This window comes from Eschscholzia californica, unplaced genomic scaffold (genome assembly GCF_041429995.1).
Source record: "Eschscholzia californica isolate CP2 unplaced genomic scaffold, dmEscCali1.0.p SCAF_1, whole genome shotgun sequence".
NCBI lineage: Eukaryota > Viridiplantae > Streptophyta > Magnoliopsida > Ranunculales > Papaveraceae > Eschscholzia > Eschscholzia californica.
The window spans coordinates 18,672,320-18,816,498 of NW_028238198.1; the positions used below are offsets into that span (position 1 = coordinate 18,672,320).

Genomic DNA, 144,179 nt, shown 5'->3' on the forward strand with positions numbered 1-144,179 from the left:
ATTAGACATTTTTGTTCTGAGAATTTTCTTGTGTACCGGGAATTGTTCTTTGTACTGGCCATTTGGTTATGTATTAGACATATTTGTACTGGGAACTTTCTTGTGTACTGGGAATTGTTCTATATACTGGTCATTTGGTTATGTACTAGACACTTTTGAGCTAGAAATTTTCTTGTATACCGGGAACTGTCCTGTGTACAGGTCATTTCGTTATGTACTCGACACTTTTGAACTGTGAATTTTCTTATGTACCAAGAATTGTTCTGTGTACAGGAAAATTTGTTTCCAACTTTGAACCAATTTCTTTTATTTATTTACTAGGGTATATCCCGTGCCCTTGGGCACGGACACTTGAGAGGAAGATTTTAATTAGTTATTATTTTATTGAGAGAGAGATTTTTATTAGTTATTATTTTTTTTGTATTACTTTTTTGTTTATTTTGTCTTAAATTAGTTATTATTTTATTGAGAGGGAGAGAGATTTTAATTTCTTTTTTAACCCTTGAAATTTATTTTGTTTCTTTTTTTCTTAAATTAGAATTTTTATTTCTATGAAGGAAAGGATTATTGTTTTTTAAATAGGTAACTTTATTTCTACGAAGGACTATATTTTAAATTTTAAGAAGGGCTTCTAGACAATATCCTTTATTAAAAAAGGATGTTTGTCCCAGTCATCGTTTTCCCTTCTGTTTTATATAATAGATTTTGTTTCCAAATCTTTCCAGATTTATTTATATTTTCTTTTTTTATTTAGTTTCCAACTTTGAACCAATTTCGAAATTTTTTCACCAACTTTCCAGATTTATTTCTTTTTAATTTTTTATTTTCAGATTTCTCTCTCCAATCTCAATAGAATTCTTTCTCTTTTAAAATATTTTTTTGTTTTAGTAGATAATCTTTCAAAAAAGATAGAGAAGGAAATACTATAATCGATTAAAAGAAATGAAGAAGATAAATAAGAACATAAAACTCTTAGAGAGAGAAAGAACAGAAAATTTTGATGTTTTTAGAGATGAAGAAGATAAAATGTGAAACAAAATAAGAATGATGAAGAAGATATTTGGATTTATAAATAAGAAGAAAGAAGGAATTGGAACAAAATATAATGGGCGGGATCCAAAAAAATTGGCCAAAATTTCGGCAAAAATGTCGTCATTTTTTAAATTTCAAAAAAACTAAATGTTTTTCTGTCGTCGCGTCATGTACGGGAAATTAATTATTTTTCTGTCGTCCGTCAGATTGTCAGAATACACGGAAATGTCCCGTCCAAGGGCAAGAAGGAGAAAAAAACAGGAAAAAGTTATGTGTCTCTGACATTTGGACCTGCTTCACATTTTTGGTCGAAAAAGGATTGTCCTCTCATTTCCCCTCCAAAATTTGGATCCCTCACTCATTTACCTAATTAAAAAAAGCACTCTCGACAAGAAAAAAAAGCTAAAACCCAACTTTTAGCTTATTTTACTGGCTTATTGAAAATTTTATACGTTTGAAAAAAGTTGCAGCTTGTTTTAACCTAGAACATTTTTTTTCTCCAAAAAGCAGAAGCTACAATTTTGTGCCTTTTTTGAAACTGCTTTTGAAAAGCTAGTTATGATCTTTTTGTCACCATTAATAAACATCCACCACTATCACAACCACATTACCACCTCCATCAAAACTACTCCACCACCTTCGCCATCACAATCACTCCACCACCTCTGACCATCAACCCACCACCTCTACCACCATTCCACCACCATCACAAACACTTCACCACTTCCATACCGCCTCCGATGCAACTCCATCACCACCACTCCACCACTTTCGCCGCAACTCCACCACCACCACAACTATTCTACAATCATCAATTTTTTTTACAATCATTCCACCACCTTTGCCGCCACTTTATCACCATCACTGACACTTCAACACCTCCCCGCAACTCCATAACCTCCGGAGCAACTTCATCTTCGGCGCAACTCCATCACCACTACTCTACTTTCACCCCAACTCCACCAGCACCACAACCACTTCGCCACCATCACCACAAATCAACTACTCCACCACCACACTATACCACCTCCAAAAACACCGTTTCACCACCGTCGATTCAACTTTACCTGCCTAACCACCAACACCCCTTCCAGTCTATCACCACCATCACTACCACAACACCATTAAGCACCACCACAACTGCTACAACACGTCCACCACCATTAAGCACCACCACCACCTCCTCATTACCAACCCAATATAATTCTGTCATTATGAAGGATTCAACAAAAAAAGTCATCGTGAGGGCCGGTTATAAAAAATGAGAGCAAAACAAAATTTGAATGTAAATTAATCTAATATCGGCACGCCACGAAGTTTACAACATTTTTCAAAAATTAAAAATCTCTTTTTTAGGGACGGGTTGAAATTCTAGTCTCCAAAGCACTGGAGTACAATATTTTAACAAACCGAATTCGCCATAGTTTCTGCTACAATGCTATCTAAAGAGGGTGTTTTGTAAACCGATATACATTGTTGATGGACCAGTTTTAGCACTCCTTATAAAAAAAGACACAACTTTGAAGGATATATTCCCTCGGTCAGAAGGAATGGTATCCTTCCGAAGGAATGTCCTTCGACCAAGGTTGCAATGTGTACGATTTGGCGAATAGGATCATAATGACCTTACTCGGAAGATCATTAGTCTGGTCGAATTAAGGATCGTAATGCTTAGCTAGAAGCCGCTTACGATCGTCGGATAACTTCGGTAATCTGCGGCTAACATAGACCGGATCCTACAAGGGTTACACATAAGATTAATGATTTGAACGGAGAGAATTAACTAGAAAGAGAATGGCAAATAAGTGGATTGGATCCATTATTGGTAAGTCCGATTAGTTCGGAGGAGTCCGAATAAAGATAAACACATCCGGGCCCGAAAGAGAGACCCGGAAAGGCTTTAGGTTGGTCGGCCATGTGATGGTCGACCATAGCAAGGGGCCGACCATTACATGCCCGGTTAGGCCCTAAGTGGGCCGGCCAACATAGCCCTTTAATTAGGTTTCCTAGGCCGGCCACACTAATGGGAACCCTAAAAAGGGTATTTTGGGAACTATCCTATAATTAGGTTTTAGGAATCCTAGTTTGGGTCAGACACCTATTCTAGGGATTTCTATATAAGGACCTAATTAGACAACCTAAAGAGAGAACAAAATAAGCCTAACTTAACAGTTAAGTGTCTACTTCTTAGAGAGAGAGAGAGCTGTCTGAGAGAGAGAAAAGGAGTTTTCTCCATTATCTAGTCAAGAAGAATGAGTTCTTCATCTCAACCTTCAAGAAGGTCCTAGCTGATTCGAAGGAGGGAGTTCAAGTCATATACTCGATGTCTCAAGTAGAGGAGCTACAATAGGAGCTCTTATCTTCCGAATACCGGTCGGGATTTAGTTCGTCGGAAAGCAATTAGAGGTAATCATCTTTCTATTCTAGTTCATTGATATGTTATGACTAGTGTTAAACATATAGATGTTTGAGATTCCGCTTAGAACACTAGACAATTAGTTGTATTAGATACATCCATAACCCAACTATTGCATCACGAGCCGTTTGCATGAACTATCTTTGACTAGACGAATTAGATTCAAACTTGAACAACTAGATAATAGTGTTAATGATGTTTGAATGGAGATTTAAACATGTTTTGATTAGATCAATTAGGATTTTTGGATATGATTCAATGACCTAAAACACTAAAAACTTGATTTTTTGAAAAGGATTTTCATAAAACTAGCTTTAGGGTTTAAGTTTTTGATAAAAATCATCAAAACCATGAAGATAGGATGATGAAAAATCATCAAAAACAGTACCTAACAGCAGCTTGGATGGTGAAAAACAGAAAAGAAACGAGTTGGAACACTAGGGTTTCCAAAAATTTTGGAAACCCAGCTGGTCGGACCGACCAGCACGGCTCGGACCCAGTCCGAGACAGGATGGGACACGGACTAGGAATCCCAGTCCAAGAAGGACCGGATTCCTAGTCCAGACCGGACTAGGAGTCCGAGATTCTCGGGTCTCGGACATCCCAGCGCGTCAAGGACGCGTCTGGGATATCCCAGTCCAACACGGACTAGGAGCCCGAGACTCTCGGGTCTCGGACATCCCGGCGCGTCCAGGACGCGTCTGAGATATCCCAGTCCGAGATGGACTAGGAGTTCGAGACAGACGCGTCTCGGACGTCCCTCACGCGTCTGGGACACGCACAAGGGAATCCTAGTTGATCTCGGTCTAGGACCGAGACCTTGGACACATGTCCAGATGCATCTAGGATGCGACTGGAAGCTTCCAGACGCACCTAGGATGCGATTGGAGCATCCAGATGCGTCTAGGACGCGTCTGGAGCAACCAGAAGCGTCTAGGACGCATATAGACGCGTCCAGAGGGCATCCAAGGCAGGCTTCCCGTGCCGTCTGTGCACAGAAGCGTCTAGGACGCGACTGTCATGCACCCAGGGATCTCGGACCTTGCATCCAAGATGGCCCATGCACTGTCCCAACCCGAGACGCGTGTGGGACGCGTCTCATCCGAGATGCCTATGGTATGTCCTAGGTCAGAAGCGTCTAGGACGTGATGGGCCTAGAAAGTTTCCTAAATAGGTCACCACCCGCAAGTATACGGGCGTCAAGTGATAATTCCGGTAAGACCGGTTCGTTCCTCAGAGACTAAGTGAAACCTATTCTAAGACTTGGAAGTAAGACGGTTTTTGTTTTTGAAAATTTGGTTTTGGTGATAAAATAATAAAACGAATAAAATAATAAGACAAATAATGAAAGTGAACAGATCAATGGGGAGAGGACCTAGAATTTGGAATCCGCCTTAAACATTTGAAAATAATATCACCGCCTTCCTATCATGATTCTCTAACCTTATAACTCAACGTTTAGAAAATCAACATTATCTAAACATCGGAGAATCAAACATTTTAAACAAATATACCCGAAATGAACTATGCTAAATTTAAACCATAAATAATCATATCCCAACTATCGCCTATCAAATGTCAAGCATAAACCATCAAAGGAATCTATTCCTAAGCATGACATATCAAGCTATAAGCATAAACGATGAAGTTGCTATTATCATTTTATGGAATCAACTAAAGCTTAGTTAAATATTAGCACATCTAAATGAGAATCATGAAGATAAAAGAAATAAACCATTTACTCATGCTTTAAGCTTCATCTTCACTCTAGGTGAGGATTTAGTTACTCAAATTTTTCATAATCATAAAATATTTGCTCATTAAAAATCAAATGTAAGAGTAGAAAAGATCACTGAATAAGTAGTTATTGTTCCTCGATGACGAATGAGATGGATTGTTAATGATGAGTTTCTCTCTCACAAAGAAAACTCAATAATACAAATGAATTCTTTATCCTTCTCTGTCTTTACAAATATCCTCCCTTTCTCTCTTTGTTCACTTTCTTTTCTCTCTCACAAAGAAAAGAAGGAGATGAAGAACAAATGATGAAATGAAGATGAAATATGATGAACAATCTCTTATAATCCTCTCTTTCTCTCTACACAGTTCTCTTTGTTAATGGAAGAAAAGAAAAGTCTCTCACAAACCCTCTCTATCTTCTCTAAACAATATGCTCAGTTTCTATGACCTCTCTCTACAAATCTCTCTCTCTCTCTCTCTGCAAACTTCTCTCACTAAAATGAAACAGAAGAAGGAGATGAGGAATTATGCTCTCTGTTTTTCTCTATCTCTCTCTAAAAATCTAACATCTAAGCTCCGAGAGTGAGAAGAAGAACATAAACCTTTCTTCAATTCAAATGGAGCTCTCTATTAGTTGCTGTCCCAAGATGAGATAATCCTCTACTGTGTTTTCTGAATATATAGGAGAAGAAGAGCAATAAACTCAGAAATATTTTGCTCTATGTCCATCTCTTTTAAAAATATCTTCAATCTTCTTTGTCTAACAGTCAGAGATTTTTTAGATTTCCAATTCTCTTTCTTCTAACAAAATCACCCAAATAATCTTCTCAATCCACTGCCCAAATATCTCCTCAAACAAATTTCAATTTCCAGCCAGAGTTCTTTCTCTCTATCTCTACTGTCAATTATAAGAGAGAAGCAGAAGATAAGAGAAAACCAATTCCTAATCAAATATCCTCACTATCAATCTCTGTCTCTATACTATTAAGAGAAATATCAGTTCTGTTTTTAGAAGAGGATAAGAGTAAGAGAACAAAATCTTGTAACTTCCTTCCTCCAGTCCAAATCTTTCTCTAATGTTCCTGTTAAAATATTCAGCCATATCTCAACTTCAATCAACCAAGAAAGAGACTTATATCAATGAAGATAAGAGAAATCTCTTCACCATTCCTTTCCTTTATTTATCTTAGAAAATATCTTCCCAAATCTCTATCAATTTCTGTAAATTCCAGCTCTTCCTTCCATTTTGATGCTAATATCTTTCTCTTTAATTTCTAAAGAATCAGGAAAGATTTCTAAGAATTTGGCTAAATTGGCCATTCCCTCCAAATCACGTTTGAATTGCTTCATAATAGGCAATAAAGTTGGTAAGTGTTGATCCTTTGATAGTGGGAAACTTTGTTGTAGCTGGGTTTATCAAGAAAAGTTGAGGAGACCATCTAATTCTTGTTATTCCGTGCGCCCGCGATTGTGTCCGTCGGATCCGCTCGGGAGCATTGAAACTCTAACGTGTGAAGCACCAAATCAAGAGTCAAAAGAAATCCCGAGTGCCATCCAATGTTTCCCAATAGTGTACCACACACTCATCCATGCCATAGATCTACTTCCATCTTGTGCGCCAAGTGTCACTGACCAATCTATGTTGACTTTTATTCAACCGATTTTGACACAAACTTTGACCTGCTCTAGTTTTTTCCTCCGAACTCCGATTCAACTTCTGTCTTCGCCTATGGATTCCTCTTGGACTCTATTTTTCAACCGGGTACTAAAATTTCCAGAACATACAAATTTTCAGAATGACCAAAATACCCTCAAGTGTGTCTTTCTCCCGATTTTATTCGTTTTCCGCATTCAACTCTGTAAAAGACACCTGGACAAAAGAAACGCACAATTCATCAGAGTAACTGCTCGAATTGGATTAACTAACCTAAATTAAGAGATCAGATGAGGCATTTTCATAACTCATCAGGACGCAATTGACCTGGTAAGGATGCGTCTAGCTAGGCTATGACGCGTCTGGCCGAGGGACAGAGCACGACAGGAACATGTTGTCTCTAGGCCTGACCTATGACTAGGCTGATTCGAGACAAAGTCTAGGGTTGACCCGAGACCAGTCATGGGAATTTGACCAGGGTTGACTTAGGTCTTTTCGAATTTGACTCGAGGGCTTTTAAGCCTTGACCTGACTGGGAGTAAAGGTCGCCAACAAACTTCTTTTGATTCTACTTTGTTTAAGTTATTCTCTATGGCGGTAAAGGTCGCCAACAAACTGTTTGTCTAACAACTTTCATATGTTTCTCTATTCTTCCAATCACTGACACCACCATTAGCTGCAGGCTCACCTCAATATGATTTTATTATTGAAGGAGCGCCTTGAATGTGGTAAAGACTTACTCAAACCTAGAAGACGATATAGATGTGCTTGATATTAAAAAAGCGCTTTGGGGAAAGCTAAATAGTTTCCGGGGTGTGAAATTTTAAAGGGAATATGTAGAATTTTAGAAATTTTTCGGGAAAATAAATTTTAAGGGGAATTTAAAAAAAACACTCCACCTCACCTCACTCTCTCTCCACCTCACCTCTCTCTCTTCTCCGACAAGGTCGCCGGGCGGAAAATTTTCCGGCCGGCGACCATTAAAAAAAAAAGTATTTTCACTCTCTCTCCCTCCTCTCTCTCTCTCTAAAAAACTTTTTTTTCTTTTTTCTTCTTCTCTCTCTCTCTCTCTCTAGAACAAATCTAGAGAGAGGATCTGTTGAAGGTCCTGTTCGGGACCTTCAACAGATCCTCTCTCTCTAGATTTGTTCTAGAGAAAGAGAGAACAAGCAAAAAAAAAAGTTTTTTGAGAGAGAGAGAGGAGGGAGAGAGAGTGAATTTTTTTTTAATGGTCGCCGGCCGGAAAATTTTCCGGCCGGCGACCTGTCGGAGAAGAGAGAGTGGTGGGGAGAGAGAAGATGAGGTGGAGAGAGAGAAGTGAGGTGGAGAGAGAGAAGTGAGGTGGAGAGAGAGAGAGCTGAGGTGGAGAGAGAGCTGAGGTGGAGAAGCTATTTTGCTTTCCCCCTAAATAAAATTGTCAAACAAAATAGACCAATTTTTGACCAAGTCTTCACACCCCGGAAACTATTTTGCTTTCCCCAAAGCGCTGGCCTAAAAAAATATGACTCTTCTCGATAAGTGTAATTTTGCTTATTATCCGAGAAATGTGGATAAAGTTGCACATTTGCAAGCTAATTCTTATACTAGGAACAATTTTGACACGCCAAGTGAATTGGTTACGATTCCTAAGAGTATTGTAAGTCACGTGGAGATGGACAGATTGAACATTTCTTTGATTTGAGATTTACTGAAGTTAGGCAGAGCCTATTTTCTATAAAAAAAAAACCTTTGTTTAACGGATGGAAAGTGTGAGACCCGATTAAAAAAGCCTAAGTTAGTAGTATATGTGAGTCCAAGGGCATCCAAATCCGAAACTATCTGTGCGACCCTAACCTTGATCTGTTTGTGTCTTAGATCTCTGACATGGTCAACTCGAATATGTTGCAGTGCACTTAGTGTATTTAAGAAAAATTACTCTGTTTTTGTTGAAGGGAAAGTTTAGTTTATGTTCAAAAGAAAAAAAAATTATTTATGTTTAAAAGTAAAAAAAAAGAATGGCTCAAACAAGTACAGAACCTGATACCTTCGCGTTACTAGCACGACGCTCTAACCAACTGAGCTAAAGGGCCAAGATGTTTTGTTAACATACGAATAGCTATTTAACCATAATGTTAATAAGTAACTCCTCCAAATCAGGTAACTATGCATAAAGAACCCACTAGCAAAATCACATCAAGAAGAAAGAGGAAAAGGGGAGAGGGGTGATTAAGTTTTACATAGTTATACTATTAGACAGATAATACTAAAACTTCACATCTTGATTTAGCATTTTCCTTTCTTATATTCTAATTTCTTATAATTAGTCTCACTCACATATATTTTTGATCTTTTCTTGTCAGACTCCACTTCATTTGTACCAAAACTATGAAGATGGTGATAAATCTATTGGACTTTTTTGTTGTTGAAATTAATCTATTGGACTTTACTTTCCTAAAGAAACCACCATTAAATTTAGAAAAGTCCAACCAATTACAAGAAGAAAACAAAACGAAAGTGCAGTGCCAAAGTATTTATTTGTACACTTTTTTTTGTTGTTGTTGAAAGTATTTGTACACTTAAAAAGTCATTGATTTCTACCTCCACTGAACCTATGACTTGTAGATTTAAGAGTACACCTAATATCGCTGGGGTAAGATCCGCGTGGTATGTAATTCTTGTTTGACTTGGAAAATAAGTACCTATCAACCAATTGTATGTAGCAAAGACTAGTAACATGTATAACAAAAATATCTCATATTTAAAACAAAAACTCTAAACAAACCGCCCAAAGGAACCGCATATGGAACCGCCTGAGTTTCTCTCTCAATCGGTTTCAGATGTGGTTCCTTTGGGCGGTTTGTGTAGACTTATTGTATTCAAAATTTACTGATAATTAACTGGTAAATAAGAATAGGGTTTTTTGAGGTTACTCCCTCAAAATTAATCAGTAATTGAGTTTACCACCACTTCAATAATTGGTAACCGAGTTTACCCTCTTGAGTTTTGGTTTTTTGTCAAAATTACGAAGGACATGTTTGGCATGTAATGATAAAATCATAAGTGAAATAATATATAAACAAAATGAATGCTTGCTAATCATATTCCTGACCAAATCAAACAATAAAGTCAGGTGGGATCTCTACTATAAATCATATTAAAGAATAACTGGTCTTGGAAAATTTCCAGACGAAGAGGAGTTTGGATCTGGGGTTTTTCGCAGATCCAGACGGTTTCCCTTCGCCAGAAATCGAAAATTTTGAGAGAGAACGTAGAGGGGGAGAGAGAGAAAAGGAGGGAGAGAGAAAAAAAGAGCGAGAAAGAGAGAGACATGGAAGAGAAAGCGAAAGAATGGAGGTGGAGGAGATGATTGGAGAAGAAGAAGATAAGAAAATAAAATGGAGGTCGCCGGAAAAAGATGTCGCCCGTCGACTTTTCCAGCGATATTTTCCGGCGATATCTTATGTGGACAAATGTGACGTGGAAATTGCTTGGTGAGGTGACAAAGAGAAAGAACAACATTTAAATTACAAAATTGCCATAAGGGTAGAATAGGAAAGCTTATAAAAAAATGTTGGTGCCAAATCGAACTGCCAGACACTTATAGGGGTCAAAGTGGTGAGTTGGTCACAAATCGGAGGCAAAAACAGAATATACTAAATATTACTTTATCAACCAGAATATGTGAGTTTTGAGGATTTTTGAGATATCATCTCTTATTTCATTTGTATGTTATATTTGTATGAAGTAGAAAGTGCCCACCAACTGTTCAGTGACTGGTCGTGTGCGTCTCTGTCTGTTCCATTTGCTTAGGGTTTCTTCGCAATTTGAGTGATTTCACAGCACATGCATTATATCAAAATTAACACATTCAAAATAGTACCTCATAAAAAGAACACTCAAAATAAAACAAAATGTAGGTTGAAAGGCCGAGGCAAATGACTAGGACGAGGTCGTCCATATTTTTCTCTACGATGGATGCCACATCCTGGTCCTTCACCACAGGTGTCGACCTGTTTTTTCGGTTAATCTATTATTTATGTTATATAATATGAGATCGATACACCAAAATAGTATAAGCTCCTAAACTGTCATATCAAAAAACATGAGATATCCTTAAAGACCATGGAACCAAGTTACAAGGGGATGATTTGAATAAATCCACCCTTTCAAACTTATCTACCAAGTAGTAGAAGATGGCCCATGAAAAATAAGAAGTTAAAAATCTTGACATGAAAATGATGCCTACTCATTCATGTCTATCAAGATGAAGAGAAAATACTTCAAATTCATTTTATTTGATTCTTAACCTAGAACATTTCAGAACAGGGTTTAAAAGTTTAACCAGTTCAAGGGTAAATTTACATTCTATCATCATTAAACCAAGACTGACACTGACCCCATCATAACAAGAAAAAAAAAACAGTTAACAAGTAGAACATTACCACAAAAAGAAATAGGGATAACAAGACAACAATTTTCTTAACCAATGGATCACGCATTTCATCGATAGCTAATAGCATAACTAAAGAGAACAACCCAACTTCAAATACTCTTCGACGATTCCAACTTACATGGATTAGGGGTAAACCAGATAGGAACAGGATCTGAACAAGACATGGTGCTAAAAATTGGTATCCATTTGGTATTATCGTTTGCTAAATCGTATACACCCATATAGTGATATCGGTTTCCATTCTCACTAGTTCTGGCTGAACCATCTATAAAATAGATGCAGTTACGTTCACAACCAGAAAAATCAGTAGCTAATAGAGACGGCGATGAATAACCACGACCCACAAACAACATTCGATCGTCCAAGCTTGAAACTGGCTCCCATGTTTTCTCGCTCAAATTGAGTCTGTTAACATCGAAAGTTGGTTTACTGTTTCGATGTTGAAGGTCAGGATAATCTAACCAACGGTGAAGCTTAAAAACCAGCAATAGTTCCTCGAATGAATTCACCAGATAAAGATCGAAGTAATCACTATTAGTGGTGTATACTGATTCTGTTAGTGGTGGTTCGATTGTAGAAACTAATGAAGGAACACCACTGATAACATCATAAATTGCTAGAGATCCTTCTGGGTTTACAGCATAGAATGAGTTATTATAATATATAACATCTACTGAATAAAATTGAGTTTCTTCTATGATAAATGTCCATGATTCATTTCCTTTCTTATAAAAACCCAATTCCCCTCTTGAACTAATGATTGCAGCTGCAACGTCCTGTGACATGGGATTTGATGATAAAACAACTTTCTTCATTGATTTATAAAATGAAAAAGGTGGAAGTTGGATCAGGTTCCTAGTAAGGGGATTCACTAAAATGATGGTGTTTGATCTTCCTGCTTCTAAAATAAGCCAACCTAATGAAGACCCATGACAAATATAACTCCAACAGTCCTGCAGATTCAAATGGTGAACTTTGTTTTCTAAAAGATTGAAGAAATCAAATGTAATCCGCATAGGTGATCTTTCTGATGAATGAAGCATCAGTACCCATGGAAATTGGGGAGGAAGATGACAAGGGGTAGGTGATAAAGATAACTTCCATTTGTTGCAAACAGCACGAAATCTAATGTAATCAGCATAGATGGTAATCTTTTTAGCTACCACACCTATTAGTTCAGGTGGAAGTTCAGACCAATCTACTTTTTTTTTGAAAATTAGATTGAATATATTAAGGAAAAAACACTATTTACAAAGTGGGGAGGGACTGTGTAGGTGATGTTTCACGACATCCACGCCTCCCAATTAACTACTACATCTAGGTAGGATACATTTTTGAATTTATCAATTCTCCTAATCCAAGAGTAGATAACGCCCTTAATATCCTCAATATCCACATCCGAATTAAGATTCTTGTCCTTGAAGATTTTGTTATTCCTATCATACCATAAGCTCCATATGATCGCGGCCGGGACTAGTTTCCAGACCTCCCTTCTATGTTTTCTCTTTAACAAGCCATCCCATTGAGTTATCATGTTGCTGATGGAGTTAGGGGGGCACCACTGTATTCCCAGGCCCTTAACAAAGTACCTCCAAATACCAGCTGCCACCCTGCAGTGGAGGAATAGGTAATCAGCCGATTCTTCCTCTTCCTTACATAGGATGCACCTATTTGGAATTTGGAATCCCCTTCTTTTAAGTGCATCCACTGTGGGGATTTTCCGGATCAGAACTGCCCACACTAAGAAGCCTACCCTCGGGGGCAAGGTCTTAATCCAAGCTGATTTGGATATACAAGGATCAAGGACAAGGACATCTTTGTCCAACCTTTTATAGCAGTTTGCGACGGATAATGGTTCATCCCCCGCAACTGACCAAACACGAGTATCCGGATTATCCGAAGGCTTCATTTCTTGAAGAAGTTGCATCAACTGGAAGTATTGCTGCATCTCCCAGTCATTAAGGTTTCTCCTTATTACTATGTCCCAAGTATTGCTAGATAAGTCAAACATCTCTGCCACAGTAGCTTTCGGTCTTGAAGCCAACCTGAAGATGTCCGGGAAGCTATCTTTTAAGCTGCTCGAGCCAATCCACCTATCCGTCCAAAAAATTATTTTGAGGCCATCTCCTAGGACCCATTTAGTAATGTTGTGATAGTCTTTCAAATTGGTTATGATTCCCTTCCAGACTCCACAACCGAAAGTTGTTTGTTTGCACTTTGTGACCCAAAGGTTGCTGCTATTTCCATACTTGCTAGAAATAACCTTCTGCCACAGTTGATTCCTTTCCTGGTCCATCCTCCATAGCCACTTAGTGAGAAGGGCTTGGTTCATGTACTCCAGGTTCTTTACCCCCATACCTCCTTTCCTTTTACTCGTTCTAACCTGATTCCAATTCATCCAATGCAAACTTTTACCACCCATAGTTGTGTTCCATAAGAAAGAGCACATTTTCCTATCAATAGCCTTCAACACACCTTTGGGTATAGAGAAAAGGGATAGGTAATAGGTGGGAAGGGCCTGAAGAACTGACTTTAGCAAAGTAATTTTACCCCCTTTTGATAGCAGGTGCCCCTTCCAAGCCGCGAGCCTCTTATTAACCCTTTCCAAGACAGGGTCCCATAGTTTCTTAGACTTGTACTTCTCTCCCAAAGGTAAGCCTAGGTAAGTGGTTGGAAGAGAGCCCACTTGGCATCCAAACTGTTTGATCATTTCCTGATGCATATTATCTTCTCCTACCTTAGAGGCACTATAGATGAAAGACTTCTGCATATTCACCTTGAGCCCTGATGCTAATTCATACCAAATTAGTATGTCCCTCAGTGTCCTCAGTTGGTTTGCATCCTCCTCAATGAAGAACAGAGTATCGTCTGCAAACTGGAGGTGATTGATCACATCACCACCAGCTGCTGCACTAAACCCTTTAATCCATCCCCTCCTCCCACCCTCTTGGAGACACTGGCTTAGCACTTCTGCTACAAGTAGGAACAGCAAGGGGGAAAGAGGATCCCCTTGCCTAATGCCTCTGGAGCTTTGAAACACCTCAGATCACCTATGCTAATCCCCTTACTAGGGTTCAGATTACATTAAGTAATCCCCTTACTAGGGTTCAGATCACGTTATTAGCTAATCCCCTTACTAGGGTTCAGACCAATCTACTACTTCTTCCATGATGTTTGATCTTTCTTGTAGTAAAATAAGGGGATTAGCTAACGTGATCTGAACCCTAGTAAGGGGATTAGCTAATAACGTGATCTGAACCCTAGTAAAGGGATTAGCTAATAACGTGATCTGAACCCTAGTAAGGGGATTAGCTAATAACGTGATCTGAACCCTAGTAAGGGGATTACTTAATGTAATCTGAACCCTAGTAAGGGGATTAGCATAGGTGATCTGAACCCTAGTAAGGGGATTAGCATAGGTGATATTTCTGATGAATGAAGCATCATCATTACCCATGGAAATTGGGGAGGAAGATGTCGAGGGGTAGATGATAAAGATAAACTCCATTTCTTACTGAAAAGAAATCAAAAGTGAAAAGAAAAATGGGTAGTGAAGAAAGTAAGTTTAGATGAAGAACCTGATTCTTGGAATTCGATCTTCCTGGCTAAATGGTTTCTTGATAAAAGCTCAAAATCTTATTTAGTAGTAGTAATCAACTAGTACTACAGTATTTATAGTTATTGTAGAGAGAGGAAGAAGTAAAACTAACTCTAACTAACTCTCTTAACTTTCAACAAAAATAAAACAGAAAACTAACTCTCTAACAACTTTTGGTTTCTATCATGGAATTCTATGAGCACTCCCTTGTTAACTATGTATCTATTTAGTTACACCTGAATTACACTATCTTCATAGTACTCTCACATTCCTCAACCTTAATGAAGTCTTGGAATGTTAGGGCAAGGACGGTTGGTAGAAGAGGATTTAGCCTAACTTTTTTCTTTTCTTGAAATTGAGACCTTCACAAAGTAAGTTACTAGCCTTAGTTCAGACTTCCGTCGTGGATTTAAAGGACCGACTCAACAAGGATTTGACCTCATCCGTCATCACAAGTGCATTTTCATAGCAGAAGTAATAACCCCGAAAACATGCAGGTAATAATTTATAAAAGAAAATGAGCACTGAAATGTAGAGATCACTCACATAGGTTCAAACTGAATCTTCTTTCTTCTATGTTAGTTTGTTTTGCAGTGTTTTTCATGGTCTCTCACAAAAGACCTGTCAAAAGAAAATTACCTGCAAATCTTTTGTGCGAAAATAAAATCATTAGGTCTATGAGTTTGAACCGAGAGAAAAAAAATGAACCTTAGATACAATATTTATGAAACACACCTATATGATTTGTTGCAAACTGCATCTCTGTATTGTCTTGTGAAAGCTTGAAAGTTACTGCCAGCATTCCTGCATAACTATCAGAACAAAAGAAAAGAGGAAGTGGGTAGCTAAAACGATAATTAATAAACTCAAGAACGTGGGAAAACTCAATCTACAACAGCGAAAGTTGGAATTACGAAAGAATAGTGATAGTTCATTATCAATATCGCACAAACACCCACATCTTCAATCTCGAAAATAGTGAAAGCAACAGTAAGAAGACCAAAATAGATTATTATATTTAATTCAAAAAATGCAAGTTAAATCACCATTACACTATGACTAAGAACTAATAACTATAAAGCCAAAAACAAGCAAAACCCTCCACCCCCATAGACCACTGAATTCCTGTTTCTATCACACACAGTAAGAAATTGAACCTAACTCAACCCAAGTTTAGTCTTACACATACCTAGATTCAGTAAAAACTCATCAAACTAGTATAATTTCAAGCATTCAAGTATAAATTGCCCCAATTTTTTTTAAATGAATCGAAATACTAACTGTAAACAGAAAAAAGTAAAAAGAAGTTGAAAACCCAGATAGTCCTTGAGAGACTTCTTCAGCTAGTTTCCATCGAATCCTTGAGTGACTTCTTCAGCTATATTAGAAGTTGAAAACCCAGATAGTCCTTTTCTGCTAAACAACGACCACATCCTCTTTCTCTTCTCCCTCTTGCTTTGCATATGATGATTTTGAATAGGTACGGGAGTAGAAGAAAAAAAGGAAAATCTTTAACTAAGATTTGTTAAATGAAATATCGAAAATCAGTTGTCTCTACCATATATACAGTAGATCAGAACCCTAATGGAGTAATAAACATTCAAATTGAATGTAAAGAAAAACATATCATAACTTGAATGATATACATAATTAAATAAAACTATCTCATATTTGCTAAAGAAATCAGATTCATACCTGTCCTCACTTTGATTCCTCTTAACCTGAAAACAGAAACACGAAAAGAGATAATTAGTGTAAATCAAAACTCCAATTAAAGTGAAATGAAGAACTTGGAGGAAAAATTCTGACAAAATCTCACCTTGAAAATGAATCTAACGTGAATCGATTTGGTAACAAAAATGATGCTATGCCCGGCCTGAATCCCGGCCGGGTGAGTTGGCGCTCCAGCCGGGCATAGCTGCTGACATGGAACGGTGAGCTGATGGGATCTGAATAGAATTCCTGATTATGAATGTAGTTAATACTTAATGTCGTTAATACTTAATGTCGTAAGATATCTTACTGTGATCCAACTTTTATTTTGATGGTTTCTTATGATAATTCTTTTACAACCAATTGTTGCGATTTTCCTGATTTTGTGTTCATAGGTACGACACTTTCTTTGAATTTCTTTACTGACATTCGTGGAGTAACATGAAGATTAGATGCAAGATTATCTGTTTAGTGCGTTTTAACCTTGCATACAATGCCCTGAAAAACTTTACATTTTCCTCTTCCAATTTCTGCCATACTTTTGGAACAAAGACCGCAAGGACTGTTTCAATTAGAGCATGAATATTTTCAATTACAAGAACAAAGAGAATAACCAAATGGCAAATGCATGGGATTAAACCAAAGCAAGATTGGATATAAAAATACTCAAACAATGTCAAAGATTATATACACAAAAAAAGTAATAGACGAACTGCATTTCATAGGAATTTAATCATGATTCATCTAAACTCATTTTCGTCTCAACTCACGTTCGTTTAAACATTAATAACTCGTTTCTACCAACATTAGCAACACCACGAATCTTAGGCCAGCAGTTTCTCAGTCCTACCACCACCAGCAACTTGATCAACCATGACTCTGCACCCACTTGGGACAATCTTCTTTGCTACTGATGGGAGCTTGATCCTGATAGCATATTCACATATTAAGAAGTGAGGATATATCTTAAGTAAGCTAAGAATGATATAAACGAAAAACTAAAAGTCGACCAAGATTAATACAATATTCTACAAATTCGGACATTATAAAACCTATTCTAGGAACTCTCAGGCTCTCAGCCTTAACTTGTACTGTTTACTGCTACGAGATTATCGAACATTTAGTTCAATCAAACACCTTATAGACGAAACAAAATCTGAAATCTCTTCCTTCTGAATACAATACTCAACAAGTCAAAATATTTTCTAATTACCATGTATGATATATCGATCATCTTAAATGGTTAGATTCTTTATTGCACATATGCTAGAAAAATTTCAAGCTGTTATAATGGAAAAGAAAAACTAACTACCAACTTATAGTGTACTCCATTAAATCCTCCTTACCTTGTCAAATTGTACTTAAGCTAACTCAATATGTAAAACTAGGGTTTAATGTGAATAAGGCTAAACAGGAAAAACTTTGAGCTTAAGTAAAGTTTGAAACAAAAATCAACAGTTTTCTATTCAAACATGAAAACCAGTAATCTAAGTATCTAACCTAACATAATCACTAATCTAACATAAGTAAATAAATGAAGTATGACAACAAAATTTTCTAACAAAAGAGAGAGACAGAACCTAGAAAAGAGGTAACAATTATATAGAGCGAGAGAGAGATAAAACCTTCCCAAAAATCCTTTTCGCTGGTGCCCTAGCTGAACTCTATATGATGATAGAGAAAAGTGCAGTGCTTTTGGAACAGAAGAACTCTAGCTGAAGTCGTTGGTTGATGATTTGCGGCCAAAAGATCGGGTTGAAATTTCTCTACAAATCCGAGCTGATGTTCGGAACGAAGAACCCTAGCTTCTGTTGGAAGAACCCTATCTAGCTTTCCTCTTCAAATGGAGTTGAAATTCCTCCCAGATTCGAGCATGAATGGCTGGAACGAAGAACTCGGGTAAAAGTTTTGCCCTAGCTTTTGGTCGAATGGTTTCTGATGAAAGAAAGTGGGCTTAGATTTTGAGTTTTCGTAAGTGGCCTTATCTCAAAACAACGAAAAATGGAGGGACTAAATCAGGAATTCTATTCAAAACCCATAGCTCACTGTTCCATGTCAGCAGTTATGCCCGGCTGGAGCGCCAACTCACCCGGCCGGAGGATTAGTGGAGAGATTTGAGGGCACAACCTCCCCTTTTTTTCTCTCTATTCTAAAGGTGGGTGTCTTTTACTTAATTACCCCAAAAATATTTATGTAATTTCAAAAATGTGTTTAAACGGTTTTTATTCATTAATTATCGTGCGTTGGATCAGGCTCCAACCAAATCTCTAAAATAAAATGAACGGCCAGACTTATCCCCTGGATAACCGACCGACCTGTTTTAATATAATAGATGGAACCCCCAAACTGAAGCCAGAAAGGTTTTGCCCTTTTGTGCAAGCGTATTAACACCACAGTGACTACAAAACCAATCCCGCTCCCTTAATCCAATGGTCACTTTTGGATCATCTATTTTATGTTCATTATAAACCTCATATAGAATGAGGGACGAATGTTTCTGTATGAGTGGTCTACACCAAAAATTGGAGGTTTCCTTTTTTTTTTCTTTCTCTAGCAAGGGTAAGGGCCTATTAAATGACCCACACACACATCCACCTTCTTTTGTCTTTTTTTTTTTTGTTAAGGAATCCACCTTCTTCTTTTGTGGAAAACCCAAACAGCAATTCTAGAGAGAGAAAGTAAAAGGGAGAGAGAGATAATGGAACCACCATCAACACAAGGGGGGATGAGTATACCTGGAACAGAACTTGCAGAAGATAAGATTTTGGATTCTTGGTACTACTACCCATCTCTTAGAAGTTTCAAATTTTGTCTCTCTTACTATTATTCTGTTTCTCTCTCTCTCTATCTCTCTATATAGTTCTAATTTAGGGTATGTTTTGTTGTTTGGGTGATGCAGTAGTTCGTGCTGTTATGATTTCGTAGAGGCTTTTTTTGATTTCTTTTGTTGTTCACTCTGTTAGTGAAATACACTAGTACTAATCTTGTAGATTGATTTAACCCCTTTTAGTATTTGATAGTGAGGAAATATTCAGTTTCCCTGTATTTCTCTGGATATCTATAATGAGTTAATATTGATTCTCTCTTCTCAACCCTTTGTCTTCTGACTTCTTGTAATCAATTTTAATGACACATCATCCAACGGGAGAGAGTAGAATTTCTATTTTCTCCTAAAATTTCTCTCTAATTCGTTTAAAGTTGGGTTTTAGGCTTGATGAGCCCATGATAACAAAACACAAACTCAACCCTTTTTTGAGTTTTTCTCTCAGTCTCAACCTTATTTTTTGAACTATTGAAGTATCAATTTAGTTAGTGAGGACCAAAATTCCGTCTGGATTTCAGCCGGGGTTTGTGGCCAGACATGTTTTTCTTTAAGATTTATTTTAAAATTCAGAGTATAGGATATTCCTCGGTGGGAATTCAGTCAAAATGTGAGCCAAAAACATCATACTGTAGTTGGTTCAGTTCACATCTACTTTTTCTTTTTTTTATTTTGTTGAAATTGTTCACATCTACTTAACAATGTAGTTTTGCACCCTTTATAAAATAAGTTAAGAGACAATGTTTGATAGACGGGAATCGCGTGGGGATGTAATGTGATTCATGGGAATCACATTCCCAACTACTGTTTAGATCGCGAGAATGCAGGGAGAAATATATATATAACAAATCTGACATATAATTTATATAGTTTAAGTAAAATGATATAACAGGACTTTCGTACAAAATAACATTCTTATTCGTATACAAACCAAACAACAAGTTAGGAATCTATCAGGAATGAAATTCCTATTCCTGATCGAATCAAACATTAAACTAAAATAATTTGATTCTCGCGAATCACGGGAATGTGATTTCCAGGAATGACATTCCATTCCCGCGCGCCAAACATAACCTTAGTTATTGTGGGCGAAGTATTTCGCAAGCTTGACTTGGTCAATCTCTTATGACCAAGATTACTAAAGACTACTATTTTTTAGAGTTATTTTATTGTGGGCAAAGTATTTCGCAAGCTTGACTTGGTCAATCTCTTATGACCAAGATTACATAAAAACACTAGATCAAATTTTATGTGGCAATCAATTTGATGTAAAACATTAGATCAAGAGACAATTTGGAGTACCATAATAGGTTGTTGGGAGATTTTAAAAGGCCTCCCCGTTTTTGTTAATAGTTTCGTTGACTTAGTAAAAAACTTTTGACTTAGCTTGGTTAAAGGGTCCCCCTCTTTGAATGGGTGAAAAAAACCCCTTTAAAGGTGTATTTCACCCACATTTTCTCTCCACCATTTAACCACGCCACATCATCATCTTCTCCGGCGGGGTTGCCTGCCGGCCAAACTTCCGGCCGGCGACCTTCAAATTTTTTTTTTTTATTCTCTCTCTCTCTCTCTAAAAACAATTTTTTTTTCTAAACTCTCTCTCTCTCTCTCTACAGATCTAGAGAGAGTCCATTGAAGGTCTGCGAACAGACCCTTTGAGGTCTGTTCACAGACCCATTCAAAAGGTCTGTTCGCAGACCTTCAATGGACTCTCTCTAGATCTGTAGAGAGAGAGAGAGAGTTTAAAAATAAAAATAAAAAAAATTGTTTCTAGAGAGAGAGAGAATAAAAAAAAAAATTTGAAGGTCGCCGGGCGGAAGTTCGGCCGGCGACCCTGCCGGAGAAGATGATGATGTGGCGTGGTCAACAGCACCGGTCTTGGGTTAAGTTTGACCTAACGGCGTTAACTTTGCCGTTAGGTCAAATATTGATGAAGGAGGTGCTCTTTTGTAGAGGGGGGCCTATATCCAAATGGGTTATAATGAGGGGCGCTTTTAGCGGGGAGGCCTTTTAACAAAAACAGGGGGCCTTTTAAAATTTCCCTAGGTTGTTTCTTTCAAGCACAGGAAAGTGTGAGTGGGTGCTACTAGAGATTTAGGAATAGATGGGCTTTAATGTCCCTTATGATGGCCTTAATACGGTTCTTACATCCATGTCATGTGATTGCCTTTATGTCCCTTATAAATGGGCTTTAGTGCCCAAGGTGTCTTTGAGAAGGTAGTTATCGAATTTTTCTAAAATTCATGATGTAATATGTTTATGATGTATCCATGTCATGTGATGTTGTAATCAGGGGCGGATCTATTAAGAGACCAGGCCGGGCAGCTGCCCGGCCTGGATTTTGTAATTTTCCAACAATAGTAGGGGTAGTTCTGTATTTTCGTCATGTTTTAATTCTTACCTCTAGGGTCTGTACGAGTTTTAGGTTTTGGAAACTTAGGCTTTTGGAAGGTTGGTTGAGATTCTTAGAAATCACTAAGAAGAAGATTGAATCCTAAGGATTCGGATTTCAGACTTGAGAAACCTATAAAAGTAGGAATTTCTTGATAATTTGATTCAAAGGAGCAGCCGAGCAAGTACCACTTCCTTCAATCCTTCTTGAAGCTTTGAGTTGCAGCTTTATTCCTCTTAAGCACAAATTCGCCAGCCTCCATTAATCGTCGATTCGCCGATAATCAGTCTAGACGTCGGAGATATCAATTAGGTATCCAGGTTAGTATAATCTTAATACATTCAAAATTATCACAATTTTTTCTTTCGACTAATTAATCAAGAATTCTAGATGCGGTTTAGTTAATTATTTTGCTCAATCTTCTTATTTTGATCCAATAATGATAAGTTAGGGTTTTTTCAATTGATGCAATTTACTACTTCCTTTATGAATTAGATTAAGTTAGGGTTTTGTCAATTGATGCAATTTACTCAATCTTCTTAATTCTTATGATAAGTTAGGGTTTACTCAATCTTCTTTTGATAAGATTACTGTTCTTATGTTAAGGATTATGTTAGGGGTTTTGCAATTGATTAAATTATTGCTTCTGATAATAATATGTTATGGTTTAGCCAATTGATATAGTTTACTGGTTTCAATTTAGTACTATTAAGAACAAATTTTTAGTCATTAAATTAACAAATTCACAATTATCATATAAGTATATAACCCACAACTTATCAGATGTCGAAATACAATTACCCCATTAAATTAACAAATTAGTCATAGTTCAGTAGAATGAATACACAAATTATTCATAGTCAACTAGAATTACAAATCATTCCTAATCAACTATTTTTTTGTCAATTCTGCTTCAGTCTCTAATAAATTGAAAGCAAATCTTGAATAAATAAACTAATTCTAAATTTTTTCTTTTAGATTTCTAAGGAAAAATGTCTGAAGTTCCTCAAGTTAGAAAAAAGAGGAAGACAATTCACTCGTATTTCAAACCACGAGAGGACAATAAAACCAAAGAAGATGCTCATTCAACATCTGAAGTCAATGCGTCATTATCTAATGAAGAACCTCCTAATACAACAATAATTGATAATCAAAGAGTTCCGTGTGAAGTAGATGATAATCATCCAGTTGAATCTTCAAAAAATATACCTTCCACGGCTGAAGTCGATGCTCAAAGAGCTGAAGATGGAGAAACTGGTAAGCAACCAGTTGAACCTTTTAGAAATATCGAAGCTATTTCTTTTCAACGTGATCCTGGATTACGTATTCCAATATGGCAACATCCTATTAATAAACAAGATGAGGTTCGAAGAGCATATCTAAATGCTGGGCCGTATCAACCAAAACTGAATGAGTATCCACAAACTGAATTTGGAAAATCACTCCGTAGATTTCAAGCTTCGTGGTTTACTCGTTTTTCTTGGCTAGAGTATTCTCCTGCAAAAGATGCTGCATATTGTCTTCCATGCTTCATTTTTGAAACAAATCCACCAAACCGTACAGTGTTTACAATTGAAGGATTTAGAAAATGGAAGAGAGTTAATGATGGGAATAAATGTGCGTTCTTAAGACATATGGGAGAACATGATTCTTTGCACATGATGGCAGTAAGAGCTTGTAAAGATTTAGAAAATACATCTCGGCATATCGACAAGTTAATTAACATACAATCTAAGGAAGAGGTTAAGAAAAATCGGTTAAGGCTCAAGACAACAATTGATTGTTTACGATATCTTGCATATCAAGCATGTGCATTTAGGGGTCACGATGAATCTGCAAATTCATCAAATCGTGGCAATTTTATTGAATTGATAAAACTTTTGGCTACGGTAAATGATAAAATTGCAGAAGTTGTCTTAGAAAATGCTCCAGGAAATGCCAAATATACATCTCCTAAGATTCAGAAAGAGATATTGTCCATCCTTGCTAGCAAAGTAAGGAATAAGATTCGTGAAGAAGTTGGGACTAAAAAATTTTGCATTCTTGTTGACGAAGCACAAGATGAGTCTTATAAGGAGCAAATGGCCATTGTTTTACGATTTGTTGATGATGATGGTTCCATCAAAGAAAGATTTTTTGATGTTTTGCATGTGAAAAATACCACCGCATTGACTCTCAAGAAAGTCATATCTGATGTCTTTATTCATCATGACCTTCACATTGACGATATGCGGGGTCAAGGGTATGATGGTGCTAGCAATATGCGGGGGGCATTTAACGGTCTGCAAGCATTATTTCTTAAAGACTGTCCAACTGCATATTATGTGCATTGCTTCGCACACAGATGACAACTAGCATTAGTTGGAGCTTCTAAAGAAGTAGGTGCTATTTGGCGATTCTATTCAAAATTAAATGCAATTGTTAATTTTGTTTGTGCTTCTTCTTTGCGGCAAGATGAGTTACATTCTTCTCATTTGGCTGAAATCGATAAAATGTTGGCTACCGGTGAGCTTGAGACGGGTAAAGGAGTCAACCAAATGGGTAACCTGCAAAGACCTGGAGCTACTCGTTGGAGTTCTCATTTTGGTTCTGTTAAAAGCTTAATTGTTATGTTTGGTGCAACTTGTGCAGTTACTAAGGAAATTATGGAAACCACGACAAATATCGCTTTACGTGGGGAATCTCAGGGTCTTTACCTTGCTATAACATCGTTTGAGTTCGTTTTTATACTACACTTAATGAATAAAATTATGGGAATCACGGATATACTTTGTCAAGCCCTTCAACAAAAGTTTCAAGATATTGTCAATGCAATGAATTTGGTAACAACTACAAAAGTACTTCTTCAGAAATTAAGAGAGGATGGTTGGGAGACTTTTATAGAAAATGTCGAGTTATTTTGCACGAAACATGATATTGTAGTACCAGATATGAATTCTCGTTATCTTGTAGGCACCCTTCGTTCTTCTCAACAACGTGACTTTATTACAGTGTCACATCACTATCGTGTTGACTTGTTTAACGCGGCAATAGATTTTCAATTGGTAGAGTTAAATACAAGGTTCACTGAGAGCACAATGGAACTTTTGGTTCTTAGTTCAGCTTTAGACCCCACAGATACTTACAAGTCGTTTAAGGCAGACAATATTATCAGACTTGCTGAAAAATATTATCCACAAGATTTCAACAACCAAGAGATAATTATTTTGAATTCTCAATTACTACATTATGAACTTGATGTGCTTAAACATCCTGACTTTCAGGATATGTCTACTGTTTTACAGTTATGTCTTGGTTGTTGAAACAAAAAAATCGGAGACCTATTATCTTATTCATAGACTAATTTGTCTAGTGTTAACTTTACCTGTTTCTACTGCAACTACTGAACGATCATTCTCGGCAATGAAACTTATCAAGACAAAACGTCGCACCAAAATGGAAGATGATTTTCTTAGAGATTGCATGATTATTCATATTGAGAGAGAACTTGCTGAAGGAATTGATTCTGATTCAATAATAGATGATTTTTATGCTTTGAAGGATCGTAGGGCACAACTCAAGTAACACGGTTTTATGCATCTGAGTGATGATCTTATGACAATTGGATAGTATTTGTTTATCTTTTGAGTGTCTTGCAAATATTTTGAGTATTTTTTTTAGTCTTTCAAGTATTTTGTTTATATTTCGAGTATTAAGCATATCTTTAAAACACTATGATCAATAAATTATTACTGCTTATTTTTTTGTGTTGTTTTTAATTTAGTCATTAATTCTTCTTCTCATATTTAGTTTGTGAAGTTAAACTCTTATTTCTATTTATTTTAGGATATGCGCTATTTTGGCAGGTACCAAATTGAACAACTATCATACTTTCTTAAACGTGGATATATGACGGAAGACTATCTTCATTCTCAATAGGTAATCCCTTCTTTATTTATTTTCTGAACTATTTACATGTTTAAATAGGAAAATCAACTGCGCGCCTGATAATGTAGTAACGTATTCAATAAAATTAGTTTTGGAAGTAGTAGATGCATCCAAAGTACATAATAGGTTATGTAGTAACTTCCTCCCAAATTTTTTTTGTTAACTTTAAGTTAAGGGTCTGCCCTCCTGGACCCAAAATCCTGGTTCCGCCCCTGGTTGTAATGACTCTTAAGTTCATATCGCAAAACAAAAAAAATGTCATTGCAAGGGGTTCAACAAAAAATAATAAAACTCATTTTGAATGTAAGTTAGTCTAATGTCTGTACGGCGGGAAGTTAATAACATTTTTTTAGAATTAAAAATCTAGAGTCTCTAAAGTAGTAGGACACGAAGTTGATACATTTTTTTTTAATTAACTTTTTTTTTCTGCTGACCTGTTGAAATTCTCGAGTCACCAAAGTACTCAATATTTTAGCAAACCGAATTCTCCATAGTTTGTACTATCTGATAAAAAATGTTTTGTAAACAGATATATACATTGTTAACGTACTAGTTGTAGCGCCCCTTCCAAAGAAATACACAAATTTTTCTAGTATCAGATTTCGAACCCTGCAGTGTTAAAGCGTGCCTTTCTAAAATCCACAATCCTTCGATCGAAATTATAGTCGAAATAATGGAGAAAATGTAAGGAGTCAAAGGACGAGGCAAACCGATCCAGACAGTTACTAGTTATATACTTATATTTCTTCTATGGCAAATCTGAGTCGATTTTAAAAAATTCGATATAAGAAAAGCCCAAAATTTGGGCCCAAATACGAAAAAACACCCACTCGGGAATAATAATGTAAAAAAACCAATTTTAAACTGTTGACAACACTTTTGAAACTGTTGACAACACTTTTGAAAATGGTGACAACACTTTTGAAACTGTTTGACACATCTACAAAATTGTTGAGAGCAAACTATGATTTGTTCAGAAATTTTTAAAAATGTTTCGGTAAAACTGTATTTTTACAAAATAGATTTTTTTTACATTATTATTCAGATTTGGGTCTAATTTCTTATTACTCCCAAATTTTGGGTTTTATAAGGCCGCGGCTTTGGGGAATAAAGAATAATCTCCGGGGAATAAATTCTCTAGGGAGTCCATGTTTTTTTGTACATTCTCGAGGGAATATTTTATTTTAGCCAAAAATTCATTTGATCTAACAATGCCCCCTAATCTTCATCTTCTTTATTCCCTTCACAACCACAAGTTTACACCACCACCATTGCCTTTCCTCTCTTTCCACTCTTCTCATCTTTAACTCACTGTGACCCTATATCTCTCTTTCTCTCTCTCTCTCTTTCTCTCTCTTGTTGCTTTCATTTTTCTACATATCTCTCATTATCTCTCTCTCTCTCTCAATGACTATCTCTATGTGGTTCACACTCTAGATCTCACTCTCTTTCATTGTAGATCACTCCCGTTATTTATCTCGGTGTATCCATTTCTTTATCTTTCTCGCGGTCTCTCTCTCTCTCTCTCTCGGTCTGTTTGGAAATAACAGAGTTCGTAGTCACGAAACGTTTTGTAGTCACAAAATGTTTTGTAGCCACGAAATGATCATGGCCACAAAATATTTTGTGGCCACGAAACGTTTTGTAGCCACGAAATGGTCATCGCCACGAAATGGTTATCGCCACAAATCGTTTTGTAGACACGAAATGTTTTGTGGCCACGAAATCATCGAGGAAGATCTCACCAGTAACCCACTTCGATGTCAAATTCCGACGAAGTGAACAATTTCCTTTGTTGGAACAGTGTCTGTGCGAGAGAGAGAGAATTGAGAGGTTGATTGAGAAACAATGAGAGATTAAGAGAAAAATAGTGAGAGATCGAGAGACATAGATAATGAGAGTAATAGAGAGATGGTGAGAGAGAGAGAGAGAGAGAGAGAAGATGAAGATTAAGAGGCAATGTTTGATCAACCCAATTTTTGGACTAAAAGAAAAATATGTCCATGAATCAATATTTATTTACTAAATTTTTATTCCTCGGAGAATTTTCTTTATTCCCCAAAGCCGCGACCTTTTATAATTATCCTCTCTTTAGAAATAGTGTTAACTTCTTAAATTCTTCAAAAAAAAGAAATAGTGTTAACTTCTTAAATTCTTCAAAAAAAAGAACTTCTTAAATTGTAAATAGTAGTACCCCACTCTCTCTCTCCGGCCCTCCATCTTATTCTAGCTTAACTGCTTAGTTTAGAGCAACTCCAATGGCAGTCTGTCTTAGGCCGAAAAAACCATTTTTTTACCCAAAAATTTCAGCCTCACCCCAGCCTCAAAATTTTAGCTCCAACCCCAGCCTCTCTTGAGGCCGAAAATTTGTTTATGTAGGAAATGTGTGTGTGGCGTTTTTGTTGGTGTGCGAGAAACGTGTGTGGTTTTGTGTATATACAAAACACGTGTTTGAACTAGTTTTGAAATAATATTTTTTTTTTCAAGGTTAAAAAAGTATTCGTGGACCGACACTTTCATGGGATGTATTTTAATTATTAATGTGTAAGTTTTTTTAGAATTAAAAAAAATTAAAACTAATTATATTTAAAAAAAAAAAAAATTGGAGAAGATCCTGTCCAACGGCCAAAATCATCCCCAACATGACCGTTGGTATGTTGGGGATCTTCAGTCGCCCCAGTCGACTGGCGTTGGAGTGCATGCGCCCGGCCCACGTTGGAGCTGCTCTTGGACTAGACATACCCATACGGGCCATACCCTTTCAACAAAAAAAAAAGGGTTTTTTGAGCTTACCCCCTCATCACTAATTGGTAATTGAGTTTACCCCCCTCGATAATGGGTAATTGAGCTTTCCCCCTTAGACTTACTATTATTGACAAAAACACAAAGGTTGTGTTTGTTGTACGTGAAATAATTGTGACTACCAAGAACAATTTTTCTTCAATATGATTCCTAGTAGAGATTTCACCTTACTTTATTGTTTGATTTGGTCGGGAATATGATTAGTAAAGATTGATTTTGGTTGTAATTTGTAATTTTAGTCCCATGCCAAACATGTCCTTAGTAGTTTTGCTAAAAATACTAAATTTAAGGGGGTAAGTTCAATTACCAATTACTAAAGGGGGTAAACTCAATTACCAATTAGTTTTAAGGGGGTAAGCTCCAAAAACCTAAAAAAAAAGAAGAAGAAAGAATTGCTTAAACATACTATTTCAGAACCCCAAACCTAAGCAAAAGCTTAAAAGAGTTGTCTAGGGTTCTGTTTATCTAAAAATGTTTGAATAGTGAACAATGTTTTTACCAGAAAAAGTCCTAAGGAAAAAAGCTCGTTGATCTCAAAGATTTTATTGTTTTTTCTTCTTCAACGGTTCTGCAAACCCAAATATTCCTTCCTTTCTAAATTTTTTTAATCTTTCTTCTACTGATTCTCTCTCTCTCTCTCTCTCTAGAGTAACAAAAATATTCACTTTCTAATCAAACATTCCAAACTTTCTGTTTAGGGTGAGATTGAAAAAAAGTAATCTTTCTTTTCCACAGTGAGTGAAAAAAGTAAACTTTCTGATGAAGTTTCAATTCTTACTCTCAATTTTCTAGTAGTTTCCTAATTTGAATCTGGGCTTTGATTTTCCATCCGATTTCTTAAACTTTTCGTCAATAAATATCGAATTTTTGTATCAAAATCAGAAAAGAGAAAAAGGTGTTCACTGAAATGACGACTCCGTTTGCCCCTGCTATTGCTATTGTTAGTGTGATTGTTTTCTTAGGAGTGTTATCATGCATTATTAGTCGAATCTGCTCAGGAACAAGTTGGGGAGAAAGTAAATGTTCATCTTGCATTGATGGAGGAATTGATCCTCCATTATCATCATCATCACCACCACCACCACCACCATCACAAGAACCACCATCATCACAAGAACCATCAAATGTTCTTCCTTCAGATGCAGTTCCAGTTGAAATCCATGAAGAATCAAAAGAATCAGAACCAAAAAATCAAAACCCACATGCATCAGCAGATTCTAAATAATGGGCTCTTAATATTTTTGTTCTCTCTCTCTTCAATTTTGTTTAATTATCTAGTTTTTTTCTTCTTCTTCTTTCTGGGATTTTCACCATTAATGAATTAGCTCTAAATATACCATAATACTAACTGATTTATGGAACTTTCCTGATGATTAATGATAATATTTATTGATAGATTAATGGGTTTTTGTTGGTTTAATCTTTATGATTGATTTTTAGATTAAAGTTTGAAAATTGAAACATCTTTGTTCTCAATCTCTTCTTTAAAATCTGATTAATAAATAAAGGGACATTCCTCGTTTGGGTATGAAAAACCCTCAGCTTCCAGGGTTTAAAGGTCATATCAAATCGGGATTCAAACTAAGAATAACTTTTCTCTTCCCCAATTGTTATTACACTTCTATATTTTTTACTTTTATTTTACTCCTCACTTATCCACCGTTAGATCTTGTTGTGGGTCATATTAAAGATCTTTCTCTTGGCAATAAGGGTCCTCACTCATAGACTAAAATAATGCCCAAGAATTTTAGTTTCTAAAGGGGGTTGTTTGGTGGGAGATATAGAATGGAGTTATCAGAAGTCACATCCTCCAACAAAGTTACGTATTCCATATTAGATCACCAATTGCATTCTCTTTCGTCTTTTAATTTTCGGGGAAAGCCCCGTTGCTCATTAGCTAGGATGGAGAGCACCCCATCCACAAGATTAGAGTCAGATGTTCATCGAATGTAGGAAGGGAGACCGCTCCTCAGGGGCGTGGGTGAGGGAGTGCCACAGGTGCGGCCGCACAGGGCCTCCCTCACCCTAAGGGCCCCTTTTTAGTAAGAGTAAGGAAAATAACAAAAAGGTGTGAGCGTAGTTATGTAGCAAGTATTGATGGCCGGCAAGTTGGTATGTGGTTAGTTTTAGTGCAGCAGGCGTTCCGTTCGAATCCCACTACGTTCTTTTACATTTTAAATGAAAACTCTCTGGGCACTAAGTTATCTTGCAACCATCTATATTAACTATTTCATGAAATTTGGGGGTTTAAACCACTTATTAAGTCACACTTTTATTCCGTGGAAAAATAATTATTTTACACAAACTTTTCTCGACAACTTATAGGTTTATTAATTTCACTATGAAATATACACTTTTTTTTTGTTCTGAAACTATGGAATATACTTGTTTTTATGTATGTATTAATGCAAAAACTATTGTTTATTATCTATTTGAATCGCATAATTATTTTGTTATATGAATACTTTTCAAAATTCTTATTGCTGAATATCAATTATATAATCGTGACTACCTATTGTAGTCGTCTAGCAGAGAATATAATTTTGATACATTATTGCATTTCAATTTTTGTAAGTAAATTAGTTACGCAAGTAATACATTCATGCATAAATTCTTACATGATATTTATTTATATAATGGTCAAATTGTTCCATAACTATTTTTTTATATTATATGTCTCAAACAAATTATTTGTCAGAGGACCCGATCAAAATCTCGCACCGGACCTCCAAAATCTCAGCCACGCCACTGCCGCTCCTATATATACCTAAAAGTTAGTGGATGGGATATTTACACAAAGAAATACCATTTCTTGAAAACCATACATAATTGTTGGAGTTAATGACGTCAATGTCCATGTGCCAGATGAACGCAAGGATATCTCTACCATCGGACTCCTATATCATGTCAACCCCAACAATGAGGCGGAGGTCTTTCTTCTCCTTATTTAGGTTAAACTGGATATGAATTAGTTTTTCAACAAAACGAAGTTTCCATCACGTCCTAAGAATAAATCCCTTTGGCTAATGCTCGCCGGTAGTCGGTAGACCCTTTTTATCGCGTGAGTATAGCCTTTAAAGCAGCAGTGAGAATTTGATTACAAGATTGTTTTGCAAGCCAAACATACCCTAAGATGTTTGTGTAATTTTATAGGTAAGAAGACGAAAATACCCTCACTTATATATCACTGAAGTAAAACTGAAGGATTCGTTCCGACAGGGGCAAGGAACGTGGTCTTTCTGACTGGAGTAGGAGTACTACAGGACTTCTCTCCTCTCACACTTTCCCTCTCTCTCTCTATAGTGTATAGATTTTAGGAGGAGTTTCTCTCTCTAGAATTTGAAAAGTCCATGTGATGAAAGAGAACAGTTTTTGTCGGTTAATAGCAGTCGTTAACAGATGAAACCAGGTACGAGTAAACATCACCTCAAACAAAAGAAGATCTTCATGTATCCATTTTCAAATCTCTAGATATGATGATGATGATGATGATTTCAAGTCAAACAAACTCAGTTTTTCAGAAGTTTGTACTAACGACACCTATCAATCTTTGAGAATTAACAACTCATTACATAAGGGTATATAATTTCCATTTTCCACTTTATTTTCCAAGACTCTGTGGAGATACAATAAACATAAAAAAAGAGATAATATGAAGATGAATCAAGATCCATCAATTATATAAGTATTGATTATATAAGTATTGTAACGGTATGAGTTAAGATATATTTTGAGTCCTAAAAAGCCATAAGACAATCTCGAAAGGATATCTTAGAGGAGTATTTAAATATATCTAATCTATATTTACTTTATTCTCGACGGTCGCTTCGTGGAAACAAGAGAAATTTGTTGACTTTAACCTTCCGTGTTCCCCTTAAATGTGTGACCCATTCATTAGTTGTCACTTGTCGAGCCTTATTTCTCCTTCAATTAATTTCTACTTATCTCTACACTAATTACCCTTAATTTTCTTTCAACTTTATCTTCCTCATTTTCTCCGTTACTTTGTAGTACACATTTATTACTTGTCACTTGAATCAACGTTCTTGTTCTTTGGTTTATGTTCGAGTGAGGCCTATTCAGTACTCAAGCTGAACTTGACTTGTCATTGGAGAAAGATAGTAACTACAACTCAAATGCATCAGATAATTACAAGATAACAAAACAGGATATGCAATTGGACCTCTATCTCGCACCGTGTGCCACTAGTGTCGATGTACTGAATATGATAAAGGGAAGTTCTTTCTTAAGACAAATTTCTCTCTCTAAAGTTCCTCTTTCATAGATTTCTCTGTAGAGTTTGTTGAACATGAAATTTAGTTTTATACTAAAACATAATTAAGGAGATCAAGATGTTTGAAGAGGAACATGTTACATATTGATAAAGAGAGTTGAAGTTTAGGGAGGGGTAGTTTTGGAAAAGAGAGGAACACGTGTGCTTTTCCATGAGAAATCCTTGATGTAAGGGGGTAAACTTAAATTAATGAGGGGGTAAACTCAAATTAATTAGGGCGGGTAAAAATAACTGTCTTTAACGATAATTTCGTGAAAGCCCCGGTGGAGACTTGATCCCCCTTTTTACCATCAACATAAGAACCATCCTCTTGCTTCCTTCATTCTCCTTTCTCTTTCTAGATCTTTCTCTGTTTCTCTATCTAGATTTTCCCCCGCAACAACTCGTTATTGTCTCAAATGGATGAAGAATACGACGTTATAGTCCTAGGAACCGGTCTCAAAGAATGCATCCTCAGCGGTCTTCTCTCTGTCGATGGATTCAAAGTAATCAAATAACTTTTAATAATTGAATCGTAATTTCGATCACATTGTGATTAATTCTGCAATTTTAGTTTCATTGAGCTGTTTTTATCGATCATAAGATCGTTCTGATTTTTCTTAGTCATAAATAGAGTAATCTCGATTTTAGAATTTGGTGGAGTTTGTGTTTCTTAGTCATATCTAAAATCTAACTAGAGGTGTGAATTGACTCACTTCAGGATTTTAGAATGTTTATTTTTGTCAAATTTCGCCCCCCATATGTCCGATTGGGTTGATTTTGGTCCTTATGATCGTACTACAATTCAGATAATGGAAGAAAAAGTTTATTTTAGATACTGTTCTTTTCTCCATTGGACGAACCTAATATGTCTGAATATGAATTGTCGGGCTAAAATAGACCCAGAATGAATGAAATTAGTCATTGAGACGAGCAAGACATCACTAATCAGATAAGAACAAATATTATGAGATGTGACTACAATGAATTTGGATGTCGAGTCAGATTTCATACTTGACTTGAAAAAGAACCAATTAGATTCCAAAATATTTGCTCATGGTGAAAAAGAAGTGATGATATTCCAAAAGTCTATCTCTCTCTCAAAGTTAGCTTTGAATTCATCAAATTATGTCATTTTGAAATAGGTACTACACATGGACAGGAATGACTATTATGGAGGAGAATCAACCTCTCTCAATCTCATTCAGGTAATAATATTGTAGTATTTGTAAATATAGCTTTTCCTTTTTGTTTCACAACCAAAATCTATTTATTTTGTTATTCTAATTTGTCGATATTGATTATAGATGTGGAAGAAATTTAGAGGCATTGACAATCCTCCTGAAAATTTGGGTTCAAGCAGGGAGTACAATGTTGATATGATACCTAAGGTACAAAATTTTACGAACTCTATATCGCCATTCATAGACTATATAGAGGCAGAATCAGGATTTCAATTTAGATTCTAGACCCAACCTGATTTCTAGGCTTTAGGAAATAGGTCAGAAGTCCATAAGTATATCGTTTTCGTAGTTTTAACTACGTTCAAGTGTTAATGTATCGTTTTGGTGGGTGGTAGTTTATGATGGCGAATGGTACTTTGGTTCGAGTTCTCATCCATACTAATGTCACAAAGTATCTGAATTTCAAAGCTGTTGATGGTAGTTTTGTATACAACAAAGGAAAGGTAAGTTCTTAATCTAACCAATCAAGAACTCTAGTATTCCTTTCGCAACGGGCCGTTCCGTGGCCTCACAACCTATTTACATGGTGCATGGCGAGGAGGTGGTGGGGGGTTGGCACGGCACAAACCTGCCGAGCATAGCCAACCATGTAGGCACGGCATGGCCCGTTTACGGGCTGGACAATTGAACTAATAAAACCCACAAAGTACCAGCTACTGATGTAGAAGCATTGAAATCTCAATTAATGGGACTGTTTTAAAAGCGTCGAGCTCGGAAGTTTTTCATCTATGTTCAAGACTATGAAGAGAATGACCCAAAATCTCATGAAGGATTAGATCTCAACAAAGTTACAGCAAGAGACGTTATTTCGTACTTCTCTCATCTTCTTCTTTTGTTCTTCCTCCATTTCTGTTTGTCAACCAAATTGACTTCAACCTGCATATGCTGCTTCTCTTCTGCATTGGGTTTTCAGCCATTAATGCCTTCTTAAGATGCTCTGTAATTTCTGTCTGGATGTAGAAAGTACGGCCTTGAAGATGATACAGTCGACTTTATTGGCCACGCTTTGGCGTTGCACAATGATGATAACTACTTGGATGAACCTGCAATGAATTTTGTGAAGAGAATGAAGGTAAGAACAATATCCATTTCTTTTTACCTTAGAACAAATACGAAGATTTAGTATATTGTCTTACAAAATCAAGAACATATGTTAGTATTTAACTATCGCTAACTATAGATTGTTCTTCCATAAAGATTGTTTCACTACTAGCAATTGAATTCGTTGTTTTGTTTGGAAAAAGCTTTATGCCGAGTCGTTGGCGCGTTTTCAAGGAGGATCTCCATATATCTACCCACTATACGGTTTGGGAGAACTACCACAGGTTCGTTTCACCTATACCCTATGTCCATATGGATCTATCCAATAAAAACATTGATCTGACACGATTTGTGTCGTAAACTTCAGGGGTTTGCTCGTCTGAGTGCAGTTTACGGGGGAACCTATATGCTCCACAAGCCAGAGTGCAAAGTAGGTCTATTATGCACACTTTCCATATCAAATATAAACTTTCTCGTCCATTCTTGAATTGATACGAAAAAATTTACTAGTAGTCTAGTACTTGAGAAGCTAACGAGTAAGGCTTGAATGAAAGGTAGAATTTGATGAAAATGGAAAAGCCTATGGTGTGACATCAAAAGGAGAAACTGCTAAATGCAAGAAAGTTGTATGTGATCCTTCCTATTTGCCTGACAAGGTGATCTCTAAGGCACTCATCAAAATCCTTGACAGTACGTATTCGCCATATCCCACAAAAGGCCATTAACAATGGGACTACGAATTCTGATGTTCCATTTAATGCAACAGGTTAGAAAAGTCGGAAGAGTCGCTCGTGCTATATGCATAATGAGTCATCCTATCCCACATACAAGTGATTCTCACTCAGTTCAGGTTATTCTGCCACAGAAACAACTTGGGCGCAAATCAAATATGTACGTTTAGTTCTTCATACGATATATGGAACTTTACTATAAAAGATAACAGACACATACAACAAAATATTGTTCTGTCGGTGCGATATGACGAGGTATATTAAAACATTCTTATTGTTGATGTAGGTACCTTTTTTGTTGTTCTTATGTACACAATGTGGCTCCAAAAGGAAAATACATTGCTTTCGGTTCCACAGAAGGAGAAACCGACCACCCTGAAGTAGAACTGCAGCCTGGAATAGAGCTACTCGGACCTGTTGATGAAACATTTTTTGATATTTATGATCAATACGAACCTGCCAATAAAGATATTGACGACAATTGCTTCATATCTACTGTAAGTACAAAAATCCAAACAGAAAAAATGAAATAATTATCAAATGCTGATAATGGAATTTCTCGCAGAGTTATGATGCAACAACACACTTTGAGTCTACGGTTATGGACGTGATAGCCATGTACAACCGGATTACAGGAAAGGTAAGATAGGAAAACGAGATTCTATTTTAAACAATATACTTTAAGATCTTCAATCTTCTTAAGAACACATGTTTTTGCACTTCACATAGTAGAAACAATATGACTATCTTTTGATCTATTTAATTTTGTTGTTTCATTGCTCAGGAGCTTGACCTTACTATAGACCTAAGTGCTGCGAGCTCTTCTGCCGATGAATGAAATTCTAATGGCTTTCTCACATGCTATAACCATCAACACGACAACTCCGAACACTTTTAATTCTTCATTTTTGTTAGTCCACTCAATTCTTATTTCTCTTCTAAAACTTCCTGAATTTATTGTTCAAAACTTCATTTCTGTTAGGGTCCAGCCCACTTTAGGCCCATTATATCTTTGGGTATCTCTTACCATTGTTAGACATGGGGGAGGCTAGGAGTTGGAAAGAGGGAGGAGTCGAAAAACATAGGGAATTTTGGTCAAATGACCTTTGACCGGGTCAAATTTGTTAAAATGACCCTCATTTTGAAGTATTGGTCAAATGACCTTATTTTAGCCTTAAACTTCCGTATTTGCCCCTCACTATAAAAGATTGTCTAAATAATCTAGACTACCTAATTTCCCCAAAATCAGAGTTTACTCTCTCTCTCTAGTCGACCGGAAAAGTGAAGAACGGGACTCTCTCATCTTTCTCATTCTCGGGCAATCTCTTTGAATCGAACTCTCTCTCTCACGCAACACTCTCAATCGATCACTCTCTTTGATTCAGGTATTCCTCTATCTCTCTTAAAAATTGGGAACCCTAACCCCCAAATTTTATTTCCTAAAACCCTAGATTTTTTTTGAACAAGCTCTAATAGGGTGTTAATGGAGGCTTCTAGGGCAAAATTTGATCTTCATCTCTCACATATTGTACGCAAACATCCCCCAAATTGTTGCAGCTGTTATTGTTTTGTTACTTGTCATGGTTTCTTATCAATCTAGCTTCCATGATAGTTGGTTTAATTGATGAAGAAATACTAGGTCTTTCATACCTAGTATTCTTTATCACCATCTCCGTCTGGTTCGATTAATCTTGATTTCATACCTTCACCTAAACATAATGGTTCTTTTGCATTTGTCAATGGCATTGAGGTCATCTCTATGCCCGACTTATTCGAACCTGCAGCTATGGTTGGATTTTCGGATCATTTGATCGATCCCCAAAATACCAATTTTCAGACTATGTATAGATTGAATGTTGGTGGACAGTATATACCACCAACTAATGATTCTGGACTTACTCGTACTTGGTACGATGATTCTCCTTACTTATATGGAGCTGCATTTGGTGTTACTAGTGATGATTCTAATAAAGTAAACGTTCGGTTCCCAGTGGATATGCCTAAGTATGTAGCTCCTTATGATGTTTATAGTACGGCGAGATCTATGGGTCCAGATTCTAAACTCAACCAGAACTTCAACCTAACTTGGGTTTTCCATGAAGAAATACTAGGTCTTTCTTTTGTATACTAGTAATTAGATCTTGAGTTCCTAATTAAGATGATTGTGTATATTTATGTTGTGATAAAATTATTACTTGGGAATGAATATTTATGTGTTTATAGAGGTGTATATTAATGTACATATTAGAAATTTAAGCATGTTTAATATTGATTTGGGATTTATTGGCTAGTTTTGTGACTTAATCATTTGAGAAGCTAGAAAAGTCATCAAGGAAGGGAATTCAGTTAAGTTAGATAGTGAAAAGGAAGAAGAGTTAGAGAAGAAGAAGGATAGTTAAGTTGAAATGCTAACCCAAGGTATAGTAGAATGAATGAATGAGAAACATGAGTGCCTAAAGTGTTGGTCCAATGAAGAGAAAAAGTTTGTATTTATTATGTTAATCTAATTAAGAAGATAAACTGAAAAATGTATAATATTACTTATGATATTATATGAAGTATGGGTTAAAAAGAAAAAGTGCAATCATATCGAATTCATCTTATGTGTTTTCAATTTACATGTTAAATTCATGTCATGTTTGTATGTATTTTAGAAGTTGGTATTAATTTTAGTACGTATACATAATGAACTTATCTTTGTTTTGTAGGGTAATTCGTAATGGAATCCGTGAGCATTTGGTTATTTCATGGTGGTAAATTAGAAAATGTGAATAACGAAATAAAGTATATTGGTGGTAAACAAGCCGGAATAGTTGTATCAGGCGGGACTACACTTAGAGAATTTCGTGAAGTTGTTAAAGAAATAGTATGTGAAGATAGCACGACAAGTTTGCCAAAATTGAGTTTTATGGTTCCGGGGACGATTCAGAGTCCTTCACCTATGGAAATTCAGGTTGAGCGTGACTTCACATTTTTCTGGACACTTGTCAAAGGTAATTTCCCTAAGTGTATTCCATTGTATGTTACTATGGAAGGTGGTTCACACTCTAAAAACGTAGAAAAGGAATACCTAATACCAGAGGAAGTTCCTCAAAGAGAACAAGTGTGCTCGATAGATTTGAACATTCCATTCACTAACTATCCGACCACCTCACCAAACAGAACAGTTACAGAAGAACCTATGATCAGAAAAAGTGTTGAGGTAGGTGGAGAAGAAGAACCCGGAGATTTTAGACATGACCATTATTCTCTCGATGAAGAAGATTATGTGGTAGATTTGAGTTCTTCGGGTGTAAAGGAAGAACTCGCAGAAGAGTTAAAACCAGACATTTGTTCTAGAGAACAAGAAGACTATTTGTTTGATTTGAGTTGTTCTGAGATTTGGGAATATTCTGATGAAGATAATTTTGATGTAGGGGGTGGATCATCTGATGATGTTGAAGTACTTAGTGAAAATCCATTTGGTAGAAGTGGTTGCGAGCAGGAAAAAGTTAAAGGTAAGGAGCCTATAGAAGACTTAGGTACGGAAGATGTTGATGTGCCTATAATTGTTCCTCATTTACATGATCTACCACCACTTCCGAGTAGTTTTGAATCTATGTGTAACATCTATGAAGATGAAGACGAAGGGTCAGGTTCAGGAAAGAAAGACTTGGGTGTGAAAGTGTATGAGGTATTTAAATGCAAGAGTGCATTAAAAGATAAGATGAGTTTATGGGCTGTCAGTGATACCTCGTCAAGATCTTCCTCCATGTCTTCTACAAGCGTGTCTTCTTCATCTACTTTCTCATATTTCAACCCCATAATCTCAGAGAAGTCAACAACTGAAAACTTCAATTCCTTCTTACCCACGAAAAACTTCATCGAACCATCATCCATATCCGATGATTTAGTTTCACGCAGCAACATGTTATGCACAAGTACATAACAAAACTTAAGGTCATTTACATCTAAAAGATGTCCAAAACAACTTTCTTTGAACATTTGCTTTTGTCTATCATTTGTCAAGTTATCTTTAACATAAATCATATCCTTGATCCTTGAAATGCACGTCACTTTCGCACGAGGTGCTTCTTTAGTCTTTAATGGTAGGTTACGTGTCATCCTGCATAACAAATAAGAAATCATATTGTCAACCTCCAATTTTAGTACTAAATATAACTTACCCAAACAAAATTTAAACAAACACCATTTTACAATCAGATATTGATGTGCATTCAAACACAATAGATTCCTACGAAGAAACATGTCTAAGTGAACAATATAATAAACATGTGAAGAAGCATATATAACACAATTTCATAATTCAGCAATCTCAATGGGAGTTATCCACACTTTTCTTAAGAACAACTATGAACATTATACACACTTTGCTTAAGATCAGACCATATAGCTTTATGTATTTATATGAGTTACTTAAGATAATACAATAACAACAATATATAATGAATGTTTGTATCCAGCTATCCAGATAAAGACGAGTCTGATTTGAAGAATGCAAGACAAACATACAACACCCAAGTCTCTTTCAGAATACCTCCCTTTTCTAAACCGAGTAAACCCCATAGCTAACAAGTGATTTTCAGTCTATTTCAGATCTATATGGAGATAAATTAATCCTTAGCCTATGATATTATGCACTTGCCCGAAACAGGTCTGATGATTTATTTCTTAAACTGTGCAATGTTTGGGTTGATATAGTTTGCCTGTTTTCTTAGTTGGGGTGCTTGATTGACTCAGAGTCAATCAAGCACCCCAACTAAGAAAACAGGCAAACTATATCAACCCAAACATAACACAGTTTAAGAAATAAATCATCAGACCTATTTAGACAGTGACAGGACGGACAGTATTTAGTGTAGAAACATACAAGAAATACAAGATAAACCTTGCATTTCAGCCGTCTCTAACTCTCTTTTTCTTTTTCATAATTCTGTTAATTAAAGTCAATGACAATGCAGAGTTTAGGCTAGTATCTACACTCTCTGTATGAAGTTAAAACTCTTACGAAGGATGAGAGTACAGAGCACACTGAAGCTTAAGGATTTGACATCCTCGTAATTCACTTCCATTTCTAATCAAGTTGTCTTTCTTTCTAGTATTGACATTGAGGGAAAAAATCATATTCTCTAACTCTCTTTTTCTTTTTCATCCTTGTTATGTTCAGAAATGTTACACACCCAAAAGTGTTTTTCCCGGTTCGACAGTCATCCTTTCACATTCCTACTTTGTACTCAGTTCTTTTCTCTCAAGGGTTCTTAAGATGTCATACTAAATTTATAAATCATGTAAAATGATATTTATCTTGCGATCTAACCTTGCAAAGCCGAAATCCCCTATTTTCAGTACGTAGTGATTGTCGTTTCACGAAAGGAGGAGATTCTGTGCAGAAAATGTTAAATATCAGAATCATATTTTGTCACCATGTCAAATAGCAGTGTTTACAAACTACAAAGAGAGTCCCTTGCGAGAAATGAGAACAAACCTGTGGCTTTAGATCCCGATGTATAAGATTGTTTTGTCGAAGGATTTGTAGTCCAGTAGCTGTTGAAAAAAGAGACCATATACAATCTCAATACATAGAAATCATTTAAGATTTAAGACAAACCTATAAGATAAGAAATAAGTCAATGACAACAAAAAGAAGAAACCAAATAGGCATCTCCTGATGCATTGGCACATCGTTAACATACCTAGTTGTTGCATAAATTGCTTGGCAGTTGCTTCTGGAACTCTTTCGTGACGTTGAATATACTTAGAAAGATCTCCACCTTTACAATACTCCAATACTATATTTAATCTTCCTGGAACCTATATGATAACAATAACACACTTAACAAACACCTAATAAAACCAAACTCATCAATCAAATATAAAGCACATAATCGGACTCTTATAATAGAGGTTTAACACCAAAAGAGCAAGCAAAATCGAGGAAGTTTAGTTAGAGAACCTAATTTAGTTCTTGGGTAAATGTGTGAAATAGCGATACATACAAACACCATAGTCGGACTCATAACCCAAACTAAAGAATCCCATCACAGTGATTTGTATATCCTCTAAGTCTAAACTATACTGATTCATGTGTTTATGGCTCGGACGTCTCATATTTCCCACTTCACTAAGACAATATCAGTTTACCTAACAAACACAATAACACCAAACATGAAAATTTCAGTTGACAGGTAATGGAATCATACCCTTGTTTGTATAAATAAATGATGAATAACTATGCGAAAACATGAACAAGTGACCACTTTGTGGGCACATTAAAAGGCAAAATAGATATCAAACACTTGCCACGAAATCCTCAAAAATTTTCCTAGTTGTTCATTTCACTATTCTTGAACTTCAATCCTCAAAATTGCCAGCAAATAACATTTCTTTGTAAGCCAAAGGCAAAAGCAATCAAATTCATAGTGTTTATATGCTTAATATACTTATGAGCTGAAGTATTCAAGTTCTCACAGACATTTCATCAAGCACAATGAGTGCACATTATCTAATCTTCTACTCTTATGATCTAAACCCTAATTGAATTAGCTAAATGTGAAAGAACGAGTAGTTCAGATCAAAATAAAGGTTTTTCACATCAAAATCGACGGGAGAAAAAACCCTAAGTCCCCCATGTAATCATCAAAACGAGTGATACATACAAACAATTCAAATTTTGCCCTAGAAACCTCCATTAACACCCACAAACAACTTCTTCTATAGTAGAAAGCTTGTTCAAAAAAATCTAGGGTTTTAGGAAATAAAATTTGGGGGTTAGGGTTCCCAATTTTTAAGAGAGATAGAGGAATACCTGAATCAAAGAGAGTGATCGATTGAGAGTGTTGCGTGAGAGAGAGTTCGATTCAAAGAGAATGCCCGAGAATGAGAAAGATGAGAGAGTCCCGTTGCTTCACTTTTTCGGTCGACTAGAGAGAGAGAGAGTGTAAACTCTGATTTTGGGGAAATTAGATAGTCTAGATTATTTAGACAATCTTTTATAGTGAGGGGCAAATACGGAAGTTTAAGGCTAAAATAAGGTCATTTGACCAATACTTCAAAATGAGGGTCATTTTAACAAATTTGACCCGGTCAAAGGTCATTTGACCAAAATTCCCAAAAACATAAGAAAAGAGAGAGAAAACAAGTGAGAAGTAAAAAGAGAGGCAGACTCGGATTTCTGGGTGCAGTAACAGTTTCGAGGTCGGATTGAGGGGCAAACGGTGTCGGATTTTGCTGAAATTTTGTCAGTGTGTTCGTAACATCTTGGGCTTCTATCTGTGCGGTTGGATTATTCATTGGTTCTTTTGTGACGAAGAAATCAGAGCCTGAACAGACTACAGTTTCTGTGGTGATTTCTTTTTTCTTCTCCTGTGTTGTTCATCCACTATGTATGTGGGTATTGGTGGGTTGAAGATTTGCATTATTGCTGTGATTATCTTGTACCCTCAATTTTTATCATTATAGTGGAAGTTGTTAGGGTGGACTCCTCATAAGTCCCGTGGTTTTTACTCTTCACATCGAAGACTTTGATTTATTTTACTGCTGATTTATATTTGTGTTTGAGCTGGTGGTTTTGTGGTTTCATCTTTGGTGGATTATTTGTTGATTGTTTTTTGAGATTGATCTTGTGGTAGTTTATTCACTACCCTTTTGGGACCGTCAAGTGGTATCAGAGCAGCGTGGTTTGTTCAGCTATTGAACATGGAGAGTAGTAGTGGCAGCTCCATGGTTAAATTGACATCAACAAATTATTCTATTTGGAGACCGATGATGGAGGATATGTTGTATTGCAGAGATTTGTTTGATCCGATTGGTAGTAGTGCTAATTCTACTAAACCTGCAAAACCTGGAGATATGGAAGAAAAAGATTGGGAGAAGTTGAAAAGAAAGGCTTTGGGAACTATTCGACAATGGGTTGATCTTAGCATATTCAACCATGTTTTCAAGAGTCTGACCCGTATGATCTTTGGAAGAAGTTGGAAGGTCTTTATGAAAGGAAGACGACTCGTAATAAAGCATCGTTGATAAAGAAACTTGTTAATTTGAAATTGAAGAGTGGGAAATCTGTTTCAGAGCATCTAAGTGATTTCCAAGATATTATTAACAAGTTGACTACTATGAAGATTGTTCTTGATGATGAGTTGTAGGCTTTGTTCTTATTGAGTTCTTTACCGGATAGTTGGGAGACCTTGGTGGTGACTATTAGTAACTCTGCTCCAGATGGTACTCTTTCTTTGGATGTTATTAAAGAGTATGTTTAATGAAGAGGTTAGAAGAAAGGAGATGGGAGTTGATAATTCACAAGCTCTTGTTATTGAGAATAGAGGAAGAAGCAAAAGTAGAGGTCCTAAATTTCGTGGTAACTCTAAGGGTAGATCTAAATCCAGAGATGGGAAAGAGGTCAGAATGTGTCACTATTGCAACAAGCCTGGTCACATAAAGAAGTATTGTTATCGATGGAAGAAAGAAAAAGGTAACAAATCAGGTTCACAGAATGAGGAAGATGATAAAAATACTACAACTATTACTTCTACTGAAGATGATGCTTCATCTTTGATCAGCACTATTGGTGAGTGTCATCATGTTAATAGTTCAGATTCAGAGTAGCTTGTAGATTCAGGTGCTTCATATCATTGTGTTCCGCATAGAGATTGCTTCTTGAACTACAAAAGTGGTGATTTTGGTAGTGTCAAGATGGGTAATCAAAGCTCAGCTAGCATCGTTGGTTTGGGTGATATTCGTGTGAAGACATGTGTTGGGTGTATACTTATACTAAAAGATGTCCGTCACATCCCTGATCTACGTCTGAATTTGCTGTCTGCAAATGTCCTTGATCAAGGAGGTTTTCAGCACACTTTTGGTGGTGGTAAGTGGAAACTGTCCAAGGGTTCGATGGTAGTCGCTCGAGGTGATTTGTGTTGCTCGTTGTATAAGACATATTTGAGTATATGTTCCGGTGAGCTGAATGCAGTTGAAGAAAATGGTTCTTCTAATTTGTGGCATCGAAGACTAGGATGCATGAGTGACAAGAAGATGAAGGTTTTGGCAGGTAAATCACTCATTCCTGTTGATAAAGCTATTATTATTGACCCTTGTGACTATTGCTTGGCAGGCAAACAGCATAGAGCTTCATTTTCTAAGAAGTCCACTAAAAGGCAAGGAAAGTTGGACCTTGTATACACTGATGTTTGTGGTCCTATGGAAGTGGAGTCTATTGGTGGTAACAAATACTTTGTTAAATTTAGATGCTACTCGGAAGACTTGGGTATACATGTTGAAAGCAAAAAGCCAAGTGTTCGAGATCTTTCAGAAATTTCATGTCATGGTTGAAAGGGAGACAGGAAGAAAGTTAAAGTGTCTTCGATCCGACAACGGTGGTGAGTATACTTCGAATGAGTTCAAGAGTTATACTTCACAGTTTGGCATTAGACATGAAAGAACAACCCCGGGTACTCCACAACACAATGGAGTTGCAGAAAGGATGAACCATACCATCATGGAGAAAGTGAGATGTATGCAAGAAATGTCTAAGTTTCCTAAGACATTTTGGGCTGAAGGTGTTAATTGTGTTGTTTACTTGATAAATCGAGCTCCGTCAACAGCTCTTGATTTTGATGTTCCAGAGAGAGTATGGAAAGGAAGGGATCCTACATATTCACATATTAGATTGTTTGGGTGTAAGGCATACATGCACGTTCCGAGGGAACAAAGATCCAAACTTGATTCGAAGACTAATCCTTGTGTCTTTGTTGGATATGGAGATGAAGAGTATGGGTTTAGACTGCTGATTTATATTTGTGTTTGAGCTGGTGGTTTTGTGGTTTCATCTTTGGTGGATTATTTGTTGATTGTTTTTTGAGATTGATCTTGTGGTAGTTTATTCACTACCCTTTTGGGACCGTCAATTTCAATGTTACTAAATTCCTAGCAGGAATTGACTTATTTATGATTATGTTGGACTTCGGTTCATTCGTAGCAAGCCAATGAGTTTTAAGAGATATATTTGAGTACATCATAAACCGCACTGTGCATTTCTAGTTTATCTTGGATAATCACATTGATAAAAACAAGTAGACGTATTCTTTTTCTCCAATAGAAATAGAAACAGTAAGAAAGATTGAAAGAGAAAATCGAAGTAATTGATAAAGAAAACATAAACTTAGAATAGGCGATCACATTAAATAGGCCATTCGGGAACACTTACATTCTTTGTCGTTAGTTGGTTTATCGGGAAATAAAGGAACATGTGAATCTTTAGGCTGGTGGATTCACTTGAATCGATCATCTCATATGTCAAGAGTAAAATATTTGTATAGGGGTGCATATATAAAAATCTTCGGAGCCCTGATTTTCATGTGGAGTAGTAATTGCCTAATTGGCCGAATCACATTATCGATTTAAGATTGGAAAAAAGAATTGTATTTCTTATGTTTTTTCTGACTTATTAATTTAAAGCCAATACACTACTGATTCAAAAATCAAAATATCTTTGATTTGGAAATATAAATGAAAATGAAAAGGAAAATATTGGAGGAAATAGAAAAAGAATTATTTAGTCGAAGCGAGAATAAATTATTTTTCCTTACCAATACCAACAAATAAGGTGTATGCCTCCGGGATACAACGACTATACCTTCCAGGGTTGTGATGGTACTTCACAGTTCTGAAAGCGGGTGAACCTTCGTGAGCACTATGAACTCTTTGACTTGAACTTTTAGACTACGGTTTTGTCTTCTAGGCACAATTGAATGCTCTTGATTCTAGATTTTAGATACACTATACAACTCTTGTTTCTGGATTCTAGATATGCTCGAATACTCGCGATTCCATATTCTTAACATACTAGAATCGTTTCAATTCCATGCTCTTGATTCTTTCTTCCGTTTTAAGGATTATATTCCTGTAATAGCCTCACATTGCTTGCAAGAGTGTCCGGAAACTGGCCTATAGGTGTACGCTCGAGCTTAGTAAGTATCGAGGCCTTTTGAGTGGGCTCGTGGTGCCTTCGCCAAGAACAAAACCCTGTGTGAGGTGGTCAAAGCGGGGACAATATCGATAACTGCTAAGGCTTGGGGCGTTACAAAGTGGTATCTGAGCCGAGGACGACTCTTCACCGAGGGTGGGAGATTGTAACAGTCCCACATCGCTCGCAAGAGTGTCTGGAGACTGGACTATATGTGTACGCTCAAGCTTAGTAAGTACTGAGGACTCCTTTGGGGAACCAAACCTCATACCACAGTAGGTGGTGGCTAAAGTGAGGACGATATCGTTGGGGGGGGGGGGGAGGGTCCACGGTGTCGCTGGGCACTTTGATGATCGAGCGAATGGTGTGTCTTCGCCCATACCGAGCCTTTTAGGTGGCAGGCTCGTGGTGCCTTCGCCAAGAATAAAACTCTATACTTGTGTGAGGTGGTTAAAGTGGGGACAATATCGATAACTGCTAAGGCTTGGGCGTTACAATTCCAGACACACATGGATAGTTTAATTTACTAAGAACAAAAGAAGAGACTGAATGAAATCCTCCAGACATTCCCACTAAGGTGTTATTATTGACACAGAAAAATAGAGAACTCTTAGTGCTGAAAGCACAGAAAAACATAATGAAATTTGTAGTTGTTTTGGGTTCAATTTATAAGAATCGAATAGATGTTAGTATTTGGGACGTGATTGTTCACTCGGGGATGTGTTGGTTGAAAAATAAACAACGCTTCACGAATAAAGGTGACAGTTTGTTCGAACTAACTGTGGGCTGCAATTATAGCCGTTAGATCAAGGATAAAGGGTGGAAAGAACGCCGCTTGTTGGATCTAAAAATCTCACCGAAAGAATCCTGAAGAAGGAATAAATACGGCCATTACATGGAAACCATATGTGACCCCACCTTGTACCCCGACATGGGCTCAATGACAACCGTCAGATGGGGCGCGATCGCGCCCTTCTGAAGATGCTTGAAGCGCGCCCGAAGTACAAACGAGGATCGCTTGATCTCGCCGCCTATTTTTTTTTCTCATCTTAATTTAAAAGTTTTCAGCTTCTAGTCATATAAAACTAAATCCGTCTTACTTTTCTGTAATAGCATGATAGCGTTATTGAAAAACTTAATCGTCCTCAGGTAATAACTAAATGGAGCGTTGTTGTCTGTTTGAATGGTGAACAGTCTAGTCCAAGACCCACCACCACCCCCATGCTCCTCCTTCATTACCCATATCAAATGAAAGTATAGCATCATAAGAGCATCTCTTTCCTGCGACAACGCCCCCAGTTCCCATCCGATTAAGAGCTCATTAAGAAACACACCACAACCGTGAGTCAAGAGTTTATAAAGAATGTTTTCATTGATATTCCACGATTCAGAGCCTAAAGTGTGAACCACATGTATATTTTGGATAAATAATTATACATCTTAAAGGAAAATAACTAGAACACTTTGCTTTTCTCTACCTTGTACTATCCGAATTGATTCTCATGCTCTACACTCTTTTAAGGATTGGTTTACGAGTGTAGCTTCTATGGATCAGTGCAGTCCAAAAGATGAGTTGCCTTTCTCGGCACAAGTAACGATAGTTTTCTGGTATGTATGGAAAAGTAGGTGTGACAAGGTTTTCCAGAATCAGGAGGTAGATATTCATAGGCTTAGAGATAACATCATTCAGTTTATCCAACTACTTACACGAAAACTTCATATTTCATCTACTCCTACTGACCAGGCTCAACATACTTGGATAAACCTCCTCCTATGGTTTTGAAGATAAATTTTGATGTCTCTTTTAAGACAGTCATGGAGGTCTCTGCTATAGCTATTGTAGTTCATGACAATACAGGTGAATGTATTGCAGGCAAATCAATCTTACCCTTCACTCGATCCGTAGATGAAGGAGAGATTTTGGCGGCTCTTACTGCAGTTCATTGGGTCAAAGCTAATGGAATACGAAGGATTATCGTGGAAGGCGATTCACAGAGAGTGATAGATCAACTAAACAAGAAGCAGTCGAAGCGCATTGGACATCTAAACATGCCATTAACAAAATCCTATATCACTGCGCTTCTTTTGAAAGTATTTCATTTAGATTTGTGCATAGATCAGCCAATGTTACCGCTGATACTCTAGCCAAGTCTTCTAGACTATCAGGTAAGTCTCGTGTTTGGCAAACTATGATGCCTCTTTCTTGGAAAAACTGTAATGGAGTTAAGCTCCACTTTGATATGAATAAATAAAGCAATTTTGGTAAAAAAAAATGAAAATACTTATTTATTTTCACCAATTTTCTTCAAGGAAAATAAGATCTATTACAAAATCTACAAAGGAAAGAAGATGATAATCTAGTAGCCACACTTTTTGAATGATGGATACTGTATTGAAGGAAAATCATTTTTACCTCTTACGATGGTAGTTTATCTGATACGTTCATCGAAATTGCTCTAATTTCTGACCGACCAGTATCATGTTCATACGGAAAGGGGGGGGGGGGGGGGAATTTGCTGGAAGTTCTCGGAGGTGAAGTGATCGGTTGTGGGAAAGACTGGAATGTGAGGAGGGATCTGATGAAGTAGTTGATTCAAATATTCATGAAAGTTCTTATGATGAAGATGAAAGATCTTGTGTTGATGTAGTGCATGGTTTGAAGATTCATGGGAATAAAGATGATGAGAGAGAAAGTGATAACTCTATCTTAGTTGAAGCTTTGATCTAAAATAACCCTATATTGTTTGTATCAATTACTGTAATAGTCTTTTAGGTTTCAAAATTAGGGTTTTGAAGTTTAGGGTTTTAACTAATCCTCAATATATATGACATTTCTGTATAAGAATAAATGATTTCTCACAAAACTCCGAATTTTTTAGAAAGTCAATTTGTTAAATGTTTATTGGAAAACCAGTTCAATGGATCTTCATGGCTGAGGAAGTACACGAATTTGTTGATTTTTTGTTTTTTTTTTTGTTGAACTTTGTTGATTTTTTGTTGTTGAGAAAAACATGTTGGGGTTAAAAAGAGAAATAAATGAGAAAGAGTTGTCCCCTTATTGTATTGGAGTCAATTAAGTCAAACACAACACCTCTGACCCGAAAATAATTGTCTACATAATATTTTTGCTTAGACAATAAATAATTTAATTTTTGGTTTCCAATTTATAACGAAGTCCTGATTTTACTCCTAATTCGTAATCATCTGCCATTTTTAACACTTCATTGTGTCTAGAATTATCTTTTGCCCCCAATTTTTAATCTTTTTCTTTTGTTCACTCTCGTTAAAGGGTATATTTTTTTTAAAGCGTTAAAGGGTATATTTTTTTCATCAACACAGATAATGTGACTGTATTTAACCAAACTGTGAGTGCATTTAACATTTAACCAAACTGTGGTGAAAAGCGAACAAGATTGGTTTGGGGGGCTCAACCAACTTCCCTCCCATTCCCATACGTATATATAATATATTTTGGGGGGTTGACTCTTCTTCCGAATTGATCTGGTAAACTGTCTCTCTCTCTAGTCTAGTACGAGTTCGACGATGGAAAGTCAACGATGTTCAGTGCCGATCAGCCTCCTCCCCGACGATGTAATCACCGATATACTTGTAAATTTACCAGTCAAATCCATCCATCGATTTAGGTCAGTATCCAAAACGTGGTGCTCTCTATCTTCTAACCCTAATTTCATTAAACTTCACCTTAATCATGCTATTGAACATGACAAATCTAGTCTCATTCTGATTGACTTAGGTGTTGTTTGTTTTTTAAAATTTTCAGATCTGAAATCTGAATTGGGGTCCAATTCAGATTTCAGATGTTTGCTTTTTTTCTTTACCAAAATCTGAAAGTTCTGCTGAATGGCTTGAGGTCTGAAATGGGCTGAATAAAGTCCATTTTTTTCAGACTTTAAAACAAGTCTGAAAATAGAAGGAGGAATCTGAAATATACAAAATGACTTCTTTAGCCCTGTAAAATCTAAAAATTACTTCTATCTCTTCCCTCTTCACCTAACCATCACCACCTCCACCTCCGACTGCACCACCACCACCACTAGGCACCACCGATCAATCACCACCGACCACACCACCACCCCCATCACCACCACTCTATCCTTCCATCTCTTTAAAGATTCAATTTTGGGGGAAATATTTGTAAAGGAAGTCATTTCCTTCCTCAATAGAAGTAACCTAATTGAAATCAACATGCTTTTAAAGAACTCAAACAATAGTTCATACCTAAATCAAAAAGTCAATAACAAAATCAGTATAAGAAAGGAAGATTGAATCGAAAGATATAATAATACTAAAACTAGGGTTAAAATCATTGAAACCCTTACTTCTCTGGGAGTTTGATCGAGGGTTTCTTTTGCCACTTTGATTGAGGGTTAAAATCTTTTGCCACTTCAACAAAATCATTAAAATCATTCAACGGGATTGGGTTCTTTTAGTGTTTCTTCTTTTAATCTAAATCACTTTGACAAATCACTTTGACAAACCCTTGATTTCTGCTTCCTTGTGGGAGTTGAATCGATTTCTGTGGAGTAGTCAGATTTGGAGATTGAGATTCATCTGGTGAAGATGATTTTGATTTTGATCGGAGTGATCTCTTCGATCTAGTAGTAGCAGGTGACTCCATTTTTAGAGAGAGAAACTAGATGGGGAAAGAGACGTTCAAGAGGGTAGGGTTTTTCTTTCTTTTTATTAGAGAGAGAGAGAGAGATAAAAAAACATTGGTTTTTTGTGAAATCAGGTTTTCTTATGGGAAATTATTAAATAGGGGTATAAATGTAAAACTATTGATTCAGACTTCAAAATTCAGATTTGAAAAACAAACATCAAACTTACAAAAAAATTCAGCTAATTCAGATTCAGCCAATTCAGATTCAGACAATTCATTCAGCCAATTCAGATTCAGACATAAAAAAAAAAACAAACAGCACCTTAGAGATAGAAAGATTATACCTCATCGATTGTCATTCATTGGCATCTAATAAATCTCTAGATTTGATGGATCACCCATACATCTCTTTTAGTGAACCCCAAATCTACATTACCGGTTATTGCAATGATTTAATTTCCTACAAAATTTTTGGTGATTATTACATCTGGAACCCATCTACTAATGAATATAAAACATTACCAGTGTCACCACCGTACAGTTTCATAAAAAAACCATCCTCTGTTATTACTATGTCGTCTGGGCTGGGTTATGATTGCAAGCTTGATGATTACAAGTTTTTGATTATTTATAGCATACGTGAGGGGGATAATTTTTTTAGTAGGGTCAAGGTTTACACTTTAGGGTCCGAATCGGGGAAGATCATCGAAGACATCCCTTATACAGTCCGGACTTGTGGTGGTTGTGGTGTATTTGTTAATGGAGCTCTTCATTGGGCAGGAACTCGGGCTGCTGTCGTAGGGAAGAGATGCTCCTATGATGTTATACTTTCATTTGATATGTTTCATGAGAGTGTTAAGGATGCCCCATTACCTGAGGAATTGAAAGACAAATCCCCAGTCTCACTTAGTATGGGTGTTCTGAGAGACCATCTTTGCATATTTGTGTTGGGGTCCCTCCTTATAATTAAAGGACTCCTAGTTGGAATAGGATTTCCCTTATTCCTTGTTTGGGGAAAAAATAGAAGTTTCTATTTTTTCAAGCCTAAAAAGGAATTCCTATTTCTTTTGGTAAACCTCCCTATTTATCATTATAAAAGGGAATGAAAGGGAAGAGATTATACACAACAACTTCCAGAACAAAGAGAAGTCAGAGAAAGAGAGATTTCTGAAGTGGTTCTTTCAAGAGAGATTGAAAGAGCAGAATATTGGTTTGAAGAAAAGAAGATTATTAATCTTGTGAAGCAATTTAGTTTGTGGTTATCTTCTTCAACCTTTAGTAATCTAGGATTTGTTCAAATCCTAAGGAGTAAGAGATTTTATTTCTTTGTTTCTTTGTTCAGTTTATCCACCATAGGTTTGGTGAAGAGTTGTCCAAGAGTGTTTCTACACATCTTGAAGAATTGTGTAAACCATTATTTAATTATAGTGGAAGATTTCTGGACTAGGTCCCGTGGTTTTTTACCTTCTAGTTTCGAGGGGTTTTTTTGCCACGTTAAATAATCTTGGTGTCTCTACTTTTACTTTCACATCGTTTATCTTCATATTCCTGAATAAGTTAATTAGGTTATTTTTCCTAACAAGTGGTATCAGAGCTAAGGTTGGATTTATTGTTCAGAAATATGGAAGTGAATACTAATCGCATGATTAGTTTAGATGGAGAAAACTACTTGATGTGGAAAGCAAAAATGGAAGATTTGTTATACTGCAAAGACCTAGCTGCACCCATTGAAAATCACGGTACAAAACCGATGAAGATAGATGAAGAAGACTGGAAGGTATTTGATCGTAAGGTTGTTGGATTTATTCGACAATGGGTAGAACCCAGTGTTTTTCATCATGTATCAACGGAGACTTCCGCTTATAGTCTATGGAGGAAATTAGAAGAATTGTATGATCAGAAGACAGCTGCCAAAAAGGCTTACTTGTTCAGAAAGCTAGGAAAATTACAATATAAAGAAGGAACCTCAATTGCTCAACACTTGAATGAGATGAAAAGTCTAGTAAACCAGCTTTCTGCAATGAAGTTAGTTTTGGATGATGAGTTGCAGGCCTTACTTCTTCTAAATTCTTTACCAGATAGTTGGGAGACATTGGTGGTGTCTCTTAGCAATTCTGCTCCTGATGGCATAATGCGTATGAATCACGTAACAGGTAGTTTGTTGAATGAAGAAACAAGAAGGAAATCATCGTCAGACGAGTCTCATTCAGAGGCACTTGTTACAGAAAGACGGGGGAGAGGTAAAAGTAGAAAACCTCATAACCGTGATAAGTCAAATGGGAGATCAAAACCAAAGAAAGAAGTTAGATGTTTTGGTTGTGGAAAAATGGGTCATTACAAGAGTGATTGCAGGAAACCAAAGAAGGAAAATAAAAAGGATGATGAAAAACAAGATAATGTTGCGGCAGTTGCCTCAGGTGATGACATTATCTTACTCTCAGGTTGTGGAGACACTTGCTTAAGTATGGCTGAGTCAGAACCAGAAACAACATGGTTGGTTGACTCAGGTGCTTCGTATCATGCTATTCCATGTAAGGATTTCTTTAACTCTTACAAAACTGGTGACCTTGGAAAAGTCAGGATGGGAAACTTAGGTTTCTCAAAAATCGTAGGAATTGGAGAAGTGAAAATTGAGACGAGCACAGGGAGTACATTGATTCTTAAGAATGTGAGGCATATACCAGATCTTCGATATAACCTAATCTCTACCGGAGTATTAGATGATGAAGGGTACCACAGTCACTTTGGTGATGGAAAGTGGAAGCTGACAAAAGGGTCAATGGTGATAGCAAGAGGGAAGAAGTGTTGTACTTTATACAGGACTCAAGTAAAACTGTGTAAAGGAGAATTGAATGCAGTTGAAAAAGATTCTTCCACTGATCTTTGGCATAGAAGACTCGGACACATGAGCGAGAAAGGACTTCAAATCCTTGCTAAACGACAAGACTTACCGAACGTAAAAGGTATAAATTTAAACACTTGCTCTCATTGTTTAGTAGGAAAACAACATAGAGTATCCTTTCAAAGGAATGCATCTGAAAGAAAATCTAGTGTTTTGGAGCTCGTTTATTCTGACGTTTGTGGACCTTTAAAGGTCAAAACACTTGGTGGTGCTTTGTATTTCGTTACTTTTATAGATGATGCTTCCAGGAAAGTTTGGGCATATGCCATAAAGTCCAAAGATCAGGTACTTGCAGTTTTCAAGAATTTCCACAACATGGTAGAACGGGAGACAGGAAAATCATTGAAGTGCATTCGCACTGACAATGGAGGAGAATACATCGGGTCGTTTGAAGAGTATTGCAAAACCCATGGTATTCGACATGAACAGACAGTTCCCAAAACTCCACAACAAAATGGTGTAGCAGAACGCATGAACCGCACGATTGTGGAGAGGATCAGATGTATGCTCTCAGAAGCAAAGCTGCCTAAAAGCTTCTGGGGTGAAGCAATGCGTACTGCATGTTATCTGATTAATTTATCACCTTCAGCACCATTAGATGGAGATGTAGCTGAGAGAGTGTGGGCTGGGAAAGAAGTCAGTTATGAACACTTAAGGGTGTTTGGTTGCAGGGCTTTTGTGCATATACCTAAAGATCAAAGAGCAAAGCTTGATGGTAAAGCCAAGCAATGCATCTTTTTAGGGTATGCAGATGAGAAATTCGGATACAGGTTATGGGATCCAGTCGATAAGAAGATTATTAGAAGTAGAGATGTGGTCTTTCTTGAAAATCAAACTATTGAGGACTTTGGGAAAGTTGAGAAGCATAAGAATCATAGTAATGATCTCATTGATCTAGATCCACATATCTCTTCTAAGGTTATGCATGATAATGCAGGTGAAGAACAAAATCATGAAGATGAAGCTCATGAAGATGTTCCTATGGGTGATGATGTTGAGCAAGGAATGGAAGTTCAACATGAACCACCAGTTGAATTGAGAAGATCGACTAGAGATAGAGCACCATCTACCAAGTATCCTCCACACGAGTATGTGATAGTTACAGATAGTGGAGAACCACAGTGTTATGAAGAAGCCATAGATGATGAACACAAGAAGGAGTGGTTGAAAGCTATGCAAGATGAGATTGAATCATTGCATAAGAACAACACTTTTAAGTTGGTTGAAAAACCTAAGAATAAGAAAATTCTTAAAAATAAGTGGGTTTTCAAAATCAAAACCGAAGAAAGAAATTCACAACCACGGTATAAGGCACGCCTAGTGGTGAAAGGATTTGGGCAGAAGAAGGGTATTGATTTTGATGAGATTTTCTCTTCAGTGGTGAAGATGTCCTCTATACGGTTAGTATTGGGATTGGCTGCAAGTATGAACCTAGAAATTGAACAACTAGATGTCAAGACCGCTTTCCTTCATGGTGACTTGGAGGAAGATGTGTATATGGAACAACCAACAGGGTTTGAAGTTAAAGGTAAGGAACACTTGGTTTGTAAGTTAGAGAAGAGTTTATATGGGCTGAAACAAGCACCAAGACAGTGGTACAAAAAGTTTGAATCATTCATGAAGGATCAAGGGTATCACAGGACGGCTTCAGATCATTGTGTTTTCGTTCATAAATTTCCTGATGGAGATTTGATTATACTTCTACTTTATGTTGATGATATGTTGATTGTTGGTCAGGATGCTAATAAAATTAGCAGGTTAAAGAAGGAACTAAACAAGTATTTCGATATGAAAGACTTGGGTCCAGCAAAACAAATTCTTGGCATGCATATCTCTCGTGATAGGAAAGCTGGAAAACTTTGGCTATCACAAGAAAGATACATTGAGAAGGTTCTAGAAAGGTTCAATATGGACAAGACAAAACCAGTGAGTTGTCCATTAGCCAGTCACTTCAAGTTGACTCGTGATCAGTGTCCATCAACTAGAAGTGAGAAAGAAGAAATGGAGAAAATTCCTTATGCTTCAGCTGTAGGAAGTTTGATGTATGCAATGGTGTGTACAAGACCGGACATTGCATTTGCAGTTGGAGTAGTAAGCAGATTTCTTGCTAATCCAGGCAAAGAGCATTGGTTAGCAGTGAAGTGGATTCTGAAGTATCTTAGAGGTACGTCTAAAGCTCGTATATGTTTTGGTAATGATAAGCCAGTATTAGTCGGTTACACAGATGCAGACATGGCAGGAGATGTAGACTCTAAAAGGTCCACATCAGGCTACTTATTTACACTTTCAGGGGGAGCAGTGTCATGGCAATCTAAATTACAAAAGTGTGTAGCTTTATCTACTACAGAGGCAGAATATATTGCCATTACAGAATGTTGCAAGGAGATGTTATGGATGAAGAGACTGTTAGAAGAACTTGGTATGAAACAGGATAATTATGTTATTCATTGCGACAGTCAAAGTGCCATCCACCTCAGTAAGAATTCTAGTTTCCATTCAAAGTCCAAGCATATAAATGTGAGATACCAATGGATCCAAGATGTTCTTGAAGACAAGGTGTTGAAGATCGAGAAAATCCATACTGACGACAATGGTTCAGATATGATGACAAAACCATTACCCAAAGGCAAACATGAGCTATGTAGCAGTGTTGCAAGTTTGGGGATGGTAGGTCCCTCTTCATAAGTCGGGAGGGGGAGTTTGTTGGGGTCCCTCCTTATAATTAAAGGACTCCTAGTTGGAATAGGATTTCCCTTATTCCTTGTTTGGGGAAAAAATAGAAGTTTCTATTTTTTCAAGCCTAAAAAGGAATTCCTATTTCTTTTGGTAAACCTCCCTATTTATCATTATAAAAGGGAATGAAAGGGAAGAGATTATACACAACAACTTCCAGAACAAAGAGAAGTCAGAGAAAGAGAGATTTCTGAAGTGGTTCTTTCAAAAGAGATTGAAAGAGCAGAATATTGGTTTGAAGAAAAGAAGATTATTAATCTTGTGAAGCAATTTAGTTTGTGGTTATCTTCTTCAACCTTTAGTAATCTAGGATTTGTTCAAATCCTAAGGAGTAAGAGATTTTATTTCTTTGTTTCTTTGTTCAGTTTATCCACCATAGGTTTGGTGAAGAGTTGTCCAAGAGTGTTTCTACACATCTTGAAGAATTGTGTAAACCATTATTTAATTATAGTGGAAGATTTCTGGACTAGGTCCCGTGGTTTTTTACCTTCTAGTTTCGAGGGGTTTTTTTGCCACGTTAAATAATCTTGGTGTCTCTACTTTTACTTTCACATCGTTTATCTTCATATTCCTGAATAAGTTAATTAGGTTATTTTTCCTAACAATTTGATAATGACATAATGAAATTTCAAACTCAAGTATGGGTAATGAAGGAGGAGGAGGAGCATGGTGGTGGTGGTGGTGGTGGGTCTTGGACTAAACTATTCACCATTCAAACAGACAACGACACTCCATTTAGTTATTACCTGAGGCCGATTAAGTGTTTCAATAATGGTCTCATGCTATTACAAAAAGGTCACACGGATTTAGTTTTATATGATCAGAAGCAGAAAACTTGTACTAAGTACATGTCTAATGAGATCAAAACAATCAGTTACGTTGAAAGCTTAGTTTCACTAAATTCTAGAACCTATTTCAAGCAAGAATTTTACTTACAAAGTAATGTAGTTCTTTCTTAATTTTCATGTATGAAGTTTCTATTTATTTCAATTTATGTCTTCTTGAGGAAATTTCTATATTATATTCGTTTTTTCATTTTTCAATGATTGAAATAGAATACCATGAAAATTCTGTATATGCTTCTTTAGTGACTTAACCAGTTTCAGTAAAAAGAACTATTCTCTCTCTCTCTCTCTCTCTCTCTCTCTCTCTCTCTCTCTTATTATGCTAGAAGGTTGAGGTTGGAGCTGCTGTTGCAGTCCGCCTACGTGGTATATACACTGAACAACAAACGATATTGCTCAGATGCTCGTCTCTGATCATAAAAAGTGTTCGCCGAAGCTTAAAGGTTGCCACAGACAAATAGCTACATGGAAAAACTATTTTGAGTAACAATGAAGTAGCTGTACCTGCAAATCTAGGACCAGTTAGAGATTGGATGCTAAATCTTGCAGCTGCTCCTTCAAAAGGATCATTAATGGATCACTCAATTGGTCGAGGTTCAAGGCGAGGAACGATAAAAGCGTGCTGAAATAAGAGCAGACACTAAGGTTTAAACTAACAACTCATTCGGATAGTTCTTCGGCGATCCTAAATTGTCTTGTTCAATGTTCACTTCGGTTTTGTGATGCTTTCTTTTCATATTAAATTTAAATCATGTCAAACATTATATAGGAAATGTTTTTCTTCCTCCGATGAACCGCTGTCTTTACTTCCGAAATGGATATGCCAACCTAGCCACCTCAAGCGTAAACGAACTCATGGATTCTTTAATCGGTATATCCCTCTTACTCTTATTGTTTAGATGATTCACATTAGGAAAAAACATCCAATTTCCCACTTAAAAACAATCACCCTCATCCCGTAAACGAACTCATGTTTCTTACAAATTGATATTAGAAACGGAAACCATTTTTCTAGGTTATACATTGCGTATGTGAATCCACATTATATATGTGGAAGTGCTACAATTACTTGGAGAGTTATTCAGAGTTTAACTCAATGTATCAATAGTACAATTCAATACATTTGATTTGAACTAATGAGACATTCAAAATTAATATCTAAGAAACTAACTAAAGTCGTAGTAAATGAGATACAAATCACATTACTTCTATATAGTGAAGGAGTTATCATGGCCTAAATGAAATGAAGAGAGAATGAAAGTTTAAGTAAATCATCTTCACACCTGACTAGGAGTCTGTCTTTGATACAAAGTCAGAATATGGTGGAACAGCATTCAGTAGGCCAAATATTCAAAGTTTTCTGTACTTCTCTGCGAGGACGATTGGAAAAGGCCCGGTTACTTTTCAAAAATAAGGTTTGGGTTCTCTATAAAAAATAAATAACACGAAGGTCCACAAGTCGAAGTGTTGCCGTGTTGGTAGTAAAAGAATGAAAATTACAAAATGCACTTACACGATACTAGACTTTTTGATGCAGGGGCACCCGGCATGGAGACTAATTCCATGACCGGACCCGGTCATGGTCCAATCGGCCAAAGAGAGAAGACTTAGAAAGTTCTTATTTTAGTATGTTTATTAATTAATTTTGGTTTAGGAATTATGCTATTTTAATATTTCCAATAATTGGAAAGGTCCAGAGTTAGTCCAGTTATTTAGGCAAGTTGCAGTATTTAATTATTTAGGAATTCTAATTCAAGTCTATCTAGGAAAGTCCAAAACCCTATAAGAGGGATATCTAGTTTGTCTATTATTTTCAGATTTGAGAGAAAAACCCCATTGAAGTTTTAATAAAGTTTATTATTTAGAGTTATTTGATCTTTAATTTTATTGTTCTTATTTAGTTATTTCATATCTTTAATTCCGCTGCGTTTCTACATCAAGTGGTATCTAGAGCCATAATTTTTTTTTTCTTCATCACTTTTATCATCATGGTTAATACTACTACTACTACACCAACCAGGGCCGGTCTTGGCCCAAAGCGAGCAAAGCCTCGCTTTGGGCCACCCAATTTTGGGGGCCACATTTGGTTTCTTTTGACCTGGGTAGTATCATTGAGGTGCTTATAAGAAGAATGAAGTAACCCAGGTTACAGAAAAAAAGAAGAGAATAACGTCCAAGCCACTTTAAATCCAAAGATTCCAAACTGTCCTTATAGGCCCGCCCACCATGTCATTTGTTCCTCACGTGCAGACCACTTTCACTGATTGAAATGTTTGATTTAAATGTGTCCCCTAGAGTTGTATCCCATCTTAAGAATTTGACCTTAATTGTGACCAACTATAAAATTTGGCCCTCATGTTTATGTTTCCAATTAAATTTGCCCCAAACTATTTACATTTTCTCCAAACTATTTTCCTCATCGTTTCTCTCTGGTCTAGTCATATTCGTATCTAAAAGTTGATTGTCAGCGTAAAGTGCCTTTTGGTCATTTACCAATGAGTCGGACACAAACAACGTGAAGTGCTTCTTGGTCATCTACCAATTAGTCAGACGCAAACGCACTCTCTCATCTCCACACATCTCCATAACTATCTCCTCCATCCCTCACTCTCACTCCCTCATTTCTCTACCTTTACCTCCATGTCTCTATCCTTCTCTTTCTCTCCCTCCATCCCACTCGTTCTCAAAAACTCGAAAAGATACTCTCGTCCAAAATCTCAATGAGAAGCCCTTTACAAAGGTTTCCATGTTTGAGTCAATATAAAAGATCAAACCTCCGAAAAGGTTTGATACAAAACGATATTAACAATCTAGATGAAAAATTAGATCAAATTATTTATTGGCCTTGGTTATAAGTACATGTATTTACTTTTCATATTTCAACTCATTGTGCAAACTCATGCAACTATTTTTTTTAACTTGTGCAATTTCACATGTGTTTAAATGTTGCATAATAGGTGTGAGATTTCACAAACTTTACTATGTGCAAAACCCGTGCAACCTTACATATTTATATATTTTTTTTTTTGGAAAATTGATAAACTCTTTTTTGGAAATAATATAGCGTAGGAGTATTGGAAAATTGTACTTCTATACTACAAAATTTGGGGCCACATTTACTAAGTTCGCTTCGGGCCTCATAAAAGTCAGGGCCGGCCCTGACACCAACTAAGGAGAAATCACCAACTTTCTCTTCTGAATGGGACAACATTAAAGAAGGGCTATCTGCAGGAAGAAAATTGGAAGAAGGGTTCAATGAGTACAAGAAGGAAACAACAGAAAAATTCGACAAAATCGATAAAAGATTCGATCAACTCAATGACTCAATCACCATCATCTCCAAACAACTTGAAGGTATGTGTAAAAACCAAACTCCACCTCCTACCACTATCACACATCAACCCTCACCACTAACGGGCACCACCACCACCACAACCACTCGGTTTCCCCCTCTAGGTTTCTCCTCCGAACCGACGACACCACTCTTCGGCCACACGATCAACCACCACACCTTTTGATCCGGTCACACCACCTTCACAACACCGTCGCCCCCTTGAAACCGAACCACACCACAACCTCCCTTTCCAACCCGACAACACTACCAACCAACGTCATCAAAACCACCCGGTCAACCGAAACCGAGACCACCTCTCCACCAATTCTCTAAACCGTGACCTTACTACCACTCTCACCCGTCCAACCAACATACAACAACGACAAACTTTGGGGGTACAAAGCAACCAAACCGAACGTGATCACTACATTCCACCCACCGACATCGAATCTCCAAATCCTAGTTCATCATACCGTATTCGAATGGAGGTACCTTCATATGATGGTTCGATTAATATTGAAGATTTCTTGGATTACGTCTCTAGACTTGAGATATTTTTTGATGTTATGCAAGTTGAAGGCCCTGAACAGGTACGTTGTGTAACTGGTTATTTATCTAAAACTGCTCTTACTTGGTGGAAACAGGAATCTGAGAATCGTCGTTTATTAAACCTTCCACCTATTTCTTCATGGTTAGAATTGAAACCATTAATGTTCTCCCGTTTTCTCCCTCCGGATTATGAGAACCAACTATGTGTTGATTATTTACGTTGCCGCCAAGGAAGACGTTCCGTTGAGGAATATGCTTCGGAATTCCAAAGACTTATTACTAGACTTAATCTCCCAGATTCAGAGTCAATGAAAGTAGAAAAATTCAAAGACGGACTTCGTAATGATATTAAAGATTTGGTTAATTTGAGAGCTTTTAATTCGGTTTCTGAATGTATTAGTGTAGCTCGGTCTTTTGAATCTGATTCACGTTCAATTTTTCGAGGACATAGTACGAGAAATCAAACAGTCAGAACTCTACCAGATGAATTAGATCAATCAAAGCAGGCGGAAGACGGTACTAAATCACTAACAGAAAATCCTTATAAAAAGCCTCTACCAGTTAAGTGTTATCGTTGTTTTGAAACAGGCCACTATTCTAATGCTTGCCCCTCTCGCGGTAAAGCTAATTTGGTAGAAAAGAAAGCTGATTCGGATACAGATGAGGATCAATTTGAACGAATTAACACTATTCCCGACAATGGTGATAGGGTTATGTTACTCACTCGACGAGTTCTTTTCACACCTTTCAAGAGGAATTTATCTCAACGAAAGAATTTGTTCGTTACACGGGGAACAGTACTGAATAAAGTTTGTACTATTGTGATTGACAATGGTTGTGTAGAGAATTTGATTTCTACTAAACTAGTCAATTTCTTGGGTATTCCTACAGTGATTAAATCAACACCATATAAAACAGCTTGGATTCAGTCAGGTACTACTACAAGAGTTGATCATATGTGTACTATTAATCTTTCTATTGGTTCTTCTTATGTGTCTACAGTTAATTGTGATGTTACAGATATGGATTTATGCCACATCATATTAGGACGGCCATGGCAATCTGATGTTGATGCCACTTACCGTGGTCGTTCGAATGTTTATGAATTTCCATGGAAGAAGAAGATTGTGACATTATTACCAATTGAAGATGGATCGGAGGAACTACATTCTCTTCACAAACGGTTCGAGACGAACCTCTTGAGGGAAGAGGATGCTGATGCAGGGGCACCCGGCATGGAGACTAATTCCATGACCGGACCCGGTCATGGTCCAATCGGCCAAAGAGAGAAGACTTAGAAAGTTCTTATTTTAGTATGTTTATTAATTAATTTTGGTTTAGGAATTATGCTATTTTAATATTTCCAATAATTGGAAAGGTCCAGAGTTAGTCCAGTTATTTAGGCAAGTTGCAGTATTTAATTATTTAGGAATTCTAATTCAAGTCTATCTAGGAAAGTCCAAAACCCTATAAGAGGGATATCTAGTTTGTCTATTATTTTCAGATTTGAGAGAAAAACCCCATTGAAGTTTTAATAAAGTTTATTATTTAGAGTTATTTGATCTTTAATTTTATTGTTCTTATTTAGTTATTTCATATCTTTAATTCCGCTGCGTTTCTACATCACTTTTACTTCTCTACTCTTCTATTCAGCTCCTTAAATTCGTCATAAATCGACATCAATGTAAGTGAATCACATAAAATGTACACCAAAAAATTATTAAATTTGATGGAAAATCTTTTATAGTCGGAAATTATAAGTGAATGAGTGAATCACATAAATGTTTGATTTAGATATTAATAGAAGATATTCGACAAATCAATATGAAAGAAAATTATTAAGACAACGAGAAATTATCACGTCCCAGACCACCAAAAAAAGGCATTACTATATGGGGAAAAATGGTTTCCAAGATGATCTCATATGCAATGTTTTTGCTACTTCTCTTCAGAGGTAAGTCGAACCTCATTTGATACAGAATTTAAAAAGTGTGTACCTCGATTTTGTTTTGTTTGAAATATGAGTCAGTTTTTGTTTCACAACCAAAATCTAGTGATTTTGTAATTCGAACTTGTTGATATTGGTTATAGATGTATAGGAAATTTAGAGGCAATGACAATCCTCCTGAAAATTTGGGTTCAAGCAGGTAGTACAGTGTTGATATGACACCTAAGGTACAAAATGTTTTCAAAGTCTATATCAACATTCATAGACTATTTAGAGGCAGAGTCGGTTTTCAATTTAGACCTGACCTGATTTCTAGGCTTAGGAATCAGGTCCGAATACCATAAGTATATCGTTTTCGTAGTTTTAACTACGTTCAAATGTTAATGTATCATTTTGGTGGGTGGTAGTTTATGATGGCGAATGGTACTTTGGTTCGAGTTTTCATCCATGCTAATGTCACTAAGTATCTGAATTTCAAAGCTGTTGATGGTAGTTTTGTATACAACAATGGATAGGTAAGTTCATAATCTGTGATCTATCCAATCAAGAACTCTAGTATTTCCATTTTGGTGCTGTCTGTTAATCTTCTTTCTTTGATTTAGCTTACTAGTTCGAGATGGGCCGTTCTGTGGCCTCATAGTGCGTTTACATGGTGTATGGATGGGTGAGTGGTGGGGGATTCGCACGGCACCAACGTGCCCGAGCATAGTCGACAATGTAGGGATGGCACAACTCGTTCACGGGCTGGACAATTGAACTAATAAATTCAAATACTAGCAGATACACACAAAGTACCAGCTACTGATGTAGAAGCACTGAAAGCTCAATTAATGGGACTGTTTGAAAAGCATTGAGCAAAAATCTCATGAAGAATTAGATCTCAACAAAAGTTACAGCAAGAGACATTATTTCGTCTTCTCTCATCCTCTTCTTTTGTTCTTCCTCCGTAAACTTCATAGGTTTGCTCGTCTGAATGCAGTTTACAGTGGGACCTATATGCTCCACAAGCCAGAGGGCAAAGTAGGTCTATCATGCACACTTTCCATATCAAATATAAACTTCCTCGTTCATTCTTTTGAGTTGATATGACAAAAATTACTAGTACTAGCGAAGCTAACAAGTAAGGCTTGAATGAAAGGTAGAATTTGATGAAAATGGAAAAGCCTATGGTGTGACATCCGGAGAAACTGCTAAATGCAAGAAAGTTGTATGTGATCCTTCCTATTTGTCTGACAAGGTAATCTCTAAGGCACTCATCAAAATCCTTAGACAGTACTTATTCGCCATATCCCACCGAAGGTCATCGTCAATGTGACTACGAATTCTGATGTTCAATTTAATGCAACAGGATAGAAAAGTCGGAAGAGTCGCTCATGCTATATGCATAATGAGTCAGAGAAACATTACATAGAATAGTAACTCAAAAGGTGTCGAGTTCAAACATTCTGTCAATAAACTTCAGGATTAGTGCAACAGAAAAAAACATCAACTTTAAAGTAAACTTTTAGTAAATGGTTTTATTGTTCAATAAGTTAAATTTTTCTTATTTGAGATTATATGTACAAAATTAACATAATAACATGTAATTATTATTTTTATTTTTTTGCACCTAATTTTTTCTAAAATATGTTATAGTCAAATTCAATTTCAGTGCAGCTGGTCGATGAGTTGAGACACCTTCTGCTTGTATACTAAACTGATTAGATTGATCATTTGGAAGCGGTCTAAAAAACGGGCTAGTTCCAAATAGATTTGGAGTCTATTTGGAGAGCTTAATCTCGTTCGTGTAAATTGATCCAATTTGAAGAGCACCATCAGGGCCTTGAACTGAGTCAATTACAACTTAGTGTTTCCTTGAAGAATGCTCTACTTCCTTTATCTTTCTTGAAGGTCGTCGAGTTATCCTCTTCAAGTTAGTTGGGCCTTTGGAACAGACATAGCCAAGCAAGAGCAACATGATGAAGCATATTACCAAGCCAACCCTTAAGATCATAGAAACAATTCAATCTCTTCACACCCTCTATATAAAAGAAGAAAAGGATAAGTATATCAAATTTTGTATACTAAAAGGACTCGACTTACCACCAAGACTCCCCCGGCTGCACTTTTTAGGCTCCCTAGTCTCTAGAACGTGCAAAGTATTGCCGAAGAACTTGCAAGCTAATGCTTTTCTCCATTTTGATCGTTCTACTAGCTTCCTCCTACTTTACTTGCATCAAGGGAGTTTACACTCAGTTGGTGAAAAAATCACAAATGCAATTAGCATTTTCTTTGGGATGAGAATCTTGGCTATGCTGCTTAAAATCCATAAATGGTTGCCCTAACCTTGGTGTAGTACAAGGTCAGAACTATCGCCATGAGTTGTTAGTTTAAACTCTTCTGTTTCAACACGCTTTTTCCGTTCCTTACGTTGAGAACCTATATCAATTGAGTGATCCATTGATGATCCTTTTTAAGGAGCAGCTGTTAAAATTTGTAGTTCTTTTTACTGAAAGTGGTTAAGTCACTAAAGAAGCACATATAGAAATTTCCTTGAGAAATAAATTGAAACAAATAGAAAGTTCATATATGAACATTAAAAAAAGAACTACATGGGATATCAAATTCTTGCTTCAAATATGTTCTAGAATTTAGTGAAACTAAGCTCCCGACACAACTGATTGCTTCGATATCATCAGACAAGTAACTTAGCTTAGTAAAAGTTTTCTGCTTCGGGTCATATAAAACTAAATCTGTCATACCATTCTGTAATAGCATGAGACCGTTATTGAAACACTTGATCAGCTTCAGGTAATAACTACATAGACCGTCATTGTCTGTTTGAATGGTGAACAGTTTAGTCCAAGACCCACCACCACGACCACCACCATGCTCATTCTCATTCATTACCCATACTTGAGTTTGAACCTTACTTTCGTTATTATGAAATATGCAAAGATGGTCTCTCATAACACCCATACTAAGTGAGGATGAAGATTTGTCTTTCAATTCCTTAGGTAATGGGGCATCCTTAACAGTCTCGCGAACCATATCAAATGAATGTATAACTTCATACTCTGAGACAGCACGAGTTCCTAGCCAATGAAGAGCTCCATTAAGAAACACACCAGAATCACAAATCAAGACTTCACCAAGAACGTTTTCAATGATTTTCCACGATTCCGAGCCTAAAGTGTAGACCATGACCCGACCATAAAAATTAACTCCATCACATATGTCATAAATAATCAAAAATTTGTAATCATCAAGCATGCAATCATAACCCAACCCAAAGGACCGAGCCGTAACAAACTCAGCCCTAACAAGACTTTTTGTTAGGCAGCCACCGTATGGTGGTTCTGGTAGTGTTTTATATTGACCAGTAGATGGGTTCCAGATGTGAAACCTATTATCACTACTTGAAACGTAGGAAACTAAACCATTACAATAACCCACAATAGAGATTTTGGTGGATTCACTAAGAGATATGTATGAGTGATTCATCAAATCTAGAGATTTATTAGATGCCAATGAATAACAATCTTTAAGGTATAATCTTTCTAACATTAGGTCATTCAGAATGAGAATAGATTTGTCATGTTTAATAGCATGATTAAGGTAAAGTTTAGTAAATTTAGGGTTAGAGAACAGAGAGCACCACGATTTGGATACTGACCTAAACCGATAGACAGATTTGACTGGTAAATTTAAAAGTATTTGGGTGATTACATCTTCATGGATAAAGCTCATTGGCACTGAACCTCGTTTTGTTTTCATCTTCATGGATAAAGCTTATGGGAAGAATCATACCCCACAATATATACATATGGGAGGGGAGTCGGTTTAGCCCTCTTAAGTATTTTTTGCAAATAGGCCACTGCCCACTGCATAAAACTTATATTTAGTTAAGCCAGATGAATTTGTCCAAAATCTCAAAGTAAATAAAAAAAGAATTTTTGGGCTTATATCCCAAAAAACGAGTCCTAATAATAGATATAATCATCTCTAATCCTATAAAGGGTTTTAAAACTAAAAAAATAATACAAATGGATATCTAGTCCATTTGGTCTCATCTAGAGAGAAAACACAAATCTCTAGAATAAATATTATTTCATAATCCCTAATCTAACCTTTCCATATTTTATAACTGATATACCTTCGAAATATATGCATATCTTTTTCCATATTTATCTCCCATATTTCTCTCCAATCATGTTTCTATTCAAAGTAAGGATATCTTTATATTTTTAATTAGTAACGGAAACTCTTTATTTGATCTCTCTAAAACCGATTCAGTTGGCAAACCTCCATTAAACTCAGAAAATCTTCTTCTTCTACATTATATTGCTGTCCAAATTCATCATTTATCAGGTTTAATACTTTCGAAATCTTTATAAACACCATTGTTAATATCTAATATTTCTTCTTATAACTAAAACCCTAATTATTTCGCTTTATTATAAAACGTATCAGATTACGATACATATCTATAAGATCTGTTTACTAATTCATTAACTTCGAATGTATGATGTTTATTTTCTCTCTCTAAAATTTTCATAACTGTTTAAGATCTTTATGTTTATTCCTTATTCAATGATTCATAACTAAAACCCTAAAATTTTCTTTAGATCTATGTTTTATCTTCTGTTGTTTCTGATATTTCGTGAGATCAGATTATCAATCATCAATCATCAATCGAATGTTTGATGTTTATTTTCTTTCTCTCTCTTAAAATTTCATTTATGTTTTTGATCTTGATGTTTAATCCTTCAATTCGAGTTTGACATTATTGCAATGAATCATCATAGAAGATATCTTTAGATTTGTAGTTTAAGCTTAATAATATTCTCATTTTTTTTCTTCAGATCTGGTTTTCAACCCGTAGGGATTTATGAAACATTTGTTCTTTCGTACGGTTACTCATAACAGAATTTACAGTACATGTACTTTATCGTAAATTACCACAATTTATAGTAAATTATGGGTAATTTATAGAACATTACCCGTGCTTTAACACCAAAACAATACTCATTTCATTAGTAGAAATACTTCGCTTTACTATCAAATCTCGTGTACTTTCCAATAAAGTATATATAATTTACGTATATCTTCATGTTCTTACCATTATGTATATAATTTACGTATAAGTGCACATAAATTATGTATTATTTATTTACCATTACGTGTACTTTTCACCCAAAACAGTAGCCTTAATAAGTTTACCAAACTACTCAAAACCTTCAAATGTTGTCAAAATTTGACAAACATTATATATAATTTACGAAACTGTATATGTAGTTTATAATACAATATATGATTTTTTTTTCTTTAATGTATGTGTATTTATGTGTGTAGATTTGATATACCAGATGAAATTTCAAAGAGAATCATCAAATCAAAGTGAGTAAACGAAACTAATGGAGAGTACATGGATGGACACCATTTTTGAACCAAAGAAGATTTTGTACTTTTTTTTGTAACAGAATGTAAAGGATGTGTAATGTAAAAGAAATTATGTGTAATGTAAAAGAAATTATGTGTAATTTATTGAATAAGACCCACAAACATTTGATAAATTATGTTGTATACTTGACAAATGATGGTTTCCTCGTCATAAATAATACATAATTTACGTATTTGTTTCATAATTTGTATTTTATGTGTATTTATGTATGAGTAAAAACGAAAACATATGTTGCTTTAATGTTCCCAGAAAAATATACTATTTCCAAATCTGAAAGTTAAGTGAGAGAAAGTGATATATATGTTTTGTATATTAACCCCCAAATCACGCTAAATTGATCCTAGAAAATATACTATTTCCAAATCTGAAAGTTAAGTGAGAGAAAATTGATTTGAATCGAAAAAAATTTACATAGTAAGAGAGAGAAAATTGATTTGGTTTCCAAATCTGTAAAGAGAGAGAAAATTGATTTGGTTACGATTTTTGTTTTGAATTGATTTGGAAATAGATTTGCTTTCCAAAACGGTTACAAGATAGAGAAAAATCAATTTCGGATTTATACGTTAGGCTTGAAATCCCCTAAATCACGCCCACATTAGAAACATTCCAAATTCACCCTGGAAAATTAAAAATCCCGTGATTTTTGTAGGAGGGACATGGACGGTAGTTCTCTCATAAAGAATGGGTTATTATGTCCATAATGTAAAAGGACTAAATATCCATGTTTTGAGAAGATTGGATCATAAACCTTTTTTGAATATTATTTTGGTCTATATACCCACGGATCATTAAATTCAGATCAAATAATGTTAGATTGAAAGAAGAACGTATTATGGATTATTTCAGGAAAAATAATCGAGTAATTGTAGTTGAGGTAATTATATTGAAACATATGAGTTGTGGTGTCATGATAAGCTCCGATTATAAATTTCAATCTGTGCAAAAATTTATGCGAATTCCTTTCCAATTAATCAGAAGTATGTTCATATATTAAGGTGACAAAATTTGGGGTTCCTTTATCTGCATGGGCAATGGGAGAGTGAGAAAACATATAAAATCTGATTCCGAATTTGATGGGAGAAAATTTACTTGCTTTAGTGAATTCAAGAATCAAGAGGAAAAATTAAAGACAACACAAATAACTTAGCTGAAGCCTAAATAGAGTAGACCTTGGAAGTGATCGAAGAAGAGCGGAATAGGAGATGAAACCGCTGAAAAATCAAAGGGTTATTTTCCAAATCGCCCCCAACTTTGTTATCAGCTTCCTGCCTGGCCCCCCTACTTTAGCAATAATTCTCATATGGCCCCCTTTTTCCGTTATCTTTAACTTTCCGTTACTCTCTCTCCTCCATCTCATTTTCTCTCTCTGCCACATCATTTCACACGCCACATCATTGTCTTCACCGGAAAGGGTCGCCGGCCGGCGACCTTCAAATTTTTTTTATTTTTTCTCTCTTCTCTCTCTCTAAAAAATATAAAAAAAAATTTTGTTTTCTCTCTCTCTCTAAACTCCGGCGAAGAGGTTTTCCTTCGCCGGAGTTTAAAGAGAGAGGTGAGGAAAAGAAAAATTTCTAGAGAGAGAGAGAGAGGAGAGAGGTTTCCCGTATCGGTTTGTTTTGTATGTACAATCAAGCATTAACACCGTGTGGAAGCACTTCAGCAATTGGATAGATTCCGGGTGTGCCCAAAGTAAGTTAGTAATCTCCCCTGTTTCATTCTTCATTGAATGCCAATAAACATAATTGTGTTGCACTAACAACTTCATCAATTGTTGCATAGGAGTTCTACCTTCTTGTTGACTATGCCGGATTCGTATCCTTTCGTTGTATATGATACGCATTGTCGAGGTATTATCGTTGAATTTTTTCTTTATTTGAGAAAGAATTTATCGTGGTTTTGTGCCAATCTGATATAGTTCTTCAACAAAAGCCTTTTCTTCATTATTCAATCTATTGGCATATGCATGCCCAATTAAGGTCACTGCAAGTTGATGATTATGGATCCCACACGCAACTTCCACCTTCCACTTGTCTCCGTCTATCGGTAATCCTTTTAACTTGAAGGGGCATTTGCATTTCTTAGTACTCGTTTTTCTCTTTTTGGTGGACGGTTCTTTTGTTTTAGGAATTATTTCTGCCTTAAGATGAGAACGATACTCTCCACTTCTTTCACATCGTAAATCCATCTTCGGTTTTTTACCACCTTTCCGCGCAGCAGACTTACCAATCATAACAACCATCTTGTTTTTTATACCAATTTCTTTTGCCCATTTAACTAACTCGTCTCTCGTTTCAAACACTTGTTCAGTTCGAAAATACTCACTAACATCAATGCTGACAAAACCTTCATATGGTCTATTTTCTTCTTGATTTTCTTCTTTCTTATCTGGAACTTCAAGGTTGGGTTCTTCTTCTCCACATTCACGATTTTCAATTTTAAGACATCCAAATTCCGATGATGCTTCGTTTTCTTCGGCTGCATCATGCCACCTTTCTTGTGTATTAGGACCTCCAAAATCCCAAGTGTCTGTAGTAATTTGAGATGGAAGTTGAGAAGAAGCCACAGCAGCAAAGCCCTATAGGAAAAAAAGAGAATTTTAGTCAAAACGGCCCGAGACCACCGTTTTATGTACTATTTTCAGCCGAAGACCACCGAAAATATGCACAGAAGCTACTGTGCAAACAATCGGTGGGCTCGAACCGAATTTCTGCCATTTTACGGCTCGATCCCACCGATTTTTTGCACAGTAGCTACTGTGCATAGTTTCAGCGGCCTCGAGCCGTGAAATGACAGAAATTCGGTTGTACCAGACCGAAAATACCCTCCGTGTTCAACAACCAAAAAATTTTCATACAACCAACGAATATATCATATAACTTGAAAAAAAGTGTTAGGATATGTTCATCTACCTCTTGGGAGACTGAATCTTGTCCAGAAATTGATGATTTAGGATCCTCTGATATTTCTCTAAAACTTTTGAAACTTGGTTCATCCATGGTGGTTTAAGAGTTTAGAAAGGGATAGAGAAGTGGTTTAGGAGTGCAACAACAATGTGAGATTGTTGCACAACTCCGATGAACTTTCCCCGTTGATGATGGTCGTCGGTGATGTTGACAATTCCGGTGGAAGAAGAGGGAAGAAGAATATAAGAGAGGAATTTCTAGGAATTTGGGTTTTAGGAAGTTTTATAATTGTAACAACTAAAATCCTAATGTGGGTGAAATACACCTTTAAAGGGGTTTTTTTTCACCCATTCAAAGAGGGGGACCCTTTAACCAAGCTAAGTCAAAGGTCTTTTACTAAGTCAACGAAACCATGGGGAGGCCTTTTAACAAAAACGGGGAGGCCTTTTAAAATCTCCCTTAAAGTATATTGTTCAAAATAAAATCTGGTTTCTTTTTTCTGTACAACATAGTTTTATTTTACGTTACCTTTCTTGTAGTTCGGTTGTACAAGGCGACCACGTATGTAATTATAGACGCAAATTATGTTGGTGTATATCCTAATTTTGCTAGAATTTCTATTTTCAACATGTGATCTCATTTTGTCAACAATTGGTAGTCCAAGTGGTTTCAAAGTGTTGACATAAACTCCAGAAAGCTCTGGAGGTCTTAGGTTCGAATCCCAGATAAAGTGGAATCTTTAGTTATTTGAATTGGGATTATGAGGGTATAAATAATGTTGTTGGACTTCAGGCCAGTGTCTTGTTGGGCTATAGGCACGGTATTGTTAAAGTTTGAATGAGCGGTTATCGAGCTTATCACATCTATGATGTATCAAATGTCAAATATCACGACTTACGTAGATCGTAGTCGTCTTCCAAAAAAAAACATGTCATCTCATTTTTTTTGTTTGGATTTCTGTACTTACAGTAGCTATGGAACAATTTTATTTTTGTGTCGATATATGGGCAAATCTTGTTAGACCCAGAACTCACTGTTGGACCGGACCAGACCGACTCATTAGAATCAAAATCAATCCCAACAGGAAACCACGATATAACCCCACACGGCTTGGCCGATAGACACCACTCCATTAGGCGCTGTTTCTACCATCTGTCAGTGAGTGACTCATATTGATGAGATAACCTAAAGTTCTTGTTTGTTGATAGAGTGTCGGTGATATAATAATGGTGATGGGCAAAGATTGATAGGAAAAAAAATGAAAATTCAGAAAAAGTAAATTTTACCGTTGATTGTTAGTTCTTTATCATTATAAAAAGGAGAAATCTTTTATACCTTTTTCCTTTCTTTCTTTAATCGAAAATAATCAAATCAGTCCAGTTGTTAATTGTTGGTTGTTTTGATTTCTGACCACATTCTCGATTACCCTTTTATCTCTTCCCCCCTTCTACCGACTACTTGAAGTTGTGGAAGAAGGATAGAGGTACCACCGTCACATCCTCCTCTTTCTCTCTCTAGATATCTATCTCTTTCTATCTCTTCTGTAGATGTTGATTAGGGGTTGGGTAAGTGGGGTTCAACTATAAAGAAAGAAAAAGACATACTTTTTTCATTTTTGATCGTGATCATAGTAATGATGATGATGATAGTGATGATGACTGTTATTAAAATGATATATTGATTCATGGGGTGTTTTTGTTTTATGGTTTTAGATCTTCACTTACACTACTTACTAGTTTCTCTCTCTCTCCTCTCTACAAGCTTATGTGAGCAAGATTGATTAGTGATTACTACTCTTCTACTTGTTTCACTATTGCCCAAGCTTACTAGGGTTTTTTCTTCATCATCTTCAAGATCTTTGTAGTGGGTAACTGGGATGAGGGTGTTTATTAATCAATCAACTGGTGCTTTAATTGCTAATTTGGTGCTTCTTCTCCCTGTTTTATTCCCTCATCTTTTCACTCCTTTGGGTCATGCTTCTCCTTCTATGTTCTCGGTTAGTTTCCCTCTCTCTCTATTCACTTTGATTTTGGTTTTTGTTTAAAGTAGAAGATTAATTGTTAAGAACTTTTACCTATTTTGGTTCATTAGTTGGTTTGACACATAATTGTGTGAATGGGTAAGAATTGATTGAGCTCATTCTGTAAGTTCAATTGAGTCACTGTCTCAATTTAAATTCTTATTACAATCAATAGTTTGATTTGCTAGGATCATAATACTTAGTTACTTACACATGAGTATTGCCTTTGAAGATTATTAACAACCCTCTCTAATCTCGCCGATGCAACTCCAGCCGATTTTACTCAAAATTGTCATATTTTTCTCCTCATTCGTAGCTGTGAAACTTAAATATAGTTTAGAATATGGCCTGTATTTTTGTATTGAGGGTTCTTATTCTTCTGGTTTGTTCATGTACCTCATTGCCATTTACCTTACTTCCTGCTTGTGTTCACATTTTCGCTGAGGTATCGCTGATCCAATTAGACAAATATTACATGAAGTTGTTACCTACTTTGCGTTGAGCAGTCAAAGGTTCTTCACATTTTATTCTTAAACAAATATGACCTTGCAAGGTTATAAGGTGATTTCGCCATCGAAGATTTGAGCTGATCCAAAGAAAATCTAGTTGTTTTAATTAGGAGACTTTGTCTAAATGCTAGTCATTTGGAAGGTAATTATGTCGGAAGTGGTAAGTTTTAGCATTGATCACATGGTTGGGATTTAGGGGTGAAGAGCAAGATAGTGCAAAAAAAATCTTCCTTCTAAGACGCATCTAACTTATCAGAATCCGTGACTTCTAATACAATTGAACATGATACTGGATTTCTTTTTGCCAAATAATAATAGTTAGGCTAAAGAATGTCGTAAATGGTGATATTGAAATGCAAAAACTGGTAGTTATCTAATTATCGTTTTTAGATACTCGATTGTTAAGAATAAAGAATCGTGCTATGTTTGTGCTTGTTAGTAACCTAAATAAAGAATTTTCATCTTTCAGGAATGGAACACTCCTAAACCCAGGCACTTGCATTTACTGAAGGGGGCTTTACAACGCCAAACCGTAAGAGATTTGACAAGGCTTTACTTTTCTCAAGAAATATTCTTCCCAAGAACTTTTTCTTTAACAAAAATTATTTGTCTTGAATATATTTTTGGCCTCAGAAACTTGGACAATTTTCTGATCTCTGGTCTCCGTTGACTCATCAAGGACATAAACCATGTGTTGGAAGTCCAAGTACTCCTGGTAAATCATACAGAATACGCTGTTATTATAATTTATGATATCAAATTGAGGCAGAAAATTGTTGTATTGTCAATCAGATTTAAGTGTTGGCAACAATATTGATCTCTGATTCTTTATGTTGTAGTCTTGCCGAGGAAATCCGAGGGATACATACAGGTATTCCTTGATGGAGGGTTGAACCAGCAGAGAATGGGGGTAAGCATTATGATATTGAATTTGCAATTTGCACCTCAAATTGCTTCTAGTCTAGGTAGTTTGGACTGGACGGTCCGCGCGGGTAAGTCGTGGATCGGGTCTGAATGGGGATAGCCTGAGTTAGTCCCATGCCAAACGCCGAGTTAGTTGTTATGTATGAATCTTTGCGTTGTTGCTGTTTAATTTGAATTAGTGGAAGAGAGTTTCTGCCTTTGTACACACACACACAATATACGTAGGTGTATATATACAGTAGTCCATGAAAACTAGACTGCAACCCAGACGTGTTACTTGGCTTGGATCGGCAGGTTGTGGATCGACGTCCAATCCGGAGCCGGTCCCACTCCCAACTGCTCAGCTTCTAACATCTTTAGTTAATGAGTTACAGTTGTTTGAAAACCTTATGTAGCTACTAATAGAACATATTTTTTTTTTAGATTTGTGATGCAGTTGCTGTTGCTAAAATTTTAAATGCAACACTTGTGATCCCATATCTTGAAGTAAATCCTGTTTGGCAAGATTCAAGGTATTTCCTTTTTCTTAAGTTGTTTTATCTCACTTGCGTAGTGCAATTGGCATGTTGACTAAAAATTTGGATCTCATACTTTTCGCCTTTTCAGCTCGTTCACGGAAATATTTGATGTGGACCACTTCATTGATTCCCTAAAAGATGAAATTTCTATAGTTAAGGAGCTTCCACAAGAATACTCTTGGAGCACGAGAGAATACTATTCTGTAGCAATTCGAGATACTAGAATAAAAACGGCACCAGTTCATGCTTCAGCCAATTGGTACTTGGATAATGTTTTGCCTGTGTTACAGAGGTTAGTATGAGGATGAGTTTTCATCTGTTTGATAGTACACTCCTTTCTGTATTCTCTTTCTCCATGCTGTATACTACTTGCACAAAGTCGTGTTAGAAACCTCAATATACCAGAACTGTCACTTCATGTTCACATCTTTTGTGTAGAATAATGTTCCTTATTTTAGTCTTTTTCTACTCACCGGGTCTGACACCTTCGACCAGTGCAAATACTTATACTTGTTCAGTGTCCATGTTATGTACATCGTAATTACATAAAACGGCATAAAGTAAGAACAGATAGATGAAGGTTTTATATGCTTCCTCATTAATTTAATAAAAAATTAGATGGTAACCTGAAATATCACTTTCACTTTGTACTTTTTTTCTTTTTGAAGACAAAGAGGTTTCAATATGCATGGTTTGAAATCAATAGATTTGTTAGTTAACATATAAAAACCATTTCTTGATTACTAATGTGAATTTTTAGTCGCAAAAGTTCTTCGAACTTAAATTGCTGGATGTGTGAATTTTTTTGCAGTTATGGAGTTGCTGCTATTGCTCCTTTCTCCCACCGATTGGCATTTGATGAGATGCCTATGGACATTCAACGTCTACGATGTAAAGTCAACTTTCAAGCATTGACTTTTGTTCCTCACATCAACACACTGGGAGACGCTCTCGTTGGTCGTCTCCGATATCCGTCTGAAAGAAGGGGTGCTTCACCCGAGAATTACAGACAGGGACCTAGGAAGTTCGCTGTGCTTCATCTTCGGTTTGATAAGGTACGAGTCGCAACCCTTTCATCTTGTTGTGGAGTGTATCAAATACTGAATATTTTTTGCTAGCAGATTATCATTTTAAGTAAGGTAGCGTTCGTATCATTTTATCCATCTGTTTGACTATCTGAATTTGAATCTAAAATTCAGCTTATGTAGAATATGTAAAATAGACGTAAATAATAATCAGATTCAGATGTATCAAGAAAATAAACACTGCCTAATTTGTGTTCTGAAAAGGCATTTCCCATGGGCCCCTTGAATAATCTGTGTCAAGCTTGGATTTGTGAATCATTAAATTCTCTTGTTTAATCATGGTTGATGTACAGGATATGGCTGCCCATTCAGCATGTGACTTCGGTGGGGGTAAAGCTGAAAAGTTGTCCTTGGCAAAGTATCGGCAAGTAATTTGGCAAGGAAGAGTATTAAACTCTCAGTTTACTGACGAGGAATTGAGAAATCAGGGGCGGTGCCCGTTAACCCCAGAAGAAATTGGATTGCTGCTTGCAGCTTTGGGCTTTGACAACTCTACTCGCCTATATCTTGCTTCCCACAAGGTTTATTTGTTACCCTAGCATAATTCTGAGAATAATCCCTTTTAGACGAGGACATATCTTGATCAAGAATATAATAGGCCTCTCCGCTCAATTGGTTTTGAGTTGGACGCCTATAAACATAATATGGTATTAGAGCTAGGCCCAATGATCAGACGTTCCCCCACGTCACCCAACAAAAACCAATACATGTTAGGCTCAGAAAATGCCACACAGGAAGGGGCAGATAATAATAGCTTTGTTCCATATTATGTTTATAAGATACCCATGTGGTTCATCTTTCAGATTACTTAACCTGGTTGGTTCATCTTCTAGGTCTACGGTGGTGAAGCAAGGATCTCAACCTTGCGAAAGTTATTTCCATTAATGGAGGACAAGAAAAGCCTTGCTTCAAAAGCAGAACGGGCTAAAACTGAAGGCAAGGCTTCTTTACTAGCTGCAGTAGATTACTATGTGAGCATGAAGAGTGACATCTTCATTTCTGCATCACCAGGAAATATGCACAATGCGTTGGTAAACCCTTACCTCTCATCAAATATCAAATTCATTTGTCTACACTCTACAGAAAAGTTTTCGTAGGATTCTAATATTTTGTCATCATAACTTAATTACTGTGAAAACGTCATACTCTCTGCACTCATAAGTGATAAGTCATACCTCCTCTATAACGACCCAAACGTCAACAATTATCGGTGTTGTCCCCAGTTTTGCCACCTAGTCTGATGCCCAATGGTACAGACTAAAGGGTATATCCCAGTCTCAAGTCGCTTCTCCCAGGCGAGGTTGGATAGTTCACTCATCCTTTCTGATTGAGACATCATTTAGATATATTTCCTTCTTGACAATGAAGCTTATGCGCTGTAGTCATCTGAGTGGGGATCAAATCTCTCTTCTACGACCAGCTAAGAACCGTGAAAATCACATAAGACTCAACATCTGACAAGTCAAACTATACTTGGATATTTGAATGTTGTTCTTGATTAAATTTTTGGGCGATGATATCAGGTGGGACATCGTACGTACGAGAACTTGAAAACTATTAGGCCAAGCATGGGATTGTTAGGGCAGCTGTTCTTGAATAAGAGCATGGAATGGTCTGAGTTTCAGCAGGCAGTACAAGATGGGCATAGAAATAGGCAAGGGCAAATCAGGTTGAGGAAGAAGAAACAATCCATCTATACGTATCCTGCTCCTGATTGCATGTGCCATGGTTAGCAAGTACACATGAAGGTTATCTTCCACTTTTGTTTGTGAATTAACTATATTTTTTGTGACAACTTGGGAAGTCATCAATAAGCAAGGATATCTATACATATATATGAGAGAGAGAGAGGTGTATACTAAATAAACCAATTGGAGTTCTATAGTAGCCAATGATTTTATAAAGCTAAGTCTGTAAGTTCAGTTGACTCGGACCCAATGACTAACGTGGCCTGCCAACTCGGATCAAATCCCATTCCTGTGGAGAGAGATGGAACTCCGTCAAGATCAGAGAACTCGATCAAGAGGAGAGGGACCCAAGTTGGATAAGCCATCTATTTCACATAAACTTAAAATCTTTAGAGAGAGATTCATAACTTCTCTTCAAAATTTTACAGAAACAAAAAGAATCCAGTTAAGAGATTGATTTCTTTGAGTTTACAGATACTTCTTTGATGAATATGGAAGAATTTTTGAAATAAGAGATTGATTTCTCATGAGAGGGATCACTCACAGATCTCGAAAGCAAACTAGATCTGAAAATTCAACCAAAAGAAGAAAAAGATAGGGGGACTCCCTAACAATACTCCCTAATTGTACTCCATCTCACAGAGACAAGGTCATTTTCGTCTTTTCATAGTTTTTGTCAGAATGACAAGACCAAAATAGCCTTGTCATGTGGGGGGAGTACACTTAGTATCCCTAGGGAGTCACCTATTCATTTTCCAAAAAAAAATATAATATCTGACAAACAAAAATCTTATTTGGACAAAAAATATTGGACCCTCAAACGCAATTGGCTTTTATATAGCTGGGGTAAAAAATTATGTTACATAACGACACACTAATGTAAGAATGACAAGCTAGTTATACATTGCAACAAAACACTAACGACCCCCAATTTCTAAAGGAACCATTGCTTTATTATCGCCACCTGTATTACTAGTACTACTAACGTAAGATAATTCGGATCTTCCTTTTTCTAACGAGTAAATCTTCTCTTCTTCATCTTCATTTCCCACTACCTCGTCGAAAAGCCACTTATGATTGAAAGACCTTTTCATCAGTCCATCCAAGACAATAAATGCTTCTTTCATTTTAGGTCGACGTTCTCTTGTTGTCCTTAAGCATCTCTTTGTTAGTTGTGCAACTTGTTCCACTTGGTATCGCTGCTCATCATTTTCATTACTCGCAAACTTATGGTCGAGGATATGAAACAATCGACTTTCTCTCATCGAATAGAGGAAATAATTAGCTAAGTTACGGTGATCTTCGTGTCTAGCAAAAGAAACTGCCTTTTCCCCTGTGAGTAGTTCTGCAAGTAGAACTCCATAACTATATACATCACTTTTCTCTGTTAGTTGTCCCGTAAGAAAGTATTCTGGGTCCATGTACCCAAAAGTTCCTCGAACTGCCGTATTTAATAGTGTTTGATCGAAAGGGACTAATCTTGATGCTCCGAAATCCGATACTTTAGCTTTATAATCATCGTCTAAGAGTATGTTACTTGACTTAATGTCCCTATGAACTATAGGTATGGCAGCATCCGAGTGTAAGTATGCAAGTGATCCTGCCACCTCTGCCGCTATCCTTAAGCGGTCATTCCATAAAAGATTTGGTACTTTTCTTTCATTACTGTTGTGTAAATGTTCAAAAAGAGTTCCGTTCGTAATAAACTCGTAAACTAGTAAGGGAACTTCGGATTCTAGACAACAACCCAAAAGACGAACCACATTTTTATGGTTGATTTGTGATAAAACAACCACTTCGTTTATAAACTGGTCAATTTGAGTCCTGTCAATCACTTTTGATTTCTTAACAGCGATGACTTCTTTGTTAGACAAGACTCCTTTATAAACGGTACCATATCCTCCTTGACCAAGAATTTGAGTGTCGTCGTAATCGTTGGTGGCTTTGTTTAGTTCTTCGGTAGTAAATATTTTCGCAATTGACTTACTACTTCTACCATTTGTGCCACTCCTACTATCTTTGAATGCCTCTTCTCGTTCATGAAGAAGTTGTTGCAACATTAAACCTCCATTTTGCATAAAAAATTTCTCTTTAACCTTGAGGAATTTTATCTTCATATACCACAAATATGACCCAAAGCTGCTCACAAGGAAGACTATCAAGCCTATACAACTACCTGCATAGAATGGTAATTTATGTTCATCAATTAACATTTGCATTTTGCAACCAAACCATAACTTTTCGGACTAATTTTTAGTTCACCTTCTTATGACGCTTATCATGCCAAAATAATCTTACCAGAACGATATCTGGGGATTGTTTTTTTTTTTTATTTTGGTTTATTTGGAGTATGTAGTAAAGGAAGTGGTCAAAATATATGTACCACAGTCAAAGAGGCGTAGATGCACAGCAGCAATAACGCAAATGATAAAAGTGTATTTTAATATTCAAAAATCACTTACCTATAATTATATGAATAGATCGAAACCTCCGTGGGCGATAGCAATTAAATTTGTCGGAGTTTGTGTTGGAGTTTGACACGTTGTCAGGACGATAACCATGTCGGCAGGAACATGTGTAGCTCCCCTCTTTGTTTATGCAGATTTTCGATTCTCCTTTACAGTTATCTTTGCATTCATCAATATCTGAGGAGAAAATTTGTGATAATTACGATCTCCTCATATCGAAATTATTCTCAAAATTAAGTTGATATCAGAGATGAATACGATGATTACCTTGACAACTACCTGGAGAATTCGTAAGGTACGGATTACCTTTATATCCGTTATTGCACTTGCAACGATAACCAGAGGCACCTCCTGGCTCGTAGCATTGGGTATTCGGCCCACACGCATACCTAGTTAAGTTTTTTATAGCTTGATTGCATGTCTCGTTCCCAATAGTCCAATCCATTATAGCCGGAGAATACCAATAATCAAATCCTCTGGTAAGATATGATCTTGTAAATCTAAACCAATTTTTTTCGGCTATAAATGCTGTATTACATGTACCCAATTTCGTACCAATTCTTCCCAATTTTGTAATGGTGGCATTATAAGAGTCGATTCCTTTCGGAATGGAGGTCTTGCAACAACCGATGCCCTCACAAGTATCATCCACTACATCATCTATACTCTCACAAGTAGACAGACATCCTGTGGCAATGTTACCTCCTGATCTTCCCTGTAATAAGGCTAAGTTGTTGCAACCGATACCAAAAAATTCGTTTTTGGTATCCGAAAATGTGAATTCGACAAGTTTGGCCCAGGTCTCTCCATCAGACCCGTTACAGTCGGTGCCCATGAATAGGTCTACTTTTAATTCCCCGTCTATTGATACCTTTTTGACAATTATATTACCGTACAACAACGTTGGGGGATTGGAAGAGTACTTGCAACTTAAGTTAAACGGTTGGTAATGGAAATGAGGGTCATAGTGGTAACAACCTTGGCCAATGCCAAATGGGTAGGGAACACTTATACCGCCGCATTCTTTGTTGCACCCAGGCTTTATGGTGCTGCTGATCATCATGGGTACTGCTAGTAATATTAAGATGGGTAGAAGCAACACTGATGAGTGCTCTACTGCAACCATACTTACTGGACTCAAAATTTGTTTATGCTCCTATTGTCAGAATCCTTAACCTATTACCTATGTATAGAGATAGAGAGAGAGAGAGATAGAGATAGAGAGCCAGAGACGATTCTCGTTAGAAGACAATTCTTCTTGAATTCTTTTGTTAATTTTCAAATGTTGCTTTTGTAGGCTTGACCAGCTTACTGTATTTACGTCCCCAACTTTATGGAGGGTATTGACTATAAGAAATTTCTTTTCTGACGTTTCTTGTCCGCTTGACTTGCTTTTTTCGCTTGACTGGTTTTTGTTTACTTGACCCATGTTCATAGCAGATTCAACAACTTTGAGGGATTAAAATAGAAATTTCTTCTTACACATCTTGTCCTTTCGCTTGACTTCTTTTCTTGCTTGACTTACTTTAAGTTTAATGGAGTCAAGATAGCATGAAGTTTAAATCATTCACTATATATAAGCTCTTAAGGGGGGTAGTGGAGCGGGACTTTCACAGACTTTCACAGACTTTCATAGACAAAATGTCCCGTAGACATTTCAAGACATTTCGGATGAGTTATTATAGACAACATGTGTTCATAGACATTTTCAAGACATTGAGAGTTTGTAGACAAAATGTCTTTATAGACATTTCAAGACATTTGATCCATAGACAAAATGTCCTGGGGACATTTTAAGATCTTGAGTCCATTGACAAAATGTGTAATGCATATTATATTTGTGCTAATCAAATATATATTTTTCGACTTTTGTAGACATCTGTGAATATTTGTGGACATTGATAGACATTTGGTAGACATTTATTATTTTAATATTATTATTATTATTTAATCACATGAAATAATATATTAATACTAACATTTCAAAAATATATTTTTCGACTTTCGTAGACATCAGTGAATATTTGTGGACATTGATGGACATTTGGTAGATATTTATTATTTTAATATTATTATTATTTTTTAATTACATGAAATAATATATTTATACTAACATTTCAAAAATATATTTTTCGACTTTCGTAGACATCTGTAAATATTGTGGACATTGATGGACATTTGGTAGACATTTACTATTTTAATATTATTATTATTGTTTAATCACATGAAATAATATGTTTATACTAACATTTCAAAAATATATTTTTCGACTTTCGTAGACATCTGTGAATATTTGTGGACATTGATGGACATTTGGTAGACATTTATTATTTTATTATTATTATTATTATTGTTTAATCACATGAAATAATATGTTTATACTAACATTTCAAAAATATATTTTTCGACTTTCGTAGACATCAGTGAATATTTGTGGACATTGATGGACATTTGGTAGACATTTATTATTTTATTATTATTATTATTGTTTAATCACATGAAATAATATGTTTATACTAACATTTCAAAAATATATTTTTCGACTTTCGTAGACATCAGTGAATATTTGTGGACATTGATGGACATTTGGTAGACATTTATTATTTTAATATTATTATTGTTGTTTGATCACATGATGGACTTCAAATGTCTCTTGTTTTTTGAAAGACATTTTGGCTTCCAAATTTGTCCCAAATCCTTCACAAATTCATCAAACTATGAAGTCCACCAAAGTCTGGGACATATTTTGGGGGGGGGGGGGGGGGGGGGGGGGAGTGGAGCGAGACTTTCACAGACTTTCATAGACAAAATGTCCCGTAGACATTTCAAGATATTTCGGATGACTTATTATAGACAACATGTGTTCATAGACATTTTCAAGACATTGAGAGTTTGTAGACAAAATGTCTTTATAGACATTTCAAGACATTTGATCCATAGACAAAATGTCCTGGGGACATTTTAAGATCTTGAGTCCATTGACAAAATGTGTAATGCATATTATATTTGTGCTAATCAAAAATATATTTTTCGACTTTTGTAGACATCTGTGAATATTTGTGGACATTTGGTAGACATTTATTATTTTAATATTATTATTATTGTTTAATCACATGAAATAATATATTTATACTAACATTTCAAAAATATATTTTTCGGCTTTCGTAGACATCTGTGAATATTTGTGGACATTGATGGACATTTGGTAGATATTTATTATTTTAATATTATTATTATTTTTTAATTACATGAAATAATATATTTATACTAACATTTCAAAAATATATTTTTCGACTTTCGTAGACATCTGTAAATATTGTGGACATTGATGGACATTTGGTAGACATTTATTGTTTTAATATTATTCTTTTTGTTTAATCACATGAAATAATATGTTTATACTAACATTTCAAAAATATATTTTTCGACTTTCGTAGACATCTGTGAATATTTGTGGACATTGATGGACATTTGGTAGACATTTATTATTTTAATATTATTATTATTGTTTAATCACATGAAATAATATATTTATACTAACATTTCAGAAATATATTTTTCGACTTTCGTAGACATCTGTGAATATTTGTGGACATTGATGGTTATTTGGTAGACATTTATTATTTTAATATTATTATTGTTGTTTGATCACATGATGGACTTCAAATGTCTCTTGTTTTTTGAAAGACATTTTGGCTTCCAAATTTGTCCCAAATCCTTCACAAATCCATCAAACTATGAAATCCACCAAAGTCTGGGACATATTTTGTCTACAATCGAATGCCTCGGACTTTCATAGACTCTCAAATGTCTGGATTTGAATGCCTCAGACTTTCGTGGACTCTCAAATGTCTGGATTTGAATGCCTCAGACTTTCGTGGACTCTCAAATGTCTGGATTTGAATGCCTCAGACTTTCGCGGGCTCTCAAATGTCCACGAAAGTCTTGCTCCACTACGCCCCCCCTTTGTCTACAATCGAATGCCTCGGACTTTCATAGACTCTCAAATGTCTGGATTTGAATGCCTCAGACTTTCGTGGACTCTCAAATGTCTGGATTTGAATGACTCAGACTTTCGTGGACTCTCAAATGTCTGGATTTGAATGCCTCAGACTTTCGGAGACTCTCAAGAGTCCGCGAAAGTCTTGCTCCACTACCCCCCCTAAATATCCCAAGTTTTTGGTCATACATGACAAAGAACAAATAAGTTGAGAAAAGTAATAACTGAAGTAAATAAATAATATAATAAAAGAGATTTACGTAGTTTGGTTGACAGAACCTTCTTTACGAAGAACAATGATACAATAATTTTCATTATAAATGAAGAAAAAGATTATTAGAGTTGGGAAAAAAAATTCGAGAACCCGAAACCCGTCACGGATAACTGATGTGGCGTGAAAATGCCACATTTAGGTCACTTAACTTTGATGAGTTAGTTCTTTTCGAGTTTTATTTCTAATTATTTATGTGTTTTCATTGCTAGGTAGTTTATTTGGGGTTTGGCGTGTAATTCGGAATAAAGAGAGCGAATTATCACATTTTCATCTTATGCGGCAAAAGGGAAGAAAAGAGCACCAGGGGTATTTTGGTCAATATCAGAAGTCAAACAACAAGTGAGGTCAATGACGAGTCCGACGGTGAAAACGGAAGTCGATTCGGAGTTCGGACGGAAAAGTTGTGAATGAAAGAAGCCGAGGTTCGGTCTTGAAACAAGGATTCTATGAAGGCACCCCTTGGTTCTAAATGTAGAGACAAGATGAAGGCACTCCCTTGCTTTAGAAAGAAGCCCAACCAAAGAGCCCAAAGAGGAAGAGAACAATAGAGATTCTATGGGCACCCTTTTTGGTCCAAGTCAAAAGTCTTTTATGATGGACAAAGTCAAGGGTTTGAAGTAGTCTAAAGACTTAGTCAAACTTTGACTAAGTCTAGGGTTTGACTCAAGTTAGAGAAAAGGGGTCAAAGACACTATTCATCATCTTCTTGAACATACAACCAAGGAAGAGAGAGAGAGGGTGGCTAGGGTTTGGTGTTCTTCACCAAAAACAACAAAAGTTTGAGCTAGAGAAGGGTTTGATAGCAAGAGAGTGAAGGAGAGAAGGAGGGTGCCGGCCAACTTGGCCGGCACCACACAAAGTCGCGGTACAAGAGAGCTCGGGACTACCCACACCAGCTCGGACGCATGGAACAGCAGCAGCGCCGACAGCAAGCTCCAACCCGCACAGCAGCAGCTCGGAACGTGTGCTGCTCGGGATTTCATCGAGGATGCAGCTGCAAGGCACGGGCTTGCACGGACAGGAGCTGCTGTACACGGGACCTTCACTGCTGTACACGGGAGTTGCTCGGACAGCTCGGACCTTTCATGGGATGTGCGGCTGCAGCTCGGAACAACTTGCCGTGGTCGGATTTGGTCGGATTTCTTGATTTTTGGCCGAAACCCTAGCTTTCTTTCGTCGGATTTTTCATGGTGTTCCGGCAACTTTCTCGATCCGAAAACTTAGGGCTTTTGCTTCCCACACCATTGGCTAGCTACCCATGTTGTTTGATTTGGCTTTTGATTAAAAGAGATTAGAGAGAGAAAGCTTGGTGAAGCTTTAATGGTGGTGGGTTTTAAATGAAGAAGATGAGTCTGGTTGCTAAGGGGAGATCTGATTTTTGCTCGGGGACACCCATTATGCACTGTTAAGGGGAAACTCAGGAATTTGCTAAGGGGAGATCGGCTGAACCTCATCTACTCATATTTTCCGACGAACCTAGCCTCGAACTACATCGAAAAAGGGGGATTTCTCATCATCTTCTTTTCATTTATTACTTATCACCATGTTTAGCTAAATCAAGTGTGTCGATTATATGGATGAAATGTGATGAATTTGTGATTATGTTTGATATGATTTAATGTTTTGATAATAAATTGATGTTCTCTTATTTTGATTACTTGTTTCAATCGTTTTTCATGAGTCTTATCACGTACTTTGCATAGTTAATCAATTAGGCAATGTGATCGATGATTCGGTTTTATTCGTTTAGGAAGTTTATTTGACTAAGTATTATCTCCGGACATACGTAGTGCTTATGAACGTCCACCTTAGGAATCGAGACTAGATTTACATCAATCCATTCGATTAGACCGTACATAGTTATAAGTTTATTATCATGGATTCCCGGACTTCGACACCTCGCTCACTTATTTGTCTCCCGACTTTTGTACTTCCCGACTCTTGTTCCTCCGACACTTCTCTCGAATCTCTCTCGCCCGTTTACTTTATTGTTTAGTTTTACTTGCTTTAATTGTTTTCTTTATTGCTTATTCAATCAAAACCCTCGTTTACCTTTGTTTTTTCTCCTTTTAGTCTAAGTTAGCTTTTAATATCTAACTTAGACTAGATATTAAAAGCTAACTTAGACTAGATATTAAAAGCTAACTTAGACTAGATATTAAAAGCTAACTTAGACTAAAAGGAGAAAAAACAAAGGTAAACGAGGGTTTTGATTGAATAAGCAATAAAGAAAACAATTAAAGCAAGTAAAACTAAACAATAAAGTAAACGGGCGAGAGAGATTCGAGAGAAGTGTCGGAGGAACAAGAGTCGGGAAGTACAAAAGTCGGGAGACAAATAAGTGAGCGAGGTGTCGAAGTCCGGGAATCCATGATAATAAACTTATAACTATGTACGGTCTAATCGAATGGATTGATGTAAATCTAGTCTCGATTCCTAAGGTGGACGTTCATAAGCACTACGTATGTCCGGAGATAATACTTAGTCAAATAAACTTCCTAAACGAATAAAACCGAATCATCGATCACATTGCCTAATTGATTAACTATGCGAAGTACTTGATAAGACTCATGAAAAACGATTGAAACAAGTAATCAAAATAAGAGAACATCAATTTATTATCAAAACATTAAATCATATCAAACATAATCACAAATTCATCACATTTCATCCATATAATCGACACACTTGATTTAGCTAAACATGGTGATAAGTAATAAATGAAAAGAAGATGATGAGAAATCACCCTTTTTCGATGTAGTTCGAGGCTAGGTTCGTCGGAAAATATGAGTAGATGAGGTTCAGCCGATCTCCCCTTAGCAAATTCCTGAGTTTCCCCTTAACAGTGCATAATGGGTGTCCCCGAGCAAAAATCAGATCTCCCCTTAGCAACCAGACTCATCTTCTTCATTTAAAACCCACCACCATTAAAGCTTCACCAAGCTTTCTCTCTCTAATCACTTTTAATCAAAAACCAAATCAAACAACATGGGTAGCTAGCCAATGGTGTGGGAAGCAAAAGCCCTAAGTTTTCGGATCGAGAAAGTTGCCGGAACACCATGAAAAATCCGACGAAAGAAAGCTAGGGTTTCGGCCAAAAATCAAGAAATCCGACCAAATCCGACCACGGCAAGCTGTTCCGAGCTGCAGCCGCACATCCCATGAAAGGTCCGAGCTGTCCGAGCAACTCCCGTGTACAGCAGTGAAGGTCCCGTGTACAGCAGCTCCTGTCCGTGCAAGCCCGTGCCTTGCAGCTGCATCCTCGATGAAATCCCGAGCAGCACACGTTCCGAGCTGCTGCTGTGCGGGTCGGAGCTTGCTGTCGGCGCTGCTGCTGTTCCATGCGTCCGAGCTGGTGTGGGTAGTCCCGAGCTCTCTTGTACCGCGACTTTGTGTGGTGCCGGCCAAGTTGGCCGGCACCCTCCTTCTCTCCTTCACTCTCTTGCTATCAAACCCTTCTCTAGCTCAAACTTTTGTTGTTTTTGGTGAAGAACACCAAACCCTAGCCTCCCTCTCTCTCTTCCTTGGTTGTATGTTCAAGAAGATGATGAATAGTGTCTTTGACCCCTTTTCTCTAACTTGAGTCAAACCCTAGACTTAGTCAAAGTTTGACTAAGTCTTTAGACTACTTCAAACCCTTGACTTTGTCCATCATAAAAGACTTTTGACTTGGACCAAAAAGGGTGCCCATAGAATCTCTATTGTTCTCTTCCTCTTTGGGCTCTTTGGTTGGGCTTCTTTCTAAAGCAAGGGAGTGCCTTCATCTTGTCTCTACATTTAGAACCAAGGGGTGCCTTCATAGAATCCTTGTTTCAAGACCGAACCTCGGCTTCTTTCATTCACAACTTTTCCGTCCGAACTCCGAATCGACTTCCGTTTTCACCGTCGGACTCGTCATTGACCTCACTTGTTGTTTGACTTCTGATATTGACCAAAATACCCCTGGTGCTCTTTTCTTCCCTTTTGCCGCATAAGATGAAAATGTGATAATTCGCTCTCTTTATTCCGAATTACACGCCAAACCCCAAATAAACTACCTAGCAATGAAAATACATAAATAATTAGAAATAAAACTCGAAAAGAACTAACTCATCAAAGTTAAGTGACCTAAATGTGGCATTTTCACGCCACATCAATAACCGAGTCCGTTAGACTTCACGAGTACCCGAAATCTGAAGGTGGATTCAACCCGACCAACCCGATGAAATAACCGGGTCAGGCTCGGGCATTGAAGTGCTACCCGGCATCCCGCCCGAGCCCGACCCATTAATATTAAGATGAGTGGTACTACTAGTAGTAATATTAAGATGGATATAGGGGCGGACCCATTAGTAGGCCAGACTGGGCTCTGGCCCGGTCTGAAAGTTTCAAATAATATAGACAATCAGATAGACTTAAGCATTAACGGAACACCAGTTACTTTGGTCCAGGACTTGGCTAATCATGTGCGCGACCAGGGTTCAAATCCCATCCGCTACATCTTTCCTTATCTTTCTTTGCCCATTATGAACCAACCATTTCAGACATAATTTGTTAGTTCCTGATGATATTTAATGTATTCCAATTATTTAAATAGTTGTGTTTTTTTTGTTGAAAAAGATAATTAAATAAGTTAGAGTAATGTGTTTGGAAATATTATAAATGTGAGATGCATAACACAAATATATTATATCAACAAAAATTGTGTAGATATCACGATTTATATCACTGCGTAGGTCGTGAAGCAACGTTGATGAGTGCTCTGCTGCAACCATACTTAATGGGCTCAATTTTGTTTATGCTCCTCTTATGAGAATCCTCAACCTATATATTTATAGAGAGAGGGTTCTCATTAGAAGACAATTCTTCTCGTCATTCTCTTCAGATTTTTTCTTTTTTGTTAATTTTCAAGTTTTGTTGACTTGAAATCTCATTGTCTTCTTGAGATTCTTTTTAGATTTTTTCATTTTTGTTAATTTTCAAATTTTGTTCTGTTAGATATTTCTTTTTAAGTCAACAAAATTTATGTCTACAACTTTATGGAGGGTATTGATCAGAAGAAATTTGTTTTCAGGCATTTCTTGTCCTTTTTCATGATTTGTTTTTTTTTGGCTTGACTCGTTTTTGTACTTGACTTGAAGTCTTTTCAAATCACTCACTATATAAGTTTTTTTTTTTTTTTTTTTTTTTTTGTTGAAAGAGATAAATAACATTAAGCTAAGCATCCATTACAATAAAATTTTGCAAGAAAGTAAGGAACATGCTTCCAAATCTTTTCACGGTTCTGCCGCCTGGCCCATTTGGCAATAAGATCAGCCTGGGAGTTCTGGGATCTCTTCGTATGATGGAAACTGATACCTTCGAGCTTTGTGGTCAACTTCCTAATGCCTTGTACATGAATTTTGGATTGCCATGTAATTGCTTGACGATGATCTTGGATGTGCTTAATGATATTGTGATTGTCGCTTTCGATGATGACTTCTTTATATTTTCGATCAACTGCCCACTTGAGTGCATTGAAGATGGCGATTGCTTCACTTTCTTCACTATTTCTTGCCCTGGAAACATGCGCAGCCGCTTCTATGAATTGAGACTTAGAGTCATGGACTACTAGTCCAGTTCCTATAGGGGTATTGATTGAAGTAAACGAGGCATCTACATTTATCTTCAGACATGAGTCTTTCGGGGGATTCCATTTTTCTACTTTCTGCTTATTAGAAATGGTGATCTCAATTCGTTTCTCTGGGTAGCTATTTATCGTATTAATGATATCTCTGGTGTCAGCCTTCACATTTTTGAAACAACTGTCACATCTAGCTTTCCAGATTATCCAAAGAATAGTAGCGAAGTGAGATTTGTTTTTATTATTACATCTATGCTGATCATTATTCCACGAGAAAATCCAATCTTTGATCGATTTAACCTTATCAACTATGATGTTAAAGTGGAACCAAACATTTCTAGCCACAGGGCAGTGAAGAAGAGCATGCTCTAAGGTTTCAATGCAGGCGCATAAATGGCAGTTTAGGTTATTTCCTATATATTTACCTATACGGTTTTTAACAGGTAAAGCGTTATGACAAATTTTCCACAGGAAAAGCTGTACCCGCGGAAGGACCGGGAGATTCCAAATAAAGTTCCAATTTAACTGTTCAGGATTAGGAGTTATATTGGCCCTTCTCATGTGGTTGTATAAGGATTTAACTGTGAACTTTCCAGACTCCGTCAACGTCCATCTGATTTCGTCTTTTCCTTCATTATAAATAGGAATAGCTTTAATTAAATTTCTCGTGTTTTCATCGAAATTTTCTTCGAGTATCTGGTCATTCCACTCATGGTTAGTGATAAGTTGAGCAACCCGCTGAAGATTGGAATCATAAGGGTTTGGAATGGGCCTCGCCATATAAGTTCTTAAATAACCTAATTTTATGGCCATGTTAGGAGGAAGAACAAATAAATTAAGAAAAATAATAATTAAAGTAAATAAATAAATATAATACAATAGGTTTACGTAATTTGGTTGACGAGATGTGTAAATTTACTAAAATCATCGCACTCACTCACCTCTAATTCTCTCCCTCTCTAAAATCAAAAACTAAATACCCAGTTATATTAATAACAATCCTTTATATAAGACTAGGACACACATTAATTAACGCTGAGAGCCAAAATTTGAAAACTATCTTTCGCATTGCAAATTGAAATAGAAAGTTCTTCTCACATATCTTGTCCTTTCACTTAACTTGTTTATTTGCTTCACTTGTTTGACGTTTAATGGAGTCTATGACAGTGTGAAGTTCAAATCAGTTACTATATTTAAGTTCTTAAATATCTCAATTTTTTTGTCATACTTATGACGAATAACAAATAAATTGAGAAAAGTAACAGCAAAAGTAAATAAATAATATAATAAAAGAGATTTACGTAGTTTGACTGATGAGACCTTCTTTACGAAGAATAATGATGCAATAATTTTCACTATAAATAAAGAACAAGATTACTGTATAACTTATGCATTGATACCAACCCTTTATAAGCTAGGAGACAAAACATGACTAAACGTTGCAAGCCAAAAATAAACTATTTCTCGGGTTGCAAATTGGGTAAGATATCGACCAATATTCAGAGCAGGCTCAACATATCTATTAGGTAGCTCAATATCTAATGAGAGACGTGTATTTGAATTGGGCTTTCCTTCAACTAGGTAGGTAAGAAAAAAACAATGTGGACTCCTAGGGGTTGGGCTTCCGTCCCATTTTGGGAGTTCCCAAATTTTTCAATCCTAATAATAAATTTGTTAATAGGTCTAAAAGAATCCCTATCTTAACATTTACTCTCGCCTGAATTTTTCTTTCACAATTATGAATATACTCCGTCAAGATCCAAACAATTAAGGAGATGAAATCATGTAAAACACCTGGCCCCGATGGGATTTTCAACTATTCTTTACAAGAAGTGTTGGAATATCATAGTTGATGAAGTTACAGTACAAATCAGAAAGATTTTCGAAACAGGGCAACTTCTGGGTAACTTAAATCATACTAATATTGTTTTTATACCTAAAAAAAATCTAGAGAAACCGATGGATTATAGACCTATCTCTTTATGAAATGTTTTAGATAGACTTATTTCCAAGATTCTGACAAAGAAAATCAGACTTATACTCGAGAAGCTTAATTCAGATGTAGAAAATGCATTTATTCTTAGCAGACAGATATTTGATAATATCATCATTAACTGCTCAAGAAATTTTCCGTTCCTCATCACATACTACCGTAAAAGAAGGTAATTTTGTTTAAAAGTAGATATGGTGAAGGCTTATGATCGAGTTGATTGAAAGTTTGTAGGAGAAGTGTTGGAGAGATATGGTATTACTGCAAACACACATTTATTGATTATGAATTGTGTGACTTCGGCATCTTTCTCTATATTCTTAAAAAAAACATTTCTATTTAGTGGGTGTCTAAAACAATTCTAACTTTGGTCAGATTCCAATGTTGGGTTTATGGCATGGTTGGGCCAGTTGAGAATTACATGTCTCTAAGACTACCCTAATCATCTAACTAGTGTTGGTAGCAGAATCTCAATCATCTAATGTTTAACACTAAGTTCTCCAGGATCATATACATGAACTAACTATGAACTAGAAGGGAAGAAGAACACCTCTATTCGCTTTCACACGACGAAATCCCGACCAGTATTCGGAAGATAAAGAGCTTCAAGTGTAGCTCCTCTACTTGAGACACCGAGTGTATAACTTGAACTCCCTCCTTTCAGACAGCTAGGACCTTCTTGAAGGTTGAGATGAAAAACTTCTTCTTCTAGACTTGATAGATAGAATGGTGTAAGAAGTGACTCGAATATGGATTGGTATCGAACCTGGTTAAACCTACCGAAGCTTGGACCCATTAGCAGAGCTGATTATTGAGATAGAGTTGGTATGCGAAGCAGTGCTCTGAGGCAAAGCTGGACTCCGAGACAGAGCTGGAATGCGAAGCTAGGCTTATGTCAGTGATTAGTGTTTATTCGTGTATAATGTCGGTTGTAGAGAGAGTCGGTGAGGCGGTGGGGTTAGAGTTTAGTGGCTATATAAACTAAACCCTAAGGAGATATCAGTAAGACACAATCTCACGAATTTCTTGTGTAAACTTGTTTGCTTATCATAGTGGAAATCATCGCGCCGTTGTCGCCGTGGAGTAGGTCTCACCAACCGAACCACGTAAATCTCTGTGTTCTGTTCTTGATTGTTCTTTACTATTCATATTGCTTGTGTTGGATTACTCGTATTGTTCACATTAACCCCGATTGGGCATAACACTAAAGGTGAGAGATATTCGGGACTAGAGTTGCAACAAGAGTCGGGCAAGAGTTGATTGAGAGGGATACTTCGATCCATAAGACCGATAGTGACAATAACTAATTATCTAGAGTATGAAGGTTTAGTTAACTTCACCCACATTGACAATCCTAAGCATAATATGTCAAACCAAGCATAACCGATCAAAAGTTACTAAGCATCGACTATAAAACTAATAACATACTATCAAATAATTAATCAATGAACAAGTATGACACTAATAAGTATAGTACGTCAAAATAAGTATAACCGGTTGATGGGCCTAAAAATAGGACTATTCCCGCAAGTATACGGGGTCAAGTTATAGTATTTATAATAAGATCGAGTATCGTCCCAAGGGATAGGTAGGTAACTTCGGATATTAACGGCGAGTTTAACCCAATAATCAAAATGTCAATAGCTAACTTAGACTAACACACACACACCCCACTTCATAGAATTGATGATTGATTTGTAAAATAAAGAAACAAATAAAACTAACTAAACTATCTATAAGGAAGAGGCGAGAAGATATCTAAGATTATGAAATCCACCGCACAATTTCACTTTATAAAACAAACACTTAATTACTTAAATCTCTTTTGTATTTACTCGGGATCCAATATAATGAACTATTTGGATTCCGGATGATGTTTTAGTTAAAACAATTTTATAATTACTAATTCTAATTGTCTACCTTATAGAGATTCGGATTGCTAAACTATTATTCATCATCTAAAAAGCATACTCCATCTAACAACTTAACGAAAGTATGAAATATCTAATTATGAGGCATGAGTAATGGAAAGAAAATCCAATCCATATAGATAAACAATCAATAGACATTAAAGCACATCAAAGGATTTAATTAATCAAGAACAAGTATTATAAAGATCCAAAATGGGTTTCATTCACAACCTTAGATTGCTAAATTAACTATACATGGAATCTAGAATAACATTCATTGATATTGTAAAATAAATGAAAATACTAAGAAATTAATGGAAAGAAATCACCAAGAATGTTCAAATTCCATATCCCCATGTATCTCCAATTTGTCCAAGATTTGCTCCATTTATGCTCAAGAATGTTACTCCAAGAAATCCAAGTAATAGCTATTTTATTGCCACTCAAATAAGAAAAAGAAAGGGAAAGAAGAAATTAGATCTAGAAAGTTGGAAAGAAGAGATGAAGAGGGTAAAGATGATAGAAGAATATGGAAGGAAGAAGAAGAAGACTAGTAATGGAAGAAAAGTAATGGTAGAGAAGAAGATGGAAAAAGAATGGAAAAGAAATGGATTTAGAGAAGAAAGATTAGGTAAGAGGAAGTAGGTAAGAGGAGGTATTAGAGAAGAAGGAGTATGGAGAAATTAGAATGTTAGAAGTAGAAAGAAAATGTAGAGAATAGATGAAGGTGGTAGAGAAAGTAGAAGAAAAGAATGGGGGATTAGGGTTAGAAGATAGAAAGAGAAGTGGCTTAGAAATTAGGTAAGGAAGCCATTTGAGAGGGTTGTTGAAGTCTAGGTTTTAATGGAGGAGAAAGGTGCTATTTATAGATGGGTTAGGGTTTTGGTTGGGTTAAATGGTAAAAAGAATTAAAAGGAAGGGTTACTTTTGGGATTTAATGGGTTAAAAGGACAAAACCAGGTGGCTAGGTTAATTGGGCGAAATCCGGATGCTAAGGTGTGGCCGGAAGCAACTTAAGAAGCCTTGACAAAGTCAGCAGCCGTCGGATCTCCAAGACGCGGATCTGAAGGGTTGGGAGAAAGCCACGTGGCCGGGAGCACGGAACCTAGCTACTTCGGGCAACACGGGATAATTAATAAGGACGGGACTGTCAGCAGCCGTAGATCTTGAAAACGCGGGAACGACCGGCTGAGATTAAAACGTTGGATCGGGACCACCAAATTAAGCTGCAGCGCGCTCCACCGGATCATGCTCTTAGGGTCCATTTTGTTGCTGAGCGAGAATACGGGATTTAGATGGACCGGCCTCCGGAGAACGCCACGTGTTGGCTATTGGTGCGACATCAACTTCATCCGTTAGATCAAAGAAACGCGGAAGCCAACGAACCAGATTAAAACGTTGGTTCCTTTTCGATATTCAGCATAAACACGGAACCCCGATGCGACGACCTCCACATCGCGCCACGTGCCAAAAGAGTACCGCGAACCCGAAACTATGCCCGACATCGTCCCGCTAGTCAACCTGATTTGACTCCATCTTTGACTTTGCCTAGTTCGCTCATCCGAACTCCGATTTGACTTCCGTTTTCTCCTACGGGCTCGTCTCGACCTCTACTTTTCAACCACGCACTAACCTTGGCCAAATTACCAGAATGTCCTTGACTCCAAATGACCCAAAATACCCTTCATGCATCTTTTCCTCGTTTTTAACCGTTTTTCACATCTAACTCCGCAAAAGACACCTAATCAAGAAAACCAACCATTTTATTATAATAAAGATCCGAAACGAACTAACTCGACTAAATTAAACGACTTAGATGGGACATTTTCATGACCCATCACCGGTTAAAAGTTATTAAGCATCGTATATCAAACTAAGCACGTAATATCAAATTATATGTCAATGAACGATTAAGATCAAGGCATCTGATGTGGCGTTAAAATGCCACATTTGGATACTTTAACTTTGATGAGTTTCTAATTATTTATGTGTTTTCCTTGGTAGGTAGCTTATTTGGAGTTTGATGCTTTCTTCAGAATAAAACGGAGAATTTATCACATTTTCATCTCATGTGGAAGAGACTTGAAGGAAAGAGCACCAGGATATTTTGGTCATTTTGAGAAAATTAGAGGTTAAATGGAAAGTGGAGTCAATGGTGAATCAGACGGTGAAAGCGGAAGTCGAATCGGAGTTCGGATGGGAAAGTTATAGAAGAAAGAAGTCGCGCGTCATTTTCGTCTTTTTGAAAATTAGAGGAAGTAGAGACAAGTTAAAGGCACTCCTTGATTCCTAATGAGAAAAAAAACCCAATAACCCAAAAGCCCAACAATTCAACAAGTGAAGTAAATTTATAGGCACTCACTTTGTTTAAAGGGTTTTAGCCTTTAGGGTTGCCTTTAGAAAAGAGAGGGGGATTGAACAAAAAGAGAAGTCAGACTTCATCTTCTCCATTTTTTTTAGTTAGGGTTTTAGGAGGAGAAAGCTAGAGAGAGAGGGGAGAAGCAGCCGCCGGCCAAAGCTTGGCCGGCAAGGTTGCTACACGGGACAGCAAGGGAAGGAGGCAGCAGCTCGAGTTCGGGTTTCTTAGGCATCAGCTCGGGACAGCCATTGACGGCACGGGACGAAGCTCTAGAAGCTGGGACAGAGAAGAAACCTCGGGTCCCCTACACGAGCAGCAGCTTGGGACGAAGAAGAAGGAGGCAGCAGCTCTGGCCGGTACACGGCAAGGGACGGCTCAGTCTTCAACACCAAAGCTCGGCTGAAGCTTTAACAACTCGAGATTTAAAGGGGGCAATAGATACCAGCTCGGGACAACAACCATTAAAGGCCGGACACCATCTATCTTATCTACCGGAAAAATCAGATCTTGCCGGACTCGTTTGGGGTGATTCCAGCCAATTTCTTCATTCGGAATCTTAGGGTTTTTACTCTTCTCATCTTTGGCTTGCCTCCCATGTCATTTGATTGTGTTTTGGTGAGAAACTTTCTAGTGAGAGAAAGCTTAGTTAAGCTTTTATGGTGTTTTGTGATTTGAGGAAGAAGAAGACTGACTACTAAGAGGAACTCTGGTTCTGCTGAGAGGACACCTATTATACATTGTTAAAGGGACTCCTGTATTCTTTTACAGGGAGATCGACAACACTTCAACACATATATTTCCCGTCGATCTTAGTCTCGCGCCTCATCGGAATAGGGAGATTCTCACCTTAACTCGTGTCTTTCTTTGTTTTATTCCCGTTTATTATTTGTATCGCCATGTCTAGCTAGCTTTGTAGTCGGATACTCGTGAAACATGTTTTGATGTGACAAAAGAGTTTTATTGCTTTTAATGATAAAATCTTCCGAGTTTTTAGACCGTTCATGGACTGGAATCTGAGTTAAACCAAGAGTTTGTTGACCAATCCAAGTAAATTGGTCAAGTTAACTAACTTTTCATGCTTATAGATCATTAGTACTAGTCACTATCGATTTTGTGGATCGAAGTATCCTCCTTACTTTATTCTTGCTCGACCCTTTTTTCCCGAATCTTCCTCGTCTCTCCTTATATAGTTTAGTTTACTTTTCGTTGTTTCTTATAAATCAATCCAAAAACCAAATTATCACCTTTTATTTTAGTCTGAGATAGTGAGTGACACCTAGACCGGTGGCTCGACTCTCTCGATATCCGAATTACCTCTCCATCCTTGAGGATCGATCCCGGTCTTACCGGGTTATTACTTGACGCCCGTATACTTGCGGGTGGAGACCTTTTAGGATAACCTTCTAGGCCCATCAAACTTGATGGGCCTAGAAAGTTACCCTAAAAGGTCTCCACCCGCAAGTATACGGGCGTCAAGTAATAACCCGGTAAGACTGGGATTGATCCTCAAGGATAGAGAGGTAATTCGGATATCGAGAGAGTCGAGCCACCGGTCTAGGTGTCACTCACTATCTCAAACTAAAATAAAAGGTGATAATTTGGTTTTTGGATTGATTTATAAGAAACAACGAAAAGTAAACTAAACTATATAAGGAGAGACGAGGAAGATTCGGGAAAAAAGGGTCGAGCAAGAATAAAGTAAGGAGGATACTTCGATCCACAAAATCGATAGTGACTAGTACAAATGATTTATAAGCATGAAAAGTTAGTTAACTTCACCAATTTACTTGGATTGGTCAACGAACTCTTGGTTTAACTCAGATTCCAGTCCATGAACGGTCTAAAAACTCGGAAAATTTTATCATTAAAAGCAATAAAACTTTTTTCACATCAAAACATGTTTCACGAGTATCCGACTACAAAGCTAGCTAGACATGGCGATACAAATAATAAACGGGAATAAAACAAAGAAAGACACGAGTTAAGGTGAGAATCTCCCTATTCCGATGAGGCGCGAGACTAAGATCGACGGGAAATATATGTGTTGAAGTGCTGTCGATCTCCCTGTAAAAGAATACAGGAGTCCCTTTAACAATGTATAATAGGTGTCCTCTCAGCAGAACCAGAGTTCCCCTTAGTAGTCAGTCTTCTTCTTCCTCAAATCACAAAACACCATGAAAGCTTTACTAAGCTTTCTCTCACTAGAAAGTTTCTCACCAAAACACAATCAAATGACATGGGAGGCAAGCCAAAGATGAGAAGAGTAAAAACCCTAAGATTCCGAATGAAGAAATTGGCCGGAATCACCCCAAACGAGTCCGGCAAGATCTGATTTTTCCGGTAGATAAGATAGATGGTGTCCGGCCTTTAATGGTTGTTGTCCCGAGCTGGTATCTATTGCCCCCTTTAAATCCCGAGTTGTTAAAGCTTCAGCCGAGCTTTGGTGTTGAAGACTGAGCCGTCCCTTGCCGTGTACCGGCCAGAGCTGCTGCCTCCTTCTTCTTCGTCCCAAGCTGCTGCTCGTGTAGGAGACCCGAGGTTTCTTCTCTGTCCCAGCTTCTAGAGCTTCGTCCCGTGCCGTCAATGGCTGTCCCGAGCTGATGCCTAAGAAACCCGAACTCGAGCTGCTGCCTCCTTCCCTTGTTGTCCCGTGTAGCAACCTTGCCGGCCAAGCTTTGGTCGGCGGCTGCTTCTCCCCTCTCTCTCTAGCTTTCTCCTCCTAAAACCCTAACTAAAAAAAATGGAGAAGATGAAGTCTGACTTCTCTTTTTGTTCAAGCCCCCTCTCTTTTCTAAAGGCAACCCTAAAGGCTAAAACCCTTTAAACAAAGTGAGTGCCTATAAATTTACTTCACTTGTTGAATTGTTGGGCTTTTGGGCTATTGGGTTTTTCTTCTCATTAGTAATCAAGGAGTGCCTTTAACTTGTCTCTACTTCCTCTAATTTTCAGAAAGACGAAAATGACGCGCGACTTCTTTCTTCTATAACTTTCCCATCCGAACTCCGTTTCGACTTCCGCTTTCACCGTCTGATTCACCATTGACTCCACTTTCCATTTAACCTCTAATTTTCTCAAAATGACCAAAATACCCCTGGTGCTCTTCCCTTCAAGTCTCTTCCACATGAGATGAAAATGTGATAAATTCTCCGTTTTATTCTGAAGAAAGCATCAAACTCTAAATAAGCTACCTACCAAGGAAAACACATAAATAATTAGAATTAAACCTCGAAACGAACTAACTCATCAAAGTTAAAGTATCCAAATGTGACATTTTAACGCCACATCAGCATCTAATTCATAAAATTAGACAAAGTTAATCAAACTAACATTTAAGAAATAATGAGTCATTCATCACATATCGAATAATGTTTCACGAGTATCTAAATACAAGAGTTATCTATACATGGTGGAACACATAATAAACGAGAAGAAAATAAAGAAAGACAAAAGTTAAGGTTGAAATCCTCCTTTTTCGATGATGGCACGAGGCTAGGATTGTCGGAAAATATGAATATGTATGTGTTGCCAATCTCCCCTTAGCAATGTCCTGATTTCCCCTTAACAGTGTAAATTAGGTGTCCCCTCAGTGAAACCAGAGTTCCCTTTAGCAGCTAGTCTTCTTCTTCCTCCCAAAATAAAATCACCATGAAAGCTTCACCAAGCTTTCTCTCTCTAAGATTTCTAACTCAAAAACTCAATCAAGCACAAGGAGCATCAAGGCAACGGAATGGAGAACAAAAGCCCTATAATTTCCGACAAAAATAATGTCGGAATACCCACAAACGTGTCCGGCCGGACTTGGTTATAAATTTATTTTGCCATCGAAAGATATGAGCTGATCCAAAGAAAATCTAGTTGTTTTAATTAGGAGACTTTGTCTAAATGCTAGTCATTTAGAAGGTAATTATGTACAAAGTGGTGAGTTTTAGCAGGTTGGTTCATCTTCTAGGTCTACGGTGGTGAAGCTAGGATCTCAACCTTGCGAAAGTTATTTCCGTTAATGGAGGACAAGAAAAGTCTTGCTTCAAAAGCAGAACGGGCTAAAACTGAAGGCAAGGCTTCTTTACTAGCTGCAGTTGATTACTATGTGAGCATGAAGAGTGACATCTTCATTTCTGCATCACCTGGAAATATGCACAATGCGATGGTAAACCCTTATCTCCCATCAAATATTCTCTACAAAAAAGTTTTCGGAAGATTCTAATATTTTTTCATCATAACTTGTCTCATAATTTCAACAACAAAAAAAACTTGTCTCATTTGGAGTATTATTAATAACTGCGAAAACCTCGCACTCACATCTCTCGTATAACGACCCAAAATGCAATTACCGGTGTCATCCACCTAGTCTCATGCAACGGTACAGACTAAGAGCATCTCCAATGGGACACTCAATCTCTAACACTTAGAGTGCCACATATGACTTTTTGGAGTTTTTGTTAAAAAACCATCTCCAATGGAACCCTTTGTTAGACACTCTAATATGAGGTGGACACATTTATTATAGTGTCTAGAGAGAGAAACTCTAAAATGAGAGTGTCTACTTGAGACTCTCTAAGTGTTACTTTAAAATTCCAGTCAATAGAAAACTTTACTTTTCAACTACTTTTTATCTATTGGATTGGAGAGGGTCGTGTATTAAGTATAAATACTTTAGAGATCTCCATTGGAGACCAATAAAAATTAGAATGTCTCTATATTAACATTTAGGAAAGAGAATCTCCATTGACACTTGACAATTAGGATTTATAGTGTTTGTTAGAGTTTCCCATTGGAGATGCTCTGAAGGGTTTTGTTTTTGTTTTTTGTCAAACGATCCCACCAAAAAAACCCAGTGGTTACAAAGCTTGAGCTAACACCTATAGGCCGGTCTCAGACGCTTCTCCCAAGCGAGGCGGGATAGTTCATGGATCCTTTCTTATTTAGATTTAGGTCGAATCTGAGGGGGATCAAATCTCTCTTCTGCAACCAGCTAAAGAACCGTCAAAACCCCATACGACTCAAACATGTCCGACAAGTCAAAATATACTCGGACATTTGAATATTGTTTTTGATTAAATTTTTGGGCGATGATATCTGGTGGGACATCGGACATACGAGAACTTGAAAACTATTAGGCCAAGCATGGGATTGTTAGGGCAGCTGTTCTTGAATAAGAGTATGGAATGGTCTAAGTTTCAGCAGGCAGTACAAGATGGGCATAGAAATAGGCAAGGCCGCAAGGGCGAATCAGGTTAGTAAGTACAGAAGAAGGTTATCTTCCACTTTTGTTTGTGAATTAACTTTATAAAGCTAAACCTACAAGTTCAGTTGTCTTGGTTTTGTTTTTGTTTTTGGTCATCTTTATTTATCATCAAATATGTGTTTTGACTTTTGAGTGAGCATGAGGAAGAAGAGATAAAATTAGAAAGAAAGGTTGACCTGGATGTTTAGAGAGAAGTAGAAGAAGCAATCAAATGAAAAAAGGAAAACTGAAGTAACTTTTAGCCACCATATAAAACAATTATGTAAAGCCAACTGGATTATCTGTACGAGAAAATTTGTTCGGCCCAAGTTGGCCGGTCTAAGTCAGACCTAGGGGTGTACACGAGCCGAGCTCTTAACGAGCTGCTCGAGTTCGGCTCGACTATTGCTCGTGCTCGGCTCGAATATTAACGAGCCCGAGCTTAACACGAGCTCAAAATCAAGCTCGTTTACATAAACGAGCCGAGCTTGAACATTCTTTAGTGTATCACGAGCTACTCGTGAACAGCTCGTTTAACATACTCTTATAATAGTATAGTACATAATTACATATTAGTATTGAAACTTGTACATGAAATATCAACCATTAAAATTATCGGAATATGAATCATTTATCATTATTATTGTATGTGACAAATGATCAATGAAATATTTTGATGATTTAGAAAGTTTTAATTTGAAGCATTTTGATAAACGAGCTTAAAACAATGCGAGCTCGAGTTCGAGCTCGAGCTCGAGCTCTTCAAACTTATACGAACCGAGCTTGAACAAGTGGACAATTACTCGAACGAGCCCGAGCTCGAGCTCGAGCTCGACAGTCAAATACACGAACCGAGCTTGAACATCTTACTACTCGGCTCGGCTCGACTCGAGTACACCCCTAGTCAGACCTTAGCTAACGTGGCCCACCAACTCGGACCAAATCCCATTTCCCTGGAGAGAGATGGAACTCTGTCAAGATCAGACAACTCAATCAAGATGAGAGGGGTCCAAGTTGAATAAGCCATCTATCTCACAGGAAATTAAAAGTTTTGAGAGACTCATAACTTCTCTTCAAGTTTTTACACAAACAAAAAAGATCTAATTAACAGATTGATTTCTCTGATGAATATGGAAGAATTTCTGAAATAAGAAGTTGATTTCTCATGAGATGGATCAAGTTTAAGGTGGCTAATATATGCAAACTAGAATCTGAAAGTTCAACCAAAAAAGGAAAATATCATTTTAAGTTTAAGGTGGCTAATATATGACAAACAACACTCAACAAAAAACAATTAGAGTAAACAATTATAAGGACTCAAATAAAAACAAAAAACAATATTAAAATTAAAATATAAACAATAAATTTTATAAGAAAAGAAGGAACGCCTTCTTCACCATTACTGTAACGGCACACTAACGTAAGAACTGCAAGTTATACATTGCAACCGAACATTAACGGCCCCCAATTTCTAAAGGAACCATTGCTTTATTCTCGCCAAGTGTATTACTAGTACTACCAACGTAAGATAATTCAGATCTTCCTTCTTCTAACAAGTAAATCTTCTCTTCTTCATCGTCATTTCCTACAAACTCGTCGAAAACCCACTTATGATTGAAAGACCTTTTCATCAGTCCATCCAACACCATAAATGCTTCTTTCATTTTAGGTCTACTTTCTCCTTTTATTCTTAAGCATCTCTTGGTTAGTTCTGCAACTTGTTCCACTTGATATCGCTGCTCATCATTTTCAGTATTCGCAAACTTATGGTCGCGAATATGAAACAACCGATTTTCTCTGATCGAAGATAGGAAATAATTAGCTAAGTTTCGGTGATCTTGGTGTCTAGCAAGAGAAACTGCCATTTCTCCTGTGAGAAGTTCTGCAAGTAGAACTCCGAAACTATACACATCACTTTTCTCTGTTAGTTGTCCCGTAAGAAAGTATTCTGGGTCCATGTACCCAAAAGTTCCTTGAACTGCCGTATTTAGTAGTGTTTGATCGAAAGGGACTAATCTTGATGCTCCAAAATCTGATACTTTAGCTTTGTAATCATCGTCTAAGAGTATGTTACTTGACTTAATGTCCCTATGAATTATAGGTATAGAAGCATCTGAATGTAAGTATGCAAGTGATCCTGCCACCTCTGCTGCTATTCTTAAGCGGTCATTCCATAAAAGATTTAACACTTTACTCTCATTATTGTCGTGCAAATGTTCAAAAAGAGTTCCATTCGTAATAAACTCGTAAACTAGTAAGGGAACTTCGGATTCTAGACAACAACCCAAAAGATGAACCACATTTCTATGGTTGATTTGTGATAAAACAACCACTTCGTTTATAAATTGGTCAATTTGAGTCCTGTCAATCACTTTTGATTTCTTAATAGCAACGACTTCTCCGTTAGACAAGACTCCTTTATAAACGGTACCATATCCTCCTTGACCAAGAATTTGAGTCTCGTCGTAATTGTTGGTTGCTTTGTTCAGTTCGGCGGTTGTAAATATTTTCGCAATTGACTTACTAACTTTACCATTTGTGCCACTTCTAATTTCTTCGAATTCTTCTTCTCGTTCATGAAGGAGTTGTTGCAACATCAAACCTCCATTTTGCATAAAAAATTTCTCTCTAATCTTGAGGAATCTTATCTTCATATACCACAAATATGACCAAAAGCTGCTCACGAGTGAGACTACCAAGCCTACAAAACTAGCTGCATAGGACGGTAATTCATATTTATCAATCAACATGATGGAGACCATCCGACAATTGGGCCTCACGGCCAGGATATTATGGGGCCCGATGGCCAAGTTGCTATATTAGCATAGTTTCTATATTTTAGTATTTTGAGTTTCTATAATTATGAGTCCTAGCAATCAAGGAAAGTATCCTTAAGTTGTTATCTTCTTTTATTTTCTTTCTCATTTGAGTCTATCTAGGAAATTATAATCTCTATAAAAGAGAAGTCCAGTCTGTCTATTGAATCATTGAATTGAATATCGAATAAAAACCTCCTTGATTGCATTGTTCTTCTTTATTATTATTTCAATTAATCTTGTTTATTTTAGTTATTTAGCAATGAGTTCTTCTATTATTACGCTTTCGCAACAATCTACATCAGCTGGTATCATGAGCCCACAAAATCCTGATACAAAAAACGAAATTTTTTTTCCCTACCCTTCACCACAACTTCATCTCTCTACCGTTCTTCATCCCTTCTCCCAAAACCTTCGGATCCTGCAGAAAGACATGACGTTTTCAAATCAAGACTCACCATCAACAATAAGGTGTGTGATTTTATTATTCACAACGGTAGCGAAGGAAACATGATATCACTTCGCCTCGTCAAAGCACTAGGTCTTCCTACTTACGACCACCCTTGCCCGTATAAACTCGGTTGGTTTTCTAACAAAAACGATTTATCGGTTCGCCAACAATGCATATTTACGTTCTCCATCGGTTCTTACTACCACGATTCTCTCTGTTGTGACGTTGTTGACATGGAAAACTGTCATCTCGTCCTAGGACAACCATGGATTTTCGATGTTGATGCCGTACGTAGAAATCATAATAATACTTATGAGTTTGTTTGGCGTAAGAAACTTGTCGTCCTTGTTCCGCTTCAAGAAAACCCGACATCGACTATAGATAAACATGAGGTAACTGCTCCACCCAAAAATTTTGAACCCCCTTCCAAAGATAATTTTGGTTCTGATTCAGGTTCTCAATCTTTTATCGCTTTACCTACCAATAGTGAAACTCATGAATCCGAGAAACCCACAGAAAAAGTCAAACTAAAACCTATTTCCACTCCTTCAACTTGTCTTGTTCCAGTTACACCCTCAACCGACTCAGAGAAATCAAGGAACAAAAAGAACAATTATATTGATAAAGAAGCAGACAGAGAAAGAGAACGAAATAGAGAGAAAAGGAGAGATTTAGAGAGAGAAAGAAAGTTTTCGTCTCCATTCGTTATGGCGTTATATCTTTTATTTGAATCAGCTTCTGGTTACTCTCTGTTAGAAGCACACGTTATCAATGAAATTAGACAAACCACAGAAGTTGTTCGTGACTCAGTTGTTGATCTTAATCGGTTTCTGAAAGTGGTAAAGATCGCTACTCTTCAACCATTTGCTTATACTTTAGATGCTCTCAATCAACGTAATGCTGTCTCTGAAGGGCTAATGACTGAGGAGTTGAAGAACTTTTTGGAGCTGAACTTGCCAAAAGTAAAAGAAGGAAAGAAACTCAAGTTCGGTTTAGGACTTGCCGAGCCAAAGATTGGATCACGTAATTCAGAAGAAACCAAAATTCCTGGCCAAAGCAGCGAGTTTGTTCTTGAACTTCTCCGCGGAATACGCTTGCATTGTGACAGGTTCATCAAAAATCTTAAGCCTTCCGATCTGGATAAAGCTCATCTCGGTTTGGGACATAGTTGCAGTCGAGCAAAGGTGAAGTTCAATGTCAACCGAGTTGATAATCTGGTTATTCAGGCTATCTTCCTTCTCGATACCCTCGGTAAAGATGTGAACTCCTTTTCTATGAGAGTCAGAGAGTGGTACTCGTGGCGCTTTCCCGAACTCGCGAAGATAGTGAATGATAACTATCTCTATGCCAAAGTTGCCAACTATGTTGAGAACAAGTTAATGTGGTCTGAAGACAAAATTCCAGGCTTAGCTGAGTTACTTGGAGACAAAGACAAAACAAACGAAATTGTGGAAGCAGCAAAGGCATTAATGGGACAAGATTTGTCTCCAATTGACTTGATTAATATTAAGCAATTTGCCCACAGAGTGATGGACTTATCTCAAGACGGGCTTATCTTCCATTCCTTTTTTTTCCGGCGAGCTTTTGCACGAAACAAAGGTCGTATGGCTCGTTACCTTGCAAATAAGTGTTCCATTGCCTCCCGTATTGAATGTTTCTCAGAGACGAACACAACCGTTTTTGGCAAAAAGATTCGTGAACAGGTAGAAGAGAGACTTACCGCGCTTGCAGAGCGTGGAGTTCTCATCGTCTTTGTTGCAATGCACAGGAACGAGGAGCTGTATCGGTTCAAGGCGATTCGAGATAGAGTCAACGATGACACTCCGTTTGCTACACTGATGTATAGTGTAGAACGTTTTCTAGCAGTTTATTTTCAATCCAGTTGTCTTACAATTCATGTCAGAATTGACCAAGTCGAGAGCTTGATGTATAAGAGACTAACACTTGGAGCAGGAGAGGTTGGAGTGAGTACAGTTGGAAGCGATTATACATGGCCACGACTTCGTGCAAATTTTTCTACTGGAATCCTATTTGATCGCGACAAATATGATGAAAATATTCTAAAGATCTTCATGGTTGCTTTTCTTCTAAAGTATAATGTGGTCTTCTTCGGATTACTAGATGACGGGCGTTGTCGCAATTTCTTGCACTCTTATACACTACTACTGTTTTTGCAAATATTTCGGCATCAGACGATTCCGATTATGTTTGGTGCTATAGTCTTTCTTTGTCTTCTTCAAATTTCCAGCAACTCTCGCGCAAAGTGGAAACTAAGGATTGCCTCGGTGAAATCATCGTACGTGGTACCACCAATCTTTTCTTTTTCGAAAGGGTATGGAAAAACTTTCTCTAATGAATTTGAAGTTGGCAATTTAGTTATAGTCTTTCTTTCCAAGCAACGAACTCCAGTCAGCATTTCCAAGAATATCGGTCAGAAGAAGTTTGTTCCTTTTAAGATCCTTACCAAGATTAACGACAATGCGTTTATTATCGATCTTCCACCGGAATTCAACATTTCTTCCACGTTCAACGTCTCTGACATCTTTCCGTACCACCCGGATGAACCTATTTACGACGACTCGGGGACGAGTTCTTCCTCGGTGGGAGAGTATGATGGAGACCATCCGACAATTGGGCCTCACGGCCAGGATATTATGGGGCCCGATGGCCAAGTTGCTATATTAGCATAGTTTCTATATTTTAGTATTTTGAGTTTCTATAATTATGAGTCCTAGCAATCAAGGTAAGTATCCTTAAGTTGTTATCTTCTTTTATTTTCTTTCTCATTTGAGTCTATCTAGGAAATTATAATCTCTATAAAAGAGAAGTCCAGTCTGTCTATTGAATCATTGAATTGAATATCGAATAAAAACCTCCTTGATTGCATTGTTCTTCTTTATTATTATTTCAATTAATCTTGTTTATTTTAGTTATTTAGCAATGAGTTCTTCTATTATTAAGCTTCCGCAACAATCTACATCACAACATTTGCATTTAGCAACCAAACGTCCAAACCTCAACGTTTTGGACTAACTGTTAAAAGCACCTCCTCTCAAAATAACCACCATCACTTTTGTGTTTGACTTGAAATCGATGGATTTGGACTGATCTTGAGTCCATTGATTTTAAAAGGGTGCAAAACACATTCTTCTTCTCGGTTCTCTATCGCTTAAATTAATGCTATGATTCCGAAGGAATCTGACGAATTATTTTTACGGAACGACGTGGCACCCAATGTTTGAAATTTTGACTTAATCTGGCCGTTAATCTCTTCACGGCCCAGATTCAATTCTTTGACGGTGATGTTTTTAGTAAGAGAGAGAAAGAATACCGGACTGGTTCTACTCCTACTTCTCTCTCACTTTCTCTCTCTAAAACTCCCTCGCAACACCTTCAAGTTTTGATTAGCTTCCTCAAACTCATTAAACTACAAATCAATTTTGAGATCTAATAAGATCAACTTGAAGAAATCTTAATTTGAACCTAGGCAAACCAATTTTTGAAGATGTGTTATGGGTTTCAAAAGGACAACCTTTAAATCAGTAGCAAAAATCCTATGAGAAAACGACTATTTGGGTTCAAAATATTATCATAATAACCAAAAAAACCATCACCTTTTTCAATTAACTAAAAGTTGTCATAATAATATTGGTAATGATACATAAGATTTCAAATAATATGTGTAATTATGGATCAGGTCATTTTCTATTCTTTTAATTCCCAAAGTACCCTTAACCTTAAAACTCTTTTTTTCCCTTAAAAAATCGAGAACCATTTTAGTCTTCTTCTCCTTCCGCACTTCACCGATCTTCTGTGGCATAAACCCTAGAAGAAGAACACTTCATTTTTTTTCTTCTTCTTCCAGAGGACAATTGCATTTCACTGAACATAACTGAAGGAGCAATACAAGCAGCAATGGTATCCACTCCCCTCCAAACCCTAGAACAACTCTTTCTCTCTCTGTCTGTAAAGTTGTGTTTATGAATCGCAGGGTATTGATTTGGTCGCCAGAGGCAAGAGCAAGAAGACCAAAAGGACAGCCCCAAAGTCCGATGATATTTACCTCAAGCTTCTCGTCAAGTAATTTCAATTTTCGTCAAGGTAATTTCAATTCTCTTTCTCTCTCTACCTCTCTCATCTTTTGAATATGTTTTCCAATCTGAATCTGAAAAACTTATCCAACCATACATATGATCAACTCTACATATTCCTAGTAAGAAGAAGAGGAACAATTTCAATGCAGTGATCTTTTGACTTGCATACCAGTGTTCTGTTTGCCTCTCTTCAAAAGGGATTAGAAAAAAAGGAAAAAAGTAGTTACTTTTATCCAAGATATCCCAAATTAGAACCCAAATTATCTATGGATTTCAGTCTTATTTCAACATTACTGCTTCTTTTTACACGACAATCCTCGTTTTTCTTAATCTTTCCAAATAAACTCTCTTTATCTCTCTAAATTTGTTTATGAACTCTTAGTTACCATTGTTGCCGCATCAAATACAAAGAAGCCGCAAACAGTTTTTGTTCTATTCTAGTAGCATCGTAAAGCTTTCTCATTAGGTATTTGAAATCTGGGTTTTCAATTTTTGTTGGAGATGATTTCATGGGTTGAATTAACTTGTAGCTTGAGTGCTGTTGCACTCTATGTTCTTGGTAGGAACAGTGGAAGGTCATCTCTCTCTCTCTCTCTAGGCTTTTGCATTGATTACAGTGGCACTTCCACTCATTTTGGTAATCTTGGTGACCTTTATGTTCCAGGGATGCTGAAATTTTAAGATCAATTACCAAGGTTAACCCATTAAAAGACTTGGGTAAGTGGATTCTTTCTTCTTTTTCTGGTACTCATTAGAATTTGAAATTTGGATTTGTATCTTGGTCTTGTATGTTGACTTCTTTCTGTTATGCAGAAAATTTATGTGCACATTGCACAGTTATGCCACTGTCATGTCATCCCTATTCACCGTTACTATATCTGGAACTTCATTGTCGATTGTTTTGTTTCCACGAATTATCGTCTATATTAGTTAGTGATTCTTTTAGTTAACCATGTAAGTTTTTCTCATTAGAAGATTTATTTTCTTGTCAAATGAGGATCGAAGGATTCATGATAAAATTATGCAACCTTGAAGTCGAAGGCAAAGAATTTGTGAGCATTCCATTGATAAGATTTTAGATAGCTGTCTCCTTCATTTTAAGGAGAGATTCTCTAGTACAAATCAGGTAAGAAGAAAACAAGTTGAGGTTTTATCTGCAAGACTGAAGCCTCCAACTTAAAGCTCCTGAAAAGGGATGAATTGAGGGATCTAATGAAATCGAATATGAGTTATGATTGTTTGACTTGATAAGAAAAACATGAGATTTGAGATGATGAAATATAGATTGCAAGCTCGGTGATATGGAATATGCTCAGAAGGTGCTCGATAAAATGTTAAAAAAAATGCAGTTATAGGGAATTGAATCATGTTTGGAGATATGAAACCTTCTCAAAAAGAATTCGATAAACAGTGAATGGCTCCATTATCTGTCTCGATTTTGCATTGACTTATTATTCATTTGTTTCTTGCTTCTTGTTGTGTTTCTGTATATAATTCATTGATCAAGTTTTTCTCCCTCTCTCTCTACATTATTTCATCTTGAAGTATTAAAGGTTTAACCTTAAAGTAGAAAACAATAAGAATTTTGAAGGTTTGATTTTAAAGTCGACCACACAACTTCTTCATGAGTTTTATATGATGAATGATGAAATCAATTCCAAACTGAAGATTTCGTAGACACATACTCGTAGTTTTTATTCTCGATTTGCAAACCGAGTTTGCACGATATGCAACTCATTTGTAGTTTACATTATGCAACCACACGTTTGCAAAACAGATTGTTGCACACACGTTTGCATAACAGATTGTTGCAAACGTGTTTGCATAACAGATTGTTGCAAACGCGTTTGCATTACAGATTGTTGCAAATGCGTTTGCATAACAGATTGTTGCAAACGCGTTTGCATTACAGATTGTTGCAAACTCGTTTGCATAACAGATTGTTGCAAACACGTTTGCAGAAAAACGTAAAGGAAAAAAAACGCCGTTTTTTTCTGAGTTTTTTTTTCAAAAAAAAAATATTGAAAGTGGATCTTGTTAGAAAGCTAATGAAAAATCATTTCTAAATATATAATTTTTATAGAAATCCGACATCTCAAACAAAAGTTATATCGATTTAAAGTTTTAAAAAAATAAAAGAATTTAGTTACACAAAATGACAAAAAAGGGTATTTTAGTATTTGTATACTTTTTGACCTGAATAATAATTTTCAAATGTTTTGTGCTTTTCTACTCATTTTCAATATTATTTTGACCTTTCTAGAAATTACCCCAAATCCTATAACCAAAATCAGTAGAAAAGAAATCCTAAAATCATGGCACAAAACCCTAATTGGTCTATGTATAAATAGCAAAAAGCCCAAAATCTGTTAAGAAAGATCATAATATCACTAGAAAATCTCAAAAGTTGAGAGAATTTTAAAAAAAAATCAGAAGAAAACTTGGACCTTTCATTCTCTCATATCTCCCATTTTTCCTCTCTCCCCTACTCTCTCTCTCTCTAAAAAGTGAATGAAAGAAGAAATAGGTTGACGTGGCATGCCATGAGATGAATGGTCTAGATTTGGTGAGAGATTCAAAGTGGGGTTACCACGTCATTTCGAAAAGAAATTCCGTCATATTGTTTCGTAACTGTAGCATCTGTCACAAATTTTACTTCTCCCTATAAGTTTGATTTTATGGGTAATAAATCTTGGCTCAATTTTGTTTTGGCCCCAATTGTTTACCAACATATCGTTTTGTTGGCCCCTACAATAGTCTCCGAGGTCGATTTGACCGTCAAAGGAAAGAAAAGTTCAACTTTTTCCAGAAATACTCGTAGAGGAGTAAAATATAATTAATCCTAAACAAGTATTAAAACATTAATTTCACATCATCTCCCTTTGTATTTTTCACTTCATCTCATCCCTCCTCAACTTCATCTTTCCCTCTCTTTACTTTACCCTTCGTCTCTGGCATAAAGTCGTCGACCAGAGGTTGTCAGCTTTTATAGATAACTTTTCGTCGGAGCAGAACGGTGAGGTAGAGGGAAGAAGAGATGAAGTGAAAAAGAGAAAAGGAGAGATGAAGTGAAATTAAAGTTTTAACACTACTTTTAAATTAATTTCATTTTGCCTACCACGTATATTTCTGTACAAAATAGAAATTACTTTTGCTTTTAGAGTCTTTATAGGGGCCAAACCAGACAGCTGTTCATAAATTAAGAGCCAAAACAAAATTAACCTGTAAAAGTGTATCTTCTTTGGTCAAATCCTCATAAAACTATCTTTTCAATATTAAAAAATTACTTACCTATAATTATTTGAGTAGATCCAAATCTCCTCTGGGGAATCGGGGGATTCAGGGGACTCGGGGGATAGCAATCAAATTCGTCAGAGTTTGTCAGGTTCTTGGAACTATAACCATCTGGGCAAGAACATGTATAGCTACCAACAGTGTTTTCACACTGGTTTGATTGTCCTTTTCACACTGGTTTGATTGTTCTTGGAACTATATCAGAGATGAATGACTGTTACCTTGACAACTACCTGGAGTGTTCGTAAGGTACGGATTACCTTCGTATCCTTTCTTGCATTTGCAACGATAACCAAGAGCATCTCCTGGCGCGTAGCAGTCGGTATTCGGCCCACACGCATAGCTAGGTGAATCTTTTTTAGCTTGATCGCATGCTTCTGTCCCAATAGTCCAACTCAATATTGCAGGAGCATAGTGATAAGTGTCTTCATCATATTCGTTTATATATGATGTTGTAAAATTGAACCATTTTTTTTTCAGCTATAAAGGCCGTATTACATTCATCGGAATTGTTTTTATTTTTAAGGTACATAATGGTGGCGTTAAAGGTGTCGACGCCTTTCGGGACGTCGGCCTTGCAACAACCAATGCCCGAGCAAGTATGATTCACTACATCATCTATACTCTCACAAGTAGACAGACATCCTGTGGCAATATTACCTACTGATCTTCCCTGGAGAACAGCCAAGTTGTTGCAACCGATACCAAAAAACTCGTTTTTAGTATCCGAGAATGTGAATTTGACAAGTTTGGCCCAGGTCTTTCCATCCCTACCGTTACAATCGGTGCCCATGTATAGATCTACTTTTAATTCCCCGTCCATTGATATGCTTGTGACGTTTATACTACCGTACAACAGCGTTGGGGGATTGGAAGAGTAATCGCAACTTAAGTTAAACGGTTGGTACCCCAACTTAGGTTCATAATGGTAACAATCTCCGCCGATACCAAATGGGTAGGGTATGCTAATACCGCCGCACTCTTCTACGCACCCAGGCTTTATGGTGCTGCTGATCATCATGGTCGCCATTGTTATCGGTACTAGTAGTAATATTAAGATGGGTAGAAGCAACAATGATGAGTACTCTATTGCAACCATACTTAATGGGACTCAATTTTGTTTATGGTCCTATTATGAATCCTAAACCTATATATATATATATATATATATATATATATATATATATATATATATAGAGAGACGGAGAAAGAGGATTTTCGTTAAAAGACAACTCTTTTGGAGATTCTTTTTATGGTGTGTTTGGATGGCGGAATCATGAATCGGCGGAATCATGAATCCGCGGATTCATGAGTCCTTGGGATCCATGATTCCACGGATTCATGAATCTAAGTAATATTTTTTGGCTTGTTTGGCAACTAAGAATCATATTATTTATTATTATTTGAGTATTTTTAAGTCTTTAGAAAAAAATATGATTTTTCAAAAAAACAATGATTTTGAAAAAATAAATAATGATTTTGTAGAAGGAAATATTTTTTTGTTGATTTAAGTTTGAAATTTAGGTTCATTAATCCAAAATCCTAGCAAATCCTAGGGGGTAGGGTGGGATTTTGGTCCAATTCAAATTTTAGAATTAGGAATTCTTAGGATTCAAGAGTCCTAGGATTCTTGGTAGCCAAACAGACCAAGGATTCATGATTCCTACCAAATTCCACTTTTGATAGGAATCCTACTTAGGAATCCTGCAACCAAACACACCATTAGATTTTTTTTTTGTTAATTTTTAAATTCCTTTTTCTCTGCTTGACCGGCTTACTTTATTTACATCCACAACTTTGAGAAGGAAAAAGACTACAAGAAATTTGTTTTGGACATTTCTTGTCCTTTTCCTTGACTTGTTTTTTTTTACTTGACTTTGCTTGACGTGTGAGGTGGGGGTGGGGGCTCAGAGTTTCTTAAAGAGGGATTGGGCTGGACGTCTAAAAGGAGGCCCAAAATGGGCTGGGCGTCCACGGTTGCCCATAAATAAACGAGAGGTCCAAAATGTCAGGCCGGGACTTAAAATGACGGAAACAGCCCCCAAGTTCATCGAATTTACGCCCCGTGCCATTGAAAATGAACCGGGATTTGGCGAATTTTTTGGCGCGATTTCTGACTGATTCGAGGGACGGAAGTGACGTTTCCTGCAAACGGTCACTTCCGCATTAACTTCTTCCCACGCCGAGTCCCTCTTCTCAGGTAACTTTGCTCCTTCTCAAGAAATTTCTTTCTCCAACTTTTTCTTCATCCTTCATCTTCCTCCTGCATCTTCGTCCTTCAACTTTTACTTCTGAAAGGATTCAAGTTTTTTTGAAGAAAATGAAGGGATTCAAGTCTGTTTGGAGAAAGAATCTACAAGTTTGTGAAGGGATTCAAGTAGGTTTTACTTCTATCTCATCCCCCTAAACTTGTTTGATAAAAGTTTATTTGATAAAAATTTTTTGAAACCCTAAAATTTGTGAAAACCTTAACTTTCTGACGCAGATATGGTGATTGATCTTTCTTTTTGGACGCAAGATTTTAGAAACCATTAAGGTTTATAGAAATGATCTCTTATTGTTTGTTTGAAACCCTAGAAGATTTTAGAAACCCTAGAAGTTTTTAGAAACCATAAAATTTGTGTATAATCTTTCATTTCTTTGACGCAGTTATGGTGAAAAGTAAAGATACAAACAAGAAATCAAAGGGTGTGACTATCATAGAACCAACTTCCAGTAGAGAGATATCAGTAAAGGAAAGACCTATAGCAGAAATTCTGGCTAGAAGAACTAGTCCAATAAAGAAGAAGGTATGAAACTGAAAAAAAAATCATTTGTTCTTGAAAATGTTTCTGGTAAATGTTTTTTATTCTGGTAAATGTTCCATATTCTGGTAAAAAAATTTTTGTTGTTGAAAATATTCCTGGTAAATAAATGAAATTCTGGTAAATGTTTTTTATTCTTGAAAATATTTTGTTTTACTGTGATTTGGATTTGTCTAGTGTTCATGGGAATAATATTTTGCACTGTAAATTGTTTTATTCCTGGTAAATAATTTTGTTTACTGTAAAATGTTTTGTTCCTTGAAAATATTTTATTGTACTGGAATTATTTTGTTCCAAGTGATATGGATTTCTTCATGAGAATAATGTTTTGTTCAGTAAATTGTTCTATTCCTGGTAAATCATTTTGTATACGGTCAATATCCATTGTAAATGTTTTGTTCCTTGAAAATGTTTTTGGGTTCCTGGTAAAGATGACCATGCATTTCAAGTGTTTGTTGTAATGTGTGACACAACAGTCTTTCCTGGTTGTTAAATTTTTTACAGGTAGAAAGTACGGAGAGCATTGAAGTAAAAGACAATGCAGAGAGAGAAAGGAAAGGCAAGAGAAAAGCTGCACCAGAGAGAGAAGAAAGCAGCAAAAAAAAGAAAGGAAAGAAAACAAAAACAGAAGTTGGAAACTCAACGGGTGAACGGAAAAATAGACCACCCAACCTTGCAGCACTGGTGCCGAAGGCTTACAAGTATGCCCTTCGAAATACGTGGAGACAAATGAAGAACACATATCCAAAGATGTCGACTAGACAGAAAGAGTTGTTAGCCGCTACTCCATTTAAAAATTTGGTGATGGCTTTTGTTGAGGACAAAATAGATTGGGATAACATAAACAAACCCAACAAGGCTATCTTTGAAATTCTCTGCCTCTATTCTAGTTCGACAGAAAGGTTTACGTTGGCGGGGAAAGAAATGGAACTGAAACCTGAAGATGTGGCCCTAATTCTAGATATGCCATTGTCAAGAGAGGTGAGAGAAGTCTTCCCTAAAAATAGATCAGTAAAGCAGCCTGAAATAGATTTTTGTATGAAGTACTTCGGTGAAATCCCTGTAATGATGTCATGCATACTAATATCCAATGCACTGAGAATTGCTGTCAACGGAGAGGTAGATGACATGGATGTGATCAGGCTGATCATCATGTATATTTCTACAAGTGTTTTATTTGCTCCCCTAACAGGTTACAAGGTTCCAATGCGTATTCTCTTCAACTTGCATACAATGGAATCAATTCAAACTTTGTGTTGGCCAACAGCAGTGCACTCATTCTAATTGATCATATCAATAAGTACCCCAACGACCCACTGAAAGCTTCAGGGTGCCTTGTATTACTTCCTGTCAGTATGTTTTTTATCATTTAAATTCAAACTTAACTTCATGTGTCTCATACTCTATGTTTTTTATAGCTGTGGTTTTGCGAGCATACTACATGTTTTGATCGTGAAGAGAGGTTTAGGGATGAGGTGCCTAGGATCGTGAGGTGGTCTTTGACCAATATAGATGATACATTTGACCAGAAGCTTGCAAATCTTACTGCAGAACAGGTATACATTTGATCAGTGTTAATGGGAAACTGTTTTGTTCTGGTAAATAGAAAAGGAACCATTAAATTGTTTTGTTCTTGGTAAATAAAATTATTTCCTAGTAAATGTTTAGTTCCTGGTAAATAATTTGGTTTATTGTACATTAAATCAGGTCAGTGAATCATTTGTGTACCCACCAACTGATCAAGAAAAAGAGTTGCTGTCAGCCCCAAAGAACACAGAATTGGTAGATGAATTGCTTCTAAGGATTGAACAACTACAAAAGGAAAATGCTGAACTTAAAGAAAAACTGCGAGAAGCATGCGTGGATAGGGATGATTCTTACAAAGCATATGAGGCACTCCTTCAAACCTTTTTAGTTCCTGTAGAAGAACAGGTTAGAGGAGAAGATGGCCTGATCAAGGTTGCGGATAATGTGGAGGAGCTACACGCACAGAGGCGTAAGGGAAAAAGTAAGATGGAAGATCCAAAAGATGGGGAGAAAGAGAAAGAAGACAAACAGAAGATAGAGGAGAAAGGGAAGACAGAGGAGAAAGAGAAAGACAAGAAAGATGAAAAAGAAAAGAAAGATGAGGGGGAAAGGGTGTAGAAAAAGATGATGAAGAGGGAGAAGAAGATGATGAAGGAGAAGAAAGTGATGATGAGGGTAGAGAAAAAGATGATGAGGAAGATGATGAGAAAGATGATGAGAAAGATGATAATGAGGAACAAGATGATGACAGTGACGAAGATGAAAAGGAGAAAGATGGAAGTGAGGATGGAAGTGGCAAAGAGGAAAATGAGAAAGAGGAGAAAGATGAAAGGAAGGACAAGAAAAATGATCGGAGTAATAAGTATCAACTTAAAGACAGTGACGAAGATGATAGCGATGGCAATGAAGATGGTAATGAAATAGTTTCTATTTTATTTTTTATTCTCAGTAAATATTATTCTTTTTCAGTTTTTTTTTTTTTTTTTTTTGAGAAAGTATAATAAGCATGCTAAATGATGAAGGCTATGAGGGAGAGGAAGAAAAGAAAGGCAAGCTGAATGATGAAGGCGATGCTGAGACGGATGATGGGGATGAGGTTCGAATCAATTTGTCAAGTGAGGAGCCAGGGTGGGTGGATGATACTTATGAAAAAGAGAAGCCTTACAAGAGAGGTAATGTTGGCAAATTATGTGGTGAAATAATTAAAGTTTCCGAGTTTGTTAAAAATTTATTTTTCTGAATATACATTATTTGACAGAGAGTATCAAGGATGATACCAATGAATTCCCAAGTTTTGATCTTAACTTTGGGACGCAAATTGTTGTATGGACTCCACCACCACCACAGCCGGACATGGAGAAGAAGGGAGATGAGGTTTGTAAAACAGCTGAAAAGAATTTCTCCGATATTGCAGAAATGGGGAGAGCATCGGTGGAAGAAGTATCCAAAAACTTGGATCATGTTGGAACAAGTAGAAAAATTACATCACCACACGTCAGCCCCCCAAAACGAGTAGTATCGAAGACACAGAAAGGGTCAATTACTAAACCAACATCTCTTATCAAAAGGGTAAAGGATAATCCCAGAACACGAAAACAAACATCCAAAGGAGCAGCTGCAATTAAATTCCCACTGATTAATGTAGAGTCGATAACAATGAAGAAACAAGTGAAAGAACCAATAAGTAACTGGAGAAAGGGAGGGTTATGGCCCTACGTCCAAGAGAAAGAGAAATCACTAATGCTAGAATTCATGACATACGGGTGGACAAGGTAAATAACTCAGTAACTGGTAAATAATTAAATGTCTGGTAAACAAAAAAATGTATTGTAAACCAATTGTGTAGAAAATTTATATCTTTCTGGAAAGTAATTGTGTGGCTGGATTGAATTCTATGTACAGCCTCGAAGTGTGGAACAAGGACAAAGAACATTGCCTGAAAGCGAAAGATTTGGATGAACTTATGATGAATCGGGAATGTGACTCGCAAATCATAGACTGGTTTGAGGACCACCTGGCACAGGACGCCAGAGACGTGAACAAAGAAGTTATTTTCCTATCTTCATTGCTTTTTGTAAGTTTCCTTGTCAAACATATAATTCATTTTTAAATGGTGTTGAGTAAATAGTAGTCTAAAATATATAACAATTTGCAGACCTTGATCAAACAAGAGCGGAGTCAGGCCAGTATAGAGGCCAATTTAAATCAGCGGCTGGAAGCGCGATACATCAAAGATCATACTACAACGTTGTGTGCGCCACTGAATACGCCGTACACAGATGACTCATTCGAGGGTCATCATTGGACTCTGCTTATCTATGAATTCGAAGAAAATGAATGGAAGCACTACAACTCTTTGCAGCGTGACACTAACCTGGCTAAGCAATGCAACAGTAATGCAAAGAAATTTGCATCGCAGCTGGCAGAAACATTGATAAAGATGAAGTGCACACGCAAACGAAGTGGGCAATACGCTAAAGAAAGGATGACGAAAAAGATATCCTATGTAAAGGAGGTTGACTGCCCTCAGCAAGGGGATAGGTGAGTCTCAAATTTGCTTCCTTACTTTAGTAGTTATTAAGTTTCTTTAAACTCACATTTTATTTTTGAATCAAACAGTCCAGACTGTGGACTCTACGTAATGCTCCAGTTGGAGGATATCTTCAACATAAGCAACCAGTCCAATTTCCCGGGGTCCTGCTCGCAGCTGGAAACTTATGCAGACAAAGCAAGAAGAAAGAGGGTAGAAGTAACTTTCAAAATTTTGGAGGAATCAAAGGAGGTATGGAGAAGGATGATAAATGAAGGGTCATAAATAGTTGTTTATGTGAAAATTATGTTTGTGTTTGTTAACTGTTACTAAGTACTGGAAAAAACTTGGAAAGTTTTGTTATTGTGAAAATTTTTAAGTTTTACTAAGTACTGGAAAAAAATATGTTTTCACTGGAAAAAACTTGTTAATTTTCCATAAAATATGCCGGGAAAACAAAAAATTTCCGGTAAACAAAAATATGTACTTGACATAACTTAGGAAAAAATATTATAAAATCCGGGAAAAATTTAACTTTCCGGTAAATAAAAATATGTACTCGACCAAACTTAGAAATTTTTCCGAAAAAATCCTGGGGAAACAAATTATTTCTGGTAAATAAAAAAATTTACTAGACACAACTTAGAACAAATTGTACTGAATATATTTTTGAGTAAAAATATATTCAGTACATATTTTTACTCAAAACATAACATGCCGAAGCTTGGGCAGAAGATTGTTTTTCCCAAAAACTTAGAAATTTTTCCCAAAAAAACTTGGAAATTTTACGGAAAATCCACATGTACTGGACAAAACTTAGAAATTTTGTCCCAAAAAAACTCGGGAAACAAAATAATTTCCGGTAAATAAAAAAATGTTCTAGACAAAACTTAGAAAAAATCCCTTCGAGAAAATATATTCTCAAAACATAAAATAATTTTCGGTAAATAAATATGTACTCGACTTGACTTAGAAAAAATATATTCCGAACATTGGAAAAACTTAAACTTTCCGGTAAATAAAAAAAATTACTGGACAAAACTTAAACTTTCTGGTAAATAGAAAAATGTACTGGACAAAACTAAAAGTTTCATATAATGCATTATGTTCAGGCACAATATACAGTAACAAAATATAAGATAATACATTGACTTTAAACACAAGTACATTAAGTTCGACAAAAGATACAAAAAAAATCAAAGCAGCACAAGGCTAAAATGTGACTCTCTTCAAAAATTTGAAAAGCTCCCAACACTGTAAATGCTTTTCAAAGTTGTAGAGTGCCCCTAGTTTTTGCTGCTGATATAAAAACGATTTCAATCACTAAATCGCTTCGTTGCACGAAGCACGGTTGTGATAAGAGAGCTTCTTACACCTACCGCATATCCGCTGCCTCTTTCTAAAGTTTCCAGAACTTTCAATTCCTACAGAACGTGGTCTGCCCGGACGTTTCTTGGTTAAAGGAGGAAGTATCTTGCTGGCTTCCTCAAACGTTGTTGGTTGATCGAAAGATGGGACAGGATTTATGGAATGACTATAAGTCTTACAGTATGCATCCGTTGTAACAGCGGGATCAAAAAAGGATGATGAATCACCTCCATGCACTTTAATACACAATATGGCATGCTCACAAGGGATACCTTGGACTTGCCACTTACGACATGTGCATGTAAGAGCCCCAAGGTCCACAGAGTGACTCGGCATGGACATTAATTCATACACAAATTTACCTGATTGTATGCACTTCCAGCTACAGGCAACGTTGAATCTAGACTGCATTTTTTCGTTGACCTTAGGGCACAAGAAAGAGTCCCAAGTTGCCGACTCAGTTCTTCTGGCATTCATCATGTTCATAATTTTGATCCTCAACATATCTAGCATTACGGTTATTGGAAGAACTCTCTCATCCCTTATCCACGAATTGAAGGATTCCGAGAGCGAAGAACATATTAAACCGTACCTTTTTCCTGGAAAGAAAACATCAGCCCAATATTCCAGATTTACAGAGTGAAGAAATGCATCCACGACATTGCCACCCATGACTACGAGTTCAGAAGTGTACTTCTGAAAATCCGATATAGTAAGGGCTCTAGCCGCCTTAAACATGAGGGATTGGAAATAGTCCGACTTCTTCGCACCATTCTTTACACGTACATTCAAATTGTTTCTTAGATGCCAAACGCAGAATGAATGGTGCGCGGTTGGGAAAATGTTCGAAACTGCATTTATAATACCATTGTGCCTGTCCGACATAAAAGTCAAAGACTCACTAATATCAACCATTTTCGCCAAGTTACAAAAAAACCAGGTCCAGTTTTGATCATTTTCTACATCAACGACAACATAGGCGAGAACAAAAAAAACCTGCAAAGTACATATGGCAGTAGGAAGAACAGGAAATTAATTAATATTTCAGCCTAAATCTTTAGGTTAGGAAATAAAAAAAAAGCCAGTAAATAAAATTGTGTACCGGACGGAAAATATTGGTAAAATACTTACCATCACTGCCATTCTTCGCTACAGCTGCAAGAATGCACCAATTGTATTTCGTTTTCGCAAAAGTACCATCAACAAATATCAATGGGCGACAGTGCTTGAAACCTTGGATGCATGCTCCAAGAGCAATAAATATTCGAACAAAACGGTGGGAATCTTTATCAACTTGAAGATCAAATATTACACTATTAGGGTTAGAACGTGATAGGGCATCAATATACCAGTTGAGTTTGGCATAAGAATTAGCTTCCTCCCCATAGGCCAAAGAAATACTCCTGTTTCGAGCCTTATATGAATAGTAGTAGCTGAGTTGAATTCCATAGTCTTTCTTGAAAGATCTGACAATGTCTTTAGTACTTTTGGTCGGATTCTCCCTAATGTCATCGACTATTAATAAGCTAACAGTTTCGGTTGATAATCTTGGCTTATTCTCTGACATTATAAAATCTTGACATGTGTGCACAGGGTTGTAAGCTTTTAGAACAAACATTGACCTTGACTTCAGAGGAGCCACAACGTGAATGGTCCAAGAACATTTTGGGGATTTGCATACGCAAGTAATACGATCAAGATCATTCTTCAAATAATTAAAATTGTACCCGTGCTTTATTGAATATCGTCCAAGTGCATTTCGAAAGGCGTTGGCGCCTCAAGGGAATTCCTGCCCCAAATGTGTAAACACCTCAGGCCAGCTAGCAGACCTTAGAGGTTCAGCCCTGACAATGGCAGTACATGCATCCTCAACCAAGAGAGAGGAATTTCTTGAAAAATCCTGTGGGAGACTGCACAAAAATATGTAATGACTTCCACACATACTTATTAGACATTTGTTACTGGTTCATATAAATGGCACAGGTAAATTATTATTAGGTAAGGAAACAGTTTTGTTCCTGGTAAATAAAAATATGTACTCACCAGAGTTTGGATTCTGGTAAATTAAAATGTGTACTCACCAAATTATAATTTTAAGTAAAACAATAACGAAACAGTAAAGTTCAAATTAGTTCCAAACTTACTTATTAGATACGTGATTGTGGTTCATCATTTCAGATGATGTTGCAGCAGAAGTAGATGAAGTATAGCCGAAAAAATCAAGCTCCAACCTGGATAGAGAGAGAAAATAAAGAAGGTATGAAACGATAATTTAAAGAAAAGAAAAAACAAAATTCAATATCCATTGTATACTGTTACAACTAAGTTGAAGTTTGTTTCACCAGAGAGGACGTCGTGCAACAATGTCCCCAGAAAGTATTCCTTCAATATCCATTGTATACTGTAAGGAAAAGCAAAATAAAGAAGGTATGAAAAGATAATGTACAGAAACGAAAAAAAAACCTTTCACTTTGTCTGTCATTTTGGAATGTCAAAGTTTCAACATAGATTTAGATGAGTACTTGTTCATTTACAAAAGGCATTATCATCTTCCTTAAAAGTTTATCATTGAAGACAAAAGAAAAAGGCATTATCATCTTCCTTAAAAGAACAAATGGAATATTCAGCTTCCTTAAAGTCTATCATTGAAGACAAATAGGATTTGCTCATTTAAGAGGCATTACCTGAAAAGGTTGGAAGATAAGAGCAGATTCTGCTTGGAAGATATTAAGACAGTGGGTGGTATAAATAGGTTGGAAGATGAAATTTGAAAACTTTTCAAAGATTTTGAAACTGATCAATAAAGAAAGAGCGGGATCCCAAAAATTTCGCCAAAAAATTTGGCAAAATGGGGGGGGGGGAAACTCAGGATTAATGGAGGATTATTTAGAGAGACAAAGAAAAGGAAAGAAGGAAGAAGCAGTTGGCGCGAAATGGAATGGAGGAAGGATGTGATTGCCTGTGAGATAGGGACGGATATTTAATGATCCCTCAAAAAACGTGGGAGAGAGAAGGGCTGGGTCAAGTCGAGGGGCAAGAAAGGAAAAAAAAAAAGGTAAACAAATATTTTTCCCTGACATTAGGACCTGCACCTCATTTTTAGGCAACTTAGGATTTTTTTTCATTTTACCCCCCACTTTTTGGACCCCTGGCTCAAAAATCCTTTCTTAAATATTAGGGAGTTAGGTCCAAAGCTGAATAAAATTGGAAGGAAAAAAAAATCGCATTTTGCAAAAATATAATTTTACCTCCAAAATGAAATGTTCCGCCCCGATCAACGTCAAAAATATTTTTTTAAATCTTAGTTTGCTCTTAACAATTTTGTAAATTTCTGAACAAATTCGTTTTTCCTCAAAATTGTTTTGCAAAAATGTTTCGCATTTGATACACTAACATTTTGGCTAAACCATTTTCCGATTTGTCTTGTGAAGAAAGAAATGGTTTCTGCATTTTTGTTATGCAAAAATTAAGATGTTATGCATATTGTCCTTTGTGTTTGACAAACCCATTAACTGACAAATAATATTTTGGCTAATGCATTATATATATTGTCAACATTTTATAACAAGTCAGGACATTATTACGCATGCTGTCAACATTTATTGTAACACAATTATATATGTTGTAAACAATTTATGACAACATATTTATATATGTTGTCAACATATTTATATATGTTGTGGCAAAAATTGAATTACAAAAAAAATATGGTTGTCTTGTTAACAAAATAATTATACATGTCGTCGACATTTTGAAAAGTGTTCAAAAAACTTTTCAAAAATGGGTTGTTTTGTATTATTATTTTCGAGTGAGTTTTTTTTCCTATTAGAGCCTAGATTTTGGGTTTTTCGTGCATTCTCATGAAGTCTTTTCAAATCACTCACTATATAAGCTCTTAAATATCCTAATTTCATGGTCATGTTAGGACGAAGAACAAATAAATTAAGCAAAGTAATAATAATAATGAAAGTAAATCTATAAATATAATACAATAGATTTACGTAATTTGATTGATGAGATTATGTCTACGAGGAACAATGATGCTATGATCTTCATTACGAATGAAAAAACAAAATTACTGTGTGAATTTACTAAAATCCTCGCACTCGGTCACCTCTAATTCTCTCTCTAGAATCGAAAACTAGATACCCATTTACATTGATAACAATCTTTTATAAAACTATGACAAACATTAATAAGCGATGCGAGCCAAAATTTGAAAACTATCTTTCGAATTCCAAATTGAATTAGATATTACCCTTATAGGTAGCAAATCCAACAACTTTGGGTATCAAAATAGAAATTGCTTCTCACATATCTTGTCCTTTCGCTTAATTTGTTTTTTTTTTGTTAGACTTGCTTGGCGTTTAATGGAGTCAAGACCGTGTGAAGTCCGGATCAGTCACTATACGTAAGCTATTAAATATCCTAACTTTTTGGTCATACTTATGACGAAGAACAAACAAGTTGAGAAAATAATAACAAAACTAAATAAATAGTACAATAAAAGAGATTAATGCAAGTTGGTTGATGAGACCTTCTTTACGAAGAAAAATGATGCAACAATCACTATAAATGAAAATAGTACAACTTTTTAAACTAGGACAAACTCATTTGCATCCATAAAAACCCTTTATAAGCTAGGACGAATAAAAGTAAACGTTGCAAGCTAAAATGTGAAAACTATTTTTCGGATTACAAATTGGATTAGATATCGACCCATATCCAAAGCGGATTCAACATATCTATTAGGTAGCTCAATATCTAGTGAGAGACCTGTGTTTGAATCGGCCTCTCCTTCAACTAGGTATGTAAGATCAAACACAATGGGGGCTCTCACGTCTGAGCTCCCCCCATTGTGGAAGTTAGGACGAACAACAGTAAACGCTGCAACCTAAAAATTTGAAAAATATTTCTCGGCTTGCAAATTGGATTAGATATCGACCCGTATCTAGAGCAGATTTAACATATCTATTAGGTAGCTCAATATCTAGTGAGAGATCTCCTGAGCTCCAATTCGATTGTGGAAGTTTGAGAAATTTTGGGAGCCCCTAAAATTTTCAATTCCAATAATAATTTTGTTAATAGGTCTAAAAGAATATGCAGCTCAACCTTTACTCTCACATGGATATTTCTTTTACAATTACGAATATATTCCATCCTTATAATGCATCAAAACTAACTGATCAATGTCGTATGATTGTATACTATACATGTCTAATCTTGTATTTTTGTTAGTTAAAAAAAGTTAGGGAAAGGAAAAGTAGGTCTAATAGGTCTTTAAGCAATAGAGATTAGAGGGTCATTACGGAGTAGTAAAAAAGCAAAGGATCATTGTCGAAATTGCCCAAATTTAAAGGTCCAAGAGAGAATACTAAGAACAATCGTATTTTTCTTGGGGATTTAGTTATTGCCCCTGATTTAATTAGCGATATTAGGAATACACTCCTAAAACGATTATCGTTCAGGCGTTAACCTCCAAAGACTAATTTCTTATCAAATGCTCGTTATATGAGGGGCGTACAAATGACACACTTCCTCTAGGACGAAATTACCCTCGTCTTAAGGCTCTCTAGGACGAAACTACCCTCGTCTTAAGACTTCTCTTCCTTCTCTACCATTACCATCTTTATTTTCTATACCAAATAACCTGTTTGGACTTCCCAACAAGCTGTCGGGAACTCCCAAGGGCTATAAATGGGGGTGGGTGTCCGGGAGGGTGGGGCTCCCAACTCCCAAATAGTACCGTTGGGGGTCCCCAACCGCTGGTTGGGGACTCCCAACAGTAGTATTGGGGTTGGATCCCCTATTTAATGGGGATCCACCCCTATACACCTCCACCATTCTATTTATCTCAATCTATCTTCTCTCTATTGCTCTCTTCTCCGTTAACTATCTCTCTTTCCCTCTACCAATTATCTCTATTTTCTTTTCAAAGGCGCTAGTCTAAAACCATAATACAATAATGAAAGTTTTTTAGATTTGTTAAATAATTGTCCGAAAGTTGATTTACCGAATGAAGAGGTCGAAGAAATTTTCGATTTAACGAAACACTTAACTCATCATTTTCCGTAAAGCGTTATAGCCACGTAGATGATATTGTGCTCGTTTATTTACATATCGCCACTGATGCGATTATTGGAAATGATCAAAGAGCGAGTACTTTTTGAAACAAGATTGCCGAACACTTCAACGAAAGTACAAACCAGAATCGTGCTCCGAAGGGTCTTAAATGTCGTTGGAACAAAATTAACAAACAATGCTCGAAGTTTTGTGGTCATTTGACATTGTTGCAAAGGAACCCAAAAAGCAGAGAAAATGATAATGATCAGGTAATTACTCTTGATATTACATTTTTTATTTTTACAACATTATTTTTTACTTTTTACAACATCAAGATGGGTAGAAGCAACGTTGATGAGTGCTCTACTGCAAATATACTTAATGGGACACAATTTTGTTTATGCTCCTGTTGTCGGAATCCTTAACCTATACTTATAGAGAGAATGAAAACTCTCATTAGAAGACAATTATGTTTGATCTTCTTTTTTTTTGTTAATTTTCAAAATTCGTTTTTCTCGCCTTGACCCGCTTACTATATTTACGTCCACAAATTTACGAAGGGTATTGATTAGAAGAAATTTCTTTTCGACATTTTTTGTCCTTTCGCTTGACTTGTTTTTGTTCTCTTGACTTGTTTTATACTTGATGTCTAATGGGGTCATGAAGTTTTTTCAAATCACTCACTATATAAGTTCTTGAATATCTTAATTTTGTGGTCATGTTACGACTGAAGAACAAATAAACTAAGAAAAGTAATGATGAAAGTAAATCTATTATATAAAACGCAATGTTTTTTGCTGACAGGGACAAACCAAAAGATAAAATAAACCGTCTGTTGTGTTTTTTTTTTTTTTTTTTTTTTTTTTTTTTCAGATATTAGCCATTAGATCTCTTACCTACCTAAAAAAATACAATTCGTTCACCCACTCACTAAATCTATTGTACAAACCCACGATAATTTTTGACCGTTCAATTTCCACAGTTAAATCTCAACCCTTAATTCTTATCTCAAATTATAACCACTATCATAAAATTAATGACAGATTAAATTTATACTAATGACCATTTTCACAATTTATCTCCAAAACTTTTTCAATATTAATTGTGTTTTAGGTTATGAAATCATAACCCTTAGATCTTAATTTCTAAAATCTCCTTAAATCTTAACCTTGATATCTCCCTTGTAACCTCTTATCTCTATAATTCCCAAAAAGTAATTGTCGTTCGGTTATAAAAGAAGAAGATTAATGGATTTTATCCCCCAATCCTTTCTCTATATATACTTTCCTCCTACAATCTTTTTTTCTTATACTTCTATCTCCCTATTTCTTACCAAATTTCTTATTTGTTAGTAAAAGAAATTTTGTTAATTTTTGTTAATATGTAATTTCTTATACTTCTATCTCCCTCTTTCTTTCTTATACTGATATCTCCCTCTTTCCTCCTACGATCCTTTATATGTAATTAGTAATGTAATTTTGTTAATATGTAATTTTTGTCCATATGTAATTAGTAATTTAATTTCGGTTCAACATTAGTTTTTCTTAGTTGATTTAGTATTAGGTTTTCTTAATTTTGTTAATATGTAATTAGTAATGTATGATTAATACATAAAATTCAGTATATATATATATATATCTTTTATTAATATTGTGTATTCTTCATAAGTTGACTGAAATATTTAAGAGTCCATGGGTATATAGACCAAAATCATTTTCATAATAGGTATATAGACCAATCTTCCCAAAATATGGACATTTAGTCCTTTTACAATAAGGGCATAAATAACTCATACTTTATTGATAAATACCCTCCATGTCCCTCGTCTAAAAAATCCGGGGTTTTTAAATTTCGGAATGAATCCGGAAAGTTTCCCAAACCAGGAGGCGTGATTTGGGGAAGATATTTAGGTTACAAACTGAAAAGATTTAATAGGAAGTAACGGATCAAGGATATTTTCCAAAAAAGATTTTTCGAAACAGATTTGGAAAACGGATATTTTCCAAAACAGATTTTCTCTCTCATCCTTTCAGATTTGGAAACCAAATCTATATATCACTTTCTCTCACTTAATTTTCAAATTTGGAAAGAGTATATTTTCTGAGATCAATTAGCGTGATTTGGGGGTTAATATTCAAAACATATATATCAACTTTCTCTCACTTAACTTTCATTTTTTACTCATACATAAACACACATCGAATACAAATTATGAAACAAGTTCGTAAATTATGTGTTATTTATGACGAGGAAACCATCATTTGTCATGTATACAACGTAATTTATCATATGCGTGTGTGTCATCCATTATGTACCATTGAATACTTTGATTATTTTCTGACATAAATTACTTGTTTTTTATGTCATGTTAGGAAATGTACCATTGAATCCATTATGTACCATTGAATACTTAGATTATCCATTATGTACCATAAATTATAGTAACTTGTTAGGAAATGTAAATCTGAAATCATGTTTTTTGTTATAAAGCATGTGATTTATCATAAAATTATGTATACTGTATAGTAAATAACACAACCTTTGTACGACTGAAAGGAAATTTTATTGAACAATAATCTGTGTTTTATTGTAAATGAAAAGAACATAGTAGACTAGGTAACTTAAAAACAAACTCCGTCAAAATGTTGCCCGAGCTCTCGATCCTTACTGTCTTTGGTCTTCCAGGTTTACGGCGAATCAAACATGGTAGTGTTTTTGACTCTTCATTAAATGTACATGGTTCATCGAAGTTAGGGGCAGGGTTTATATATTCCTTGTAAGTCTTCACGTAAGACTCCGTTGTCCAAACAGGATCATAGAAACAATCTTCTTCATCGTAATTTATACTTTTATAGTTTATGTGATGATTCTGTAAGAAATTCCATCAGTGCTGGTTTACTACAAGAAAAAAAATATGTATTAGTTAAAAAAAATTATAATCAAATTTACATACATTAATAATGAAACATTTAATAAAAAATAAATGAGATGGATCATAAATAACAGGTACAGATCAATAAATTATGTATAATGTATGGAAAAGTACAATTGTTTATTAGGTTAAGAGAAGTTTTATATGCTTGTCATGGCCACTGTTCTGGTAAAAAAAGGACGTGTAATGTTGGATAAATTTTTCATACTTTACGAACCTTTGATCATTAATACTATCATCTTACGTGAAATGTATGCAAATTGTATCAGAAAGTATGGTAATTTATCGTAACGTAACTGTAATTTTTATTCTGTTACAAGAATAAAAAAGGATAAACATCAAGATACTATTAGCAAATTTTATCAGAAAACATGGAAAGTTATCGTAAAGTACCTGTACTTTATATTCTGTTATAGGAATAAGTGTGGATAATCACAAAGATCAAGAGCTGTACGGACAGATGATTCTGATCTGCAAAAAAAACAAAAAAAGAAGAGGATTTAACGTAGACCTGAAGAAATATACAATGAACATTGGAAGGAGAAATAACATACTAACATTGAACAAATCATTAAATAAGAAATAAACATCAAAGATCTTAAAGAATTATGAAAATTTTAGAGAGAGAAAATATAAATCTTCCATTCCAAGGTAGTTAAGATTACAGCAAAACAGATTCAAAGTTATTGAAATGGAAAACAAGAAAAAAAAGACCTAAATCAAGATTTGATGTTTTCAACGATTCTATATGAATCTTTAACCTATAAAGCAATAAAGATAAGATTTTAAACCTGAATAACAATGGCTAGAATAAAGAGATAAACAGTATAAAACCTAAATAACAATGGAGGTTTTGATGAAAGCTCTTGATTGAATATTAAACAATGAAATTTTTAACAGCTGGTGGTGAGTTTAATTTATGTTTAATGAAGATTTCGTTTTTAGAGAGATAGATGGAAAGTTACCGGATTTCAGTTTCGGAATATTATCAATATAGTAGTTAGTTACAATTCAAACGTGATTGGAGAGAGAAAGTTGAGATAAAAATGGAAAAAATATCTTTAACAGTTTAGAATGTAAATCACGTTTTGATATTAAAGAAGGTTAATATACACATTAAATCTTTAATATATATGGATTTGTGTTTTCTCTCTAGATGAGACCAAAGGACTAGATATCCATTTAAATTATTATTTAGGTTTTGAAATCCTTTTTAGGATTATAGAGGACTATATCTCCTATTAGGACCCTAATTTTGGTCTATAAACTCAAAAATTAAATATTTAATTGTAAATACAAAAAATGATAAATCTCCTTCTCTCTACGTGTATCTCTTTCTCTATCGATCTACTTTATTTTCGCTTTCTATGTTAATCTTTCTAAAGTGAAAAATTAATATTTTTAGAGTTATTTTCTTTTTGGCCCCCTACTTTGTGACCAGCTTCGTGACTAGCTTCCTTCTTGGCCCCCTATTTTTCATAAATTCAAATTTGGCCCCATATTTTCAAGTAAATGCCATAAATACCCTTTAATTTCAAAATAAAATATTAAAAAAAGTGATATTTCCACCTCACCTATTTTTAAGTAAATGCCATAACTACCAAAATTTTTTTCTCCTTTTTTCCATATTTTTAATATTTTTATTCTGAAATTAGGAAGGGTAGTTACGGTATTTACCTGAAATAGGGGGTCAAATTTGAATTTATGAAAATAGGGGGCCAGAAAGGAAGTTGGTCACAAAGTAGGGGGTCAAAAAGGAAATAACTATATTTTTTATTGAAGTTTTGAATTTCAATCTTTTTGTATCGTTTCAATCTTTTTTATTGAAGTTTTTGAATTTCAAACTTTTTTGTATCGTTTCTAAATTTGAAAAGCATCTATTTTGAAGAGTTAGTTGTTATTCTTTCTCTGATTTTACGATCTAAATCTATTACTTTTTTTACTTTTCAATTTTTTTTTCCTGATGAGTAAGAGTCAATTAGGTGGTAGTCTTATAATCTTGTAACTAGACTTTACAAATTATATAAACAGATGGGTACGCATAATAGATATATATATATATATATATATCTTTGTCAGTAATTTTTTAATAGGATTTTCTTTGTTATAAATTTTCTCTTGATTTCTTCTTTAAATTTTAATAGAAATGAATTTTTATCAATTCTTTTGAACAATTCGAATTACCTCTTGTAAAAGTAAAATGAATTTTTACCTTCATTATACGACCTGAAAACTTCTGTGAATTTTTATGCTGCTTCCAAAGCTAATTATCGATTTCAGACTTTTTTCAATTAAAAACTATTAACTTATTTTAAATTTTTTATGTATGATCTTATGTTCGCCATGTTCTTCTTGTTTCTTATTGTTTGTAAATGTGATATACTTAGTATTCGTCGGTAAAAAATCATTGACTTTCTATGATTTGTAAGACATAATTGTCCGTGCCCTGGGGGCACGGGTTATAACTAGTCTATATAACAAAACGCAAGGTTTTGTGCTGACTGGGACAAACTAAAAGACTCTGGTCGTTCGTTGTGATTTTGATAAGATATTCACCCTTTGATCTATTACTCACCTTAAAATTGACAAATTTATTGACCCACTAAATGAGAGAATGTAGGTCAAGGGTTCGTGGCACACGCTTACCCATTCAAAAAAAAAAAGAATGTAAATAAACTAGTTAAATTTGAGTCGTCAAAGATCATCATCTACACCGTTGAGTTTAACCAGTTTATTAACCCAATTTATTTTTTTTATTTGCCGAATATCAATCTTCTTCATAAATTTCCTTCCGAACTTACCGTCTCCCAGGAATATCAATCTATATTAGCGGAATATCAATTTTCTTTATAAACTTGGTGGCCAATACGTCGACAACCGTTTTTCTTATATGGACAACTATCTTATGTGGACAACCAAAATGATTAATTTTTTTATATGGACACCAGTTTCTAAGGGGACAACTCTCTATTATTTTCACTCAAGTCCTCTTAGAATTAGATGTATTATTTTAATACCTCCCTCTTTTCTCCGTAAACCCTAAGTAAGTTTGGTCTTCTTCTACTACTTCGTCTTCATCATCAACCCAAAATTCTAGAGAGAGAATTTTTTTGGAGAAGATTATGACATCAAACAAAGGAAAGGGAATTGTTGAAGGATATTCCTAGCCAGAAAGATCAGATCTAAAAACCCTAAAACTTTTAAATATAGAAATCAAAATTTTCAAAACCCTAGATTTTTTTTTACAAACAAGTAGAGTTGCTCGTGCTTCGTGGAAAATCGACAAAACATGAGAGATCTTAACTTTTGGCTTTTTGTAAAAAAAAAAAAAATTCTGACTTGCCAATTTCGTTGGTTTCCCACGAAAATTTGGCAAGACAAAAGGAAGCTTGCCACGAAAATCTAGCATATTTTTGTGGATTTCTCACGAAATTCTGGGAATTTCTTCTTCAATTCGAATTTTCGCCTTGAAATCGTTTTGTATTCTTTCAAACTACCCAAACGAAAATACAAATAAAATTAAAAAAGTTAGAGTTTTACCTCATCAGTGTAGGGTTTGATTAAAACCCATCTAGGGTTTGATAAAAAACGACGGGAAGTAGTATAAACTATAATTCACTAAAAAAACAAAGAGAAGTGGTAGAAACTATAATTTACTAAAAAACAAGAGAAGTGGAGATTGATGAGTTTTATCTGCTTCATTCATCTAGGGTTTGATAAAACACAAAAAGAAGTGGTAGAAACTATAGTTTACTTTTAGTAGCAGTAAAAGAATAAGAATAAGACCAAGAAGAAGATGATGATGAAGATGATGAAGAAGGAGACAACTTAAGTTTTTAATTTTGAACTATTGTTTTGTTAATGACCCACAAGTTAGTAACTGTTAGTATTTAAGTCTTTTATTTCCTTGGGTTGATTACTATAGAGGTTTCCTTAGATGATATATATTTATCCTCTTATCGGTTATAAATTTGGTCCTCTTGGTTTTGCAGACGCTAATGAAGAAGAAACGACTTTAAGGGAGGGGCTTCAGTTTGTGATACCAGTTTCAGATAAGCATATTAACCTCTTTATATCGTCTGCTCAATATTTTTGATCTAAAGATATTGTTCTATATGGAATTATAAACTTTTTCATTTTATACATGTGATTCTACGGAAGTTTTGCATTCCCTAAGTTTTGATACAACACTTTTGTTATCTTTTGATGGAGAAGGGAATTTGATATCTTAAAATGAGATAAATACTGCACTGATACAAAAGAATGATGTCATAAAGACCGTCCCAAGGGCAGAAGTTCTTGTTGATGGGCTCGTTTCGAGGGGTCAGAGCCATGTCAATAAGAGCATGATCCCCGGGGAAGTAAGGCCAGTGGCTAAAAGGTCAGGGGACAAGGTTGTCTAACTTTACGAGGTTATTATTTTGCTCACTGTAATATTTGAATGTTATCGACAGGTTATTGGTGGAATCGTGAACGAGAATGGGCGTTTATTTGTTAAAGTCACTCATGTTGGATCAGATACTACACTGTCCCAAATTGTTCAGCTGGTTCTGCTCAGCTTGCTAGAGCTCCTGTTCAAAAATTGGCTGACCAAATTTCCGAAGTCTTCGTTTCCGTGGTATGTATTTCTCTTGATTTAATACGTTAGTGTGATATATGATTCAAGTTATAAGGTTTTTCAATGTATCTTTGAGTCTTTATAAGATTAACTTATAGTTATTCGACCCAAGCTACAGATATGATGGAGGATTTAAATATTTTGGGTGAGGTCAACTGATGTTCAGTGTTTCTTAGAATTTTAATATGCTTTCAAATGAAAAATGTGGTTTTGACCATCTTTCGTAAAAGAGACTTGAAGAGAGATGAAAGAAATGGGATTAAATTCTAATTCAATTTGTTGCATTAAACATCGCTTATTTTACTGTATCTGGAACTACTTACGTGCCAATTACGTCAAAGTGGAAGAGAGTACGACACAGGAATTTAGTTATTAGGTCTCATATCGTACTGAGATTGATGCAACATGAATGCACTCTTAAGACTATCAGGACTTCGTGAGTTGTCTACACTATAGAAAGTATAATGCAAATTCTGCTCCTACTTTCTCTGACATTGTAGCAGAATAATGTCTTGCTACTCTTTAGTCTGACCACTCCATTCAACGAACAAATACAATTCGGATACTTGTATGTTCTTGACAGTTTTTCTGCTCCTGTATGTCATTTTGTTGAAATTAACTTGATTGAGGAACTATTGTTATATTAACAGTCACTGAAAATTGAGGAACACTATCTGTAGATAATATGTAATTGAATGATAAGTAGTACATTTATCAATTTAATATTGTTATGATTTATTTGTAAAACACCTGGTAATCTCCAATGCGTTATCATCTCTGAACTGATCTAAACTCAAATTACTAAAAACTTCCGTTTTGCAAATCTAAGATATAAGGGCAAGAGTTCATTTAGTTATTCACAAGCAATTTTAAACCAACTTCGTCATATAACTTCTTTCTTCTGAGATATATGAAGACATCTGACATTTCTATGTTTTTTGCAGGTTGTTGTGGTAGCGGTTTTCACATGGTTGGGCTAGTTTATTCCCGGAGAAGCTGCTATTTACCCTAAAGACTGGATACCAAAATCAATGGATGCCTTTGAATTGGCACTCCAATTTGGTATTTCAGTTCTGGTAGTTGCTTGTCCATGTGCCCTGGAACTAGCAACCCCAACTGCTGTCATGGTAGCCACAGGGAAGGGCGCTTCTCAAGGTGTTCTTATCAAAAGTGGAAATGCACTTGAAAATGCACACAAGGCAAAAAATTTCTTTTATGGTTTCCCAATAAGGCATTAAATCCAGCGAAGATCATTCTTTACATATTTAAAGCGATATTGTCTTCAGAAAATGAACCCGGTACATGCCTAGACAAATAACTAACCTCTTTTATTTTTTTGAACCCACAAGTAAAAACTGTAGTGTTCGACAAAACAGGTACCCTGACGGAGGGGAAACCTGTGGTAGTTAGTACAATGGTTTTCTCAAACATGCCTATCCAAGTGTTGTACGACATGGCTGCTGGCCTGCTACAAGCGGAGGTTAATATATTTATGTAGCAACCACCTAATTTTGGTTTGCTTGTTTCCATGTTTTTTTTTAAGAAAAATAGAAATAGTTGTATAAGCAACGAACAAAACGTGAAATAAATTGACAAAAACAAAAAGATATCTAAACTTTCATTGACAGGTAAATAGTGAGCACCCAATAGCTAAGGTTGTGGCGGAACATGCTAAGACGCTACGCCGACAAGACTGTTCTTCCCTTGAGGTGCAGGACTTTGAGGCGCATCGGAGATCTGGGGTAAGTTGCAGGACTTTTGAGGTGCACATCCGGTATCTCTTTTCATTTTCACTTCGTTAGTCGAACTCACAAAACCGAAATAATCTCTTCTCTCACTTTCTCTCTCTAATGGGTAACAACGACGACGACTAAGAGGTAAAAAACCCTAGAATTCTCATTTCTTCACACTCTTTCACAAACCTTAGATTCTGTTTTTTATTTCGATTTTGATCTTGTTTTTACCATTTTTACGTTTTTTTTTTTTCATCTTCTTTTCTTATGTTTATTCGGAGTTTTGTTTGATTGATTAGGTTTTTTAGAGTTGATTATCGATGATTTTGATCTGAAATTGTAGATAATGGCAGCATTGGAGCAAGCTTTCGTTGATGTCATCAATGAGCAATCAAAAGAGGCGGCGAGTAGGATTATGTCTGCGGAGAGATAAGCGTTTCAGTTTGAAGAACTTTTGAAGCTTAAAAAAAGAGCACTTGATTTGCTTGTTCGTATCAAACCAATGATGGATTCTCACGTGAGAATTTCCTTTTTAAAGTGGTTAGAGTGAAGAAATGGGTTTAAATTTTAATTGGAAATGTTTGATTTTCTTGGGTTTCATATAAAATGACTTTGTTTAGATATGAATTTCTATGTAAAGGTTTCTGTTTTGGTGATTTAGGTACTGCTAATATTATATGCCTTTGTTTAGATATGACTGATGTTTTCACATCGATGCATGATGATGTGGAAAAATTCCAGAGATGAGTGAAGTCTGAAGATTGTTTAGCTTCTGGACCAAATGAATTAGGCTACTGAACTTTTTAGTTTGTAGTAGGCTTCTTTGAACCATCAGTCTGTCCTTGTGCAGTATATAATTGAGGTTTGTTTTTATTTTGTCTATGCTTGAAACTCTGATTTCTTAATTGTCATCATTTAGATATTTCATTAGAGGGAAAGAGAGTCGAACAATTACACAAACATAAATATACAACAGATTGGAAAATAATCAAGAGACCATCGAATGGATTCATATTTGGACCCTAAATACTATCCCTCGCATCAAACTATTCTTATGGAAATGTTGTACCAACAGTTTACTAGTTAAGTGTTGTTCCTCTGGTTATCAATCGATAAGTCGATTTCTCTCTTGGCTTGATTTAGACAGAGTTTCATTTCTCTAATTTATAGAGAGATAGACTATTAAAGAATAATGATTTATCAATATTCCTTCTTTCGGACTAACCGAGATAGATGTTAATGTAGTCGAGGCGAGAATAAATTCTCTTTCCTTAAGACATTTTACACCCCCGTAACAGTACCAAACGTTAGGGTGTATGCCTTCGGGATACAACGACTTTCCTTTCAGAGTTTTAAGATGGTACTTTTTTATTCTGAAAGCGGACGAACCTTTGTAAGTATTATGAGCTCTTGGACTAATGCGAATGATCTTCTAGATGCTTTGGAAATTCAAATTTCACTCGAAACTTTTTTCTTCCTTTTTCTAGATATTCTAGGCAAACCAGAACCTCTAGAAATACTTCTCAATCAAATATTCTAGGCAAACCAGAACCTCTAATTGTTAGAAGGGAAGAGAAGAAGAGAATGAATTTGATGTCCTAGACGACCTATGATTATCACTTCACTCAAAACTTCTTTCTTCCTTTTTTCTAGATATTCTAGGCAAACCAGAACCTCTAATTGTTAGAAGGGAAGAGAAGAAGAGAATGAATTTGATGTCCTAGACGACCTATGATTATCACTTCACTCAAAACTTCTTTTTTCCTTTTTTCTAGATATTCTAGGCAAACCAGAACCTCTAGAAATACTTCTCAATCAGATATTCTAGGCAAACCAGAACCTCTAATTTCTCATTCATCCGGAATCGGATTTGAGTGATTCTTGACTCTAAACTAAAGAGCTCGACGAGACGAACGCAATGGTGCGTTCTGTTTCTGAGTTTGACGAGTCGGGTCGAGCCAAAAATGGCTCCGGTTCCAACATTAAGGCCAAAATAGGCAAATTTATCGGGAATATTTTTACTTGTATCAACTGAGCACTTACTGAAACGATTGAGCATGCTCTATTACACTGTCACTACGCGAAAGCGGTTTGGTTTTATTTCCAGGTACGGACGGAAAACATAGAATCTATGAAACAATGGATATTCCATTGGAAGAACCTAGATGACGAACTAAGGGAATTGTATGCCAAAATTTTATGGTTCACTTGGAAAGGTAGGTGTGAAGCATGCTTCACGCCTAACAGACAGAATCCCATGCAAACGATCTAGATAATCAATACCTCGTTGACTGCACCGCTCAAAATACCTAGCAGAAAGAAAGAACTCAGTCAGCCTTCATGGACTCCTCCATCAAAACCATTTCTCAAAATGAACGTGGATGCTTCCTTCACCAACTTAACAGAACCGGCAGGAATCAGATGCATCATCCACGACTCCAATTCAAATTTGATTGCCGCATGCGCAAACCCAATTAGAGGTCAAAATGCAGAAGAATGTGAGAGTATAGCCATTAAGTCAGCAATGTTATGGGCGATTGACCTTCAGATCACTCATGTTCATATAGAAAGTGACAACACGAACGTAATTGCCTACTTGAAGGACCAACGTCACCCCTGTCAATGGCAAACCATGAAGCACTTGGTAGAAATACTGCAGCTGAAGAACAAGTTTACCCAGATCAGATTCTCCTACATTCCAAGAGAGAGGAACTCAGAGGCGGATGCATTAGCTAAATGGGGTAGGAAAAATCGGCATAGGGTGTGGCATTCTATCTCGGCTCTGAATCATGATGTGGTGTAGTTAGTGCGTGTCTGTTCTTTTAAAAAATAAAAAAATAATTCTTACTTCAATTTTATCTGCACAGAGGTGATGTGAATGCCTCATATCATACTAGGCATACAATTGCACTAAAGTGATGTGACATGTGCAGTTCAAGTGGCTGACCTCTTACTAATGGAGGATGCTCGCATTAATGTTGCTGATTTGTATCGAACCAGATTAGTTTATGGGTTTTTTTTAACTCGTGGAACGCTTTCTCCTTCAATAAAAGGGATTGAAGATGGATGTCTAATGCAAACTCAATAATATATGATAGTTTTTGTGATGGATTATAGTTGCATGAATAGTAAAGAAGTTAACTGGGGAGTAGGATTAGTTTAACTTGTACCTGAATGATTTGGATAGAGCTTCAAGGATGCCTATGATAATTATTGTTACAATCACTTAAACTTTTATATGTACAGAAGTTTATATTCCAAGTAATGTTTTGGGAGATTCCATGGTTTCTTTTGAATTCTTATTTCTTTCCGTTTGTTAATGTCAGCGCTTTGGGGAAAGCAAAATAGTTTCCGGGGTGTGAAGACTTGGTCAAAAATTGGTCAATCTAACCTTGCTCTGATACCACGATATCTCACATTCCATCTGTATTCATCTATCATTCACGAATTCACTTGAATCATGTGTAAAGTGCACTACTGTTTTCCTTCCATATTTCTGAACGATAAATCTAGCCTTGCTCTGATACCACTTGTTAGGAAAAATAACCTAATTAACTTGTTCAGGAATCTGAAGATAAACGATGTGAATGTAAAAGCAGAGACATCAAGATTATTTAACGTGGCGAAAAACCCCTCCAAGATAGAAGGTAAAAAACCACGGGACCTAGTCCAAAAATCTTCCACTATGATTAGATAATGGGTTACACAATTCTTCACCAAACCTATGGTGGATAAACCAATTGTTCAAGATGTGTGGAAACACTCTTTGAAAACAACTCTTCCCTAAACAAATAGAGGATTAACCAATTCTTCACCAAAACTATGGTGGATAAACCAAACAAGAAAGGAGATACAAAGATTTCTTACTACCATTAGGATTTGAACAAATCCTAGATTACTAAAGGTTGAAGAAGATAACCACAAACTAAATTGCTTCACAAGATTAATAATCTTCTTTTCTTCAAACCAATATTCTTCTCTTTCAATCTCTCTTGAAAGAACCACTTCAGAAATTTCTCTTTCTCTGACCTCTCTTTGTTCTCATCTCTCTGATCTCTATCTCTCTCTAATCTGAGAGGATATGATTCGAAAGGATTCTCTACTAACTCTCCCAACTGGGAGGATACTTTCTGACTTGAAAGTATGAATAATTTCTTCCCTTTCATTCCCTATTTATAATGATAAATAAGGAGGTATTCTACTAGAAATAGGATTCTTTTTTACGCTAGAAATAGAACTAAATAAGGAATAAGGGAAATCCTATTCTAACTATGAATCCTTTTTATATAAGGAGGGACCCCAACAATTTCCTCCTCTTTTTGGTGTAAAACTATAACAAGGTTGTCTCTTGGATTTATAGTTATATTTATAGTTATATATAGGGGAAATGGTTGTTTGGGTTTAAAAATTAATCATAATAACTAAAAAAACCTATATCTTTTTTAGGAGCTATCTAAATATTATGTGAAATGGTAAACAAAGTTTAAAATATTATTGATAATTAGTATGAAGGTCATTTTCCTTTTTTTCCCGTTCCCAATATACCCTTCCTAACTAAAACTTAATCTCTCTAAAAAAATACTGAATTTTGGGTTTTTTTTCTATCTTCTGCTTCTCGATTCTTCTTGTTCCTAATTCTTCTTCTTCGGATCCAGTCTTCTTTGAATCCTCTCTTCTTCTTATTCCTTCAGTCGATCAAGTCGAAACATTAGAGTCTAGATGGTTTGGTAACAGTCGACCCATTTAGGTGTAAAGAAGATTACGGCACAGAAGTTCTTCAAGCTGCGGATCGAATGAAATATTGCTTCATTCGTCATCTTCAGGAGTTCTTCATTAACAGGAGATCTTTGTTTCATCAAAATTCTCAAGTTGGAAGTGGTTTGATTGATTTGTATTCTGAATAAGGGTCTGGTGTTTAGATGTAAGGAAAGTGTTTGAAGAAATTCCAAAACCAGATTTGGTTTTCTGGAACTTTATAATATCAGGTTAGTGTCAAAATGAAGAATTCTCTGCTAGAACTTGCAGATATTTGACTGACTAAAGAAACTCAATAGGGTTATAGTAGAATTTCAATTTTTCTTTAACTATGCCGATAGTAGCTTCATCGTCTGATTTTCTTTATGTGCTTTAAGAGATTACTCCACTATTACTTAAATTCTGAACTAACATGATTATTTTTTTTCTCTTTTAGATGCTTGTGGCTGGTCAGTCAGAAGGTCTTTTGGAGATATAAGCTTACTAACCTTGAACAAGAACTATGAAGGCAAAAAGGTATCTTTCACAATTTTATTACAATAGAAAGATGTCAAACTTTACTTGGTCTATAAACCTGATAATTAGGTTCTCTTTGTTAAGTATTAAAGTGTACTTTTTGTCTTTCTTGTTGAGTTTCTTTCCTTATCCAGACAAATTTAGTTGATACTTGATTGATGTTTGATTCAATTAGATAATTGCACGTTATGCACAACACAAGTTTGGAAATGAAACTCTAGTTGTTCCAACGAATGCTCGAAAGTATAATGAGCCTACAAGCATCACCTTCATATATGTTCTCTCTGCTTGTGCACACAATGGGAAGGTAGAAAAAAGTTGGGAGTACTTTAATATGATGAGGGAGAAGTTTGAGATTGAATCACTAGCAGAACATTATTCATGTACTATTGACCTACTTGGACGAACTAGGAAATTGGAAAAGGCCGAGAGACTATTTGAATCACTGTCATTTGACTCACGTTCAATTGGTTGGGCATCATTATTAGGTGCTTGTAAAACCCATGGGAATATAAAGCTTGGAGCTAAAGCAACGATTCACTTTATTCAGCTTGAGCGTTCGAATGTTGCACTTATGCCAAGCTTGCAAATATTACGCAATTTGAGAAAGATGAGAGGAATTCACTACAATATGCAGGAGTCGCTGATCCAAAAGTATGTCATCCCATTATGTTAGTAGTTTGTTGTATTGGTTTATATAGCGTGTTTAGAATCATTCCGTTTCTTCCTTTATATGTTTGACAATTGTTGACATTACCGTCTGGGCTTGTACTGTCGCTAGAATTTCATTAGTCTCATTTCTCGACATTGTTGTAATTCGAATACCATGTTTGATTTTGCAGTGTTGCCACTTGGTGTAAAAAGTGAATGTTATTGCTTCTTCATCTGAAATTTGTGCAAAAATTGTGAGGTTCCTTCAATTGAATTGGAGTTGCAACATTCTCTGTCCAACTCCCTCTTATATTGCAAAATGTTTTTTTGTTGCAATGCCTTCCTCCATCTTATGATAAGGTCAGCTCAAGTACCAAAGGTGTTTTGAAAACAAGAATGAAGATGAAGATTTAGAAATGAAAGTTGCAGAATATATAACCAAGGATGAGAAGAAGAAACAGAAGTTGAACTTTTGAATCAAGTGGATACTTTTATAGACCTGGAAGATCAAAAGAGGACAACCTTTTTGAAAACCCATCTCTTAAGTTTTGAATTTGCACCGCAAACTGTAAGACTAGTAAATGAAGTTCGCCAATTTTATTTGGATGGAGGCAAAAATCCATTGGTGATTTTGAGTATGATTGAACTGATGAATGATGAAATCAATTCCAAACTCAAAATTTCGTAGACACTCTCAGTTTATATTCTCGTTTGCAAATCGAGTTTACAAGATACGCAACTCAAGATTATATTATGCAAAACATGCAAATCATGTTTGCAATCTATATTTTGCAAACACAATTTGCAGTTTACATTTTGCAAACACATGTTTGCAGTTTACATTATGCAAACACATGTTTGCAGATCAGATTGTTGCAAACACGTTTGCATAGCAGATTTTTGCAAACACGTTTGCATAACAGATTGTTGCAAACACGTTTGCATAACAGAATTTTACAAACACGTTTGCAGAAAAACGTAAAGGAAAAAAACGCCGTTTTTTCTGGGGTTTTTTTTTTAAAAAAGTATTGAAAGTGGATCTTGTTAGAAAGCTAATGAAAAATCATTTCTAAATATATAATTTTTATAAAAATCCGACATCTGAAACAAAAGTTATATCGATTTAAAATTTAAAGAAAAATAAAGGAATTTAGTTACACAAAATGACAAAAAAAAGTATTTTAGTATTTGCACACTTTTTGACCTAAATAATAATTTTCAAATGTTTTGTGTTTTTCTACTCATTTTCAATATTATTTTGACCTTTCTAAAAATTACCCCATATATATATATACCCTTATGTGCAATTGATGTACTCAATATGTTGCTGATCTACAACATCGATATTTTTGAACAATTGAGTCAATGATTATGATTGAGATTAATGTTGTGATAATTGTTATAA

At 36.2% G+C, this 144,179-nt stretch overlaps 8 protein-coding genes, 3 long non-coding RNA genes and 2 pseudogenes across 20 annotated transcripts; 8 read left to right on the top strand and 5 right to left on the bottom strand.

Annotated features, from left to right (window-relative positions):
* Positions 1-11,097: 11,097 nt before the first annotated feature.
* Positions 11,098-17,460, bottom strand: LOC147564845 (uncharacterized). The gene is made up of 6 exons (XR_015225138.1): positions 17,436-17,460; positions 16,692-16,834; positions 16,568-16,593; positions 15,608-15,684; positions 14,325-15,511; positions 11,098-12,518 (listed from the first exon to the last, which is right to left on the bottom strand). It is a non-coding gene; the product is annotated as an uncharacterized LOC147564845 (long non-coding RNA).
* A 1,728-nt stretch (positions 17,461-19,188) lies between these two features.
* Positions 19,189-19,677, top strand: LOC147564846 (uncharacterized). Its single transcript, XR_015228272.1, has 2 exons — positions 19,189-19,360; positions 19,485-19,677. It is a non-coding gene; the product is annotated as an uncharacterized LOC147564846 (long non-coding RNA).
* Positions 19,678-21,546: 1,869 nt separating this feature from the next.
* Positions 21,547-29,701, top strand: LOC147564847 (uncharacterized; annotated as a pseudogene). The gene is made up of 4 exons (XR_015228273.1): positions 21,547-22,118; positions 22,777-25,358; positions 25,644-25,716; positions 29,526-29,701. The product of XR_015228273.1 is annotated as an uncharacterized LOC147564847 (transcript).
* Positions 29,702-33,120: 3,419 nt separating this feature from the next.
* Positions 33,121-39,879, top strand: LOC147564848 (guanosine nucleotide diphosphate dissociation inhibitor 1-like). 9 transcript variants are annotated; one of them, XM_086650609.1, is made up of 13 exons: positions 33,121-33,306; positions 33,946-34,008; positions 34,108-34,191; positions 34,380-34,487; positions 35,005-35,116; positions 35,289-35,369; positions 35,453-35,515; positions 35,640-35,775; positions 35,852-35,976; positions 36,103-36,313; positions 36,382-36,456; positions 36,601-37,201; positions 38,525-39,879. In XM_086650609.1, the coding sequence occupies exons 4-9, from the start codon at positions 34,459-34,461 to the stop codon at positions 35,854-35,856; spliced, it is 426 nt and encodes a 141-aa protein (XP_086506735.1). In that variant the 5' UTR covers positions 33,121-33,306; positions 33,946-34,008; positions 34,108-34,191; positions 34,380-34,458; the 3' UTR covers positions 35,857-35,976; positions 36,103-36,313; positions 36,382-36,456; positions 36,601-37,201; positions 38,525-39,879. The 9 variants fall into 9 exon arrangements, with proteins under 9 accessions (XP_086506735.1, XP_086506744.1, XP_086506751.1 ...); XM_086650618.1 differs by having other exon boundaries at positions 36,601-36,726; XM_086650568.1 differs by having other exon boundaries at positions 33,143-33,306; positions 35,640-35,741.
* Positions 39,880-66,267: 26,388 nt separating this feature from the next.
* Positions 66,268-67,467, bottom strand: LOC147564849 (F-box/kelch-repeat protein At3g06240-like). The gene has a single exon (XM_086640252.1). It carries the CDS (start codon positions 67,465-67,467, stop codon positions 66,268-66,270), a length of 1,200 nt encoding a protein of 399 aa, XP_086496378.1.
* Positions 67,468-73,156: 5,689 nt separating this feature from the next.
* On the top strand, positions 73,157-79,011 carry LOC147564850 (O-fucosyltransferase 31-like). The gene is made up of 10 exons (XM_086650722.1): positions 73,157-74,047; positions 75,050-75,112; positions 75,214-75,295; positions 75,420-75,490; positions 75,928-76,016; positions 76,111-76,314; positions 76,834-77,077; positions 77,401-77,628; positions 77,941-78,138; positions 78,631-79,011. The coding sequence occupies exons 1-10, from the start codon at positions 73,928-73,930 to the stop codon at positions 78,838-78,840; spliced, it is 1,509 nt and encodes a 502-aa protein (XP_086506848.1). The 5' UTR covers positions 73,157-73,927; the 3' UTR covers positions 78,841-79,011.
* A 577-nt stretch (positions 79,012-79,588) lies between these two features.
* On the bottom strand, positions 79,589-82,564 carry LOC147564851 (wall-associated receptor kinase 2-like). The gene is made up of 3 exons (XM_086650664.1): positions 81,531-82,564; positions 81,258-81,440; positions 79,589-80,971 (listed from the first exon to the last, which is right to left on the bottom strand). Exons 1-3 carry the CDS (start codon positions 82,387-82,389, stop codon positions 79,713-79,715), a joined length of 2,301 nt encoding a protein of 766 aa, XP_086506790.1. The 5' UTR covers positions 82,390-82,564; the 3' UTR covers positions 79,589-79,712.
* A 21,512-nt stretch (positions 82,565-104,076) lies between these two features.
* Positions 104,077-105,372, bottom strand: LOC147564852 (wall-associated receptor kinase 3-like). The gene has a single exon (XM_086640439.1). The coding sequence runs from the start codon at positions 105,370-105,372 to the stop codon at positions 104,077-104,079; it is 1,296 nt and encodes a 431-aa protein (XP_086496565.1).
* A 1,224-nt stretch (positions 105,373-106,596) lies between these two features.
* On the top strand, positions 106,597-108,579 carry LOC147564853 (nucleolar protein 56-like). Its single transcript, XM_086640550.1, has one exon. It carries the CDS (start codon positions 106,597-106,599, stop codon positions 108,577-108,579), a length of 1,983 nt encoding a protein of 660 aa, XP_086496676.1.
* An 8,252-nt stretch (positions 108,580-116,831) lies between these two features.
* Positions 116,832-118,416, top strand: LOC147564854 (uncharacterized). Its single transcript, XM_086640656.1, has 4 exons — positions 116,832-117,235; positions 117,349-117,430; positions 117,500-117,637; positions 117,789-118,416. The coding sequence occupies exons 1-4, from the start codon at positions 116,832-116,834 to the stop codon at positions 118,224-118,226; spliced, it is 1,062 nt and encodes a 353-aa protein (XP_086496782.1). The 3' UTR covers positions 118,227-118,416.
* Positions 118,417-121,461: 3,045 nt separating this feature from the next.
* Positions 121,462-123,073, bottom strand: LOC147564855 (uncharacterized). The gene is made up of 2 exons (XM_086640761.1): positions 122,609-123,073; positions 121,462-122,502 (listed from the first exon to the last, which is right to left on the bottom strand). Exons 1-2 carry the CDS (start codon positions 123,071-123,073, stop codon positions 121,462-121,464), a joined length of 1,506 nt encoding a protein of 501 aa, XP_086496887.1.
* A 407-nt stretch (positions 123,074-123,480) lies between these two features.
* LOC147564856 (copper-transporting ATPase HMA4-like) lies at positions 123,481-136,617 on the top strand (annotated as a pseudogene).
* A 160-nt stretch (positions 136,618-136,777) lies between these two features.
* LOC147564857 (uncharacterized) lies at positions 136,778-137,732 on the top strand. The gene is made up of 2 exons (XR_015236967.1): positions 136,778-136,996; positions 137,196-137,732. It is a non-coding gene; the product is annotated as an uncharacterized LOC147564857 (long non-coding RNA).
* Positions 137,733-144,179: the final 6,447 nt, after the last annotated feature.

Bases quoted from the DNA above. Each gene is read 5' to 3' on its own strand.
- LOC147564848 (XM_086650561.1), top strand. From the start codon at position 38,536: ATGGAATCCGTGAGCATTTGGTTATTTCATGGTGGTAAATTAGAAAAT.
- LOC147564849 (XM_086640252.1), bottom strand. From the start codon at position 67,467: ATGAAGATGAAAACAAAACGAGGTTCAGTGCCAATGAGCTTTATCCAT.
- LOC147564850 (XM_086650722.1), top strand. From the start codon at position 73,928: ATGAGGGTGTTTATTAATCAATCAACTGGTGCTTTAATTGCTAATTTG. The intron at 76,017-76,110 runs GTATTTCCTTTT...TCGCCTTTTCAG, and splicing joins CCTGTTTGGCAAGATTCAAG to CTCGTTCACGGAAATATTTG. The intron at 77,078-77,400 runs GTACGAGTCGCA...GTTGATGTACAG, and splicing joins TTCATCTTCGGTTTGATAAG to GATATGGCTGCCCATTCAGC.
- LOC147564851 (XM_086650664.1), bottom strand. From the start codon at position 82,389: ATGGTTGCAGTAGAGCACTCATCAGTGTTGCTTCTACCCATCTTAATA. The intron at 81,441-81,530 runs GTAATCATCGTA...TTTTCTCCTCAG, and splicing joins TTCTCCAGGTAGTTGTCAAG to ATATTGATGAATGCAAAGAT. The intron at 80,972-81,257 runs GTAAGTGATTTT...CATTCTATGCAG, and splicing joins ATCTATTCATATAATTATAG to GTAGTTGTATAGGCTTGATA.
- LOC147564852 (XM_086640439.1), bottom strand. From the start codon at position 105,372: ATGTTGATTGATAAATATGAATTACCGTCCTATGCAGCTAGTTTTGTA.
- LOC147564853 (XM_086640550.1), top strand. From the start codon at position 106,597: ATGGCGTTATATCTTTTATTTGAATCAGCTTCTGGTTACTCTCTGTTA.
- LOC147564854 (XM_086640656.1), top strand. From the start codon at position 116,832: ATGTCGACTAGACAGAAAGAGTTGTTAGCCGCTACTCCATTTAAAAAT. The intron at 117,431-117,499 runs GTCAGTATGTTT...TGTTTTTTATAG, and splicing joins GGTGCCTTGTATTACTTCCT to CTGTGGTTTTGCGAGCATAC. The intron at 117,638-117,788 runs GTATACATTTGA...ACATTAAATCAG, and splicing joins CAAATCTTACTGCAGAACAG to GTCAGTGAATCATTTGTGTA.
- LOC147564855 (XM_086640761.1), bottom strand. From the start codon at position 123,073: ATGTCAGAGAATAAGCCAAGATTATCAACCGAAACTGTTAGCTTATTA. The intron at 122,503-122,608 runs GTACACAATTTT...TGTACTTTGCAG, and splicing joins TTACCAATATTTTCCGTCCG to GTTTTTTTTGTTCTCGCCTA.